We start from the raw sequence: 144,179 nt of genomic DNA on the forward strand, positions 1-144,179 counted from the left end.
GTCATAGATCTGGGAACATATATAGACAGTAATCTGGCTTTTTACTAACATGTGGCCAAGGAAATAAAAACATCATTATATGTTGCCCAGCTTGCAAGTAAGGGCATGGCACCCATATCCAAGGAAGTCATAATGCCACTTTATTTGCCCCTTTTCAGACCCATCATTGAGTATAATCCATTTTTTAGTATGTGGCTGACCATACATATGCAACAGCTGGAATATCCATGAAGATTCCTTACCAGAAGAATCCAAGGCGTACACACATTGTACTATATGGATTGCCTTAAAGCCATATCTCTACACTCTTATCTCCTTCAGGTTACTGAAAGGCAATCAATTCCTGGCATACAAGTTATCCTTAGATCCAGCAATGATGTACCATTTGGACATCCACAAAATGAACATCATCAGAATTACTAGATCCAAGGATTTAGAGTTTGCGTGCAGCATAAATAAATCATGCTGGCAAAACAGGTATGTGTCTGAGATGATCCTGATGCTCTGGAACATGATCCCCATCCATTTGAGTCCACCTCTAATCCTATTTAAGTGTAACCCAGATCAATGGATGGGAAACTGGAAATTCACTTTGTTGCTGGCCCTCATGTGTCTCATAGAAAAAAAACCAATACTAATCATGGCAAAACTAACACAACCCCCAAATAACCTTTAGAAACTTCTTAACTAACATAAACACCCAAGGTACACAAAAGCACACTTCAGCTGAGTTGTGCAGTTAGGCTTATAAAGGCACTGGTGTTTTGTAGCCTACGATACACCTGTGAACCTGCCAACATATAGGTTTACCTGACTGCTTTTAAAGAATCTGTATTATTCAGGAAGCATTTATTTCAAACAACAATATTACAACTTTTTAAAATCCAAAATGCTTAAACTATAGGATTTTTTTAAATATTTACATCACATACAGCATTCAATAATCCAATGCTACCATATGTGTATAGTAAGTATATATATATATATATATATATATATATATATATATATATATATATATATATATATATATATATATATATATATATGGGTCTACATTCAATTAGTGAAAGCTCACATAACCGAAACCCATATTGCCAAGGTGATTTTGACGAAATTCCATATATTCGAAAACTGAAAACAAAGAATAACAAGAAAACGAAAACAGCTTCCCAGATACCACTGACCAGTTTGTAAAGTGATCTTTTTAAAACCATAAACATCAACCTTCCAATAAGCTACATTTTCAAATAACTCACCCTACACCGTAATCACAAACTCCCACTATCGACTGTTCCCATAAGTCCACAACACCTTAAAGAATCATTACTATAAAAAAATACACTTTGTTCTGCTCCCGCACTGCATTTCTTGTATGAAAAACATACATTGCAAACCAATCTGCACTACAGTATACGTCCCCTAATTAATTCACAGGTAAAATAAAAGTCTTCCGACCAGTATCTGGATAACCAACAGAATCTCTCCTTACATTACAGAGAAGCATTAAATCAACCCAATGTCAGACTTTATTTTTCTAATAGGGAAGCCTATAAATCAACTTACTAACCTATGCTACTAGGAGACAACACAATGAAACTCTCCTCCTTTAAAGTATGGCACTCTATAACAATCCATTCAATAATGCCTTATCTAAACTAAACATTTTTCTTATTCATACTGTCGATAATCATGCCCTCTCCGTCAATATTTAACCAACTGACCATCTCAACCCCATTATGAGTCTCCCATACAGAACTAAAGAACTTAAAATAGTATACCTTCATCCATGCAGCATTGACAACACATTTGCAACTATGAAAGCCTGATTAGTCATTAACCAACCACATATTGTAGTTATCTCTGAAACATGATTGAAATATAATTTTAGTTTATCAAATATTATATAAACTAATTATATAATGCCCTCAGACCACTGACCAGGCTCATGCTTTTTGGAGGTGTACTCAGGTTATTAGTTAAACAAAACTCTACTCTAGATATCATAAAGACTTTGAGTGTACAATTCTACTAATGATGGAACACCTAATCTGGTTGCCTGCCAACTTGAAATAGGAAAACACACAAATGTCTTTATGGACTCAGTATCCATCACTCTACTTCCTCACTGTCATTAAGTCAACAAGCTATCCTTGACATGTTTCCAAGAAGCATCCTTAACGTTACTATCATGATGGGAGACTTCAATCTTAATCCATTCAGTCCTAAAGGTAGATTAATCGACAGAATGCTACAACAATATAACTCCTACTAAACTTAATTCACTAACAAACAGAGACTCAACTCTTGAACTAATAATAACTAAGATTAAATGCAGAGGCTGTGCTATAGCCATCCTAGCTAAGAGCTTCAGTGACCACTATTCTGTCATCTTAAATTAACTATTCAAAACTCCAGAAATACCACCACAAGTTACCCTAGGCAGCCCTTCAATGTGCTCCATGTCTTCTTGCTAGTGCACCATGGTAGGGCTATCTATGAATCAGAAAGGATTACCATGAGATGTATACCTTGTGAACACCCTGTGGTAACCTTTCTGATGGGGGCCCCTTAATACTTTTTCAGAATTCAAGAAATCATTACGGAAGCACTTCATTGATGAATACAAATGTCGTTGCTGTAGGTACAATGGCTAACATGATATTATCGCCAGCAACATCATACAACTTCTAATGAAGCATTGCGATGGCTAACCATTCTTGTTTTGCTATGTATATAGTATATATACATTTGAGTGTATAATATGTTCTTAGTGTTTTTAAAGAGATTGTGGGTAACTTTACAAGTCTATGATAGTGAAACTTTTCCATGCTCAGTTATTTTACTCACATCTCTGCCAATTCCACTCGAGCACTCTTATTATTTAAAGTGCTGTTGTTTTTCTTCCCCTCACCTGTGTACTCAGGTAGTGAGTGCAGCCTTTTAATATATATAGCTCTTGAGCAAATGTATTAAGTGCTGCAACTGCTTTGCTGAACAAATTTATTTTGTATTATTTACTGTTAACTGCCTTATGAATGTGGGCAGTGGCTGAAAAAGGTCAATATGCCATCCTACCTAATTGGTCAACTAGTAAAAAATTATGACAAATAAAAATAGTCTGAACTGAAAACTGTCACCTCTGTCAAAGCAATCACAACTCCTTTTTTGACTATATCAAAAATCTTAAAAACAATACCAAGCACTGCTTAGAGTTTATACATAATGAGTCTGTCTGCTCAGTCCCTGAATACATAGTTGATATTTCAGCAGACTTATTTTGTTCAGCCTTCACTCCCTATGTCCACCTAGCATATGCATGCTTGACTGCATGTTGACCCACTAAACTCATCCCTGACCAATTTCTAAATTCTCCATGAAACCTGTCAATGCACCAGGGTGCTTCTTTGCCAGTGTGAAGCTTTGTATCACTGACCCACTCTACAGTTAGTTTAACCACAACCTCTCATCTGACTTCATTGACTCAGAAAACTGTGGTGGTTACTCCACTACATACAAGATGTCCCACCACTGATTCTAGAAGTTGTAGATGTATAAACATCACAAACAATGGAATGTGTTGTATGGACCTCATAAACACAGATACTGGAGCCTAAAGACCCTTGACCCAAGTCAGTTTGGGTTTGTGAAGCATAGAGCGTGCCTGCCTAATTCGGTTGCTTTTTTTGAAAAACTCACCAAAGCCTTAGATGAGGGCAAATCGGTAAACAAAGTTTACCTAAATCTTTCGTCACCATTTTCCACTCGAGCATCATGGGTAAGATATTCAAACTAAGTGTAAATTATTACGATACTGTACAGACAGCAAAGTAGCTCACAGACAGAACTTACCAAGTAAAGTTTAGGAGCACAGTCTTCCCCAAAAGGCTCATCACCAGTGGTACTGTCTAGGTCTTGATTCTACAGCCATTTCTGTTTGGCTTACATAGTTCTATGATGTCAAAGCTAATGTTAAAATCTGTTCACTGACTAGGTTTGCTGAAGATTGGAAACTAGTTATTCATTTGGAAGCTAGTTATTATCCATGTGGGGACTCCTACATTCTACAGGAATGACGAACATTTACAAATAAATGTGGTCAAGATAGATGCCAAAATGTATAGGATCACGCCAAACAGAAACACTATTAATCCTACCATATTAATGGCATCCATCTCAAAATTGTCACAGAGATTAGATATCTGGGCACATTTTGTGAGAAAAAACTCCCCTCCAGCTACTATGTACTCATGATCATTAGGAAATATTTCTGTTTAGAGCAGTTGATCACCAAGGGTATTTCTCCAGGTCGAGGAATGTTATCCTACATCTCTACTCCCTTATTAGGTCCATAACTGAATAGAACATTCCCTTCTGCACGTAACTATCCAAACATCTGATTCAGTTTGAAAGACCTCAGTGTTTCCTTATGAAGAAAATCAAAGGCCTGAATCCCATTGCCTATGAAGACACCTTAGAACCCTATCTCTCTTCTCTCACTCAAATAAACTTCTTAGGACTCCTAAGGAGTAACCTCTGTCTCACCTACAAGGCTTCAAATGATACTTTCCTTAGTAGCATCCATTATATTCACAAAACATGCATGAACATATGCACAAAAGACCTTAATCTTCATGAAACATGAACAAAATCTTTGGGTGGTGGACTCCCACTGGCACATGTACAAGAGAGGGTATTCTGTGAAGCCCTGAGCTCTCATCCTTTATTGGGATGAAAAGCACTCAAAACTGGTGGAAAAGCACAACAACCAGTATGACTGTGGGTTGCTTTTTTTAGAGTCTTTTTCATTATTTAACTTAATTTTGGTGTTTTTCTGATTGCTATATAAAGTGAAACAAGGTGACGACAGCTGAGAACATTGCAGAGGATATTAACTAAATAAATAAATGAAAGAAATGTTAGAAGTGTTATCAAATTTGTTTCAGAACTCTGTCATGGACAACCGACATTAAGAACACTACAACAAACCTTGAACCTCTGCCTAACCACCTGCAGTTTATTATAACTGCACAACAGGAGGAGATTTCAGCTGTGTGTGTTTCACAGAATTATGAATCAGACTCTCACTAACTGCATCAATCTGTAAGTGAACTTGATGCCAGAATAGATGACATGAAAAAATAGTCCAAGCTATTATAATATAACAAATGTGGTCTCTCTAAGCATGCAGAAGGAAATAATCCCAGCACCTTGACTGTAAAAGAAATGTAAAATATGCTGGGTTTGGAGACTATTCCTGTGATACAGCATACCCACAGAATTACTCTAAGAATGCATAAAACCAATTATCCAAAATAGTTCATTTCTTCAAATGCCTTGATTATGTAAAGAAAAAAAAACATTATAGCAAAAACCAGAATATTAAGAAAACAGGGAGAACTGTAGTGCATTTGAAACCAGATTACAACACTACCTTACACCCTTAACTTAGCCTTTTTTTAAGATAGAGGGTTTACTGTTCATAGGTTCATAGGTTGGTACTAGGCTATCAGCCCTAGGGCCTATACAAGCCTAGCCATAACAATTCCCTGGTTATTTCTTCTCACACTTTTTACTTCCCTGGATCCCTGTCTAGCAGGGCAACTGACGTGATCCCCGGGGTGAATTTCCTTTCTCCCATCCAATCGTCAAGGTTCCTTTTGAAGAGGACCAAAGAGGCACTCTGCTTGACATGTATGGGCAATCTATTCCAGAATCTGGGGAGTCCCTGGGTCAGGAACCTATCCCTCCAGCATGTTTTGTTTATTGTGATGACAAGGTTTAGATTCCTGGAGCATGTGGCTCTGAGGGATTGGGATTTCTTTAAGTGTAGCATGTCCAACAGCTCTGGGTTTGAAATGGCCTTGTATGTTAAGCAAAGATCGCCTCTGGAGTAGACGATATGCGACAGAGTATAGCTGGAGTTTTTTAAGGCGGTCAGCGTAGGGCATCTGCTTTAGGCCTGTGATTCTTTTAGTGAGGTATTTCTGCGGCCTTTCCAGTTGTTGCAGATGTCTTGAGAGGTACATACCAAATGGGGCATTGTATTCTATAATGGGTCTAATGAGGGATGAGTACAGTGGGACAATGACCTTCTTTTTTCTGGATGAAAAGCCCTTAGTGATGAGGTGTGCCACATAGAAGGATTTCCTGACTGTTGAGGTGATATGGTTATCGAAGGTGAGACCACTGTCCACCTGTGTCCCTAAGTCTGTTATCACACTTTCGGTGTTTAGTGTACTGCCACCTATATGGTAATTCATGGATACATGTTTTTTCCCAAAGGGGATAACTATACATTTCTTGGCATTGAGCTTGAGCCCATGGCTCTGGCACCAAGCATCTGTTTCTGTAAGGCCCTTTTGTAGAGTATCCACATCATCTGGGGATTCAATAATGGCTCCCATTTTGCAGTCATCTGCGAACTTTGTTATCCAGAGTCCCTTAGTGTTGGCCTGTATTTCAGAGAAGTAGCTGCCAAACAAGTGCAGTCCCAGGACTGAACCCTGAGGTACTCCACTTGTCACTTGTCTGGAGCTGGATTTGGAGTCGGCTACTTTTACAGTGTGGGTTCTATCAGTAAGCCAGTTAGCAACCCATTGGGTGCCGTAGGGATTAATGCCCAGCTTAGTAAGTTTATCTATGATTCCAGAGTGGGGGATGGTGTCAAAGGCCTTGGCAAGGTCTAGATAGGCTGTGTGGACCACCTTACCCTTGTCCATGGCTCTGGAGACTGACTTGAAGAAGTCAATCAGGCTCAGGAGACAAGATCAGCCCTTCACGAACCCAAACTGGGTGGGGTCCAGTGTTTGAAGGTTGCCAATGTCTTTTTTATAAGTTCCATGATAATACGCTCCATGGCCTTGCAGATAAGGCTTGTCAGACTGATGGGACGGTAGTTTCCGGGATCCAAGGTGGATCCCCCTTGTGGAGTGGGATAACTGAAGCTATGCGTCATTCAGTGGGCATGAAACCTGAGGTGAGGCTATGATTAAACATGACACTTAGGTGAGGTGCCAGCTCATATTGTAGTTCATGTAGTACACGGCCTGGGATGTCATCTGGTCTCATGGATGCTGTATTCTTAGCTTTGGAGAGTGCGTTTTTTACCTGTGTGGCCATTATTACTGGAATTTGGCAATCTTCTGGTATTGAGATGGGCCATTTAGGGGGTGAGGGGGGGGTGAAGTTGGCACTGAATCTTTCTGCAAGGATATTGGCAATATCCTTGGGATCAGTATATTTAATGCCATTCTGTTTTAGCTCAGAGCAGATCTGAGCATTGCCATTTAGATTCTTGGCATAGTTATAGAATGCCTTGTGGTTGTCTTTGGAATCTTTGCAATTTTATTTTCGTAACTAGCTTTGGAGGATTTTATGAGGGATCTCAGTTTCTTACTGAGGCTGGTAAGGAAGTTTTTTGCATCCTGGGATTTTCCTATTTTCTGCAACAGTTTCTTCCTTTTGTTGTAAAGTTTGTTTATGGCAGGGGACCACCAGATTGGCTTCTTTTTTTTGGATAAGGGCATCTTGGTTCTATTTGAGATGGCACGATTTATGCATGAGTGGATGTGCTCATACAGTGCCTTAGTGTAGGATTCAGCAGTTGAACTTTCAGCTCCCATCTGCATGGGTGTCATGAAGTTTGTCACTTCTGACTTGAGTAGCATGAAGTTGGCATTGGAGAAGTGCAGTTAATGTTCCCAGCATGCTTATATTTAACAAAAGGAAATCAACTTCATATGTTCACCACTATATGTGAAGCAGAGACATATATAGTGGCCATGTCTGTTCGGAAGAAAAAAAGTTGTTTTCTGAGTTAGTTGGCAGATCAGAAAATATGATGGGCTGTTCAGATCAGTATTCACTAACAAAGAAAAGGCCAACATCCATACCCTCTTTGAAGGTAGGAGAACTTCAAAAAAGGAAAGGTGCCTGTCTGGTAAAATTATTGACACTCATCAGAAGGTGTATAAAAAGGTAGTGTAAAATCATCCAACTAATGAGAGCCATTATCCAGCTTACCAACACAGATAAGGAGGAATGACAGATGGATATAGACTTTCATGGTCCAGAGATAGAGATTGTTAAAGCAGAATCCAGAGAAGCCTTTTGGAGAAAATTTACAGTCTTACATTCAGTACTCCAGTGGATGAAAATCACTTAAGTCTACTTCAAACAAAATCCCACAGAACTAGTATGCTGTACTATAAATGCATGTTCATGGAATAATTTTTTATGCAATCAATAACTGAACAAGCTACACTGGACTGGTGGCTGCAGGCAGTATAGTGGGCAAATGCATATGTAATGAAGTGTATGCTCACAGTGGATGAATCAAAGATAAAGGTTCAATATTTCTCATTATAAAATGAATATGACTTTATGTGGTAAAGGTTTTTGAGAGCTTTCACCTGTGAATAAGTGACAGGCATTAGTAACATCATTTGTAGTTCACACACATTGAATTATGGCACATTAAGTTAAAAGTTACATATATGATGAATATTTTACTGTTTCAAATGTTTAGATAAGAAAAGTTCATAATATGTGAAACTCTGTTTAACCATATTTACACAACATTCCCAAAGTTATTTCAGTAAGAGCAAATATGCTCTTTGGGTAACAGCTTATAATGATCTGTGAGACAGGGAGGGGAGAATCAGATGAAGGTCACCTTTCAGTTAGCAGCCTTAGCAGCCTTGTCCAGTGGTGGACTGTACTTTGGCAACACACAGCAAGATCAGTACAAAGGTAAGTTGTCCAGAGATTAGGGAGTAAGCATCTGTCTGTTAAAAGAAAACTCTAACAACTCTCAAATAAAACATGTGAATAAATGAGGAATGAAAGGAATATAGCAAAACACAATACAGTGATTAGACTATCTTTGAATGTACAAGATAATTTGATGCTATTCAAAGGAAAGGCAATTTTCAATTACATTACTAAAAGTAAGGCAAAGTTTTTTTTTTTTTTTTTGCACAGAAATAAATTGATACTTAAGGATCCAACTGGATTTTGGAGGCTTTGGAATAGTTGGGATGTGCAAGTAACTGTAGATCTGATATCTCCTTGGGCTGGTCTAATTAAAAGGAGATGACAGAAAAACCTGGCAGGTGGGCAGTAGTTCTGATTAGAACAGCAAGCAAAAAGCTTATGTTAGGGATATTTTATGGTCCAAATAAAGATGATATAACTCATTTTGAAGAATTGTACAAGGCAACAGATGAAAACACAGCAAATGTAGATTGAATCATCATAGGAGAGATTTCACCACAGTGGTAATCACTACCTTAGCTAGGATACCCGAGGACAGGGACAGATGTAAAAAAGTTGAGGCCATGCTTAAAATGATTATGAAGAACTTCAAGCCAGTGGGCAGCTGGAGTATGATGAATGTCTTGGCAAAAAAATTATCCGTACTTAGGCCCCAAGGTTGGGGGTGGCTAGCTGTATTGACCTATGGTCATTTTCAAAACCTAGTTTGTGAATGCGGGGCAAATTGATATTTGATATTCTTGCTACTATATGGTCAGACCATGGGGTGCTTAGTTCAACTTATTGGGTCATAAAAGAGTGTCTACACTGGCAGCTTGGCAATTTGATCCATTATTACTGTGCAATCTGTAGAAATAGTAAGACATGGATTAGAGTCATTCTGGGATACCCCCATGGGAAGGACTCAGTGTGCTTAAACTAGGGTTTCTTTAAGAAAGCTAACTTACAGAACTTGCAAAGCAAAAGGGGAATCAAAGTTGATGAGTATAATGGCGGCAAAAGGATGATTAATCCAGTTGGCAACTGAGCATAAACAGCAAAAATGTAAACATGAATAGATGGTAAAAGAAATGAATCATGAGAAAAAAAAAAACTTTAGAAATCTGCATTATCAGAACATTCATTAGAAATGGGAAAGATATAAATGGTCTTACTGGATAAAATCACAAGAAGTTATAATATATAAGCTAAGGGACAGAAATGGTGATAAAAACATTTTCATGTTCAGTTTTTATGGACTGTTACATTACATTTAAAACAACATTATTAATTAATAGTAATAATTAACATCTCAGTAAACAGATGAAGAATCTTCTCTCTTTTATAGTAGCTTTTATTGACACGTGTGGGAGACTCAGGAATCAGCAGGGAGTCTCCCCGAACAAAGGAATTCAGTAGCTTAAATGCATTCAATACTGCTGACATCACACTAAATATTTAGACCAGTAATAACAGGGAAAGTTAATTTACGAATCAAGTAGTTCCCCGTTGCACTCAGAGATACAGAAGGCACTTATTGCTAAGTCAAAAGAGAAAATCAGATACACTTCCATATAAGTACAGATTTACTACTTTTCAACAAACGTTCCACTCCATACTAAAGATTTTGCACTCAGTACTTTTTCCACTACATGCAAGCTGTCACATACTCAATTCCTTCTTGAACACATACTTTTAACCCTTTATACTTTACAATCCCCCATTTGATACTGGATAAGCATCACCATTTAATCTATCAGACATTTTCCAAAGTTTATCATCACCATAACATCAGAACATTCTTCATCATCAAACACCTTTGTCTCCCTACTTTTACTGTTATCATTGGTTGTGGCTGGTACATAAAAATTAGACACTTTTGTTTTTGATTGTGAAGACATAAGCTTGAGAATTAATGCTTTGATTAAAAACAAAATATGAAAAGCAATAATGGCTAATACTGCAATTAGTAAAAATCACTTCAATAGTCCACCACTCTAATAACAAACAGAGTGCTTTGAGCTAGAAAGGAGAGGCAAGTTATATTCAAAGCATAAAACTCAGCTTTATTCGCACACTAATAATCCATAAACGCTCTTCAACAAACACACGCGTTTTCGTCCATACACTTGGACTTCATCAGATACAATGGATTAAACTAAATTTACTCCTTATATAATCTAAAAACATTCAAATTAACCAATACAATTCCTTAATTCTATCAAATGATTAAACTTAATGAAATGACATCATGGGCTCATAAATATTAATAAATATAAAATATAACATTTATTTCAACAATCTTAAAATCATGTTAATATTCTAAAAACTTTAATCCACCACTCTAACCTGAAAACAGGTTGGTTAGCCATGCCCATGTTGAGTTGCCAGTTTTTTCGACTTCCAAAAGTTCAGACACTTTTTGGATTAATTCAAGGTGACTCTCAATCTCATGCTGGTTGTCAGGAATAAACATACAGCACTCCTCTTGGATTAAAGAACACATACCTCTTTTAGCTGCAAGTACAAAGTCAAGAGCCATGTGGTTTTGAAGGACAACTGCTCTCATAGCAGTTAGTTCATCAGTCACTAGTTCTAAAGCTGAACATGTTGCATTACTCAGAATTTCAAGAAGCTTGGGCAGTTTTCTCAGTTCCCAGATTTATTTTACAGCACCATAAGCTGGTACAATACCAGTTCCAGCTATGACATCATCTCCCAGGTACATGTGGGCCAGTTCTTTAGTACTAGCATGGATTAGATCATGGGGATAAATCCAAGATGCATCAATTTGCCCTGCTGGATTAGTGGGTTTTTTGATTTCTCAGGTATTATGGATTTTTCCTTAAAGTAGTCCAGTAGTATGTCAGATCGATGGGATGAGATATCCTAGAAAACAACTACCAGACCAATTTCCAGGCAGCCACTTATAAGCCTTTCTTCCACAAACAAAATACAATCCTTCTTCCAGAAGCATAGTAGAAATGTTCACAGTGGCATTGTTATTGAATACTACTTGGGAGAATACATCATACAAATCTAACTTGAGTTTTGAATAATTTGTTATTGTAGTGCTATTTTCAATGATCCATGTCTCCTTTGGTCCATTTATTGTCCTCGTTGGATTACAAGTTTGCCAATCCAAATTGTTTCGGAATAGTGCAGATGCTATGGCCCACCATACTGAATACGAGATAGACTTATCTCATGCTGTAACATTTATTGACTCTAAAGCTGCATAATTTGTGATGGCACACACTCTTTGGATTGTCATGTTGCAATTACTTCACCCAACTTTCCTTAGTCCTTTTTGTTTAAGGCATAAAATACCCTGTTATCTATATGCTAACATCAGAGATACAGTTTTGTTTGAGTTTGTCCTTTTGCACAATCCCCCAGAAACATTAAAAAGGATGGTGGGGTAGTTTTCAGGGGATAAGGGAGTAGCTGTTAATGGTACCCCATTGTAGGCTGTGGGAATAGCAGCACAGATCCAGCAGTTGGAAAGATTAAGAATGGAGGCATAGGCATACTGAATGGCCTGATAACTGTTGAAAGGAGGATGCCATGATACTTGTTTAGATTGCATAAAAGTCTTTGAAGCTTGTGCAGAGAAGAAAAATGGCCATAGCAGAAGGAGGAGTACAACAGTCAGGATGGCAAGGATGGCGATACAATGTTTTTGGGGAAGCGGTTGTTGAATCAGTGATGTAGATTGACTGAGTAGTGCCAAAAGGATAAAGCTTAATTCATGGTAAGGATGGTACACCAGGGAGAAGATGTAGCTGTTGATTAGTCATCATTAACAGGAGAGGGTTGAACAATCTTACTTCTAGTTCTGGAAGCCACCAATTCAATGATATCTTGTGGCGTAGAAAAAGGCAGAGGCTGTTGTGTGTCCATCAGTTCTACTTTTTTTGACCTGGGATGTATGAATCCAGGTGGGTAAGCCTTGTAGTCGAACTGCGGAGGAGGTGGTCAGTAATATGAGATGGGGACCTTTCCACCTGGGCTGCAAAAAGGTCTTTCTGGAAAATGATTTCACATAGACCCAATCTCCTGGTTGTAAAATATTGTGGTTTGAATGTTCAGGAGAGCTTTGTGCTGGCTGTGGTGGTGCTGTAAGACAGAAACAAGAGACTTGCAATATAGCAGTAAGTCAGCATTATGCAACTAGAAATCAGTAAAAGGGGGAGGAGGGGTCAGAAGCATTCATATAGGGCAGCCCATAACAAGTTCATGAGGAGACAGGTTTTTACCAGGGTGAACTTGAGTTCTCATGGAGAATAAAACCAGAGGTAGTGCTTATATCCAAGTCAAACTGGTTTCCACTACTAATTTGGATAGGTGGACCTTGATGGTCTGATTTGCTCTTTCAATTATTCTGGAGGCCTGGAGCCTATATGGGCAATGCAATTTGAGAGTAATGCCTAGCATTCTGCAAATTGCTTGTGTGAGCTGAGACATGAAATGTGTGCCTCTGTCAGAGAAAATATGACATGGGACTCCAAATCTTGGGATAAATTCAGAACATTATTTTTTGGCAACTGAGACAGCATCATTTTTGGTACATAAATAAGCCTCAATCCAAGATTCCAACCAGAAAAAAATATCAATAACAGTGAGAGCATATTTAAATTTAGCAGAGGGAGGTAGTTCAATAAAATCCCACTGCAGGGCACAAAAAAGGCCCTCTGGTTTTGGTAAAGGTTGGGTTGGGGCTTGTGTGCCTTTTGAAATATTAAACTGTAAACATACTGTACAATTATTTACAAAATGTTGAACAAACTCGGAGAGACCTAGAGCATACCAATCACGTTGTATGATTTTGAGTAGTGAAGTATGGCCCATGTGGGCAGGTAAATGATAGGCTCTTATAAGATGATGTAAAAAGGCCTTTGGCACCATGGGGTGGCCATCTGGATGTTGCCAAATTGAATTAGAATTGCCTTTGCATTGAGCACGTATCCAATGGGCAAACTCCAAGTCTGTCACAGTGTTTAGTAATTGTAATAAACACTGATCTGAAAATAGCAGTGCATGTAGCACCTGTTGAAATACTAATGGCTGCTGACATTGTCCCTGAGCTGAGTGTGTAATTGCAGCCTGTTTAGCGGCCCAGTCTGCAAGAGCATTTCCCTTGCTTTCAGAAGAGGAGTCAGACTGGTGTGCCTCAAATTTAACAACAGCAGCTTGTGCAGGTAACAAAAGGTTATTTAAGAGTTCATTCACATAAAATGCATTTTTAAACACAGTACAGGAAGAGGTTAAGAACTCTCTCTCTCCTTCCATAAAGTTCCAAAGTCATAACCAACACTGTGTGCATATTGAGAGTCAGTGTAAATAGTAACAGTTTTGTCTTTAGCTAGCCTGCAGGCTTCAGAAAGAGCTATTAGTTCTGCAACTTGAGCAGAGGATCCTGTTGGTAAAATACAGGTAGATAATACATTGCTAACAGTACAGATAACCCTGGCTGCATTGAGGCGCCCTTGGTGATCTCGGGGGCAGGAACTATCAACAAAAAGTACCAGATCTGGGTTTTGCAAAGGCATACCTGAAAGATCTAATCTAGGAGGAAAAGAAGAGTTAACTATGACCAAGCAATCATGTGGTTCATCCTCATCCTCATCCATTGTCGGTATTAAAGAAGCAGGATTTATTGGTGGGCACCTGACAATTTGAAGGGCAGGATTGTTGAGCAGCACAAGTGAGTCGAGATGGAGATAGATACTGCATTTTTGCTTTTAGTAGAAGGGCATGGACTGAATGTGGAATGCCTAGGTAAGTATTGTTTCCTAAGGTTAAAGGCACAGCTAAGTCTACCAAGGTTGCTGCAGCAGCTACATCTCTAAGGCAGAGTAGTAGCCCTGATGCAATGACATCTAGCTGAGAGCTATAGTAAGCAATAGGTCGATAGCCACCAGTGTGCTGCCGTGCTAACAGTCCTAATGCTGCCTTATTTCCCTCACAACAAAAAAGGATAAATGGTTTGGAATAATCTGGCAATCCCAGGGCAGGAGGATTTACAAGTGCTGCTTTAACGGAAGAAAAGGCTAATTCGTGTTCCTCAGGCCATGGGAATGGCCCAACAGTATCTTTCTTTAGTAGCTGTAAGAGAGGTCGTGAAATCTCAGAAAAATTAGGGACCCACTGTCTACATTACCTAGCCAGGTCTAAGAAACCTCTTAGCTGCCTTTGGGTAACAGGCCGTGGGGCATTTTGAATGGCAGTATTTCTGCTGGGAAGGACCTTTCAAGTCCCTCATGATATAAGATGTCCCAGATATGTAACTTCCGGGAGACAGAACTGTAGTTTGGACTTATTTACTTTAAAGCCCTGCTGTGCTAGGAAGTGTAGAACAGCAAAAGTATACCTTAGGCATGCTTGTGAAGTATTAGAAGCTATTAGGATGTCATCTACATATTGCACTAGGGCAGTGTCAGAGGGAAGGATGAGGTTACTTAATTGGCACTTCATTTTCTAGAAAACAAAATAGGTGACTCCACATAACCTTGGGGTAATCTTGTTCAGGTGTACTGTTGGCCCTTGTAGGTGAATGCATAAAGGTATTTACTATCTGGATGTATATAAATGGAGAAAAAGGTGGATGAAATATCTATTACAGAAAAGTAAGATGTAGACTGAGGAATACAGCTTAAGGTAGCTTCAGGGTTTGGTACTATAGGGAAGGCAGGTAAAACTGCCTTATTGATAGTCTTAAGGTCCTATACAAATCTATAGGTGTCCTTGCCTGGTTTCTTAACTGGTAGTATTGGGGTGTTACAGGGGCTCACAGTAGGAACAATAATGCCCTGGAGTGCCACAGCCTGAATTACCGGGGCTATCCAGGCTTTGTCTTGTACAGATAAGTGATATTGCAGTACTTTAAGTAGGGCAACTGCAGGTTTTAAAGTAATCTGTACTGGAGATGCATGTACTAGAAATCCTACATCATTATCGTGAGTTGTCCAGAGCAACCTGGGTAAGATGTCAAGCATTGATTTAGGTGCAGGTTGGTCAAAAATGGTAAGTGCCTGAAGTACAGAACAGTTGGACAGGATTGCCATTGTGTCTTCATGGCTAGTCAGGGGCATTTTCAGAAATACTCCTTGCTCAGTGCAATAAATAATGCATCCAAGTTTGCAGAGTAAATCTCGGCCAAGAAGATTGAGAGGGGCTGATGAGCCAACCAAAAAGGCATGTTCTTCTTTTAAAGGCCCCAAAGTGACTGATAATGATTGCGTCTCTGGGTATGCCATATACTCCTGAGACTCTGACACCCTGTGTAGTACGACCTGACAGTGCAAAAGGTTGTGCTGTTGTCTGCATAAGCATAGATTTAGTAGCCCCAGTATCTATTAGAAAAGGAATGTTAGTGTTTTTAACAGTCATTGTCATGTACGGACCTTGCTGATTAACTGGAATAAGTGGAAACAGTTGCTGTGTTTTTTTCTGCTCAGGGAAACCCTATTGGGCTTGATCATCTTGCCAAGAAGGTGGGGTCCAGGAGGAATTCCACTGCTGGGTGGCTACATCCTGGTTTCGGAAAGGATTAGAGCTCTGAAAATATGTTATGTTTGTGGAGGTTGTGGGGCTAAATATGGGCAATTTTCTTGCCAATAACCCGATTGCCCACAATTGAAGCATTCCTGACTCCCTCCCTGTGTTTGCTGGTAGTATCTGTGGGGCTGATTAAATGGATTATGATTTTGGTTAAGGGCCCCTCGTCCACCATGGTTTGGTCCCTGTCTTCCCCTCGCCCATGTCTGCCTCTTCCCCTTTGTCCAAATGAGGTAAACATTTGTATTTGAGCTTTTACAAGTTTGTTCTGGAGGTTCTTTTGTTGCTTAGTCATGAGATCAGATAGGTATTGGACTTGAGTAACCAATTCATGGAGGGCTAAGCTTGGCCATTTAAGGCATACATCTTTTAATTTGTCCCGTATAGGTGGTAAAAGACCATTGACAAAGGTGGCTGACAAGCTGCTAGCTGCAGGGCCTTCTGTGGGCTCGGGGTATCCAGAATATGCCTCAAAGGCATCTGTTAACTGGTTCAGGTAGGAATCTACCAGTTCTTCTTCCCTTTGTTGTATAGCTTTAATTTTTGACCAATTGGGGAGAGGGGGGCATATTATAGTAATGGCATCTAAGAGCCGCTGTCTCACTGGTTCGAACCCGTCGTTACCAGGATTTCCATGCTTCGGTATGGGATCAGGCACATTAGCATGTTCCCATATTCTTTTTTTATAAATTGGGTGGAACTGCATACTACAAAACAGCTCAGACTTCTTCTATAGTGGAGTTTTGGGGGCTGATATGTCCTGTCAAAACTCATTGAAACGTTGCAGGATTTGAATGAACAGGAGGGAGGGACTTGACTATAGCCTGGAAGTTGACAGCAGACAATGCCCTTGCAACCATAATGGTAGCAGGTGCTTGGTCATCCCTGCCATGGGTGGGATTATGCATCTCCCTTAGGGGAAACAATTTTTATCTTTCTTCTTCAAAAGAAGTGGAAGAATCACTCTCTGAGTCAGGATTGAACTTGTCCGGTCCAAAATATCCCTCTTCTCCATCTACAATGGTTGGAAAATGGCCTGAGAATTTTTTAAGTTTTTCTGCCATCGTTTTCCGGGTCTGGAGGGGAAGCATACGTACATTTGATGTGCCACCCCTCGACCTCCTTTTTTCTGCCTTGTTCCATCAGCTGGTCTATCATGGATGCTGTCACAGCCAACTCCCCCTTATGTTTATCTTTTTTAATCTCAACAGAGTCATCAGGAAGGTCATCAGCAGGAGGAGTTGATGAAGAGGCCTGTTGTATGTCCTGCCATCTCTGGGGAAGACGCAGCTTCTTGTGAGGTGGAATCTGGAGCCTCCTGTTGAGGAGGTGCCTGTTCCACATGAACTCCCCTTTGCTGTTGGGGTAGGGGCTGCTGGTTGATTTGGTTAGGGGGGATGATCATACGCTGGTGGGGCCAATGGAGGGGTGAAGACATAATCATCCTCTGATGATTCTGCCACATTTAATTGACTTAACTCAGCAACAGGGTAGAACCCTTTAAATGGCGGTTGTTTAAGTGGTTCTCCATTAACATAATTCATTTTATTAGCAGTTTGGTTTAATGCTTTAAGTTGCCCCTTTAGTTTATCCTGACTATGTTTAAGGCTTGTGACTACTGAGTCTTTTTCCCTGTCTTTGGCCTTGGACTGCCACTCATTAAAAGCTGCCCAACATCCACCCGGGATTTTTTTCCCTTTTTCTTTTAACCTCTTTTGTAAGTTAGCTAAAATATTTTTATCAAAACTTCCTTGAAGCAGAAAGCATAGCTTGCCATCAATTTTGGTGAGGGTGACCCAATGATTTAAGTACAAACAACTGTCACGTGATAACTGAAAATGCATATATCCGGATGGGGTACCTCTTTCTGGCTCTGTTTGCCCACACTTATTCCCATATCTTCAATATTAGTTCCAGGCTAATAGATATTTAAAAAATAATGTGCCAAAAAAAATTTTTGCAACCCCACTCTCATACATATGTCGCCAGAACTGTTTTCGCTTTAACCAAAACTCATTCAGAAATGTTGAAACATGTGATTTACCTTAATGCAAAAGTGCCACAAAAGAGAGATGAAGTGTAAAAAATAATTTCAAGAGACACCTACAAAGGCTAAGGCACCAGATGACAGAAATCTGTCCGTGGCCACGCTGTATGAAGCATTAGCCATCAGTACGTGTCCAGCCTGATTCAGATCCGAGTCACATGCACCAATTGTTACATTACATTTGAAACATCATTATTAATTAATAGTAATAATTAACATTTCAGTAAACAGACGAATAATCTTCTCTCTTTTGTAGTAGCTTTTATTGACACATGTATGGGAGACTCAGGAATCAGCAGGGAGTCTCCCCGAACAAAGGAATTCAGTAGCTTATATGCATTCAATACTGCTGACATCACACTAAATATTTAGACCAATAATAACAGAGAAAGCTTCATTTACCAGTCAGGTAGTCCCCCGTTGCACTCAGACATACAGAAGGCACTTATTGCTAGGTAGAAAGAGAAAATCGGATACACTTCCATATAAGTACATATTTACTACTTTTCAACAGACTTTGCACTCCATACTAAAGATTTTGCACTCAGTGCTTTTTCCACTACATGCAAGCTGTCACATACTCAATTCCTTCTTGAACACATACTTTTAACCCTTTATACTTTACAATACTCAGGTCACATAAATGAGATTTTGGTGGGGAAATATGGGGACAGTTTAGGTAAGGTGTTGAGAAAATGGAGGATTGGTCAAATATTTTAGGATCACTGCATCTGTACAAGATCACTATGAGTAAAGCTGAAAAGCAAGCAGGAAAAATAACAATGGGGGAGTTAAGGGCAGCAACTGAATGGCTGACCGAGGATAAAGCACCAGGGTTAGATGGGTTAACAACAGCATTCTCCAAGGAGTATATGCATAATCTAGCATCTCCATTGTCAAAACACTATCTAATATGTGAAAGGAGTGAATCTTTTATGGGAAATACTAATATAGCATAGGTCCTGATGTTTCTAAAACTGAACAAGGAAAAGACTCAGCCAAGTAGCTATAGGCCAATATCACTACTGCAACTAGACTTAAAGGTATATGCCAAAGTCACATCAAATAGTCTGTTACCATGAATAGTATTCCAGCAACAGGGATTTGTCAGGCATAGGGTAGGTTGTCTGGACCTGTTAAGAGTGTGGCTGAATGTGCAGAAGTTCTGTACTCTAAGAAATCTAAATACGGGTGGTATACTAATAGATTAAAAAAATGTTTGATTTGATTAATGGTCTTTTATCTGGCATGTGTTAGGACCAATTCATTTTCAAAAAATGTATTTTACATTAACTGCTGAACAGTTATCCTAAAGCAATGGTTTCTACAAGTGCACACTTATCTCAAGCATTAACCCTGACTAGGGGCATAAAGCAAGGAAGTCCTCTGCCCCCTCATTGTCATTTGTTAGGTACATGATAAATTATCAATGGATGTAAACATCAAGTGCAAAAGACCGAAACATAAATATCAACATCAAAACTGTTGATGCATAAGGAGAAAGGGGAAGCCTGCATTGTGCAATTACAGTACAGTAGGGATTGTGGAATTGACCCTTTCCCCTCTGTAATGCCATCTCTGAGTTTGTCAATATAATTAGCAGGAGGTGTGCAGTATTGCTGTTTTGCTTCAATTCAACGTTCTTGATGTCAGTATTCTGACACTGGGAGACAGTGTTGAAGGCTTAACCTTTGGCAATGGTTTGAGTGAAAGTAATGAGTGGTGGCAGTCCTATGATGGGGACAAAAACCATGTTATGTAGGTGATAGGAGATTTTCCTGTAACAGGTGTTCCAGGATTTGTTTATGTATACATTTTTCCATTATTTTGGAGAGGGTGGCATAGGGTGGAAATTGAGTGATAGTTGGAGGGTCTGTAGAGTTTTTCCTTTGTGGAGAGGAATAACATAAATGTCTTCCAAATTTTGGGCTCAGTGTTTTCAAGGATGGATCAGTTGATAAGTATGGAGATGGGGTACGCAATGATGTTAGCAGCAATTTTGAGATATATAGGGGGTAAGTTGTCAGCCAATGGAGAGCATGGTTTAAGTTTAGAGAGAAGTGATTGGATATATGCAGTGGTGGCAGGTTTCAGAGAGAAGGGAGAGGTGGGGGATGTAGGAGTGGGATTGGTGCATGAAAGATTTATGTTTTTATTTTTAGTAGGATTTTTGATATGGTCAAGGAAGAAGGTGTTTAGAAGAGTAGCAGTGTCAAACTCCAAAATACTTGGACAGGGACTAGGTGTAGTAGGCTTACCTGGATAGAGGAGCTTATTAATACCGTTCCAAAATAATCTGGAGTTGGAGTAAGGAATATTTAATGGTTTATAGTAGTATTGTGTTTTATCATTGTCAATGTATTTTTGGTACGGGTCATGAGATCCCTATAAATTTGAAGATGGGTTGGCAGATTAGATTTTTCTAGATCTTCCAGGCTTTGTCTGTCTGTAACATAAGGTTATGAGTGGGTTGTGACAGCCAAGGTGAGAAGTTAGGTTTTAGTCTAAATGGTGGAGTTTATGTAGTTGAGGGGAATATGTATGGAAAATGGTGGGAAGATGGTCATTGAGAGAATCAGGAGAATACACAGATTATGATAGAGGTTTGGGTTGAAAGTGAGAATCCAATCAAGAATTGTGCCAGTGTTGATATGCCATTTATAATGGGTAGAAGAAGACACGAGTTGAGAAAAGCCACAGATGCAGCTGTAGGGAGAGGAAGATTTTATCATAGTCCAGCCGATATTAACATCACGTAAGATAATGGTTTCATAGGTGATGTTATCAGAGATCCAGGAGAGAAACTGCTCAAGGATAGGAATGTTATTTCCAGGGGGATATAGATGGCAGCAATAGCAAGAGTTGTATGTTTGTTGAGTTTACAATTAACAAAAAGAATATCAGCAGGGTGAAGGTTAGGAAGGGGTATGGGAAGAAGATAAAGTCAGAGTTGTTCTGAGTATAGAATGGCTACATCATCCCCTTTTTTAGAATGATGATCAAGTTGGAAAATATTATAGCCTGGAGGAAGACGTTCTGAGTCAGAGATGTGTGACTGTAGCCAAGTGTCAGAGAGAGTAAGAATTTCAGGGGTATACTGAGTGATCAGGGAATGAAGAGGGCTGACTTTATTGGATATACTTTGTATATTAAGAGAGAGTATAGTGAGGTTTTTAGAAGGTGGGAGGTTAGTAGATTCTGAGGAAGTAGCTGGGGGAGAAGTAGTAGATAGAGTAGGAGAAGATGGAGACAAATTGGGATTGTCAAAGTTGCTATTTGTAGAGGAGTTGGTGAGTGTTCCAGGATTGTGGTGTATGTCACAAAAACATAGTAAGTTAACAAGAAAAAATATCTTTGAGATTGCTAAGTGGTAATAGGTGCAGTACTTAGGTCTCATTTTATAAGAAGTGAGTGGGACGATTTTAAGTTTGTGAAAATTTGTTGTGCAAGTAGAGAATAGTGAGGGAGCAATTGAGCAGTTAGATGTTTGTACATCAGTGTGGGGATAGGGGATGGTAGGTGATAGCACAGTTGTGATAAAACGGGCCATGATAAGATGTAAAAAATGTTAGGATAAATAAGCATGAGAAGAAGACAAAGAGTGAGAGCATGTTTAAAGGTTGTTGGAAATTACTCTATGAGTGAGAGGCAAAAGAGAATTGGATGTTGGAAGGCAAGGTGTGTAGATGGGGAAAGTACTGAAAGAGGGGAATGCTGTCTGAAAACTAAAGAGGAAAGAGAAAGATTGGGATTTACAGTGTAGAGTTAGGCTAGATATAGGGCAATGTAGAATTGACAGAGTTGACTAGGATAAGGTAGGGGTGGGGTTTACTGGTGAGATAGGGGGTGTCATTAATTAGGGTAAAGTATAAAGGAATTTAAATTGGGGTGTGTGGGAAAGGGGATAGGGTAGGGTAGTGGAGGCAAATGGAGTGGGATACTTCAGGTCTCGGACACACTAGAAAAGGTAAAAAGATGATAAAACTATCTCTAAGCCCAAACCAGAAAGCAGTGAGGTAAGTGGGATATTGGGGTCAGGAAAGTAACTAAGAAAATCACTTAGAGGGAAAAAACAGGAAACGGGACAGCAATAGTAGCTATAACCTAGAGAAACAAAACTAAAGAGTAAAGGTCGAGGGTTTTGTCACAATGTTTAAAAATGTAATCCAATGTCAGTTTGTTCAAATATTGGTTATAAAATGTCTAATAATTATATATTTATGTTTAAAAAAACAAAAGCAGCTGGTAAAGTATATACGTACCTCATTCAGAGGATTTGTCACCTCTGAAACAGTCTCACCCTTCATATTAAACAATATAATTCCTTTACTGTGTTCAGATCTGGATGAATAGATGGATTATATAGAGTATAGAAAGGGACAAACCTCCCTGCTGAAACTAGTGGAAGTCGCTGCCCTCTAAAGTATAAAACAAGGTGACTCCTTCGTGAACAAGCCCCAGAATACATTGTATAGAAAGGGACAAACCTCCCTGCTGAAACTAGTGGAAGTCGCTGCCCTCTAAAGTATAAAACAAGGTGGTTAAAGTAGTACTTATTACCTTAGGCTGGAAGTTGCCGTGTAGGATCCTCGGCTACCATAGTTTCAGGTAATCCACCTGGATTTTACCCAATATTACTTCCCCAAGAAATACTGAACTTTCAGTGTCCTGCCTCCTAAAAACTCAGAATTATACTCAACATTTGGATAATTTCCTAAAAAATTGGATTAAAAATAAACCAAAAAGATAAGGAAAAAAAAAAATCTTTACAATTAGGCTATATACCCAGCTGAGCTTTACTTCCTGGGTTATAGTAGTGGACGGTTGTAGCCCCTTCGTTACGCCTTCACACGCTCAGGCTCACTTCGCTCCCCTCCCTGCCCCCATATCCCACCCGCCCCTACTACCTCTACATTTATAACCATAAAACCACACCCTTCATCCCCAGGTCCAATCATATTAGCCTTCTATTCAATCACTCTCCCTATCACAGGAGATACATCTTATCCCACGCCCATCCACTACCGCCTCGTCTTTCTCTCCCTAACTTCTTACACATCCATTCCTTCAAAGGCACCTGTAAGTGCATCCTTGTGAACCATATCCCAAAAGTCCTTAAAGATGTGGTACCTTATGCTAATACCGCTCCTAATAACCTCCTATCTTACAACCTTATATGAAACCCAAACTTGTTTAGGATCTCAGCTTCCAGGGCTGAGACCAACACTCCAGAAATTAATCTCCTGAACTTTTATCACACTCAAGGTACATGGGTGGACACTACTTCTTGCTCCATGCTTCCATACCCTCATACCTCAATAAATATCAACCTTAAACAGAAGCATACCTATAAAATTGTAAATAAATTCCTAAAGCTTATCTCCAAATTAAGACTAAATCTACTTAGACATGGGGACATACATCCTAACCCTGGTCCTGCCAATATTATCCAACAATCCCCTCTCTTCACGGACCTCAAAAACAATCCCATTACGGTACGCCCTACTAACTCACTTCTTACCTGCCATCTGAACATTAGAAGTATTAACAATAAGGTACATGAACTTCATGCAGTTATAGCTGACCTCTACCAGAGATCTTGTGCCTAACTGAAACATGGCTTAAACCATCCACTATGGACAATGAAATACTTATCCCTGGGTATAATATTTATAGGAAAGACCGAATCTCTAGAAAAGGAGGAGGGGTTGCCATACTCTATAAATCCAATCTAACCGTTTCTATCGATGTCAATCAACCACCTCAGATTAACAATGCTGAGATCCTTATTTCTAGGCTTCAAATCAATATTACTAAATTCATCTATATTATCTGTGTGTATATTCCCCCAGGTAAGAACGTAGATACTCTTGAAGCTACCTTACACTGGTTATCAAGTCACTTCCTCAGGAAACCATAGTCCTTGGGGACTTTAATATAGACTGGACTTCCTGTTCCCCTCAAGCCCCCTCCACTCATATAAACCTACACTCCTTCACGCAAATCGTTAACACGCCCACTAGGATAAACAAATCTAACCAAAAAGAGAGTATACTTGATTGGGTGCTTATCAATAGTGATCCTAACCAATATACATCTGGTTCTCTCCCTGATAGCCTAAGTGACCACCACCTTACCTACATTATTAAGCACAAAATAGCCATCCCAAAACATTCCACACTAAGATTAATTAGAAATAAAAAAAAATTTGACCCTACTAGATTTCAACTAGAATTAAACTCTTGCAACTGGACGATACTAAAATATTTACCCCTAGATGAAGCAGTGCAGTATTTCAACAAAAAATTCCTGGAAATTCTTAATTTTCATGCTCCTATTCAGTCTAGGAAGACTAAGACAGGAGATGTCCCGTGGCTCTCCAAAGAGACCAGGCAGAAAATTAATCTTAGAAATAAAACATGGTCGGTATGGCGAAGCAATAAACTACCAGTTGATCAGATTAAATATAGACAACTTAGGAATGAAACCAAAAGACTAATCTTACGTGATAAAAGACAATACTATTGGAAACTGCAAACTGAGCATACAAACTGTCCACAAAAGTTCTGGGCCGGGCTAAATAATCTTCTACACCCAGGACGCTCCACTACCCCTGTCCCTGCTACACTCATAGATAAACCATCGGACATGATCTCAAATAGTTTCAATTGCTTCTTCACTGAGACAATCCAAACCCTGTCTAATCAACTGCCACTTAACTCTCAAAGCCTTGATACTCCCACCTATAAAAACATTCCCCAATTTACCTTTCAGCCTGTAGCAACTTCTTTCATCTGTAAATTAATCAAAAAACTAAAACCTACCACACTCTCAGCTGAACAACTTCCAGCTGAATACTTGCAAAAATCAGCTGAAGCCATTGCCTACCCTGTGTCAATACTCATTAATCGGACCCTAACAGGGGCCAAAATCCCTGATATCTGGAAGGTATCCTATGTAATTCCTCTCCATAAAGGTGGCACTTCCACAGACCTCTCGAACTACAGGCCCATATCCATACTGTCCCCCCTAGCAAAAATAATGGAAAAATGCGTGCAGAAACAGCTTATGCAACACTTACTTGACAATCACCTATTAGCTGACACTCAGCATGGTTTCCGACCTCTCCATAGCACTACCTCAGCCCTTCTTGTCTTCTCCAATACCATAAATACCTATCGTAATAACAATAATATCTCCTCAGCATTATTCTTGGATCTGTCCAAAGCCTTTGATATGGTGGACCATAAATTACTAATTGATACATTGCATTCATTTGGTCTGGACACTACTGCTATTCAATGGTTTAGATCCTACTTAAATGGTAGAAAACAAGCAGTTTTATGGCAGACCAAACTTTCTAACTTTCAACCCAATACTCTGGGAGTCCCACAAGGATCCATCCTAGGATCACTATTATTCTCAATCTTCATCAATGACCTGCACACAGTTGTATCAAATGCTAGTTGCATTCAATATGCAGATGATTCCACGCTGATTTGCTCTGGAACATCCCCTATAGAGTTACAATCTTTGACCCAAACTACTTTCAGCAAAGTAGAAAACTGGCTCTCTAGTCGTCGTCTGATACTTAATCCAAAAAAAACAAAAATGTTACTGTTTTCACCGACACAAAGGTCAAGCCCTCTCAACTTTACAATCCAAGCAAAGGACGGGACAATAATCTCTCCGGATCCCTCGACAAAATTATTAGGGGTAACTATAGATAACAACCTAAAATTTGATACTCATGTAAACCTAATGATTAAATCAATCAATAAGAAACTAGGTTCGCTATATAGAATAAAAAGCTTCTTGACCCCCCAAGCTAAATCTGCCATTGCCCAAACCCATCTCCTCTCTACCCTACTGTACTCATCCCCCTTACTACATAATATTAATAAAACGATCATGAACAAGCTCACTATCTGTTATAATCACATTGCTAGGTTTGTTACTGGGTTACCATATAGAACCCACCACTGTACCAACTTAACCCAGCTTAACTGGCTTGAGCTACCAAAACTAATTTCTTATAACCTACTAGTACTGACCCACAAAATTTTATATAACCCTGAATACCCTCCCTCACTCAAAAAATTGATCTCCCCTTGCAATAACCCTCGACCACTGAGGTCATCCAGTCGTCTCCTTATACAAACAAGTAAAACTAATAACGCAGCTGGTGACTCTCTCCTTACCAACTCCACAGGGAAAACTTGGAACAAACTCCCTCCTGATATTACCTCACTCCCTCTTTAAACCAATTTAAAACTAAACTAAAAGGCTACCTGGGGTCTGATATTACCTGCCATTGCTTTAACCCTGGCTAGCTATCTCTCTGAATATACTACTCCTAGATCCTGGTTATCTGAGTAATCCTTATTATAATAATTTGCTGTCATCATGTATAATTATTAAGTAAACTAACTAAATTTAAGCTATTAATTTACATATCATGTAATGACTAACCTCACCTTGCTTTAAATGTTTATGTTTTTTGTTACTTCTGTAAATGTCTCATATTGTCTTGCTTGGAGCTTTTCTCCCCGGGCCTCCGCTGTAAATGGACATGTATCCAGTCGGACTATCCCGGTTAACAAATGTAAAATAAAATAAATAAAATAAATAAATAAAATACACCCTCAATTTCACCATACAGTCCTGCATGGAAAGCAGTTGCAAGTAGCAGGAATTGCTGTGCTTGGGTTATAATTATGCTACCTGATCAGTTGCCTAGCAATAACCCATAAACCACCATTGTTGCAGTATAAAGCAGAGTGCTAGCACCTCTGATTTTTCAAGATGCCATATCATTAATAGTTATTTTATTCAGTTTAAACTGTCAATTTATAGAAGGAAGAAAACACTGTCATTCTTGCCAGCACTACATTCCTAACTTTGCAGCAACATACCCAGTACACCACATGCATGTAATCTTCCACCAGGGTATTAACTTGCTGCTACTTACTTAGCAATAACCTACAAAAAGATTAATACTTTTCTTGATATAGTATTACTCCTGCCAGTCTTCTATGACTGCACATATTTACTTGTTACTTACACTTGATATGAACAGCTCGCACATAAAAGCACTTGTAATGTCAGTTAGGTTGGCAGCAGTACACACTCTGTACCCATCACACATAAGATGAAGCTAAAAAACAGACCAATATGTGCTGAGGCACTTAAATGTAACTGCAAAGACCTTCTAGACAAGGCACATATAACAAATGCCCTCAGTAGCCCAAATATACTATTTCAAAGCAACACTCACACCAACACTTACAGCAACATCTTATGGAGCCTTTACTTCTAAGCCAATAAGGCAAGCCACCATGTAACCCAACATTTTGGGCATTGCAGACTCTATTGTGAGATATGCTGGTGTCCCTCTTACCAGTCTGAGCAAGGAGAAAGTCATGGTCAGTTGCTTATTAGGGGCCAGGATTTGCCATATTATGTTATACACTCAGGTCAATGCACCAGAACTACCAGTATGAGTATAAATGACCTGAAATGTACCTCCTAGACTATATGAAAAGAGACATCATGGAACTCATGGAATATATGTACCAGACGTTTTCAAGGATGATGCCTCAGGATGAACAAAAGATGACTGACTTTAATAATTGGCTTAGTTTCTGGTGTCATTCTAAGGTGGTGCAAAATTTGTCAGCATGGAAGCAGATGGCAAATAGACCATACTGCTTCACCAGGAATGGTCTGCACCTCTCCCTGCTAGGATTTTGAATATTATCTAAACTATTGTCCTTCCATTTTAAGGCAATGTCAACCTGATAATCCTTCTAACATAAATCAAAATCAAGAAAATCTGAAGATGTTACTGCTCAATATCAGGAGACTAAACAAGAAACTCTACACTCTACAAGTTCTCCTCACCCTAAAGTATGCTGCTATATGTGCAGTCACTTAAACATGGTTTAATGCCATGGACAGCACCCTAGCAGTGCAAGGCTGTAATGCCTTCTGTACACTTAGATCAGTTATTACACAGGCAGACAGTAAGTGTCAAGGTGCCTCAGTTTATACCAAAAAAATATATACCGCAAGCCTGGTCAAGCAGAACGATACACTTGAGATGCTCCATGTTCAAATCATCATCACCATCATCATCATTCCCCCTTCACACATTTTCTACATAGAGTTGGGGTGTCATGTCAACTGTTACCATCTCTGTCTCTCTATTCAATGCCACTCTCCTACCTTCTTCGACACTCATGTCTGATTGTCACAGGTCTTCTCTCACACAATCCATCCACCTCTTAGTTGGATTCCCTCATTTTCTCTTATTTAGTTTCTGTCTGTCCCATATCTTCTTCACCAGATTGTCTTCTCCTTTTCTGTACATTTGTCTGAGCCACATTTGTTTGTTCTCATTGACTTTTTCTGCAGTTGGAGTCACTTTGCCTTCTGCTTGGATGTCCTCATTTCTTCATCTGTCTCACAGTGTGCATCTTACCACCCATCTCGTGCACTTCATCTCCATCACATTTAGCTTCCTCAACTGGTTTGCCTTTACTTCCCAGATTTCTGTCTCATACAGTAGTACCAGTCACACCACAGTTTTGTATACCTTACTTTTCAGCTTCTTCAGCATTATTCTGTCATACACCACCCCTGACACTCTGTGCCAGTTGGCTGCAGCCCCTTTGATTCTAGCTTTAACCTCCTAATTCAGACTTCCCTTCTCCTCAACCACCCCATTCCAGACCCTTGAAGCTGTTAACCTGTTCCATTATTTCCATCCTACATCATTTATTATCTTCTTCTGATTTTTCCCATTTGCTGCCATTACAACTGCCTTATCTGTACTCAGTTTCATTGCATGTGTCTACAGTTTTGCATTCCATCACCCCACTCTTTGCTGAAGTTCTTGCCTGGAGTCTGCCTGTGATATCACATCATCTGCCTACAGTAACTTTGTTGATCTGACCACTCCAACCTGTTTACTAATGTAGTCCATCACCAGTATGAACAGCAGTGGGCTCAGTGCTGAACCCTGATGAATACCCACTCTGAGTGCCCCTCTGTGAAACTGAACACTATTCGTACTTGTGTCATTGGGTCCTTGTACAAAGTTTGCATTAATTCCACCAGTGTTCTTGGGACTTTAAACCCCTGCACTAGTGCCCAAATCAGATTTCTTATGACCTTGTCATATGCCTTCTATAAGTCTAGGAATGAACATTTGGACTCTTTCCTCATTTCCAGCTTTGTGCTCCATCCTGATCTGAATCAGAACTGCTCATATCGCATCTTACTTTCTACTGCTCTGCAAATTAATTTATCAATAACCCTCTCCAGAATTTTCATGCAGTGTGACAGGAGTTTGATACCTCTGTACTGTCTATGGTTGCAAATGCCCCTTGGTTCTTGAATAATGGCATTATTGGGATTATTCTCCAGTCATCTGGGATATGCCTTTCTCTCCATACTGCTATGACTACCCACAGAAGCCATTTCTCCCCTACCTTATCCAACATCTTTATCATATTTGCTGTGACCTTATCTGAACCTGCTGCTTTCCCTGACTTCATTTTCCTTAGTGGCGTTCTTTCTTCATTTTTTTTTTTGGGGGGGGGCTTCCTCTCTTCTTTCATTGTGGCCTATGTCTGAGACAGTATAGTTGTCTGGGATTTTATTCATGCAGGCAATGCTGGAAGACTGGAGAAGTTCAGCTTCTCTGGGGTTTTATTAAAGCAGAAGCTGCTAGAAATATTCCATCCATCTGCCTTTGATGTTCTGTGGACTAGTGAGCAGGTTGTTGATGGCATCCATTATGAATGGTGTCTAACTATCTTCTTTATCTTTCTGTCTCTGCCTGGCAATCTGGTAGAGTTTCTTTGTGTCACTTTCCAGCAGCTGTTAGAGTGCCTCTGATGCCTTGTTCTCTGCTAGTGCAGACTCTGAGCAACCAGTATTATTTTCCTAGCCTGGCCTGTCTTTTCTATCTCCCACTTTCTCCTTCACTTCTTCTGTCTTCTGATGATTTCCTGGACTTCTGTATCCCACCACCAGCTTTCCTTATGAAACTTATTTTTATATTTAGCTTGTGTATGCCGTTTCTTGATGCTACCATTCTTCTTCAGTTTCCTTTTCTTCTTGAACCCTGAGTAATTCCTTGAACTGTTGTGCTTTCTCTCCAGTCAATGTCCTAGTCTTCAGCCTAGTCTCTGTTGACCTTAGAGCCTTTTCTGACAACCGCTTACAGCTGATTGTGGCAACCAGTAGTTTATGCTTTTTCACTGGCTGACCATTTCGCTGGCAATTACTTTGCAATCTCTGATTCTATCCCACTGTCTTTATCATATTAAGAGGAAGTCTACCTAAGTTGCATGTTGGCCAGTCTTGTAGATCTTATGACTCTCTCTCTTGCCAAACAATATGCTGTCCACCATAAGCCATTTACCAGACACAAGTCTAGAATGGCATCCTCTTCTTTATTCATGTTGACCCATCCATGTGGATACCCAGCAGTCCTCATATCCTGTTCTGTCTGTCCTAATATGTGTATTCAGGTCATGTATTGTTAAAACAAATTAATGTTTCCTTGCTTTATCTAGCAGGTCCTGCAGCTGCTGTATGAATGCACTCTTTTCCTCAGTATGTTGACCATGCTGTGGAACATAGGCGGATATTATGAATACTATCCCAACATTATACTGGAGTCTGATCACCATGATTCTGTCACTAATTCTGATGACATCCCTCACTGCCTTCTGAAGCATTTCCTTCACCAGAATTCCCAAACCATTTCTAGCCTGTCTTCCACTTGAGTAGCAAAATCTGCATGCCCTTCAATCTTGTCTCCTGGATACACAGGATTCTTCCTTACCATCATGTTATCCACTTCCAAGCCCCATCTTGTTGGTGAACCTACATTATGTTCAGCTATTCTTAGTTTATGTTAGCAGGCTGATTGGTGTTACATCCAGCTTTCACTCAAATAAGCTATGTCAGGTAATCCAGATGGGCAACTGGACACCAGCTGGCAAGTAGTTTATTGATCTAGGGCTAGTGGGCTTTATGGCAGGTACACACTGCCCAACAGAGGCACATACACTGTTCCTGCCATTAGCATGGGTCCCTGGTGTTGATGGAAGTAGCCTGGTCTTCAACCCACTTATCACTCACAACTACCCATACCCCAAAAACACCAATAAATTATGTGCAGTAAAGCCATTATTATATTATCTGCATTTGAATTAAAAATTTGGTTGAACACAGCTGAAGTTGCTTTGTTTGTACACATTGTGCTTTACCACATAGAATTAATCTGTGTTTTTGGAATTTATGAATATTCTGAGAGTTGTTTGTTTTTTTGTAACTACCCATACCCATTTGGCTACATTAGTTAATGTGACTAGGTCACCTAGAGCCATATTTTTGCACTATCAAGTGGCTAGCTCTACCATGTTCAAAACAACGTAAGCAAAATCCCATACCACTTCCTGGCTAGCTATAAGTCCCATTCAATGACCCAGGAAACTCAAAACATGTATTTAGGCTTAGGGGAGCCACTCACCATCCAAACCAATACCATATACATAGGTGACTTTAGCTTGGAGTCATATATAGCACCAAACTTGCAGGCATAGAAATTCCTGGACTTTGTAAACGCATATTCTTTGGTCAGATTGTCAATCAGTAATTAAATATGAAACATGCTGGCTCTAGTCATCATTAATATGGGATAATGCTGCACACAATCTATTATAATATCCTCTCTGTTGAGGTCAGACCATAAAATTGTCTCCTTTGAAATAAAAATAAAATCCAGGACCCCAGCTAACCAAAGAACATTCAGGAATTATTTTAAGGCTAATTTACTATTGGGTGATAATTTGGCAACATTTTAACTGCCATCCCAAAACCCTGAGAACACTGCTGCCTATGCAGATTGTTCACAGACATTCTCTGAAAATCTGGACCATTGACAACTGAGAGGTATGGAGGCAGGTGGATCCACCAAGAATAAATACAGAACTAACTCAAAAAACAAGTCATCCTGGTGGATCTACAATATCAATAGCCAACATAAGAGAAAATCATGGCAAAAATTTGGAGGCATAGCTCCCAGCTGGATAAAAGTGCTGTCATCAAATAAAAGGGACAACTCAGAGGACAAATAAAGTTTAACAAAACCAAATTTGAAGTAAATCTGGACGCCCAGGCCAAGGACAACTACAAGGCATTCTTTAGCTATGTCTGCAACCTCAAATGCAATATACAATTTTGTGCAGAACTCATTGTTAATGGAGTCACCTACACTGTGCCAAAAGATATTGCAAACTTACTGTCTGATAAATTCAGATCTGCCTTCACTCATATACCTCACCAACTAGCCTCCACTTACAAAATACCATCAAATCTACCTCCCCCAACTATTGATAGTGAACGGGTCCTCAGTGCTCTCTCTATGGCCAAGAGCACTGCATTGATGAGCTCCAAATATATCCCAGGCTGTCTTCTAAAGAGAATTAAAAATGACGTGTCAGGCCCTCTTGAATCACTATTTAACCATAACCCCCTAACAGGCTTAGTGCCTCACCAATGGAGAACTGCAGTTATCAACTCTGCACAAAGGTAGCCCATCTATGGAACCTAGAAACTACAGACCCATAAGTGTCACTAGCCTCATATGCAAAGCCATGGAAAAAGTATCATGTAAATGATCAGTAATGACGTAGGAATCCTCCAGACACTGGACCCAACCCAATTTGTTGATGTCAAGGACAGGCCATGTCTACTCAACTTGATGGACTACTTTGAGAAGGTAACCAAAGCAATGGATGAGGGAAAAATGGTTTACACTATCTACCTTGACCTGTCCAGGCATTTGACACAATACCCCCCAAGCATTGTTGACAAACTCAGAAGGTTAGGTATAAACCCTTATGTCACCCAGTGATAGTCAGCTGGCTCACAAACAGGACACAAGATTTAGAATTGGGGAGTCCACCTCTACAAAGATGACGGTCACTAGTGGAGTTCATTAAGAATTAGTCCTAGAACCCCACTTTTTTGACATCTACTTCTCTTAAATTAAGACCAACATCAAGGACCTTTGGCTGACCAAATTTGCTGATGCTTTCAAATTAGGAGCAGTCATGGACTCCCACTGACACTAATGTTCTTCAAGAAATGATGATACAGACAAATAACTGGCATCAGAGCCATGGACTAAAACTAAATTCCACAGCATGCATAATAGTGTCTTTTTTGGAAGTCAACCACCCCTGGTAACTAACATGCTGACCACACATCCTTAAGAGCTGACCCAGTGGTCAGTGACTAGTGGACACAAATAGACAGCAATCTAGCTTTTGACTATCACTTGTCTACAGTGGTAAAGAAATCATTCCATGTTGTGCAACTTATAAACAAAGGTATGGCATCTAGTTCCAAGGAAGTCATTGTTTCACTATGTTTGGCAGTCATTTGACCCATCATTGAGTATAATGCCCTTTTGGAATGTACCTAACCAGGCACATCCAATGACTGAAATATCCACAGAGGTTACTCACTGAAAGAGTGCATGGCCTTTTGTGGAACAGGCTCCCCAATCCATGTCAAGCATTGCTCCTCTTTAGCCCACTTCAAGTGTAACCTGAACCTCCAGATGGGGAATCAGATGTTCAGCCCTGGATTGGTGACTATGGCTTGAATGGGCATAGGCTGCCTATAAATAGTTCATCTCCTTGGCTGCTGCTTGGAAGGGTACCAGAACTTGTCAGAGATTTGAGATGCATGGCTAGGCTTAAAAAGGTTCCAGTGGTCATTAGCCTAGTGCACACCTACGAACCTATGAATCTATAATCCTAAAGTTCCTTCCTAGCTTCATTCTAAGTCTGTTACCAAGGTCCAATGTATTCATATAAATTTGTACACTGCACACATCTGCTTATGTTTTGCAGAAAACAATACAGTGTGAGCAATCTAAGCTCTGTTGTCATGTGAATGAAATTCTCACTAACTTCATAGTTTTGTTATGAGACCATGGTCTTAAATTAAGTGCAAGATAAAAGCTACACAAACACCATTGTGTTGAATAATTTTTTGTCAAATGCCATATACTGTTTGGAAAAAGACACATTTTGGGAAATCTGCTTTGAGCAAAATGCCACATCCTACACCCAGCTGAACAAAATTAAGTGGAAAATGCATGCATGATAATGTACATAATTACACAGTTAACTATTACTTTATAACCACATCCCACTCTAAATATGTGTCTGCTCTTTTCATGTTTCTCTTTCATTATAGTGGAAATGACTGAGGTGATATATTGTTTGTAGTATCAGAGCTAACTGCATACTTATGTCCTGTTATAAGGTTGTTGACAGGGTACAAAGAAAGTGTTAGGGATGAAAAGTGTATAATGTGTGTATGAAAATTATACTGGTTGATAATTTTCATATTTATTTGTGACCTGTCTATCAATCTGTGCATGTGTGTGTGTGTGTGTGTGTGTGTGTGTGTGTGTGTGTGTGTGTGTGTGTGTGTGTGTGTGTGTGTGTGTATGAGGCATTTTTTCAGTTAGGTCTGTATTATTAATGTCATTTAATGACAGATCATGGTTCACATTTGCAATGAGAAAACATTCTGTAATTAATCTAAGCTTTTTCCCTTCAAGCGTAAGTTAAGTAATTGTGTTTGCTACGTGGCTGGCAAGCAGTGGCTAGATAGTTCAAACAGTGCTTTATTTATTTATTCATTTATTTATTTTGTCTATGCACATGCTTTTATCTGAAACATTTTTCTGCCTTTTGGGAGTGTGTTGTGGAAGCATTTTAAACTAGAAGAAATACAGTGCTTAACTGTTGTTGGTTAAAAGTGATTTTTTTTTTCCTTTTTTTAATTCAGCATTGTTCTACTAACAGGATACCAGAAGCCTTTGTGTTGCCATGCCACGTATGCATTTCTTAGTACACTGTAAAAAGTGGGGAGGGACTAGACATGTGACTCATACCATTTCTATCAGAAGCCGCTCTGTTAGTAGTGCCTGCAACTCATTTTTTTACTCTATGACTACATGTTCTGAACTAAAATTGTGAAAAGACAAAAAAGTATCTTCACAGGGAAAATTGTACTGCCTTCCTGTTTACAGTTTGGTTCAATTTCAGCTGAGTACATCACAGTATATGTAACAGATTTTCTGTAATTCATCCATGTAATCCATTTAAATACGGTATGCAAATTTATTTATTTATATTTATCTATTGACATTTGATTACCGGCAACATCTGACTGGGCATGAGCCAATTTTAAGTGGAGGCCCATGGAGGAAAGCTCCAAAGTATTACAAAACATTTTAAGAACAATAATTTTGCAATATTCAAAAACAATACAAACACATCTACAGTTTAAATAATTGTAGAAAATTAGACATAATATGAAAACATTGGTTAAAAATAGATACAAGTTATATGCTAACGATTTAATACTTAGAGAAATTTTAACCAGTTTATAGAGAAATTAAAGGTAAGTTAGTATGTAAACAGGAACTGCAATATGAAGTGAAAGAAACACTAGTGGCTTATGATATATTTATAGAGAAAGCCAGAATTATAAATAATCAATAATTCATTTAATGATATCAGTGACACACAAAGAAGGTGTGTGATTACTACAAACCACAATAACAGAAAAGAAAAGTAAGAACTAAACAAAAGCATAGCTAAAATAATACTTTTTAATAATAATAATTATAATTAATAATAATACTTTTTTGTAATATAGCCTAATGCTGTCCCAGCACTTCAGCCTAAATGATTTCTTCAGGCAGCATTGAGCATGCATTGTCCATACAACTCAAAGACATGTGCTTGACTGTCTTTAGCGTACTCCTGTATATGAGCATTTCCAAAAGGAATAAAGCATCCTAATTGCAGCCCTGGTACAACAGCAGCTGTTACAGAGTCCAGGCTTCTATAAATGGACTACCTGCTCATCACTCTGTAATTGCTGCAGCCTCACAGATTCTGTGCAGCCATCCTGATTAGTATTTAGGAAGACACCTCATTTGAAAGTCACAAGGCCATCAGTGACAAGCTGTAGCTTAGAAATGATGTTACATAGAATATGGTCATGAGATGTTTGCTACAGTGCTGGACTGATGAAGGTTGAGGTTCTCTTCCCACCTGAGCACGCTGCATCATAGTTTCCCTTATCTAATAAGGAACAGTCATGTGATCATGGCTACATCTGCCCACACATTAGTGCATTTCCCATACATGTATGTAATAATCTGTAAATGCCATCTGATATTCAACTTGTTACTCAGCCTATCCCTCTGTAAAGCCACTGTTGTTTTAAGTATAAAAGCATAGCCTTGTGTCCACTACTAAAATGTAGTCTGTTCAAGGTAAACTGTAACATACTGTAATTCATTATATTGTGCAGACTGACAAGATATAATTCTGTTTTCCCTGCTTAGTCTGTGTTGAAAAAGCTCCCCAGATTAGCCCATTTATTCTAGTAATAAATAAAATAAACAATTAAATCCCATATTCAGTATCCAATTTCATTTTCTCATACATGATCTACCGGGAGTAAATTTGCATCTACAGGATATTTTTTTTCTCAGTCTGTTTTAATTGTCTTGTTTAACATCAAGGTACCCTGGAGAAAGAGATATACATTGTCAGACATAAAATATGTCATAATAAGGTGTGCAGATATTATAGGTTCATAGGTTCATAGGAGGTTATTATTAATAAGGTATACAAATTAAAAGCCAAACAGTAGATATAACATTCGACGTGGGAAATGGTTGAAGTTTATACTAAAACAGAACAGATGAAAAATGTTATCAACATAAATCATGCATGAGTGGGCATTTTGAAATAACAGGTACAAATGTAGCAGTCAGATATTGGCAAACTGAGTTTTGTGGACAGTTGTCCTGAAAATAATATGTGAGGAATGTGGGGCTGGAGGCTTAAGTACAGGCTTTGGATCCTGTTTGTTTTGTAGAGGACAGGCTTGAGAATAAATTGTAAAGACCCGAGGCATTATGACTGCTAAGCTGTTTGCACACAGTAGTTTGGGAGCCAGCTTTAAAACAGTAACAACCACAGGCACCTAAAAGTCAAATTGTACAGCTTTGGAATGAAGGAAGGACTCATTGCATAGAGCAAACTAAGGAATGTCTGTGATGGAAAACTTAAAGATTTGTATAGTGCAGAACTTTTTCAGAATGATATACTAGCATATAGTATGGTTTTTCTGTACATATGGAGCCTAAGACAAGGAGAAGCAAATATCTAGACAATCTACCCTGTTACTCTGTGTGTTGTTTGACAATAGTGTATATGCTTGTGCTGTTCATTGGAGGAAACTGTTCACTTTTACAAATACATATTGAAAGGGAAGATGTCAAGGTGCAAATCTCCAGAGTACAATAAAAGTGTTAGAATGGAAGATTCGTGAAGTATAACCCACTCTACAGATAAGTATAAGGATGCTGTACACAAAGATTGTTGTTGGCTCAAAGTCGGGGACAGCTGGTATTCATGGTGCTAACACAATACACACAGAAGAACAGTATGGAACTCACACATGTAAAGTGATTCACAGATAAAGAAGTAGTGCAGAAGGTTTCTTCCGTTATAAACCTCATTAGTTTTTGTCATGACTGGAGGACAATAACAGTGAGTACAGAGGCAAGGGAAAATAGAGAAGGTATCTCCAGGGAGGCAAGTTTTAGTGAAGGCAGATAGAGGTCATTAGTGAAAGCAGGCTGGGAATCAGGGAAAGGCAGAGGGGTTAGTACCATAACTAAATGGTTCAACTTGAAATTGAATGACCAGTGTACCAAAAGAGGCAGGAATCTGGTAGAGACTCATGGAGAAGGTTGTGTTTGTTACTGGAGATGACTTCTTCCTCCTTCTTCTTCTTCTGCTTCTTCTTCATGTCTCCTACTTCTGCCTCCTTATGTATGACATAATTTAATCCAGGAGAAATGGTAAAACCACATAACAATGAAGATTCAATAGACCAAGAATGTGCAAACACTTGGAAGTGAAGTATTAACCAGCAGTTCCAGATTTAGAAGATGGAGGAAAATTAAACCTCAGCAAATCTGGATCAGTTTATTAAGTTTTGATTTGCACATAATGGGTACTGCCCCTCCATTTGGGTGACTAAAGGCCAGTGCAGTGGAATGTTTGAGTATCATATCATGTATCATGTCATCTGATTGTATTATTCTAATATGTGTTTATACCTCCTTTTCTTATAAATAATTGCAGTTATTTAATACATGATTGTTCCAACAGATCAGGACACATTATCCTCAGAATAGAAATAACTGTGTGCTTAGAAGAGAAAACATTACTGTAAGAAAATAGCATATTAGTTTTCTCACTTAAAAATGTAGAAACTTGACACTACCCAAGGGATCTATGTCTATTCTGTTTGACATAACAAATGCTTTCAATAAGCATTTAACATTAAGTTATATTGCTCACAGGTGTACCATTGAATGACTCCAAATATTGATTAGAGAGCATGTCTTAAACTAAAACAGGATTTCTTCTGATATGAAGCAGATTAATTCTCATTTAAAGGGTCATATCCCAACTATTTCCTTAAATAAATCTGTACAGGAGACCAATATTAAGTTGAGGTATGTGGCAGAGGAAATTATAAAATGAAAAAAAAAAGTTAAATACAGTAAAAAAAAGATTATGCCGACAATCAAGCATTCCTACAGACATGCTAGTTTTGTAACTGGGAAGGACATTAATGGGACATATGCCTTGTGAAAGATGCGTATATGTTACTGATGCTTATATTTGTTCTTTGTTTTCTAGAGCACCTGGTAAAGTAAACAGTTCAAGCCTTATGTTCAGCCTTATGGATGATGATGTAGAATTGAAAATTGATAATGGAAGAACCACATATGCATGTAATGTTAATCAACTTGGAGGAGTGAAGTCCCCACATAATAATCAAAATAAGAATAGAGTAGCACTTCCAGATAAGCAGCACAAGCCATTCTGAACAAGTGACTCTTGAGCACATTAAGACATTTATCAATTTCTTTCTTTTTATATAGAATTAAATTCTGGGCATTCTAAAGTAAATGATAATGTGGTCAATATTTATGGCATAATATTTAGTTTTTTTTTTCCATTCTGCTTGATACCCTTAGTTTTTTTTTTAAAAAAATTCACACCAACCATTTTTCCACAGAAATATAAAGCTAAAACTGAATATTTTAAACTCATTTGCAAATTATAGCTATGGTATTATTTTTTCTAATTAGTGTAATGCTCCAGTGATAGATATCATTTATAATATCAATGATAGCATAGTTTAATTGTTTTTTTCATGTTTGAATGGTGTGTGATAAAAAGTCTGCATACTCATTAAATTTCTTCCCTTAAAATGACCATCAATTATATTATTATTATTATTTAATTATTTATTTGCATTTGTTTACCAGGAAGGTCCACTGGGCCCAAAAGTGCCCATTTTCAGTGGAGGCTAAGGGAGAAAAACTCCACATACAAAAGAAATGATAAAGATATACTTTTTAAATACTATACAATCAATAAAGCCAACATATTTGTCCCCATTCCCTTCTTTTCCTTATAACACAAGAAGGCTTGTAGATGCTTCACAAGTTAATGAGTATAAAACATCTCTATTTGTCATAAATGAAAGGCAGCGTTTCAGTACCAACATTCTATTAAATAATTCAGGCAACATGCAATAGCCCAGTTACCTGAACAGTCCTGACAGCTGGGCAGCATAGCAGACAGTCCATTCTGGTCTGGTCTGTGCTATACCAAACTGAGTGTCATTCTTACTGTGCCCCTTTTGGCAAAACTGACAACTGATGAGCTGCAGATTTGAAGAAAGTGTGCTCCCACCTTCTTAAAGGGTCAACCTGCCCGGAAAAGAAGAGGGGGGAATGAAAAGGGAGGGGAAGGCCCCACACCTGACTAATGGAGTGCATAGGTAGGAAGTGGTTTGCTGGACTGAATCACAGATATGATGGTGATATACCACAGTCCAGTCATTAAACAGCAGTGAGCCCCTGATTAAACTGATAACACACCTAAAGTCCAAGATGGCACAGAGATAACTTAGTCTACCCCCAAAATTAACTCTTCCCCATGCCCATCATTACCGCATGATAATACAAAGAGGCTTGTAGATATCGTGACAAGTTTATTCCTTTAAAACATCTCAGTTTGTCTTAAATGACAGTCTATTTCATTACCAGCATACTACGAACATTCATAAAACATATAATAACTCAAGTAACAGAACAGCACTCACAACCAAGCATTATCAGTAATAGCCCACTCTGGCCTGGGCTGTCATATACCAAATGCAATCGCATCCTCCCACTGCTCCTTCAGCCAGCCAGACACTGGCCAAATGCAGCATTTAGGCCACTCAATCCCACCTTCTTGAAAGGATCAACTGGCCCAAGAAAGAATGGTGGGGTGAAAGGTGAGGGGATTGCATAGTGACTGCCCACTAAACAGGCACTCATGGAACATGGTATTTTGCTCCACCCTTGTTTCTTGAACTTAGATAAGGAGATTAATAAATAAATAAATAATGCACCAACAATGATAGCAAAAAAAAAAAAAAAAAAAGCCAACACAGCACTTTTTTATTTAACATGCTGAAACTTGGCATACAGAAATAAACAATGTGTGTAATAGATGCTTTTTACATGGAATATTAAATTAAAACCAATGTGGTCAACTAATAAAAATGTAATAAATCTTTAAAAGTGGACTAGTATCACATATTTTTAAACTGTAAACAAATATAAATTTTTTGGGTGATATTCAATTGTTTTTTAAGGCATTATGATTTGATAAGTGTATTATTTTTTATTTTTTATTTTATTTTTATTTTACATTTGTTAACCGGGAAGATCCGACTGGATACATATCCATTTTCAGCGGAGGCCCGGGGAGAAAAGCTCCAGCCATGACAAAAACTTTTAAAAGACACATAATCAAATACAATTCAAACCAGAACCAAATAAGTTATTCCATCATATTTATACAGAATGTTAGAAAAATTAGCATAGGAAAATAGCCAAGTGCTTGGGAACTATGTTAAATAGAGAGTTAGCTAGCCTGGGTTTAGACAATGGCAAGTACGTATTGACCCCAGGTGTAGTTTTAGTTTAGTTTTAAATTGACTTAAATTGGAGAGAGAGGTAATTATCTCTGAATCTTTCATGCTGACTAAAGTTTTTTGTCTTGTTTTGTATTAGTTCATCTCGATACTCTGTATTTTTTAGCCCTATTATCGATAGCAAAAAAAAGTAACGCGGAAGTAATTCACTTCCAAACTTTAATGAGTTTCTGAAGTTGGGCACTGTTGAACATCAGAAAGTAATGAATACTATTACTATAAGACTGAACAATAACAAATCAGATTTAAGATCCTGGAACCAATTGAGGCTATTATTAGAAAAATATGAATGTTAACTGTAAAGAAGAGTTAAAATTATATTGTCAATTCCAGTGTAAAACTACAGCTTTTTTGTTTGCGTAAATAATTTTGGTAGTTTGTAGTTTGTGCCCTCATTATAATAATATTGTTTTTTGAAACAAAAAATTAACAATCAATTATTTGAGCAATGGAATAAACTGGTCATAAAATATAAATGAGTGCAAAAGGATGAAGAAGTCACATCCCATGTCAAAGAGATGGTCTCCATCTGCTTGATACCAGATAGGGTCTCTGTTGACTAGATCCCAGTTCAGCCCAGAAAGACCAACCCTGGGGTGGTTTGTGTGACACTGTAATTGAAAAATGTACTTCTTATCACTGCTGCTGCAGGCTTATAGGTCCTATGCCAAAATAATCTAGGAACTTTGGAAGACCAGACCTGCAACAGCCCAGGATTTAAGTGCTGAATAGTTACAGTGTCTCTAAGGATATTGGAAACTAACCTGCACTTGGGAATCAGACTTACATCATTTCCTTGTTGGTGGATAATAATAATGTGGTATAATTTCAATGTGAGCCACTGCAGAGTTGCCAATAATTAATCAATCTCAAATTGTGTCTGGACAGCTGCCCCCAAATATATCTCATGAGTGATAATCCATGCGCAGATGTGAACCTTGTCATCAAATTGCATTTCTGGTGGCCAGAAATGAGATAAAAGAACATCCTGAAATAAATCTCATAACCTACCTGCAAACAGAACAAACAACAACCAATTAAATACCCAAAACAAGGTTAAATTGTATGCCTATCTAATGTAAGTCAAAAAGGCTCATCATAATCATCTACCCATCCTTATGATAACTTCTACTGACTGCTCATCCTTAGAAAGGTCAGTGTCCTTGCCTATATAAAAGGAGTGAGAAGAACAGCGCATGGATGAAAGGATAAATCTCTATGTAAACAGGAATCCAGGTCTTGGGATACTAAAGGAACCCCATTCAGAACAAAAACAAAACAAGCTATCTAAGCAAATTTTGCTACAGTGCCTACAGACAGTAATAAACCAGTGGAAGGGACAGAATCACCTGTTAGGGTCTGTCTAAATCACCTGTTGACCCCATCTGCTTTGGTCAGTGGTATACCTATGAATCAACACTGAAACAGCATTGTCTGCCACAGTCATGTGAGGCCATCTTAAGGACTGCAATAATTCACTGATGCAGAAAGCTCTTTCAAATAACAAAAAAAAGTATACTACAGGGTGTATGCTGTTGAATGCAAACCCTATAGAAGTAAGTGAGAATGGTTTAACAATGGGGCAGTTTGAATCAGCTGATCCCTTAAGCCTGTTCCAACCTTTTACTACAATGCTCATGACCCAATGAACCTTATCAGTTCTGAGGGCTTCTCTCTTAACCCATAGTGAATTAGCAAATCAGGCAACCACAAATCTCTCAGCCTTTGGTAAGATCTGAGAAAAGCTAATAAATGACTTAAGGGCAGTACCATATACTGAGTTTGTGTTGCCTTAGTAGTTGAGAAATTCATCTTCAGTCATCAGCAGGATGGCTGGCACTTGGGTTGGCAAACTCTCTGCATCAGAAGCCATCTACCAAAAACTTGTATACCTGCAGGGGGAAAGACTGTCAGCCATCAAGGTGTAAACACCTGAGAAGTGTTCAGCAACAAAGGACACATTCATCTGTAATCAAAAGCCTTAAAGAGATTGAACCTCTTGGAGATCTGATATATATTTTTTTTTGCTTAAATCTTTTTATTAATTTTAGAAAACGAATGTAATTTCACAACTTTGCAATATAAAACATAATTTATAGAGATTAACAACAATATACAATCATCAACCATGACCATAAATGTAAACAAAGTATTTACAAAGATGTCTATGACTGAAAGGTGTTACACATTTTTACATTTTAAAACTTAACTTTTTTGAAAGCCCTTGCACTACACACTGATTGACAGACCAAAATATCACTTTCTTGTTGTGTACATCATCTATCCAAACAACTGCAGCTATGCAGATAGACATCAGTTCAAGGAAGGCCAAGGTGCAGAGAACCACTTCTCTTCAAAGTAGGCACCTATGCCAAGTCCACCAGAAGCATCTGTGAACAACTGTGTGATGTTAGTGGAAATCCAATCATCCTAAATCATTTACGAAAGTGGCCCAATGATGGTGGTCATATCTTTACCCTTCTATTAACCTAGATTCTTTGGTGTTTCTGGTAGCCACCCTAGACTAAATTTGTTATGAATCTTGAAAACATTCTACCTGAGGCCACTTCTGTGCATGCCAAATACCATTACTTTAGTAACTCACTTTTTTGAGCTAAAAGGAAGAAGCTGATATACAAATTCGGGCAATAATGCTTGGCTTGACTTGTGGGGTTTGGCATAATGGTTAAAGTATTTACTTTACAGACTCAAGATAAAGGGTTTAATTCTCACCTTTGAAAGGAAATTGGCTAGGCTTAAAATGACCTACAAGGGCAGCTAGCCTAGAACCTAAAATCTAAAACAGGAAAAACAACATCCACAATCAGATATATTATGAACTTATCTGGTCCTTCCATTGTATCACCGGTTAAGGAAAACCACAGCTGCTTTTATAGCTCAATAAATGTTTTAACATCTTCTGTAGTGTTTTGTTCCCCTTCCACAACCATAAAAAAATCAAGATGATGAATAGCTTGCTGTTTCCTGACTTCACTGAAATGTTTTGCTAACATTTTTTGAAAGTTAAAAAAAAAAATGAAAGAGTGAAATCCACAAAGTACTGATTTGACATGTCAACCTTCAGTATCTACAGTCAGTAGGACTAAGTAAAGATTATGAATAAGCAATAAAAAATGAAGTCCTTTTCCCAAAGGAAAGAAAAAACAGTCCAGCTGAATAAATATCTGCTTAAACCATTAAAAGGGCTGTTTTTTCCTTTGGAAAGAGGACTTTATTTATTATTGATAAGTTCTTCAGAATTAGTTGTGGCCCGGATCTGACATTCTGAATGGTTATATTTATTCCTAATCTTTTATATATTTTTTAAAAAGTGGCAAAAACTACAGTACAGCCCATTGTCATGGCAAAGTAATAACTGTCTTCAAAGTACCTACCCAAACTACACCGATACTATTTCCTTACAGGAAGCAGTGCTGATTTTACATCTAGCTTAGCCAGCTAGGGATCCTTGAACTGATAAATGGTTCTTATTGTATTGTTCTAAACCTTGACATCTAGTTTGTTTATACAGTCATTCATCTGGAATTAACCATCTTTCTTTTCTATGAGCTATGATTAATGGAGAAACTATAAATGTCTCAAATCAGAGAGGATGTAAAGTGTCTTGCAGCTCTCCCTTCATGAATCTTCTTCACCAACATTTTAATGACTCCCTCCCTTCTTAGAACAGACTTTAAATTCCTACAGTCTGAAGGCCCAAGAATAGCAGTGGGTTTTATGGGAAATCCATGGGTAAAAACTTGAACTAATTCAAACATGGCTTGCTGGTCAGTATAATCTTTTAGAATATGAGCTAATATATTAAGATGTACAGATGAAATGCTGCTGAAATTGTTACTGCAAAGTGTAAAAGGAGATGGATTCTTTATAAAGTCATGCAAAAAGGACTATTTCCTTTCACCTAAGTTGGTGAGTGTATTCTTCTGCTTATCCTGAGGAATATCACTGGGCATGCCAGCTTTGGAACCATCCTTGAAACAGCTTTGGTTAGCTGGATGTCCTCCACCACAGTGCATGCAAGTGGACCTTGGAGTCTGCTTGTTTCTGCCAATCTCATGGCAAAAACTTGGGAATGTAATAATGAACCCCTACCAAGAATCAGCATGCCACTTCTCTCATTCCAAATGGTTGTATCAGAGCCAGGTTAGCCCCCACCCCCACCCCCAGACACACACACAAAAAAGAAGGAACTTCTCTTATTATTAGGAATTAACTCAATAATGACAAAGCCTGTAAAGGGTCCATTTCAATGACTATACCTATAAAATATACAGATATAACCACCCCAGTTGTCCTGGGATTTTGGCTTAATATTTCTTGGCTGATGCTTGCCCAATGCTGCTGATATAGACAAGTCATCCTTTTCTCCCCCAGGACCTTCAGCATACAATATACACTGTATCGCATATGCATCTACTAAGTTAAAAATATCACCATAATCCCCTTTGCATATCTTTTTCTTAATAACTGAGGGGATATGAACAATGATTGCGGAGCCTTGTCAGCTGGAACCCACGCAGGAGGAGTACATTGCCTGTTAAAACAAACTGATCTATGCTCTTGAGTGTTGGCAGGCTCAGCAAACAATAGTATCTGAGGAATTGAGGGGCTGCTATGACTGGGACCTTCAATGTTTTCCTTTCATGCCTATGGATTGACATTTGACCTAGAAATAACACTTGTCCAGCATCATTTCAAATTGCCTAAACTGCCTTGACTGTTTAAGGGATTCAAATACTCATCTATGCATTGGCTTTGGTCCTCACTTATGTTGGGCTAGTTTAACTGAGCTTCTATACCTGTCAGGGCTGAAGCAGTCAAGGCCATCCTCTAATGCCATTGATACATCCTTTCTTGTGTTTCATCTGGCATTTATGGGAGCAGTCTCTTTTCCCAATGGTAATGGTCCTGAGATTTGATGAGAGATTCTGTTCACTCCAACTTGACAGATATGCTCAGACTGCAGAGGATTTGTAGAGGCAGGTCATCACCAAGGCTTGAGCCTGAGAAGAAATATTTTATCCATTGTTTATAAATGGTACAGATGGACAACATAAAAAAATAACATGAAGATTAGCATTACAGGGGAGAGCAAAAGAGAGGAAAAAAAAAGTTAAGGAATGGAGTTGAAGAGAGGTGGAGCAAGTAAAGAAAAAGAATATATATGTATATATATATATATATATATATATATATATATATATATATATATATATATATATAGATTCATAGGTTCATAGGTTCATACTAGGCTATCTGCCCTAGGGCATTTATAAGCCTAGCCAGAATGTGTTTGGCTTTCGCCACCCATTTTAAATTTATTTTGCTATGCCCTTTTTCGAGGTTAGTATACTGTGCCTCTGTCTAACAGTGACACAGAAGTGATACCCGGGGTAAACCTACGATCTCCCATCCACTCATCAAGATTCCTCTTGAAGAGAGTCAATGAGGGACTCTGCCTAACCTGGACTGGGATTTTATTCCCGAGTGAAGGGAGCCTCTGGGTTATGAATCTGTCTCTCCAGCATGTCCTATTTATTTCAGTGCTGAGGTTCAAGTCTCTCGAGCGCATAGCTCGATGGAATTTGGAATTTCTGAGGTGCAGCATGTCCATTAATTCCGGGTTGGACATGGTTTATACGTCAGGCACAGATCGCCTCTGAACAGGTGGTATGCCACTGAGTAGAGCTGGAGTTTCTTTAACCGGGCAGCATATGGCATCTGTTTGAGCCCTTTGATCCTCTTGGTGAGGTACTTTTGGGGTCTTTCCAGTTGCTGCAGGTGTCTGGTAAGGTACATCCCAAAAGGGGCATTGTACTCAATTATGGGCCTGATGAGGGATGAGTAAAGAGGCACGATGACCTCCCCTGATCTAGATGTGAATTCCTTCATGATTAGGTGGGCTATATAAAATGTTTTTCTAACCACTTTGGCCACGTGGTTGTCAAATGAGAGATTGCTATCAACTTGGGTCCCCAGGTTCCTAATTACTTCTTCTGTACTTAATGGATTACCACCTATGTGGTAATTTGTGGGCACTTTGTTTTTGCCAAAGGGGATGACTATACACTTTTTGGCATTTAGCTTGAGGCCATGGCTCTGGCACCAGTTGTCTGTTTCTATGAGGCCCTTTTGGAGGATGCTTGTGTTGGCTGGAGAGTCGATTATGGCACCCAGTTTGCAGTCATCTGCGAACTTGGTCAGCCACAGTCCTTCCGTGTTGGCCTGTACCTCCAAGAAATATATACCGAACAAGAGAGGTCCCAGGACTGAGCCATGTGGGACACCACTTGTAACTGGTTTGGAGTCTGACATGGCTCCAGCAATTCTAACCATGTGGGTTCTGTCCTTGAGCCAGTTTGCAATCCATCTAGTGTCATAGGGGTTTATATTTAAGCTGGTGAGCTTATCTATAATGCCCGAGTGGGGTATTGTATCGAAGGGTTTTGCGAGGTCCAGGTAGGCTGTGTGGACCACCTTCCCCTCGTCAATGGCCTTGGTGACTGTTTCAAAGAAATCAACCAGGTTTAAGAGGCAGGATCTGCCCTTAACAAAGCCGAACTGGGTAGGATCCAGTGTCTGTAGGTCCCCAATATCTTTATTTATGAGGTCCATGATGATCCTTTCCATAGCTTTGCAGACCAAGCTAGTCAGGCTTATGGGGTGATAGTTTCCAGGATCCGTTGAGGCACCACCTTTATGGAGAGGGACCACTGTTGCTTTACGCCACTCTTTGGGCACATATCCTGTAGTAAGGCTGAGATTGAACAGTAGTTTTATGTTTGGGTTTAGCTCTTCTTGGAGTTCATGTAGAACGCAGCCCAGGACACCGTCTGGTCCCATTGATGCTGTGTTTTTTGCTTTGTAGAGGGTGGCTCTTACCTGAGCATCTGAGATGTCAGGGGGGGCAGCACTCTGCTGGGATAGATATTTGCCCTTTTGGTGGGGAGGGGGGGGTTTGCGCTGAACCTGTCAGCTAGGATGTTGGCAAAGTCTGTGGGTTCAGTGTATTTTTTGTCATTTTGGACTAATGTTGAGCATATCTGGGAATTAACACCCAGGTTCCTAACATAACTAAAGAAAGCCTTGTGATTATCCTTAGTGTCCTGTGCAATTTTTCTCTCGTAGCTAGCCTTAGACAATTTTATGAGTGCCCGTAATTTTTTGCTAATACTGATCAGTGATGCCTTCCCTTTTTGGGATTTTGCTCTATCATTTAGTAGCTTCCTCCTTCTATTGTATAGTTTGTTTATGGCTGGGGTCCACCAGACAGGACGCCTGCCTTTGGAGTATTGGGTCTTGGTTTTATTTGGGATCGCATGATCCATGCATTCCTGAAAGTGTTCATATAATGCGTTTATAAAGGATTCTGAGGTCTGGGCCGTATTTTCCACAGGCCCGGGGGCTTTGAAGGATTCCACCTCGGTTTTGAGGAGTGTGAAATTTGCTTTAGAGAAGTTTTTCACTGTGGTTTTCTGGGCAGGGGGTGGGGTCGGGATGTGAATATCCAGTGAGATTAGTTTATGGCCTGATCTTACCAGTGAGGGATACACTTCTGGTCTGGAGCATAGAGTCCCCATGTTGGTGATGATCAGGTCCAGTATGTTTTCCCCTCTTGTGGGAGTGGTAACAAGTTGTTCGATAGCATTTGAGTTTATAAATTCTAGGAACCTTTGGGCTAGGGTGTTGGAGCTAGAGTAATGCTCCCAGTCTATGTTTGGGTAGTTGAAGTCACCTAATATAATGGTGTTTGGAGAGACCTGCATATTTTCCAGTGTTCTCAGAAAGGCCGAGTGGGGTTCCTGGGTTTGGGAGGGTGGTCTGTAGCAGGCTATAAACTGGAAGGTAGTTTTACCCACTGTTAGTTGCACATGGATAGTCTCTGATGCTTCGTGCTTTGCCACCAACCTGGAGGTGTGGGTATCTTTGATGAATATCAATACTCCACCTCCTTTTGTGGTTCGGTCCAAGTTTTGGGGCCGAAAAGCATGGTATGAGGTATAACCTGGTAGTGCTGGGGTGCTCTCGGGAGCCCTGAACCAGGTTTCTGTTACTGCACAGATATCGATGTTCTCCATGCTAAGGAGAGTTTCGAGTGCATGCATCTTGAGGTTTAGACTTCTGGCGTTGAGTAGCATTGCTCTTAGTTTTTTATCCCTTGTGATACCTATGGAGGTGGGTTTGTCTTTTGAGCCTTGCCTAAAAAAGGCACTATGGGGGTAGCAAGAGCCTTTGCCAATATCCAAAAGCCCAGGGGTGACAGGTGCAAGCCGTCCCTAGCGAAGCATCGTGGCTTGTCGAGCATATCATCCCAAGCTGACAGGCATTGGATCCCCTTTGAATGACACCAGTACTTAAGCCAGTTGTTGAAATTGATCATCTTGTCTTCATATTGTGGCATCATTCTTGGTGAGGGTAAGATGTTACTCAAGGTCATGGTCATACCGGCCTGGGTTACATGCTCAGAGAGCTCCTTTATGTATCTTTTCATGTAGTCAAGGGAGGTACATTTCAGGTCATTCACACCAGCATGGACAATGACTGAGTCATATTTGTACTTGCCTTGGAGTGACCTGAGTGCTTGTGTTATGTGGCGGATCGTAGCGCCCGACAGGCTGCTCACGGTGACCCTCTCCTTGTTCAGCCTGGTGAGCGGGATGTCAGTGTGCCTGACGATAGAGTCACCTATTACAAGTGTATCAGGTGTGTTGTTTAGTCTTAAAGGCTGTGATTATTTGGCACACTGGCTTTGTGAGATATGTGTTGCACGTGTTTTGTTTTGGGGTAGCGGTTGCTTGGGTGTCTGCTTTGGAGGTCTCTGCTGCTTAGGCAAATCTTTATTTAGAGCCTCCGAGTATGTTTTTGTGTGATTATGTGTTTGGTTTGCTGTCGTGGTAGGTCTATGTGAGACTGGAATTGTAGTGAGTGTGGTTTCCTTGTCCTCCTGACTGGTTATGCCAGTACTGAGTTGAGAGAGCTTAGCCTCCAGTTTGGCTATATAGTTGCATCTCTCACATGTGTTGGAATTTGTTGGGAGGAGGAGAGGGTTGTCTGTGTACATGAGGCAGTTGTAACATTGCCTCAAGATTCCCAGATTCACCAGCTGGACCGGAGAGGAGATTGACAACTGACCTTTGGACATGCTAGAATAATATTGGGAATTCCTTAATAATTGAAAACAAGGGCCAGTGGGGAGTGAGGGTGTAGTGCTTTTAATTTTTAGTGCTGACTTATATAATTGCTTTAGCGAGCAAGTGCCAGGTAACTTAAGTGCAATGTGTTACAGGTAACTTGAATGCAAAAATGACAAACAGTAACTTTCTTTCAAGTGAAACAAGGAAATAAGTACAGTAAGCAATGCAGATATCACTAGTGATCCACAGAAGCACTGAGAAGCGGCGTATTAGGTGGAATTAGCGTTCCAGGAAATAACAAGCAAACAAACAACAAGCATATAAACAAAGCTAGATTCAGCAGGCCTGGATCTAGTCTATGCTACAGCAAACAAGGTGTACCAATTTCAGTAAGATACAGTTCAAATATTCAGGCACTATAAACCTTTAACCAGAAATTCCCAGCTCAGAAGTGCAGAGTCCAGCCTCTTCTCCCACAAGAGTGCAGACCACGAACCTTCTTAATGTAAAATAACTGGCCTGAAGCCCAAGTGCTTAAACCAGAACTAATACACTTTAAGAATAACAGACACTGGGCTCTCAATCAGCAGTTCCCAACTTAGAAGGACGAAAGCTACCTGTCCTGCCACCACAGTGCATGCCACAAACCTTCCTAATGTAAAACAACTGGTCTGAAGCCCAAGTGCTTAATCCAAAAGACTTAGAATGATAGCTACACTTTAATCAAGTTACTACCAAGCAGTAATAAATACAATTGAATACTTTAGAGAATGCCTGGATTAGTGCTCAAGTTACACAAACAAAGCTAGATCCAGCAGGCCCGAATCCAGTCTATGCCACAGCAAACAAGGTGCACCAACTTCAGTAAGAAGCAGTTCAGATATGCATGCACTATAAGCCTTTAACCAGAAATTCCCAGCTCAGAAGGGAAGAGTCCAGCCTCTCCTCCCACAAGAGTGCAGACCACGAACCTATATATATATAGATATACATACACACACAAACACAAACACACACACACACAAACACACACACACACACACACACACACACACACACACACACACACACACACACACACACACACACACACACACACACACACACACACACACCTATAGCTCATGCAACCCATAGCTTACTTCACTTGTAAATCTCATAGTACCCATAGCCAACTTAACTTGCCAGACTCAGATTATCCATAGCCTACCTAACCTGCCAGTCTCATAGTACATATAGCCTTCATATTACTCATATTCTTCTTAACCTGTCAGACTCATAGTAACTATAGCATACTTAACATGACAGACTCATAGTATACTACTTAATCTGCCAGACTTATAGTACCCACAGGCCAGTTAACCTTCCAATCTCATACTACCTATAGCCTGCTTAACTTGCCATTCTCATAATGCCCATAGCCTACTTAACCTGCCAGACTCATATTATCAATATCCTACTTTACCTGTCAATTTCATACAACCCATGGCTTACTTAACCTGTGACTCTCAAACTGCCTATAGCCTGCCAATCTCATTGCACATATAACCTACTAAACCTGCTAAACTCATAGTACCCACAGCCTACTTAGCTTTCCAAGCTCATAGTACTCAGACATTACTTAACCTGTAAATCTCATAGTATCCACTGCCTACTAAACCTGCCACCTCATAGTTGCATAGGCTACTAGACCGGCTAGACTCATAGTATCCATAGCCTATATGATAATATGAGGTAGTGTCATCTCTGTCAGGGAGAGTAGGACAGTGTAGATGTAATATATGCCAGCATAGCTAGCTGGAATTTTGTAAAGAATTTTATGTAATTTGACTATTACACTGATTTGTACAAATGCTTGTATTAAAATGTATTTGTAAAGTTGCTTGTATTGAAAATGCATAAACAGTGGGTCCTGCTAGACAGAAAAGAGATATACATGTATGTCAGACAGTATTAATTTAACTGATTAAATGCATATATTTTAGCAGAGAATTCTGGAATGGAAGAGGTTAATCTCAGTCCATCTAATTAAGAAAAAAATAGGTTGAAAATTAAATAGGTTGGTTTAGGCCATAAATATTTTTTCTTACAGGTCTAATTTCAGCCAGAGACAAAAATGTCTGGGAAAACCAGGACTAGGAACCTTACTGTATTTTCCTTAGGAGTGAATTAATTACTACCCTGGAAGGGTGGATGCTTTTGAAATTGTCACACTCACAGTATTAGCAGCAATGTTGCTCATCCAGCTGCCTGCTTTCAGGGATGCTTCTTGAGTCACCTGTTTATACTTTGTTTTACATACTTTTATAGAAATATTAAAATATTGCTTATACTGTTTAACAACATTTACAGATTACTCTTGGTATATTTTAAACCATAGCAGCTTCACGTTAAGAATTAGATATGACTTTATTAACCTTCTCGTTGGGTTTTTGATGACACCTTACAGATACATGCGTTTCATGCAGGTATGCAAATATTGCTAGCTGTCATAACTATTGCTATTAACAGTCAGTTTAACATGCATAAGTTAGGGATTCACAAAAGTAGATGTAGAAGATGCTGAAAAGAATAATGATAGCTAGGAGAAAACAGTGTTTGTATAGTAACATATGATATGATATGTTCTTAAGAACAGTTTAACTAACTCTAAACTAAACAGAATAAGTACATAGTAACATGTTTTAGTTTTGTGAACCAGTCAAGCTTTAAGATGACTTTTTTCCATTATAAGTATATTGCGTACATGAATCCAAAAGATACTGCTAGTCATACTGAAGTTTGATTTTAATATACTTTATAATTTGAGAAAGAAGAAAACTGCATTTCTATATAAATGCAATCCTCTTTATTGCTACAATAGGTGGATTACATTAAAGCTTCATCCTGCAAACTCTAGGTTCACTGGTTTAGTTGTTAAGGTTAGCCCTGCAGATTTTTAACAAATTGGATTACTGTAATGCCATGTCTATAAATTTTACATTTTTACTCCCTGCTTTATTATTATCTATCTATCTATCTGTCTATCTATCTATCTATCTATCTATCTATCTATCTATCTATGTATCTATATATGCTGGCATGCAGAAAAATCAATGATCATTACATCATATTCTGCACATCAACACTTCCTTTAATCAATCAGCAAAAATCTTAGCATTCTGCTTATTATAAAAGGACAGCAAACAATTTTATTTCTGATAGGTAAATCAAAAAAGAGAGAGACAGAAACTTAACCATAACACCAAATATAAATTGTTTGAACAGTATTCCTATTAGGAAAAGCATTTTTCATAACTTAAGGTAGGGTTGGGTTTAAGAGTAGGGCCAGATTTGGATCATTGCACATGACTAAGGGTGGTTGAGGGGTCTTTGCATATTCTGATCAAATATTCAGTCTTCTGGAAGTCATGCATCATACTGACATAGAACCTCAGCAGTGAATGATAAAATTACAGAAGGGTTTATTTTTCTTTGATTCTGTCTAAACATATAAAACAGCTATATGCTGAACTGGTTAAAGGACAATCCTGAAATTATTTTTGGAAGAAAACTTCAGGTAGTCCTAAAGAAGCACAGCTTTTTTAAGAAAGATCACACAGAATTAAATATAGATCATGGCCTTCAGCTCAGAGATCATGCAATCAAAGATGAGGGATTCAATAGCACAGGCTTCCTACAGACGCATGTCGTGGTTGCAAACAAAATATGTAGAAATAGTGGAGATGCAGATTTTTTTTTTTTTGTTTTGTTTTGTGTGTGAAATCAAGAATCAAGTTATACAGGATCATGAGATAAATCAGTTTAACTTGCGAGGTAAATAAAGGTAAATGTACCTCTCTGCTCAAATGGAGCACATCTTCTACTTTGCAGTGTAAGCCTGGTGAGAAGAAAGATTCTTAGCACTGTCAGTTAATTTAGTGACTGTCAAGAAGGTTTAATTAAAACTAAATGATTACATGATGACTCAGGACTTGAGGAAGAACCTAGTATCACTTTGATTGTAGAGAACTTCCTTGGCTTGTAATGGGAAAGATTTTGAAATGCTAGTACCTGTAAGCATGAAGCCCTACCCTACTCAGACAGTTAAATGGAGCAGAAATAAGTAATTACCTTTCTTCTCTGAATCTCCTATTATGATATAGATTCAAGTGAGTAAAGATTATAGGATTTTTCTCTGCCATAGAAGAGGAAATACATCAGTCATAAACTTCTCTATCCCTGTTAAACTAAACAGAATAAGTAGGGAATAACATTCTTCAATCTTGTGAACCCATTAAGCTTTAAGGTGGTTCACTTCCAGATCCTTTGTCACCAGAGAGGATTCCCAAATCCTTAGCACCAAGAAAAGACAGGAGTCACAATACATTGAGTCTGCCAGAACATTTATGTCCAGAGGCTATGAAACTGATATTCTTTTCTAATGAAAAGTGTCAGACATGAATTCCCTTTTGTGAAGGGAGTAGTGTAGGTTACTTTGTTTGTTTTCATAACACACTGTGGCCTTCTTCTTCCAAAATCTTCAGGCTGGTTAACACTGTCTGTAGTTCCAGTTAGTTTATGTGGAACACCCACTACAAGGAAGTCTACTTCCATGCAAAACAAATTAGTCAAGGTTGATAAAAGAACATTGTTAGGGTCTATAGTGTGTTCTCCTGGAGGAAGGGAAGGACTACAATGACAGTGGTGTAAATCATCTAGAGCTCTACATCTCAGTAATGAGGGCTTGACATCAAAGGAAGGTTTATGAGGATATAATGACTTTACAGGTACTCAAATGTCTTTTGCACAATCCACATCCTTAAGCAAGCAGATGATTCTGTGAGGACCATGTCTGCCATAAGTCCAAGACGTCATACATGATGTACACTAGCTGATTTCAAAAGAAATTTAGAGCTGTAGATTATAGATTTTGTTCTTGATATATAACTAATATATATCATTTGAAAATATATTTACAGCATGCTGGATAAAAGTGCGTACAAGGATGGATGGTATTCTGTTTAGTCTGCTGATTTACAACTGTTAGTTTGCAGTTCTGCAAATTATTCAAGTGGACGTTGGTTGATATAAGCAGACTTTGGAGATTTATTATCTTTTTTATCCCTATCTATGATCTTGCCAAATATCTTCCCTAACTGTGCCTTATCAGGTATTTTATTCCCCCTTCAGGAAGAACCAGACACCCCACCCCCCATGAGTTTCAAAATCCCTCAGCTCATACTTTTCTGCCTGAGGGCTTCATTGGCCCATTGTTTTCTCTGGAGATGAGAGTCTGGTATAAAGGAGAAGTCCAGTGCAATAATCATGGATACGCCCTTGCTACGTAAATCTTATCCCTTCCCAGTAGGTGAATGTCTGACTCACAAGGGCTATCTGGGTAGGCACTGCTGTGTGTGCCCCCTCCCACATCATCCCTGACTCAGACATGTATGCTTAACAACTCAAACTGGACATGTCTTCTTCTATGGGTAATCCCCTATGCTGCTTTAAGTGCCTCCAATATGGCAGGCCATGCTATCTTTGTCCCCTCAATATGGGCAAGTTGGAGGTAGCTGCTCAAGTTCTTCTTCCCAAATCTATTCCCTAAAGCAGCTATGCTGTGAATTGAACACTGGCTGCTGAGGTCATAGTCAGAGTTTCATTCTTCAGTACAATGGGGCAAAGATGGTAGAATTATTTTCTAATTAAAAGTTACTGCGCAACATTTGAAAAGAAAAGTCATATTATTTAATCTGTACATGCACACACAAATCCATACACAGAGTCACACCTATGGACAATTTGATGGAACATCAATTCAGCTTTGGGTGATCTTAGTGATATGGGAAGAAACTGGAGCAACCAGCAAAAATCTGTACAGGAAGAATGTTCAATCTCTACAGAGACGGCATGCCAGTCACCAAAACAAATGGAAAACCAATCACAGAAAGACGGTCCACTCTGTTGTCCATTGCTATGAGCATATTAAGTAAGGAGAAGTGATGACAAAAGCCTGATTTTTAATGTGGGTAAGATTTATTTAAATACACCATGAAGAGATTCACTTTTCAACACGAGAAATTTCCTCAGAAAGTAGTATGGAAATAGGGATCACAAGTACCACCAGGTTTGCAAATACAGTGATGAGACATGAGCAGCATACCTTTTTACAAAAATGATTTTTCTAAATCCATCAGATGTTTTTGACATTACATTGAAAAAATATTTTATTTTGTAGGATAGTGATCATGAGGGATAAAATAATTGTATAATATATCTGAATAGTTGGCAGATTTTTTTAAGATTCTCATATTAGTAATGATATTTGCATTAAGTTTTTTGAATCTAAAAGCAACCAAGGACATTGCCACTGTCACACATAAGATCCTAATTTATAGGAAGACTGTAAATAATAGTTATTCACACTATTCCATAATGTATTCACACTGAATTAAAATAGTACAGTCAAAGGACAATTGGTAAAAAATGTCAAGAATTAACAAAAATAATAGGGATATATGGAATATGTGAATGAACTCACTGGGAAATTTACTGCCAGAGGCTACCCTAAATAAATGATAAGTGGGACAATTGACACGGTTAATTATTTGAGGAATTTAGTATATCTTTGTAAAGATGTAACTCAGGTCCTGCTATTTCTATCAAAGTAGGCTGGTCATACACACAAAGTCAAATGACATTAAGATACTTAATACAGATTGGTACAGACTTGAAGCAGACTGATGGTCCCTGTCCCATGTTTAGCAAACCTGGGGCAGAAATTTGGGAGAACTCTTTGAAAGAAGGAAAATAGAGTTAGAAAGGTAACTAATAATAAGTTGAGACCCCATGTTTCTATAGAGTATACATATTGCAGATTTATCAGCAGCAGTCCCTATATGTATTATTTTCTCACTCATGTGAGATACAGTAAAATTGTCCATAATATCTTCAGATCATTCCATGTGGTTGCTTTCAATTTGTTGTACATTCTACAAAGAGAATACTTCTAAAATGCTCAGCAATGAAACCTTTGAACACATATATACCATACAAAGCAAACACAATTTAAATGTGGAAACATAAATAATACAACATTTAAAATTAATCTAAATGTGTTATATGCAAACACATATATATCATACAAAGCAAAAACAACTTAAATACATTATACAGTAAAATGTATACACTGTTTAAAGCAAAAATAATTTAAATGTGCAAACATATACAACATACAGTGCAAAAACTTTGAAATGTACAGACATATACACAGTACAAAGCAAAAACAATTTACATGTCTTATCTACAAACACACACACACACACACACACACACACACACACACACACACACACACACACACACACACACACACACATATATATATATATATATATATATATACCACATAAAAGAAAAACAATTTAAATGCCTTATGTATAAATACATATACACCATGTAAAGCTAACAGTTTAAATGCCTCATATGCAAACACATGTACACTATACAAAGGAAAAAAATTCAAATTTACAAAAAATATACAAAATCTATTTAAATTTGTTATATAGAAAAATATATACACTCTATAAACTGAAAACAATTCAAAAGTCATATATACAAACACAAATATACCATATGAACCAAAACCAAATTAAACACCTTAAATACTAACAATTAGTGCAGGCTATGTACAAGGTCCCAATGACTCAAGTACGAACAGTGTTTGGCCTCACAGAGGGGTTCCCAGTGGGAGTGAGTGTGCACCAGGATTCAGATCTGAGTCCACTGCTGTTTATGCTGGTGATGAACTACATTATCAAACAGGTTGGAGGGTAAATTAACAAAGTTGCTGTACGCAGATGATGTGGCATTACAGGTAGACTCCGACTAAGAACTTTAGGAAAGGATAGGGGAATGGAATGCAAAACTCAAGGCACATGTGATGAAAATAAGAACAGATAAGAGTGGTAATGGCAGCAAATTGGGGGAATCAGAAGAAGCTGAGAATTGAGATAGAAGGAAAGGTAGTAGAACAGGTAAATAGCTTCAAGTATCTGGAGGGGTGGTCGAGCAGAAGGGAAGTCTGAATGAAGAGGTCAAAGCTAGAATCAGAGGGGCTGCATCCAAATGGAATAGAGTCTCAGGTGTATTGTATGACAGAACAATGCCAAAAAAGCTGAAAATTAAGGTGTACAAGACAGTGGTGTGTCCAGTTCTAGTGTATGGTGCATAAACCTGGGCAGTAAAGGCAGAGCAGATGAAGAAGCTAGAGGTGATGGAAATGAAGTACCTGAGATGGGTGGTAAGATGCACAATGTGGGACAGACAAAGAAATGAGGACATAAGAGCAGAAGCCAAAGTAGCTCCAGTTGTATAAAAGATCAAAGAGAAGAGATAATGGTGGTTTGGACATGTCCAGAAAAGCAGAAGATAATCTGGTGAAGGACATTTGGGACAGACAGGAAGAAGGTAAGAGGAGACATCCAGCAAAGAGGTGGATGAATTGTGTGAAGGATTTGTGACAGTCAGGCACAAGTGTTGAAGAAGGCAGTAGTGTGGGATTGAATTGAGAGAGATGACATTTAACACGATACCCTGACCCCATGTAGAAAATGGGGAAAAAGGGGGCTGATGATGATGAAATACAAGCATACATTCACCAGATAAAGCAACAATTTATATATACAAACATATACACCACACAATGCAAAAACAATTCAGTGCACAAAGGCATATTCCCCATACAAAGTAAAAACTATTTAAATACCTTATGTTGCCAGAATTTCAAGAAATTAATTTCTTCTTGGAGGTTATCTAATATTTCCGGATATTGTGTGCTGACAGTCATGTACTACTTGGAAAAAAAGAATAAAGGAAAAATGAGTACCAATGTCAGATGCTTTTGGATGCTTGTAGGCTTTCTGGGCATAAAATACCACTAATATTAAAACTGCTTTAGTTAGAAACTATGAAACAGTAAGGTACATGCAACACAGAATAATTTTTCTTTATTCATTTTATTAGAAGGTAAATAATAGTATTATTGGTTATAGTTAACTGCTTTGTTTTTAGGCAAGTAGTCTTTTTTTCCCAGTGCTAGCCCTGGCCATCTTGCCCTGCACCCCAGTACTATGGTGATCCAGTTATTCCCTGGAAGTGAGAGCCCTGCAGTCCTTTTGTTCCACTTGTTATAAACCCAGGCCATGATCCACACATCAGTGAATATTTCACCCTGCCAAAGGCACCCCATGGCAACTTGTAAGTTCTATAGTTGCTGCTCCAGATGGTGCAGGCATTCTACCACACATGCCATCTCTCTGGTAAACAAAGAACTTCTGCAAAATACGTTCACTAGGCTCACATTCACACGAGATACACCTGTACTTCTGCAGGTATTGCCAATGAACTGAGGTGAACCATCATCTGCTTGCTCCCACTCTACCCTTCTTTGTCCCTCCAGCAAACATTCCTGTAGTTAAACACAACTGTATATCTCCAGGTTACTGTGTTCATATTACTTAGTTCCAGGTACTGGGGACGCAAGACAGTAAGGATCAAAACAGTGATGTCTGTTTTACATAGACTATCATGGCTGGTGTGGTTTCTATGTATGTGTATAATCAATAATTCCATTGTTTTGAGGGTTGCTTCCTTTCATCATATTTCTGCAATCATGGAATTTGTATGTATTAGTTTGGGGGGACTTGTCTCCACTCTGGACAGTTTTAGTGAGGAATTTACCCGTGCAAATAAAGGTTTCTAGTTTCAGTTTTCTCCCAGACATACTTTCATTGATTTGGTTCATTAGCATGTTGTGCTTTGACATTTCATAGGGGAACCACACACTCGTATTAGAGTCAGGACTTCATCTATCTGTGCCACAGAGCTCTGGAATAATTCAAATGACCTTTTCTAAATTTTTAATCCATATAGGTGTGCATTCTGGTTTACAAGAGTTTGTTAAGTATTAAATATGTTTTTGTGGCTTTTGGCAAAAGGAAGGGGCACTTTGTTAGTATATTTTACTATATATTGACTTTCTCACATTTAAAACTGCATCTTGCATTGATATATTCTATTTTAATACTATTTTCAATTCACATCAGCCGCTATGGTTGTTCATGCTGAATTTGAAATAATTATCATCATCATCTATTAATGTATAATAAATCTAGAAAGAAAGTTCCATGTTTTCCAATCCATTGAGTCTTGTTTTCTATAAGTCTTTCACTGATTTGATGTTTAACTGATTTTAGAACTCGCTAAAGTCTGTTTTCTACCTGAGTTTTTCTTCTATAGAAATGTTAATATTTTGAGTAAGCACAGTTTTATCAGTTCCACTCTACCAAATTTATGCTAGAAATAGACTGATTATAATTGTGTTTTCCACTGTCATCCTTTATAAACAGCTGCTTATTTGGAGTAGCAGTGATGCTATCAATGGCTTGCAGGGGACATTATGTAAAATGGTGGGGTTTGATGAGGTTGGTAGGACTGAACTCCCAGACAAAATAAAAATCATACTTGTCACTTAGCTCTCAACTGTACAGAATTTCACAGAATGTCCTGATTTTTGCTTCATATTTCGGTCCATTTTTCATAAAATTGTTGCTTTCTGGCAAATTAGTAGAAATTTTTTAAAGAATGAAGTTAGAAAATAATAACTGACTTTTCAGTTTCAGACTTCATATCCTTCAGAAAATTCATGTGAATGCAAAACCTGTTATTCTGTCAACTTTCTAAGTTTGTAATAGTAATATTTAATAATTGTCCCTATCTTTTGGCCTTTGTCCCATTTTTACCTATATCTTTGTCCAGAATTCTTGCTCTAAGTTGAGAGGTATGGTTGTATTTCTGTCATTTAATGTGTAGTTTTTCACTTGCATGTATGTTGGTGTATAAAGTTATACTATGCTTTTTCACTTCCATACATATTGGTGCAAAAAATACAGCAAAGCCAGTGGCTTGGTAAATCCAGAATTGTTCTCAAAGTCCTTATAAATGCAAAAAAGATTCCTGATTTACATTCTTTAATCAGTTGTATTATAACAGAGTCCAAATTTTGAACTCACGATATTCTGCTTCAACTGATTGGAAATCTGTTTCCTTTCTTCCATCACCCGTTTTGATTAACAATGTGAAATAAATATTGTTAGCCTTACTCAGCTGCATTATTCACCTTGTCTTAAAAAACAAGAGACTATTTTGAAATACTTATATTTCTAAGACTTTTTCAACAGTTTAAACATTTTAAAATAATTACTTATGAAAATCTAAAACAGGGTCCATGATTATAAGTTATGTCCTAGTAAATGTGATATGCTGACATCTGGAGTAAATAAAGCTAATATTTTGTGGCTAGTTGTAATAAGTACGACGTAGCAAACTGTCAGATGTTTTTGACAACATTTTTAACAGTCACCATAGTACTAACAGTGTTTATCAGTTTGCAGACAAATTAGCCCATGTTTTAAAACGTTGCTTTGCACTTTCTTAGAGAGGATTGAAATGTTTGACTGCTACACCAATCAGGCACTTTCATGGCACTTTACAGCTATTATTTCTTATTCGGCTTTTATTTCTTCTGCAGTGTTTCAAATATGGCTTCTTTTCTTCCCTTTACCAGTCTCAAGAAAGCTTAGATACCGTCAATGCAGTCTTCTCAGGATTTTGTCTCACACTCCATGATCTTTCTACATGTGCCACACTGCCTGAATGGCCTTCTACCATTTGTCTGCAACTCCCTTTCATCCATCTTCTTTTCCCAAATTCTTTCTCATTCTCACTTGATATTATCCTTGCTTTCCATTCAGGCTTCATAGATCTGTTAGGTCATTTGCCTACCTAACCATTTTCATTTACACTGGGATATCATTCCTTCTCTCTTTGTACTCCCTTCCTGCATGTTCCTCTCTCCTGTAATCCTCTCTTTATTCTTTTACCTGGTCTGCATGAGTACAAAGTAGTTCTGCCACTGGGCCTCATGTATTCTATATTTATTTATTAACTCCTCCATTGTTTTAGATCTTTTCCCACCATACTTTTCTTTGCACACCAAGTTTTCCTGCTGAGCTTTTCCACTTCTCCAAATGATTTCATTTTTCTTCCCTGCCTTTGTCCTTACCTTTCTGTTACCCTTATTTCTTGAGGTTACCTCCCCCCTTCACATCATGCATTCCTGTTTTTAATGCTGCTTCACTCAAGTTCTTCAGTACATTTTTCCGTTTCCATTTTCCTTGTTCTCTTTTGCTTAACCTCCTTTTCTGCTGTTTCTAGCCAGTGAATAATGTTACATGTCAGTGCATTCAGGATAAGCAGACTCACCTAGTTCTACCTCTTTCATTTTCATTCTCCCTTTTGCCTTGCTTACTCCTTTCCTGTGCCCTTATTCATAGGTTCATAGGTTCATACTAGGCTATCTGCCCGAGGGCATTTACAAGCCTAGCCCATAGTTTTGTGGCTTACGCCACCCCTTTAGTATGGGGAACTATACCCATTATTTTGCTGTGCCTCTGTTGAGCAGTGACACTGAGGTAATCCCTGGGGTATATCTGCGATCTCCCATCCATTGGTCAAGATTTCTCTTGAACAAGGCCAGCGAGGTGCTCTGCCTCACATATACCGGGATTTTATTCCACAGCATAGGGAGTCTTTGGGTGATGAATCTATCCCTCCAGCACGTCCTATTAATAGCCGTGTCGAGGTTTAAGTCTCCCGCCCTTGTGGCTCTGACGGATCTAGATTTTTGAGGTGAAGCATATTCATCAAATCTGGGTTTGACATGGCCTTGTATGTTAGGCAAAGGTCACCTCTGAGCAAGCGGTGGCGACTGAATAGAGCTGGAGTTCTTTCAGTCGGGCAGCATAGGACAGATGTTTGAGACCCTTTATCCTTTTGGTGAGGAACTTTGTGGCCTCTCCAGCTGCTGCAAGTGTCGGGTCAGATACATTCGAATGGGGCATTGTACTCAATCATTGGTCTGATGAGTGATGAGTATAGGGAGACTATGACCTCCCTTGATCTAGATGAGAATCCTTCATGATAAGGTGGGCAATGTAGAAGGTCTTCCTAACTACTTTAGCTACATGGGTGTCGAATGACAGACTACTATCAACCTGGGTCCCCAGGTCCCTGATAACTTCTTCTGTACTCAGTGGATTGCCACCTATTTGGTAGCTAGGGGTAACCTTGTTTTTCCCGAAGGGTATGACTATGCATTTTTGGCATTTAACTTTAGGCCATGGCTCTGGCACCAGTTATCCGTTTCTGTGAGACCCTTCTGAAGGATATCTGTGTCAGATGTGTTTTCTACTATGGCCCAGTTTGCAGTCATCTGCAAACTTTGTCAGCCATAACCCTCCTGTGTTTGCTTGTACTTCGGAAAAGTAGATGCCAAACAAGAGTGGGCCCAGGACTGAGCCCTGTGGTACACCACTTGTGACAGGCTTTGAGTCTGACATGGCGCCAGCAACTCTGACCCTGTGGGTTCTGTCACTCAGCCAGTTTGCAACCCATCTTGTGATGTATGGGTTAACATTTAAGCTGATGAGTTTTTCAATGATACCCGAGTGGGATATTGTATCAAAGGCCTTCGCCAGATCAAGGTAGGCTGTATGGACTGCCTTTCCCTCATCAATGGCTTTGGTGACTGTTTCGAAAAAGTCAACCAAGTTTAGAAGGCATGATCTGCCTTTGACAAAGCCAAGCTGGGATGGATCCAAAGTCTGCAAATTCCCTATGTCTTTATTTATGAGGTCCATTATGATCCTCTCCATGGCTTTGCAGATAAGGCTTGTCAAGCTAATGGGCCGGTAATTTCCAGGGTCGGTGGAGGCACCGCCTTTGTGAAGTGGGACCACAGTTGCAGTGCGCCACTCCTGGGTATGCGTATCCAGAGGTAAGACTATGATTAAACAGCTGTCCTAGCTGTGGGTTTAATTCCTCGTTGAGTTCGTGGAGCACACAGCCGGGGACACCATCAGGTCCCATGGATGCTGTGTTTTTTGCTTTGGAGAGAGCAGTTCTCACTTGGGCGTTGGAGATGTTTGGGGGCTGCAATCGCTTGGTATAGATATCTCTCCTTTTGGGGGAGTTTGCACTGAACCTGTCAGCCAGTATGTTGGCAATGTCTGTAAGATCAGTAATCTTCACATCATTTTGAACTAGTTCTGAGCATATCTGGGAGTTTCCTCCCAGGTTTCTAACATAGCTAAAGAAGGCCTTATGATTGTCTTTTGAGTCTTTAGCTATTTTTCTCTCAAAATTTGCTTTGGATGATTTTATGAGAGCTCTTAGTTTTTACTTATAGTGATCAAGGGTGTCTTACCTTTTAAGGATTTTGCTCTATCTTGTAGTAGCTTCCTCCTTTTGTTGTAGAGTTTGTTTATGGCTGGGGTCCACCAGAGTGGACGCTTGCCTTTGGTACAAAGAGTCTTTGTTTTGCTTGGGATTGCCTTATCCATGCAGTCCTGCAGGTGCTGGTAGAAGGCATTTGTAAGTGATTCAGCGGCTTGAGTACTGTTTTCCATTGGCTCGGGGCCTTAAAGGAGACCACACTAGTCTTTAGAAGTGTGAAGTCGGCTTTCGAGAAGTTCTTTACTGTGGTCTTTTTATTTCAGGTGGGGGTGGGATGAGGACCTCCAGCGAGATTAGTTTGTGATCTGATCTCACCAGTGAGGGGTATACTTCGGTGTTGAACATTGTGCTCCCATGTTCGTGATGATGAGATCAAGTATGTTTTCTCCTCTTGTGGGGATGGTGACTAGTTGTTCCATGGCATTTGAGTTTATGAATTCCAGGAACTTTTGGCTAGGGTGTTTGGGCTTGAGTAGTGTTCCCAGTCTATATTAGGGTAATTGAAGTCACCTAGTATGATGGTGTTTGGTGATACATTTATCCCCTCTAGTGTTTTCAGGAAGGCCATGTGAGGTTCCTGAGTTTGTGAGGGTGGCCTGTAACATGCTACAATTTGCAGAGCAGTCTTGCCTATGGTTAATTGCACCTGGATGGTCTCCGATGCATCGTGCGTTGCCACCAGTCTTGAGGTGTGGGTGTCTTTGATGAATATGGATACCCCCTCCTTTCTTGGTATTGTCCGGATTTTGGGGCGGAACGCATGATAAGAGGTAAAACCTGATAGTGCTGGGGTGCTCTCAGGAGCCTTGAACCAGGTTTCTGTCACTGCACAGACATCGATGTTCTCCATACTGAGAAGGGCCTCGAGTGCGTGCATTTTGAGATTTAGACTTCTGGCATTGAGCAGCATTACCCTTAGTTTTTTCCTTTTTGTGTTCTAGGGTGGTAGGTTTAGAATTTGAGCCTTGCCTAAAAAGGCACTATGGGGTGGCAAGAGCCTTTGCCAATATCCGGAATCCCAGGGTGACAGGTGCAAGCCGTCCCTTGAAGCAGCGTGGCTTGTCCAGCATGTCATCCCAGGCAGACAGACATTGGATCCCCTTTGAATGACACCAGAGTTTAAGCCAATTGTTAAAGCTGATCATCTTATCTCTGTATTGTGGCATCATTCTTGGTGAAGGTAGGATACTGCTCAAGGTCAGGGTCATACCTGCCTGGGCTACATAATCAGAGAGCTCCTCAATGTCTCTTTTCATGTAGTCCAAGGAGGTACGTCTCAGGTCGTTTACACCAGCGTGGACAATGACTGAGTCATATTTGTACCTGCTGTTGAGAGACCTGAGTGCTTGCGTTATGTGGCGGATTCTAGTGCCCGACAGGCAGCTTACTGTGACCTTCTCCTTACTCAGTCTGGTGAGCGGGACGTCAGTGTGTGACTATGGAGTCACCAATGACTAGTGTGTCTGGCATTGTGTTTGGCCTTAAGGGCTGTGACTGTTTGACACTCTGACTGTGAGGTCTATGTGTTGCAGGTGTTGTGTTCTGAGGTGGTGGTTGTTTGGGTGTCTGCTTTGGTGGCCTCTGCTGTTTTGGTAGATTTTTGATCAGAGCCGAGTATGTCTTTGTGTGTTTATGTGTATGATTTGAGGTTGTGATGGTACTATGTGAGACTGGGTCTATAGTGTGTGTGGTAACCTTCTCCTCCTGACTGGTCTTGCCAGTCCTATGTTGAGAGAGATCAGCCTCCAGTTTGGCCGTATAGTTGCATCTCTCGCATGTATTTGTGTTTTGTGGGAGGAGGAGAGGGTTGTCTGTGTACATGAGGCAATTGTAACATTGCCTCAATATTCCCAGGTTCACCAGCTGAGCAGGAGAGGACACTAGCAACTGATCCCTTGACATGCTAGAAGGACTAGACAAAAAAACTTTAAAAGAGATTCCAGGGGACGTGAGTGACCGAGAAATGGGGGTTTGCCTTTTTGGGGTGCTATCTATAAGAGTGCCGTATCAAGGTAATAAGTACTGTAGGAGCAAGTGCTAGGTTTAACAGATAGAGAAAAGTCTACTTGGAGTCAAGTAGAGATGATCTTTTTAGGTATTAGAGAAAGTGCTAGTAACAGGGATGCTTAAAGGTAAGATTGAAAAGAATGCACTCTGCAGTGTGCACTAGAGAAGTTAGATATGAAAGTAGGTAACTTTAGTTTTACCTGTTTAAAAAGTTAAGGTTTAGTGGAGAGTTACTATTTTTAAAACAGCAAGATGGACTGAAAGGGGTGGTTACTTTTGTATTTTGGTACTATGAAATACTGTAGGATGGCCAATAAATTTAAATAATTGAAGAGGTGGGATTTCAAAAGTGATGGTTTTGTGATTACTCACATAAGCCAGTGAAAGTAGAGAGAAATGAGATATATGGTCAGATTAACATAAGAGGCGGGCAACTAGAAAGACAGTGGTATTTAACAAGACAACTTAAATGGGTGGGAGGGAGGGAAAAATTCTGCCTGACTCAGAACAGAGAGAGCTGTGGTCTCTTTTGAAGTTTTAATATGCTGTTAAACAGAATGCAAGCAAAACACAAGGTAAAGAAAACAAACTACAGTATTCAAAATATAGAAAGGCAATACAGAAATACAAAAATAACAGCAAACTAACCTTTCCTTCACAGCAAAGTGTAGCAGAGTCTGGATGAGCCTTTCTGGTAAAGCTCTGAAATGTTTTAGTTTACTCCTTAAATAGAAATTTTAGTTCCTAGCTCCACCCCTCTGTTAACAAGTGATTAACCTTAAGTGACCTTTTCTGTCTTATGAATGAGTCCTTAATTAATCAGTTCTTATTTCTGCCTGACTCAGAACAGAGAGAGCTGTGGTCTCTTTTGAAGTTTTAATATGCTGTTAAACAGAATGCAAGCAAAACACAAGGTAAAGAAAACAAACTACAGTATTCAAAATATAGAAAGGCAATACAGAAATACAAAAATAACAGCAAACTAACCTTTCCTTCACAGCAAAGTGTAGCAGAGTCTGGATGAGCCTTTCTGGTAAAGCTCTGAAATGTTTTAGTTTACTCCTTAAATAGAAATTTTAGTTCCTAGCTCCACCCCTCTGTTAACAAGTGATTAACCTTAAGTGACCTTTTCTGTCTTATGAATGAGTCCTTAATTAATCAGTTCTTATTTCTGCCTGACTCAGAACAGAGAGAGCTGTGGTCTCTTTTGAAGTTTTAATATGCTGTTAAACAGAATGCAAGCAAAACACAAGGTAAAGAAAACAAACTACAGTATTCAAAATATAGAAAGGCAATACAGAAATACAAAAATAACAGCAAACTAACCTTTCCTTCACAGCAAAGTGTAGCAGAGTCTAGATGAGCCTTTCTGGTAAAGCTCTGAAATGTTTTAGTTTACTCCTTAAATAGAAATTTTAGTTCCTAGCTCCACCGCCTCTGTTAACAAGTGATTAACCTTAAGTGACCTTTTCTGTCTTATGAATGAGTCCTTAATTAATCAGTTCTTATTTCTGCCTGACTCAGAACAGAGAGAGCTGTGGTCTCTTTTGAAGTTTTAATATGCTGTTAAACAGAATGCAAGCAAAACACAAGGTAAAGAAAACAAACTACAGTATTCAAAATATAGAAAGGCAATACAGAAATACAAAAATAACAGCAAACTAACCTTTCCTTCACAGCAAAGTGTAGCAGAGTCTGGATGAGCCTTTCTGGTAAAGCTCTGAAATGTTTTAGTTTACTCCTTAAATAGAAATTTTAGTTCCTAGCTCCACCGCCTCTGTTAACAAGTGATTAACCTTAAGTGACCTTTTCTGTCTTATGAATGAGTCCTTAATTAATCAGTTCTTATTTCTGCCTGACTCAGAGCAGAGAGAGCTGTGGTCTCTTTTGAAGTTTTAATATGCTGTTAAACAGAATGCAAGCAAAACACAAGGTAAAGAAAACAAACTACAGTATTCAAAATATAGAAAGGCAATACAGAAATACAAAAATAACAGCAAACTAACCTTTCCTTCACAGCAAAGTGTAGCAGAGTCTGGATGAGCCTTTCTGGTAAAGCTCTGAAATGTTTTAGTTTACTCCTTAAATAGAAATTTTAGTTCCTAGCTCCACCCCCTCTGTTAACAAGTGATTAACCTTAAGTGACCTTTTCTGTCTTATGAATGAGTCCTTAATTAATCAGTTCTTATTTCTGCCTGACTCAGAACAGAGAGAGCTGTGGTCTCTTTTGAAGTTTTAATATGCTGTTAAACAGAATGCAAGCAAAACACAAGGTAAAGAAAACAAACTACAGTATTCAAAATATAGAAAGGCAATACAGAAATACAAAAATAACAGCAAACTAACCTTTCCTTCACAGCAAAGTGTAGCAGAGTCTGGATGAGCCTTTCTGGTAAAGCTCTGAAATGTTTTAGTTTACTCCTTAAATAGAAATTTTAGTTCCTAGCTCCACCCCTCTGTTAACAAGTGATTAACCTTAAGTGACCTTTTCTGTCTTATGAATGAGTCCTTAATTAATCAGTTCTTATTTCTGCCTGACTCAGAACAGAGAGCTGTGGTCTCTTTTGAAGTTTTAATATGCTGTTAAACAGAATGCAAGCAAAACACAAGGTAAAGAAAACAAACTACAGTATTCAAAATATAGAAAGGCAATACAGAAATACAAAAATAACAGCAAACTAACCTTTCCTTCACAGCAAAGTGTAGCAGAGTCTGGATGAGCCTTTCTGGTAAAGCTCTGAAATGTTTTAGTTTACTCCTTAAATAGAAATTTTAGTTCCTAGCTCCACCCCCTCTGTTAACAAGTGATTAACCTTAAGTGACCTTTTCTGTCTTATGAATGAGTCCTTAATTAATCAGTTCTTATTTCTGCCTGACTCAGAACAGAGAGAGCTGTGGTCTCTTTTGAAGTTTTAATATGCTGTTAAACAGAATGCAAGCAAAACACAAGGTAAAGAAAACAAACTACAGTATTCAAAATATAGAAAGGCAATACAGAAATACAAAAAATAACAGCAAACTAACCTTTCCTTCACAGCAAAGTGTAGCAGAGTCTGGATGAGCCAGTCCTCTATGTCTCTGCATTGATTGTAATTTAGAGTATATTTGTATTTTATTGAGTAGGTGGTGGTTATTGGTATCATCCTCTTTGCTGCATTAATTCTCCCAGTAATGTATAGGTCCCCATCCCAAGAGTACCACTTACTTTTTTCCAACATTCTCTAAGTTGTTTCTTGTTGTATCTCTCACTGTTTTCCCTCCATATAGCCCTACATACTTGAGGAACTGCTCCCCTTTTATGTCACCTATTCCCCTCTCCTTCCCTTTTCCTAATTTTGCTACCACTGCATTTGTATTGTTACAGCTGAATCCAGAAACTTCCTTGAAACTCTCAAATGCCTCTCTTATAGTTCCGACTGCTGTGGTGACACCCTCTGAGACTAACATGCCATCATCTGCATATAACTCAGAATGACATTTTATACCCTCCTTTTCTTGAAAATATTGCTAAATTGGGTCTAACTTCTACTACCAGCTCTTTACTCAGAAATGTGAACAGGCTTGGGGAAACCTGGCACACCTCTCAGGTCCTCCTATCTATCCCTGTCTTCTTAGATATCCCTCCATTTATGAGTCTTTCAACTGTTGGGTATTGGTATATGGTCTGTAAACAATGTATGGCATTCTCCCTTACCTGCCTTTGCTGACAGTGTCTTCTGTAGGAGTTACTACCTCACCATATCAAAGGTCTTCTGGATGTGAAAGACCACATCCCACATTTCCCTTCCTGGTTCAGTTCCTCCTTGTGTATAAATCTGAACAGGTGCCACCATTTTGTCTGCATTTCTTCCATCTGTAAAGACATTTTCTCATGCTTGTATTATATTTTTTAGTACTTCATCCGGTTTTCCTGTCAGTACCTTTGCCAATGTCTTAATAGATGCAGTAATCAAAGAAATAAGCCTATAATTTCTAGTTACCTCCCTTTCTCTTCCCCCTTAAGGTATCATGGTTATGCTGGCCCTTATCATACTTTTAGATATTTTGCTGAGTCTTGCATTATTTTGTATTCTTCCGCATGGACCATCCAAACTTCCACCCATCTGTATTTGTAAAACTCTAAAGGAAATCCATCTGGTGCATCAGCTTTTCTTATCTCTTCCCTTGTCACATCTGTGTATAGCTTTTGTCTTTGTTCCTCTTCCAGTATATATCACTCTACATTATTTCCCCAGTTCCATTCTGGGTCTGCTGCCCCTTCCTGTTGTTTGTAAATATCCCTGTAGAATTCCTTGAATCTTTCCCTGATTAGCTCATCATCTTCAAAATATTCTGTTTCTTTGTCTTACCACCCATACTTCTCGCCCTCTCTGCCTGCTTCTTCTTGTATTTTATGTCTGTTTCTCTTGTGTCTCTGTTATCCACCAGTAGTCCCTCCAGTAACATTATTAAGTCTCTTGCACTATTTCTAATTGCATTCTACATTGCTTTTTTCTCTGATCTGTAGTGCTTCCCTTCTACCGCTATACCTTCCATTTTCCTTCTGTACAATTTGTAGCTCTCTCCACCTCCTGCGTCACTCATCCTTTTCTCCTTCTCCTTCCTTCAGAACTCCTCAGTTTTCTCCTGACAATGATAATGATCTTATCCCACCAAGTGTCTTCCATTTTGTGCTTGCCTTTTATATTGTCCTTCCTATAGTGACTCTTTTATTAGTCCATGCAGGGTTTCTTTTTCCTCTGTCTCCTTTCATTTATTACTTGCCCACCTCCACCCTTTTCTTATTTTTTACTGTATGTTCCTACATGCTTACTGCTGCATGATCTGATATGTATCTCTCCTGTGCTTGGATCTCTTTCATTCTTATGAGCATGTATTCTCTCTCATTTAGACAACTTTCCCTCCACATATCATCCACTTTCCCTGTTTCATTCCTTAAGTTAGTTCTTGTCTCATATTTTTGTTATATTCCCTGCTTCCATACAACCTTTTTTATTTATGTTTTGGTTGTGTGGTGCCATTGCAGTCCCTCACAACTATCTCTGTTCTATTTCCTCTTGTCTGCAGACATTTAGCAAAGAGATCTTGCAGGATACTTCTTCGTCCCTGTTTGGTATATATATGTTTCTAATTGTCCAGTATGTGCCTTCAAAACTTCCCTGCCAGATGATCTCTCTATCCATCCAACTTTTATCACTTTTTTCTGTGGCTGAATTAAGCCCTTTTTAAAATTCAGTCATTGGTCCCTCTTTCTTCCCCATGTCTTGTTGTCCATTTCTCTCTTTGGATAATCATAATATAATATCTTATCCACATCTCTGTTTTTCTTTAATTTTTTTCTTTTAACAGAATAATGATTTCTTTCTGTATTTTTCTTCTGATAGGATTTCACAAACCCTAAATGTTCCACACAATTAACTATATTTTCCTTGTTGTTTTTGCCCGTTCCTCCTCCATGGTTTCCCAGTTACTGTCATCTGGTATAACCCTTCCTCTGGGCCTGCCCTCCAAGCTGAATATTGTATTGTTTGGCTGCTGTCTATGCTCAGACACCTTCTTCCATCTCTATCTTATGGATTCCTGTTTTGGCTCTTGCATGTGCATCCCTTACACTAATATGTTGCATGCAAACCCCGTGCTGACTTTGCAGTCTTTTTATATTAGTGCATTCACATTCATTGGTCTCCTCTACCCACCATTGCTCACTGCTCTGGCGTGCCAGCTTTCTTTCTGTGATAGCCCAACATTTTAGGCTTTTTTAAGTTGCAGTTTTACAGTTCTTTAATATGCTACTTATAGACCACTATTCCTTTATTTTGCATTTCTCTGTGGGTTGTTCTTTACTTTACTTTCCCTTTATTTCTCCCTTACATTCATTTTCATATTACCCATTTGTGACATCAGTAATTATTACTTATTTTTTCTCTAAGACATTGACATTAAACTTATGTTTATTGCAGCTTATTTTGCATCAATAAGTAGTTATAAAAAACATATCTCTTACCTTGGAGCCTTAACCCCCCCATACATTAGCATTCATTGCCCCAGGAATTGAGTCCGCTCCTCTCACTGTTTATAAACTTTTGTTGCTGTGTTCCCTGGGGATGTTTCAAAAGGCAAAGATCTGTTTCATCTAATACATACTTTCTGCACAGTCCAGTTATTTGCTTTTCAGTGTCCATATTTTTCACTTGTGTATTACTTGTCTGTTTCTGTGGTCACTTTCAGTTCTTCTATAGTTGTGCTTTCTGTGTCTTCTACTCTGCCATCCATCATTGTTTGTTTCCATCCAGTTTGTTTAGTCACTCATTACCCATCAGTTCACTTCAGGTCACCTAAACCATCCAGCAGACTATACTCCAATCTCATTAGCGCTCTCCCTTTTCTGTCTCTGCTTCTTCTTCTTCTTCTTCCTCTTCTTCTTCTTCTTCTGTTTGCTGCACCTAAATCTCTCTTGGGAGAGGATTCCGATGCTTCTATCCCTCTACCACCTTGTATGTTTTCTCATTTCCTTCTGCTTGTGTTTGTGATTTGTATATTTCCGGATCATTTATTTTACTATCATAGGTCCATCTGCACTCCCTGGTCTTGCCTTCCTCCCTGCAGGGGGTTTCAAGTTCTTCCAGTGTCTCTGCCTCACCTCTGTTAGATCAAAAGTTCCTCTCTAAGTGCATGTCTTTCAGGGGATTCAGATGTTTACTGCCTGGGTTCTTTAGCTGTCTGTGATACCTTTGTGTAAACTTTTAAACATCCTCCATATTGTGTAGCCTGAATCATTAGCCTTCCTGCTGTATGTCCAGTATTGCATGGTATTTCATCCATGCAGTAGACCCTTTCATTCTTAGTTTACTTACTACCTCCAGTATAGCTTTTCTTCTCAAGATACTTCTGAGTAATCCTTAACCAGCTGTATGAACATCTCTGCAAATACAGGAATTTTAATCCTTTCTATGCACCTTATTATTTAATTTTTTAACAGAAAAGGAATGAAAACATGCCAAAACATACCTGGTTCTGCTGTCTGCTGCTTGTTACTGTCCCACTCTGTACAGCCTTTCTATTAGTTTTTCTCGTCTTCCTGGTATCTCATATCTCTCTAGTAATAGCTACATTAAAGTTACTCCAGTTCACTATTGCTCACGCTCTTTTGTATTCCAGTTATCTTCATATTAGTCCTTCTTGTGCACTTTTCATGATAAACCATCTTTTCTCCCTGTCTATTGTCTTTTCATTTATGTATTCTGTAAGTCTGTCCTGCAGCTCAGCTTTATTTGCTCATTTAGCTTCTTCTAGATCTTATAAACCCTGAGAACACTGCTGCCTATGCATAACTGTTCACAGAAACCCTGTACAAGCATGTTAATAGCTGTATAGGCAGCTGTACCCACCAGGAAGAAGTACATAACTAACTCAAAAAACGAGTCACCCTGGTGAAATCACAAAATCAATAGGCTATATAACACGAGGAAGAAAATCATGGCAAAAATTAGGAGGTGCAGTACCCAGCAGGATAAAAGCACTCTCATCAAACTAAACAAACAACTCAGAGCACAGTAAAGACGATCAAAGCGAGATTTGAGGAAAGCTTAGCCTCCCAGGCCAGGGACAACCACAAAGCAATCTTTAGCTATATCCACAAACTCAAACACAATACACAATTGCAGAGCTCATTGTAAATGGAGCCAGCCATACTGAGCCGGAAGATATAGCAAACCTCCTGGCTGATAAATTCCAACTTTACCCCTCTCTCCCCCTCAACCTTCCCTCTGGTAATATCATTAAATATAACTCCCCCTACTATCACTAGGGAACAGGTCCTTAATGCTCTCTGTAAGACAAAGAACACTGCATCAATGGCCCAGACAATATCCCAGGATACCTTGTAAATAGCATGAAATGTGACCTATCAGGGCCTCTGGAACTACTATTTAACTTTAACCTCCACACAGGCTTCATTCCTCATTAATGGAGAAAGGCAAAAGTCATCCCTTTGCACAAAGGTGAGTCATCTACTGACCCTAGAAACTACAGACCCATAAATCTCACTAGCCTTATATGTGAAGCCATGGAAAGAATTATCATGGAGATGATCAATAGAGATATAATAAATCTCCAGACACTGGACCCAATCCAGTTTGGTTTCATCAAGGGCAGGTCATGCCTACTCAGCCTGGTGAACTTCTTTGAGAAGGTCACCAAAGCAATGGATGAGAGCAAAATCATTCACACTGCCTGCCTTAACCTGGCCAAGGCATTTGACACAATACCCCACTCAGGCATTGTTGACAAACTCAAGAGGTTAGGTACAAACCCATATGTCATCTGGTGGATAGCCAATTGGCTCACAGACAGGACCCAGAAAGTTAAAATTTGGGAGTCCACCTCTGCAAAGAACCCAGTCACAAGTGGAGTAATTCGGGGATCAGTCATTGGACTGCTCCTTTTTGGCATTTATTTCTCAGAAGTCAAGACCAATGTCAGTGGTCTCTGGCTGACTAAATTTACAGATGACTGCTAATTAGGAGCTGTCACTGAATTTCACACTGACACAAATGTTCTCCAGGAGTGCCTGACACAGACAAACAACTGATGTTAGAGTCATGGACTAAAACTAAATGCAAATAAATATATAATAGTATCCTTTGGGAAGTCATTCATCCCTGGTAACTATCATATTGACAACACACCCCTTAGAGTTGACCCAGTAGGCAGGGACATAGGGACACACATAGATAGTAATCTAGCCTTTGACCATCACATGTATACAGTGGTGATGAAATCATTCTATGTTGCACTACTTATAAACAAAAGTATGGCATCTAAGTCCAAGGAAGTCATTGTTCCACTGTATTCGGCATTAATCAGACCTATCACTGAGTACAATGCCCCCTTTGGTATATAGCTAATCAGGCATATCAAAAATTAGAATGTCCACAGAGGATCCTGACTAAAAGAATACAGGGAATAACTAAAATGTCCTATGCAGACTGCCTCAAACCCTTTCCCTGAATTCTGTCTCTTACAGGCTTTTGAGATGAGCTCTATGCCTGGCATACAGAGCATTGTCAGAGCTCTCTCTGATGGACCTCCTGCATAGGTACAAAACAAACAGCACCAGAATTACCCATTCTAAAGACTTAAACCTTGCCTTCGATATAAATAGGACCTGCTGGAGAGATTGGTATGTATCCCTAAAACTACCCAGTCTACGGATTGGGCTCCCCATCCATGTGAAGCAGAGTTCCTCCCTGACCCATTTCAAGTGCAACTTGGACAATTGGATGGGAAACCAGAAATTCATCCCTGGTTTGGCACCTATGTCTCTAATGGACACATGTAATCTATAAATGGTTCACCTACCAGCCCCATGCTTACACTTGACAAGGGCATTAGAATGTGTCAGAGATTTGGGATGAATGGCTAGGCTTAAAAAAGCCCTTGTGGTCCTTAGCCAGGTAAACACCTATGAAGCTATGAACATAAGTTCTCACATCCCAAACAACTGGATCAACTCTTAGGGGCATATTGTTAATGTGGTATTCTCCTGTGGTCGATACTTCCCAAAGAATACAATAATGCATTGTTTGGCATTTAGTTTCAGTCCATGATTTTGACACTAGTCATTTATAGAGACAAACTCTCCTGCAGGATGGCTAAGTCATTTGGGGATTCAGTGACTGCCCAGAGCATGCAGTCCCATGTCAGTCAGAGCTCTTTTTACTGTTTTTTTTTCACTATATTAAAGATATGACAACCCTTAATTATAATAATAACCTAACTTCCATAAAACAAACTCTTTATAAACAAATATTTTTTTACTATGGAAGAGAGATCCTCCTTAATTAAAAGGATTATCCTTCCTAAAATTTTCTATATAATGCAAATCTTTTATCCTTTCCACTCCCCCCAAAAATATAAAAAAGTATAATTCTCTGTTTCTGAGAGTTTTATGGTTTACTAATAAACCTAAATTGGCTTTAAACCATCACATTCGAGATTTGACATCGGGTGGTATTGGTTTTGCAGATTTAGAATTATATTCCTTATTCTCAATTGATAAGACAATCATTTCTTGGTTAAATAACAATTGTAATGCCAAATGGAAAGATATTCCGGGAAGTATTCGGTGTAATAATTATAATGTCAAATGGAAAGATATTCAGGGACGTATTTGGTGTAAATCCAATAATTTAACAAAATTTATACCATACTAAAATAGCTACTAATACATTTCAGTGGTTAGTAAAAGACTATTTTATAGAAAACAAATGCAAACCAGTTTACTCTTATTATAGTAATACGATAATAACCTCCTTTAAATGTTTCATTTTCAGGAACCCTGAATATAAAGCATGGGTTTTCTTTGTATTTCCAATTGTCTTCACTCAAAATAGTATTCATGTATTTAATTTAACAACAATAACTACATTTAAAGATAAAAACCTGTGATTCTGGTATCAATTACTAAACAATAGGAAGTTACAAAATGTTGACCATATCATTAATTTAATAAGTCTGAGTTAAGCAAAGACATGGTTAGAAATTCACAACTGTAGACAATTAGTTGAACATAAGATTAAACGTATGCAACCAATAGTTAGAAATTCTTTTCCCACATTCATTGATTTACTCATTATTCTAATGCACCAGAATATAATTGGAAAAGGACTTTTATATAACTATATAAGGTACTTAAGAAATCAACAGTATGTCACAGAGAAAACTATTGAGATTATTTTAGACTTGTTAATAAGTTACGATGATAAACAATTATACCCCAATCTTCAAAACAAAGTGCTTCATCACCAAGGTGGAGAATATTCTCTTAGAAGTTCTTACATACAACCTTTACCACACCACATAAAACTGAATTGATGTCAATAAAGACATAGGATGCTGGAGATGTAAACTAAATGTTAAAACTGACTGGCAGCATATGATCTATGATGGTATAGAACTTAAAACATTCTCTCTTACAGTCTGTTTTTAATGATAAATTTATGCTGACCAAATCTCTTATTTTGTTTAATACATCTATTCCCACTTGTGTCCCAAAAATAAAATATCCACTTTTATGGAGTATCTTCACATTAGTGAGGAATGTCATCACCAAGACCTGGAAAAATCAGACACTCCTACTATGAAGGAATTTGTACACTTGGCAGCTGAAATGTGTCGTATTGAACTTATCACAATCAAGACAAGAACATCTGGAATCACCTCTTCATATAATATATGGTTGAAATTCAAAGAACTGCTGGATAAACAGACTTTATTAATTAAGTAAACACTACTATTATTACATTTCTTTATCTGTTTAAAAGGCTTTGTTTTATAGTAGACAACATTGTATATAGTTATTTTAGTTATTTATTATTGTTCTTTTAGACATGCATATTTGTTTTATAACATTTCTAATTCATATATTAATGTTTTGTTGTTAAATTTTCACTAAAAACAATTGAAGAAAAAAAGAAATGTAAAAAAGAAAAAAAAAGTAGATGCCAAACAAGAAAGGTTCCAGCACAGAACCCTGAGGGACTCTACTGGTGACTGGTCTTTTTGTGGAAGTAACTTCCCCTGTTTTAATTATCTGTGTGTGTTCTATCTTTGAACCAGTTGGCAATCCAGTCAGTGACACAGTATTTTAAACCCAGTTTAGTTTTTCTACTATGGCTGAGTGGGGAATTGTGTCAAAAGCTTTATCCAGGTTGAGGTATATGGTGTGTATTGTTTTTCCTTCAACTATTGCTTTGGTAACCTTTTCAAAACAATCTACCAGTTTGAGTAAACATGACCTGCCCTTGATGAATGCAAACTGAGATAAGTCCAGTGTCTGGAGATTCCCTATGTCCTGATTGATTAGTTCCATGATAAGTCTTTCCATGGCTTTATATATGAGACTGGTTAGACTTATGGGTCTATAATTGTCTGGATCTGAGTAAGGTTCTCCCTTATGCAGGGGAATGGCTGTAGCTGTTGTCCATTCACTTGGTACTAAACCTGTATAGAGGCTGAAATTGAACACTGTTGTTAGGGATGTGGCTATTTATTTTACATTTGTTGACCGGGTTTGTCTGACTGAGCTGAATAGTCCTTTTTCAGCAGAGGCCCAGGGAGAAAAGCTCCACTAATTATACAATAACAATTTACAGAAGCAATTAGCATAAAAATTGGAATTTTTACAAAAAATTTTAATAGAAGCAGTAAAATGTCATATGAAAAAAAAAAATTTACATAAGAGGTAGAAAAACAATAAAATTGTAGTATCAGTTCCAGTTAAGCATGCATCAAAGATAGATGAGATAAGTAAGAAATACATAAATTGAATATTTATCTAAGGTGTTTGCAGTTAAGTTTTAAAAAGGCAGGTAATAAACTAGATAAAGAAGGCTAGAGAGAGCTAGGGTTAAGAATAAGTGGAGGGTAGGTAGTAGATTGTCTTTAGGAAAGAAAGGATGTTTATGGTGGGTGAGTACAGTGACAAGACCAGTGGCTTTTTAAGTATTCCTTGGTAGCTGCTTTGAAATGTTTAAGTTGCTTAAGTTTCCTGACTTCTAATGGGAGGCTATTCCAGGCAATGGTAGGATGACAGCTATAGAGGTTGCAACCAAATTTGGTCTTGGGATAAGAGATTTGTAGCAGGTCTTGGCTGGAGCTCTGAAGAGGTCTAGTGGGAAAATAATGAGAGATCAGAGAAGATAGAGTAGGACAGCAGGAAGGCTGGAATAGGATAGAGTGAATAATCTGGAGCTGAGAGAGCAGAAGGTGGTGGGAAAATTCTAGCCAGTTTAGGTGTTTTAGTGGGAGACAGTGATGAGATTGGTAAGTTTGATGAGTTTCAAATATAGCTACCTTGTTGTAAGTAGATTCTAATGTGGCTAGGAGTGAGAAGTTTAGATCTGTGAGTATCTGAGAGCTATACATTAGACTGGATAGGAGGTAAGCATGAGAGAGGGTTACTTTTGCTTCATTGGTGAGAAATGTCTTGTTTTGGTAAAGGAGCCCTAGTTTCTGATGATTCTTCCTGATACAATTATTTACATGTAAGTTAAACTTAAACTGATAATTGATAATGTCACCTAAGAGTTTTCTGCTGGATTCTACCAAGATAGAAATGCTATTGAGAGACTGTATAGAGAAAGTGGATTTATGGTGGTTAACATTTTTTGGGAGAAAGAGTAATAGTTTAGTTTTTTTATGGTTAAGGATAAGCTAGTTATTGGAGAGCCAGTTTCCGAATGAGTTAAAGGATGTCTGAATAGCTGAGATGAGTTCAGAGGGAGAGTTAGCAACAGTGATGACTGTAGTCATCTGCATATTGTACCAGGGATGACTGCGGGCAAGAAGTATGGAGTAGATTAGTAAAGATATTGAAACATAATGAACCAAGACTAGATCCTTGGGGAACGCCCATTTTAACTGGGTGAGGAGGGGAGAGCGCAGAGTGTCATCTTACTGATTGCAGTCGGTCAGTGAGGTAGCTGGGAAACTAAGCAATAGCAGTAGTGGAGAAGTTCAGGTTAGTCAGTTTGCTCAGTAGAAGTGAGTGAGAGACAGTGTCAAAAGCTTTTGAAAGATCTAGGAATAAGCAAGAGATGAGTTTGTTGGCATACCTGGCTAGAGAAATAGTGTTAAGGAAGGATATTAAGGCAGGAATAGTACTATGTTTAGGTCAGAAGCTATGCTGAGTGTGTGTGAGCAGATTTTCCTGTAGCAGGTATTGCATGACTTGTTTATGTATACATTTTTCCAATATTTTAGAGAGTGGTGAGAGGATAGTGATAGGTCTAAAATTGTGTTCATATCATGCTATCGAAAGATGAAAATAGCGAATGCTATTTCATCGAACCTAAAATATCTAAATCACATAATATCAAACATTCAGAATAGCAAATTTTTTTACTTGGAAAAAAATTTGCTATTCCAAAACACATACACACAACACAAGCACACCTAAAAAACATCAATCCACAAACATACACTTATAATCCTACAACTAACCATACACTAAACTATACATGCACTACTATCTATCCACTTACCTTAACCCAAACCCTAACCCTAAGGTCCATCACTATCACACACTCACCTAACCTGCACCCTAACCCTAACTCACTTAACCCACCCCTAACCTTAATTCACCTAACCCGTGCCCTAACCCTAATTCACCTAACCCGTGCCCTAACCTTAACTCACCTAACCCGTGCCCTAACCCTAATGACCACACAATCACACATTTACCTGAAACCGACCCGTAACTTTCCACCACAGTGCTGAAAATAGCAAAGCCACAGAACCGGCCAACCAAATTCTTTCCCTAGGAAAGAATTTGGTGTTCTGCAGCTTCACAAAAAACGGGTCGATATTAGAACATTTGAAGTTTTAAAACTTTGATGTTCTGATATAGACCCCTAAAACTGGTGATTTCAGTGGAGTTACCTCCTTTGTGTATAGGTAGAGTGTTGTAGAATTATTTCCAGATGGAAGATCCTTTAGACGCAGAGATGGAGTGGTTAATTAAGCTACATACAGTGAGAGCAAGAGAATCAACTGCTAACTGAAGGAAAAAGGAAGGGACATTGTCAGCTGATGCTGAGCATGGTTTTAATTCAGAGAGTAGAGATTTGATGTAGCTAGAAGGTACAGATTTGAGGGAAAAAGTATTAGAAGAGTTTATAGAAAGAGCAGGTTCTGAGGTGTTTGTAGTGTTAGTAGTAGAGGGGTTAGGGTTAGGGTTAAATAACTTAGATATGGCTTCGATATAATAGGTGTTAAAGATGGTGTCAGTTTCTTCTGGTGTCTAGTCTGAGCATGGACTAGAAGAACAAAGATTACCAGGATGCAATATTTGGTTTATCGAGTTCTAAAATTTTTTGGATTAGATTTTAAAGCTGTTGGTGGGTTGTGATGCTATTTAAGCTGCATCCCAGGATATTGCCAAAATATCAGTTGTGATTTCTAGTCACAGAAAATAGTAACTTGACTGGAGCCCTATTTCTTGACCTAAAGAGAGCATTTGAAATGCTGGTTATGACATCATAACCAGCATTTGAAATGCTGGTTATGACGTCATCCTAACCATAATTACCAGCCTTAACTTTGGTGTCAGCCCCACTGTGTGCTTTCAGACCAGCATTTAGGTATCTCTAGGAGGAGTGTTCTCTCTTTCTTACAATGAAACTTTTAAAGTGCTGTCTCACAGCCGTTGGCATCATACAGAAAACATTTTTAACTCTTCCTAAATAATATACCTATGATTCTAACAGGTTGTTGTCTAACGCCATATGCTGATGATCACATTGTTTTAATATCGGATCCATCCACTGAAACTATAAAAAAACTGACAAATGGATTCTATCAGCTATGAGACTGAATTTTCAAAACAAGCTAGTATTTCATAGTAGAAAAATTAAACTTACAGTCTTCACTTGTTACAGAAAGTTTGTTAGTACAAGCTTTCTGCAAATAATTTACACTCTAAACAGAAGTACAACTGTTTTAAATATCTTGTATTAAGGCTAAACCTCACCTTAATATCCATGTCCTGTATGGAAAATGTGTGTTGACAATATCCTGAAAATCTCAGACTGTGCTATATGTTTTGCCAGTAACCATACAAGAGGAATTATCAGACTATTAGCATCAACCTACCAATAATTTAGCCTGAATATGACCCAACTCTTGTTGGCCTTAATTCTTCTCAGCATACTGTCTTGCTGCAAACAGCTCTAAATATATTTGCAGATTATTATCTGAAATTTTGAAGTGTATTTTTTCTCATTGAACAAGGTTTTCTTAGTAAGCAGAAGTGACAGAGCTACCGTAGTATATTCCAGCTTCATGTCTGCATAAGAGGCTTGACAGGAATCATATTTACACTTAATTTTGGAAGCTAAGAAGAGTGTGGGATCTATTCTTAGAGCAGATACATGAATTCATTTGGGTTCTCTTGGCTAGACAATTTAATGTTGACAGTAGCTCTAGTAACAACCTTTGAAACTATCTACAGGCTCCTGCATATAGTAACTGACCCTGCATGAAAACATAAGGTAAATTATCTCAGCTTTTTTTTCAGATCAAGGACTCTAACTCTAACCCCCATGAGAGCCACATTTGTCTTTTTGACTAGAAAAATGCTCCAATAAGTTTGCTTTGAGTAGTTTGAAGCATTTACTTGACAATATCAGGAATAAAATTAACTGAAATGAATTTAGAGTAATGCTGCTATACCATCTAATTGATGTATACAGATGCAGAAATAATCATTCAGGCTGTTTGAATCCCCAAAGATCCAGTTGTTCTAGGGCATTCATTTTCATGCTTATAACTCCTGATTTCCTAATGTATTATATCAGTTATTGACGTTTTTTTGTTAACTGTTTGTCACTTACTATCCTTTGATTTGAATGATGGTGCACTGATGCATCGGTTGTGTTGTCACCTCCCAGCAAGAGGTTCCCTGGTTCAATTCTTGGCTGGGGTACCTTCTATGCAGAGACTGCATGTTCTCCCTGCATTCATGTGAGTTTCCTCTGGGTGTTCCTGTTTCCTCCCATGCTACAAAACATGTGTCTGGAGCATTTCTCCTTGAGTCTCTGCTGAAAATTTGGTTCATTCTAAGTTAGAAATTCCTAGTAAACAAATGTTAAATAAATGACTCTCATATGGTAAGACAATCCCCCGGATTCACTAATCCTCCATACAGGACTACTCTAGTCCTGCACAGAAGCGCCAGTTTGAGAGGTGGATGGCAGCACGCCATGCATATTAAGGAAGGAGGAGGCATTCTCAGCTCGAGTCCCACTGCAGCACATACCATTTTCCAAGTGTAATCTGTATACGAACAATTATGTACATTTTATTGCTGTAGAACCTACCAAATAAAAATTAAATGTGAACTGGAGTACTGCATGAAATGCACATGTGAACAGTCAGTACCAGAATGAATAAGTCAGCAATAAGCAGGCATAAGCACAGATAAGTAGAAGTAAGCAAATGTAAGCAATAGTAAGTGTGCGCAAGTGCGTATGGGCGGGGTGAAGCACCGCCGACACAGATCAAGCAAAGGAGACGCTAACTGCGTGTAACACACTGTAACCAGAATTCAGCAGTACTACCATCTGCACAAACCCACTTACAACCACTTGAAAGTGCCTTGAGCACACTGTATCAAACAGCTGGTGTCACGTGTGGGTCTGAGTATATTAATGGAGTCAGTCGTAGGTATCGCAAATCATACGTGGCACGCAAGGTTGGGCGGTATGCACACGAAACACAGTACCCAGCAATACCAGTCAACATTACCGCATATGTAGCTAAAGAATTAGAGGTATTTGTGTCCATATGAATATCCATAACTATATAGATATATACCTCCCCTCTCTGTAGTACAAATGTACACATACATAGATAGACATATACATAAATACCCAGAAATACAGATATACATATGCAGACACACATACATCCACATGTCGTTAGATATATATACAGCAATATGTAGATATATATGTATGTATGCAGACATATGCATAAATATAAATATATATATATATATATATATATATATATATATATATGTATATATATATGTGTATATATATATATATATATATATATATATATATATATATATATGTATATATATATGTGTATATATATATATATATATATATATATATATATATATATATATATGTGTGTGTGTGTGTGTGTGCGTACATATACAAAGATATATGCCTATGATAATATACAGCACACATGGATGACATATGTTTACAGGCTATGCCAATGGAGGTGAGGGGCCCAAGCAAGAAACGTGTAACACGTAGCATGACCTCCACTCCCCAGCTGGACAGAGGAAACATACAAACAAACCCACAAACAATGTAAACAGTACACTGCTCCCCAAACCACAGGCAGGATACAACCGGGGGGAGGGAGACAGTGGACCTGTGAAATCTAATCTTGGAACAGAGATAGGAGCGTCCCTTGTAGGACACCCCAAAAATTGTCATATTATGGGAGGAAGCCCGTGCGATGACCTATCAAGGCAGGGTGTGTACATACCTGGAATACAAGGGTGGGAAAGCCTGATGACCTATGGGTCAAGACAATGTATGAGATGGGTCCCATGAAGTGGAGAGTGGGCAGTGTGTAGTGGCATGTTTAGACCCGACCAGCACCCAGACTAAGAATGAGTGCTGTATAGGAGGTGCAGGTGGGGGAACTATGGGTAGCTAATTATGGGTCTAGGCATGCAGGTGTTTGCTGGAGTGGGTCTATACTGACAGCCCCAGGGATGTAAGCAATAGTGTTCATTGGGCAGAGGTGCAGCCAACGGGCAGCCTCACCCGCTATGAGTCTCACTGCAGCAAAGTTTATCTTACATGGCAAAGAACGGAATAACCAGACGTAGATGCATATATGTTGAGGTATGTGTGTGTGTGTGTGTGTGTGTATATCTACCCATAGCTACATGGAGATATACCTCTGCCTTTCCGTAGTACAAATGTATACATACAGAGACAGAATACATATAAATACCCACAGATAGATATATACATATGCAGACACCCATACATCCATATGTCATTAGACATATATATATATATATATATATATATATATATATATATATATACATACAACAATATATAAATATATATATGTATGCATACATATACAGATATATATGTATATAGTTATGTAGATATATATGTATATATAAATAACTATATATATATATATATATATATATATTTATATATATTTATATATATATATATATATATATATATATATATATATATATATATATACATATATACATATATGTGTGTAAATATACACATATATATAGCTAGGATATGATACAGCAGTTACGAATTACATATGTTCACATGTTCACAGGCCATGTCAATGGGGGTGAGGGGTCCAATCAACAAACGTGTAACATGTAGCATCACCCCCCCCCCCAGCTAGACTGGTAAAACATACAAACACACGATACAACTAAACACACCACTGCTTCCCAGACGACAGGCAGGATACTACCAGTGGTAGGGACCTGTCAAGTCTAATCTTGAAATAAAGACATGAATGTCCCTTGTGGGACACCCAAAAATTCAATGATATTTGGGTTTCCAGCCATTACACCAATGTCCAATGGCAGACCATGCATGTACTTGGTCTACAAGGTAGGGGAAGCCTGATGATCCATGGGGCGAGACAACATACGTGATGGGTCCTGAGAAGTGGGGAGTGGGTAGTGTGTACTGGTATGGCCAGACCCAACCTGCACCCAGAGTAAAGAAGAGTGCCGAAGAGGATGTGCAGTATGGGAACTATAAGTATGTAATTATGGGCCTAGCTGTGCAGGTGTTGGCTGGAGTGGTTCTATGTGGACTGCCCCAGGGATGTAAGCAATAGTGCGCATTGGGCAGAGCTGACACCCAATGAGCAGCCACACCTGGTATGAGTCCCACTGCAGGAAAGTCTAGTTTACATGGCAAAGGATGGTATAACCAGATGTGTTGTTGCAAACCTACTAAATTACAACAAAGAACACTTCGTCGCAGCACCCCACTGTAGGCATGTAAGCCAGACTAATTGGCATCACAAGGTAGTATTGCTGTCCAGACCTCACAACTGTTCCTGCTATACACTCCGATATTAGGTCTGTCCCTCTCAAGCCCCCTGAAAACTGGTGAGTGCTGAAGAAAAGGTGGTGACTTGTCCTTAATAAATAATGATAGTAATACAGCGTTATAGAGGTTTCATGTCAGAAATCCTATATAAATCCACATTCCTTGATTCTGCAAATGTTTCAGGTTAATACTACAAATATATAGAAAATGTCCCTGACTGTCTCTGATTATGTGAAGAGTTGCCCGTGATTCTGATGAGGTTTCCTCCAATTAATTGAGAGCTATGTTGCTGCCCTCACCCCCACCAAGGGGTGTGATTGTCCAGACCTACCCCCAAATGCAGGATATATACACAGCTGCTGCTGTAGAAGAAATGCCAAGCTGCGGACCTTTCCATCAGCCATCCTCCACATCCCTGGACATATCCCCTACTATAAGCCCCTCTGTATGGCCCATTAACACCACATACCTATCAACCCCTATTGCATTCGTAGTAATGTTCACAGTCACAAGTAGGTGACACCCTCCACACAACTATATTGGCAGAATCTGGAACCCCTAACCCAGGTGTATTACCACAGCTGTCCCAGACTACCTACGCATGTACAAACACATGAAGGGGAAACCCAAGCACAGTTGGATCACCACCTGGTGAAGTCTGCCACAACCCAATAATCCAGACCCCTACACCAACTACTGACACTGAAACCTCCTGTCCTGCCTCGCATACATATCCCAACACCATGCAAACCTGCACTACCGCATCCCCACCAATCAGACGAACGGCCTACTATACAGTTAAAATGCCCCCACCTCCACCTACCCGCCTACACCTCCACTATTCACATCTACTCTACAACACTGGTATGGCATATGTAGGCCTAACCTGAATACCTGAGTGTAGTCTAACCAGAAATGCTAAACCGGAATTCCACTTAACCTTACACTGATCTTCGTGAACAGTCATACCTGACATGTACACCTGACTTAAGCATGTATAAAACCTACATGTACATGAAGTAGCATGGGGTATGCAGCAGCAAGCGGGAGTACGCCTATGTGGGGGGCGGTACTCAGATTAAGCAAAGTAGAAGCAAACAGGTTCAAGAAACTGTAACCGGAGGTTAGCAGTGCTTACCGTCGCACAAACCCTTGCAAATCCATGTGTTCTGCCCAGCATCAAAACAAACTGCCTCTGCAAGTCTTGAACCCAGGACCCTGTACACTATAGTTACAGTATTCACCCACTAAACCATCAAAGCAATTCAGATGACTGAGGTATCAGCAAACTAATCCTCACCACAGGTAAATCAAAACTAAGATGTGAACTGAATCTATGTACAGTGTGAGCTGGTCTACCTTGCTACATAACATAAATATGTAAACTGGACTACTGCAGTAAGTATAGATGTGAGGTGTTATTGTAATACAGTGTAGAAGTCCCCAGGTCCCTATACTGTGTATGTACACATGAATCATGGATACCAGACACATAAAACCTGTAATGAAGAATATGAAAACCTGTAATGAAGAATACAGAACTGTATATTACTGCCAGAAGGCAAATATAGTGCAAATTAACTATTCAGCAATGCTAACCACAGCACAGCTCAGCTTAATAAGAGTAAGGAATGTGCAGGGGAGCCAAGCCAATCTGCCTACCTATATACCCCTAAAAGCACTGCCAACCTTAGGTAAGCAGGTGTGCCCCTAGCTTAGCCTCTTCAAACCCGGCCAATCACAGGAAAGTGCTGGTAAATGGCCGTATATAAACCACACTGGCGGGAATAGATTCCATAAGTGGTGGTAGCTTCCTACTGCTGGCAGAATGGCTGGTGTGGGTGAAGGCACTTCTGTTAGAGTGCAGCGCTGGTGCATCCAGGAGTCATAACTCATGGTATGGCTCCTGGTACAACACCATGAGGAGAGACTACTGCAGGGCTAGTACCAGGGCTCACAGTATAAAATGGGGGCCTGGGACAGTCTCGCTCATGACCTCACCAGTGCCACAGGTATCCCCCGGGCTGGTGAGCAGATCAGGTATCACCATGCTGACCTGAAGTGGCGGAGGGGGGATGTACTGGAGCAGTGGCTCCAGCAGTCTTGGCAGATGGCTAATGCCCCAGTACTGAGTAACTACTCATTCCACTAAGTAGTTAAGAATTGCCTAGCTTGTGTATACTATGGATAGGTATGGCTACATATCACTGTATACCTCTGACATCTGCAGATGAGCGGGCTGTGAAACAGCAAGCCCATGATGCTAGGTTGCAAAGGCTGCGTTGCGAGGCAGGTTAGTATTCCTCTGCATGTACTGTCATAAGAAATACATACAAGAGTATTAGAAAGTGTTGTACCAGTAGGAATACATGTGTAATATTATGTGAACAATGGTATAATCCCTGGAGTGCTTCTGAGTACTCTTCTGTCATATGTAGTTGAACTGTTGCATACTATAAATAGTACTGCTGTATTAAGCAGTGTTACCCACATTGTGGTATGTAGATAAAATGTGTATGAAGGTCTGTATAACAATGTTGGAAGTGCCAAGAGGTCAGTAATATTGTACAAGTGAGGGAGACATAGATAGAAGACAGTTGAAAGCTTCATATCAATTCCCTGATGGCACCGTGCACTGTGATGTTAACTATAATTTTGTTGTCACACACAGCAGGGGTTTGAATCATGGTAATCGTACCCCACAACTGTACAGATTTTGTTACAATGTTCAGATAAAAAGCTGTATGTATAATTACACCTAACAGTAGAGAATTGGCTAGAGTGTTCAGATAGTTGTATGCATATTCATGCCCCCACAACTTTACCAGTCTGTCCAGCATGTACAGATAAATGGCCCATGTCACCAGCCTGGTACCCGGTTCCCCTGAAAAAGCAGTGTGAGGAACACAGAAATGTAGGCAGCTGTTAATGACATATAACAGCAAGTCAAACATGTACATAGTCATAGAATGTGTAGGAAAAACAAACCTGTAATTGTAGCATCTCACCCCAAGTGTATAACAGCAATACACAACATATGCTGCATTAACACCTGCATCTTGTCACGGCAGTATGTAAGACGCAGGTCACGTATATAATAATCTATAAACTTACCAGTGTACAATATAAGGCCATTGGGTAGTGTAATAATACTTGTGAGGAAAATATCACTGCAGTGACTAGGAATGTTGTGAAAACTATAAGGATATGTCAGTTGTTAATTGAACACTCTCTCACCGCTACCATATGTGCAAAATAGCCCAATGACACTCCTGAAATGGTATGTGTACTCTCCAAACATTTGTTGGGGCATATGACCTAATGGGTTATACATATTCACATTTGTTTCAATGCATGTGCCATGTTATAATACGCCCATAATGATGGCCTGTTGCCATCAATTACACCTGCATGCTCTTGTAATGGTCACTGTTGTTCCATATATGCATGTGTGCTGCTTGCGCTGCAACTGTGTTAAATCCGGCGTGTCGGGTAATGGGAATACCTATGCATGCTGTTATAACTAATTCTGAATGCGGTTGACTGTTAATAAGCCATATCTGCCATAAACAGGTAACAACACAGCTCGTATGGGAAGTCCAATCCCAGCGGACCCACCTGTCCCACCCCAGCTGGCCATGGCACCAGGCACCAGCACATCTGGGGCACAGCCTGAGACCTCCACCTCAGTGCACTGCACTGCACCACCTTCGGGAGGAACTGCTGTAGGGGATGGGGCTTGCCCCCACCATTGGAATGGGCACAGAGGGGAACCTGTCACCTGTCAACAGGTCCAGGCCATGGTGTGTAGGGAGCTCAATCTGGAGTATCGAGAGCGGCTAAGTCAGCTTGAGTGCTGAGTGGTGCTATTAGAGGGTGAGCCTGCCCCTCCTACACAGCCCCCAGCACAGCTACCTTTGGGGCCGTGAAGGTGCAGTGGTTACTGGCAATGGGTGGGGACATCAGTCCCACTGTTTCCAGTTGGAGGCTCATGGACTTGCAACTTCCATTCACCCCTCCCAGTACAAGGTGTTTACCCCCCACATGTGTCATATACCGGCCCAGTTTGCATCTTGTGTGTCTTGTCTGTTAACCCACCCAACCTCCCTCCCCAAATATACCTACAACCCCTCCCCAATATCCCACTCGCACCTGAAAAATAAAACAAGGGCAATCTGTTCCCACAACAAAATCATGGCCCAAACATAGCTGTCAGTTTGCACACGTGTCCACTGGACACATGTAATGTGTTCTATTTGGCATCACAATGAATATATGCTGTCCTCACCCCTCCCTCAGGGGTTTGAGGGTCCAAATGTACCTGAAAATATAGTGTATATGCACAGCTGTTGCTGTAGAAGAAATGGGCAGCTATGGACCTTTCCCATACCCTTCCTGCACATGCCTAGCTATTGTCCCTACTGTCTTTCCCTCTTTGTGCCCCGATTGTCACCACTTTCCTATCAACCCCTTTTGCTTTTATTTCAAATAAATTAGTGCTGGGGTAAGCAGCAGTCAGCACTTTTAAGCAGCAGTAAGAGTGTTTGCACGGGCTTGCGAGGGGGTAAGCTATGCTTACACAGGTTGAGAAATCAGAAACTAACTGACTGCACAAAACCATAAGTGGAGGTTAGCAGTGCTTACTGTAGTGTAAACCCGCTGACAACTGCATAAAAGCACCTTACTCCATATGTAGCAAATGCCCCTTGTTCTGCCCAGCAACAAATTGTAATGCCTCTCCAAGGCTCGAACCCAGGACGCTGCACTCCATATACAAAGTGATCTGCAACTAAACCATGGCAGTTATACATAACTTGATGTTTTCACAAACATATCATCCAGCACAAGTAGTCAACAGTACAGGAAATGTAGTAATATCATACCACACATCCAATTAATGCAAGAATTCTGGACAAAGTGTGGCAAAATGTGGGTACAAGTAGGGATATATGTCAAATACTGCTCTAAGACACCTAAAATGTTGCTAGTCACACAGTGATATGTATTAGAACACATATCTTGAATGAGATGAAGTCTGAAACAAAAAAGTGTTGGCATGAGTTACTGACTACAGTCCTGTGATCATCCATGTCAGCTGCCAACAGAATGAGGTACAGGCCAAAAATATGATCCGAACATGCATGGACATATGGACAGATATATATCTGGAAATGTAGACAGATAGACAGCGATATGTGTGTATATATATATATATATATATATATATATATATATATATACATACATAGACACAAATATATATATATATATATATATATATATATATATACATGCATATATATACACACACACACACACACACACACACACATATATATACATACATATACATATATATATATATATATATATATACATATATATATATATATACATATATATACATATATATATATTTATATATATATATATATATATATATATATATATATATATATATATATATATATATATATATATATATATATATATATACATACATATGAAGATTTCTATAGATTTATATAAATATAGATACAGATAGAACTGTGTATAGCATTACTACATGGGAACAAACACCTGAACCACTTATTACAACATAACAGACCATATGCACTGTTAATGGGGGGTGGTTGCTCAAATGAGGGATACCTGGTAATTAGTGCTATGTTATACCCCCCCCCCCCACAGCCCTAACAGATATGCTGTGCAATCCAATACCCAGCACATGCATATTTTGGCTACACGACCCTCCACGACACAGCCACAATTTTTTCACAGTAAGCCAATTCACCTGTAAATGTCAGGGCGATATCTGTAGCATAACATGCTGAAAAGTCATTCTAATGTAGGGAATGTACAGTGTGGAAGGGGTACACATCACAATGGTTCAGATATGCACACACATCTATACATTGACAAATATGTTCAGGTATATACAAATATGTATATATATATATATATATATATATATATATATATATATATATATATATGAAATATATATATAGGTACATACACATATACACAGACAGTAGGTATGAGTAGCCATACATATGTAGGAGTAGTGTGGAAGTACTGGGCACAAAATATATCCCTCAGCCACAAGCCCTGTAACTGGTACCTGTGAAATGGGCAATGTGGCAACCTGTCCCACAAATGAGAATACTGACATTAAACATATACCCACTCACAGTTCAAAGGAAATGACATGACACACAGGTATGCATAAACAGAAAACCTTTATTTGTGTACTATACAATAATGTATGCCATTACGTACAGCACATGAAGTTTGACATATGTAATCAGTGATGAATGCAAGGCCTACACAAAACAGTAGATGCAAGCAATGTGGATATATAACATACTATGCTGGCCAGGCCAGTCCTTCAATTAGTACAACAGTAGACAAATGATTTGCCTTCAAGGTAGGTAACAATCAACAATTACTGATGTACTTCAGTAGCCTCCAATGACACCCTCTAGTCAAGCCCTAGGGGGGAATATAATAGTTGTGGTAATGTCAATGTATCGGTCACATGTATGAATCCTGACCAATATATTTTGTGGGAGTCCACAATATGAATGGGATGGTAGCAGGAATGCTAGCAGTAAATAATGATAGGCCATTACCCAACAACCCCTAACTGTATCACAGCAGGACAAAGTCTGTCATACATGTGGAGGCCAGAGGCAGGCACACAGGGCCATACTTGCAATATTGCTGTGACACATCCTGGAAATTGCTGGTGTTACAGGATTTGTTGAAACATACCCTTATGCAGGAATACGACATCAGAAACACAAATGGATGTAGCTATGCACTGATAGCATGCAACAGACAGACTGCCAGTGATATATGTAGGGCAAGACCTGTGTAGTGCACAGACCTAACCAACCACACAATCCACTGGCCATCATCTGGATAGGCCCACAGTTGAGCGCTATGCAGACAGACTGCATTCCATCCTAAACAACTATATACACACAAACACTGCAAGACCATCAATATACAATGCACATATGAACACTACTCACTCTGTCTGTAGGTCTGGAACCCCATACAAATGTGTAAATGGTGTCTGCGATTCCTGCTGCAGGAGGTATTTCAAACTGCTGTCTATAAAACTGCTGCCCACATACAAAAAGGTTGTCCTCCATACTGGAAAGGTTAAGGGACAAGGCCCACATGAGTCAGTATTTTATAGTACTGGGTTGCCATGACAGTGGTTATCTGAAGTATTACACAGCAGGCTGCATGCTATTAGCAACTGTTGCACACTGATTGGTGCAGAGCCCATTACCTGATCATGTGCATCACTTACAAAAGCCATGTTGCAATCCATTCAAACCAGCTCAAACACTCTAGTGTAGAGAGAGACAGAGACACACACACACACACACACACACACACACACACACACACACACACACACACACACACACACACACACACACACACAAACATACAGTGAAAAGAAGTAAAACAAGTAAACTGTAAACAACAGGCAGTCACAGCAGTCAGGAAAAAAAATGACAGGTATGTAAAACATATATTTATGTAATTGAAAGTAGTATGTGGTATAGAATAATAGGAAATATGATGTGGAATGTTTATATGTGCCATCTGTAGTTGTCCCTGTAATGAAGTTCTGCCGAACAACTGCTCTGGACAATACTGTCTGTCCCTGTAAGCAGTGGGATATACCTGCCAATTGTTTCAGATCAGCAAGGAATGACAAAGAATAAAGCCATAATATGTCTATTTGATATGTTAGTGTGGGAAATAGCTGGTGGTGGAAGTACTGCAGTCATGATAGACACATGGGTGTCAGAGCACACCACATGCAAGATAGTCATCTTAATGTCTAATGCAGCATGCACAAATGCCATAGGTGTATAATAGGCTTACCAGCAATTACTCAGTATATATACCACCCTAATGTTAGTCTGTGTTCATATGTGACACCCGGCTGTGTTGCAGTAAGGCAGAACTGTGTGGTTGTGAATGACAGACAGTTACAGAATATGGTCCAGATGTCTGTATGCTCCCCACATATAGATAATTATCTTTGTGATATATAATTAGACAGGTATGTCTACAGATATACAGACAGTCATATAGATGTAGGTATATAAACACCCACAAGATCTATCTATACATATACATGTATATGTATATATATATATATATATATATATATATATATATATATATATATATATATATATATATATATATATATATATATATATATATATATATATATATATATATATATATATATATATATATATATATATATATATATATATATATATATATATATATATATATATATATATATATATATATATATATATATATATATATTTATATCTGTAGTGGCACTGACAATGACATGCAGGTGAAATTGTCTGGAACAAGACAGCAGAGATAGTGTCTCCAAAGGGAGCATGGCTGCAAACACATAGCACAAAGCTTGGTACAATACAACATATGTCCCAATGGTAGGTAAGCAGTCATTATACCAATTGCATTCTATGAACGGTTTGTTGTAGCTGATATGGTGGGGGGAGACACAGATGTGTATTAAGAACTATGGTAACCCTACTGTATGGTTGCACTGACCTGTTTCCATCTTTATGTCTTCCAGGGAGGATGCCCCATATCTGTCTTCTGGCCTACAGTGCTGCAGAGACAGAGGTGATAGTATCACATTTGGTGCAGCACTATGAACAGCTGTTCAAATGGACAGCCCAAGATCAGCAGGAGAAGTCTGCCCTGTGCAAAAAACTAGTCCATAGGGTCAATGATGTCACTGCATAACCGCAGCTATGAGCAGGTCTGGCATCATTGCAGTGACCTGCTTCGCCATGTACGTCGGCATGCTGCTGCTGTATGGGGAGACCACCTCACAACAGGGAGGGACAAGCCATCCATACACCTCTCACCTATTTGGAGGAGCTACTCAGGAGCCTTGTGGCATCTGCCTACCTGCAGCACCAACAACTGGCAGGGTGCATTGTAGAGGTGGGTACAACCGACACACTGCCTGAGGATCATGCAGGTAAGGCCACAGGGCACATCAGTACACCACTCATGTGTATGCATCTGCATCTGTACAGGTACATTATGCAAATCTGAGATGTCATATACATAGTCTGTTGCTGTGTAGTAGTAATAAACAGACATGCATAATCTGTAGTATTGTGGACCCCTACTGTAATGTAACATAATGCTGCACCCACCCTTTACGAATGCCACAGCATGACTGACAACAACATTCTCACACTCGTATGTAGGTCCCTTCAGGATACCACCACAGCAGCAGCCTGTAGCCGGTGAGTATAGTTCATGTTCATGCATGACAAGACACTGTGCATGTAATGGCTATGGGATATTCCATGTACACATCTAACACACCTACCCATACTGCATGCTGTACATGTTCACACTATGTTGTTATGAAATGCACTATGTCACAATAGTGACCATGCTGGAGTATTGGAATTGTACAAGAGACACATATAAGATACCTAACATCCTGTCATTGTGCACTGTGTCCACAGGGATGGGGAGTATGGCAGGACACATGGCCTACAGTAGGGACATGTGTGAAACACCACCCTCATGGCTGTAAATACACTCAATCAGGTTATGTAACTGTGGCAGACATGACCCTGACCCCACAGCTATAGTGACAGCAGTGTGTGCACTCCAAGGGATGTGCACATGAGCAGACCTTGCAACCATGCAGAGTTCTGGGACATGTGTAGTGTACCCCCCACAGCCATGGTAAGGTCTGGTTGGTGTCAGTGTAATAGTCCTGTACTGGTCATACATGCACTGCTGATGCTGTGATCTGTAAAGCATACATCAGGCATTCACAAAATATATCCATTCACATATCATCCCAGGTATGAGGTGCTGTAACACACAGGGGTTGTGAGCACTGGAGCTGACATAACAGACACAGTACTACATAAGCAGCAATGGTCTGTACACCTGTGTGTTATGGTGCACAGTACAAGGCAGGGTGCAGAACTGGTCAACAGTAACACTTTGTAAATGCTGCAGTGTTGACAAGGGGAAGGGTCATCACCTACCAACAGAGCCCATGCATCACACACATGTATACTGCCACTGTGATGACGTAATTTTGGTTGCACTGCATGCTGTCTGCACCAGATATAATGCATTCCGACAGAAGGGTAATGGGAGGACTGTGTGTACAAAAGGTGTGCAACCCCACACGTAGGTGTGTGTGTGTGTGTGTGTGTGTGTGTGTGTGTGTGTGTGTGTGTGTGTGTGTGTGTGTGTGTGGGGGGGGTTGAATGTGTGTGTAAGTGCAATCTGGTGGAGTGTGGTCGATGCATGTCTGATGTGTGTGTACATGTGTGTCTGTTTGTGCGGGTGTCCATGTATGCACAGGCGATAGTGGGATTGATCACATGGCAGTACTTCTCCTTGGGAATTTGCTGTAGATGTAGTGACACATGAAACACCAGGACAGCCTGTCCGATATGTGAACACAGGACAGCTGATAGCATAACAAGGTCTGTAGCACAGAACATGCATTGGGAGGGATAGTACTTACCAGGTATACACATCATAATGCCAGCAGCAGATGGATAACCAGCAACCCAAGTATGCAGCACTACTAATGCAATGGGGAATTACCAGACCACATCAGTGAGTATATCCAGGTATTACTGATGTCAGCATGACCGGTTGATTGTGCAGCAGATGTGGCATGGACTAACCAAGACTGTAGTAGGGGGCTCCGATGTGTGACCTATGTAGTGAATGTAGCAGCCCTAACCATTTAGGGGCCATGTACACCATGACTGGACATACACAGGGTATTACTGGATGACAGCAGTGAGGCCATGTACTACCTACTCCACCAAAGTCAGGGAGGTGATGGAGTAACAGGTCATGTGTTGTAATCACACGTGTAGGTATAGAGAGGTCTGATATGTTAATGGGTAGTATTAATGAGTGTATGTTAACAAGTGCCATGCAGGATGGGGAACATCTGTAACTGAATGTGGGACTGTCTGTAACAACAGGGTAAGGGGGTAGTAAGGTGGACTGTCAGTGTTTGTAGGTGTACGTGTGTGTGTGTGTGTGTGTGTGTGTGTGTGTGTGTGTGTGTGTGTGTGTGTGTGTGTGTGTGTGTGTGTGTGTGTGCGTGTGTGTGTGTGTGTGTGTGTGTGTGTGTGTGCATATGACTGTGTCTGTGTGTGTAACTGTGTGTGTGTGTGTGTGTGTGTGTGTGTGTGTGTGTGTGTGTGTGTGTGTGTGTGTGTGTGTGTGTGTGTGTGTGTGTGTGTGTGTGTGTGTGTGTGTCTGTGTGTGTGCGTGTGTGTGTGAGACTGTGTGGGTGTGTGTTTGTGTGTGTGTGTTTGTGCATGTGACTGTGTCTGTGTGTGTAACTGTGTATGTGTGTGTGTGTGTGTGTGTGTGTGTGTGTGTGTGCGTGTGACTCTGTGGGCGTGTGTGCGTGTGTGCGTGTGTGCATGTGTGTGTGTGTGTGTGTGTGTGAGTGTGCATATTGTTATGCAATGCTGTACAGGTATTAATGTGTGTGTTTGTTTCCCCCACAGGTGGCGAGGTGGGTAAGGTTCCCTTCTGCATGCAAATTGAGGTAGGTGTCCATACAGACACCGATGATGATGATGATGATGATGATGGTACTGGTGAGGCACAGGTGGGGTTGTCAGAGGCCGACACTGCACCTTCATGTGTCATCACCCTCCTAGCCACCCCAAGCCCGCACACAGTTACATTGCCCATACAAACCCCATTTCTCATGGCCATAGCAGAGGGACAGTTGGTGGTTGGTGTCAGTGACCAGGAAGGTGTGGTGTACATGAACTGTGTCGGGTCACAGTCAGCATAGCTGGATGTCTGGCAGGCCACCACATCGGCAGATGTACCATGGTGCTTATGGGAGGGCCGCTGGTCATCATGCCCCTGGCAGAGGTGCCACAACTGGTACCACCAGGAGCATGTTTCAGGGTGTAATGGAGGCACAGGCATGTATGGACATGCATACCAGACAGGGCCTGAGGATGCAGAGGGCTACTTTCTCATCTGTAAGTGGCAACCTCCATAACATTGCTGCTGCCCTCCGTGAACATATTGAAGTCATGGATAGACGTTGAGGTGAGATGGTGGGCCTCCTCGACCTTGGAATGTCCGTGTTTAAACATGTGGCGAGAGTGGTGCAATGTCCGTGTGGACGTAGGCCAGAAACACCAGCAACTGGTGGTCAAAGTGGACATGTCATACCACCAAGGCACCCCCCGTAGTGGCAGTACCAGCCCCAGCACACCACTGGGGGTGCTGTCCACACACTCTGCAGCAGGCCTCGTGCACATGGCCCTGGCCAGTCCCAGGCGGGACATGGTTCCAGCGGACACCTGTCATCATCAGGGGAGTGTAGCACCTCAAGGTCTGTACCTGCACATGCCCATAGAACCCCTGGTAGGCACAGTCAGGGTGTCCTTGGCTGGAGGCACTGAACTGCACACCCTGCCAGGTATTGTCTGCAGCTGTCCAACAATTCCTGTGTAGGGCGGTCACATGGCAGGACTGCGTACATGCATACCCACACACTATGCAACCACACCTAGTGTGACCCCATACCTACATACACCACATCACATGCCCAATCATTGACCAAAACCCCTCACCCACACCCACACTCATGGTGACATATGTATGGACCACCCTCGGCCTCTGGCAAACCAGCAACACACCCTGTGCATATGATGATACCTGTGCCACTTCCCTGTCATCCATCACATTGATGCAGGGACAGGATAACATGGTTCTGATGCACATGGTGAATGTTATAAAGTGCTGTAATGTACTGCAGTGTGAGATGTTGTCAGGGGTAATGTGTAATGCATACATGTCAGGTAGTGTAGTCATGCAGCTATGATGCATTTCAGCTGTCAGTAACAGTGATTGTTATCTCCATAATGTTATCCGTTTGTGTTGCAGGTGTACATGTGTCAGCAGGAGGATGGTCTGCAGTCATATTTCAGAAGAGTATGGCACTGTGGTGACACCATGGTGACTGCCCACAAGTGGTAACCTCAGTCCCACTATTACCATTAGGGGGCTTGCAAACGTCCGATATCCCAACACCCTTCCCATCAAGGTTTTCACCCCTCACATGTGTCATTTACTGCCCCTGTATGCATCTTGTATGTCATGTCTGGTAACCTTCCCATCTTCCTTCCCCAAATATACCTACAGCCCCACCCAAACATCTCACTCCCACTTGAAAAGATAATGGATGGGCAATATGTTCCCATGAAACAATCTCGCCCCATACATCCATTCCGGACACATGTCCACAGGACATTTTTAATATGGTCTAACTGGCATCACAATGCAATTATGTTGTCCTCACCCCTCTCCCAGGGATTTGAGGGTCCACATCTACCTCTAACTGCAGTGTTTATGCACAGCTGTTGCTTTAGAAGAAATGGGCAGCTATGGACCTTTCTTACACCCTTCCTGCACATGCCTAGTTATTTCCCCTACTGTCTTACCCTCTTTGTGCCCCTTTTTCACCACTTTCCTAGCAACCCTTTTTTCCATTCCTTTTAAAGAGGTTAGTGTGGGGGAAAGCGGGAGTGTTCTGGCCAGCAACAAAATAAACAGTCTCTGCAAGGCTCATACCCAGAACACTGCACACAATACACAAAGTGATTTACCACTAAACCATGGCAGATGTACATAACCCTGATGTTTCCACAAGCATATCATCCAGCCCAGTCATTCAACAGTGCAAGGAATGTATTGAAACATATAGATGTATGTGTGTGAGTAAATATATTAATGTCTAAACAGGTACAACATATTGATGCATGTAGATATATGTATGTGTATATATATATATATATATATATATATATATATATATATATATATCTATATATATATATGGATATATACATATATAAATATATATGAACATATACACATGCAAATGCCTACATCTATGGATATATATGTCTACATCTACATGTGTAAATTTATACAGCAGGTCATGTATATGTCAGCAGATATATACATGTGCATATATAGGTGTATACGGACAGACATCTGGTGATAACAATGGGGATATAACAAAATCATATATGTCCTCATGCAACGTTAATGGCATTGAGGGCCCACACAATATATGTCTGGTACAAATAGGTACACTCCCCCCGAGCCAAGCACGTTCCCGCTGAAATACAGTAATCAGTGTTGCTGATCCCATAACCAGGATCGTACACAACATGGCCATCCCTAGGATACATATACACAGACAGATATATGCAGATACAGGTATAAATATATATATATATATATATATATATATATATATATATATATATATATATATATATACACATATATATACACACACATATATATATATATATATATATATATATATATATACATATATATGTAAGTACACATACACACACACACAGATATGTACAGTACGATACATATGTAGCACGTGCACACAAATTGAGCAGCCAGTATTCCTACAGTCACCACCTTACCAACTGGAGACTGTATGACCCACCTATACGGATGACATTTTTAGCCTGCAACACATACCCTCAGAGATATCAAAGGGTATAACACCACACACAGCTGCCCATAAATGATTGTGACAGCTATATTTGTGTACTATGACAGTTGTATATGCCATGCCATATAGCCGTTTAGACACTGACATCTATATGAACAGTGTAATGCAACTGTGAAACAGTTATACTGAGACAGTAGTCTGGTAAGGTTGACACATGTTGCTGTCCAGGCCGAAGCCTTCTAGTAGTACAATAGTAATGACAGACTGATCCACAGCATACCAGACAATCAACAGTACGTAATGCAAATGTATAGGTCAGCAGCCTCTATCTACACTCTGTACACAATCCCTATGGGGTACAGACCCCAGTTGACACAATGGGATGTATCTGTTTCATAACAAGGCATAACTGACACCATCACAATCACATAGGCAAAGTGCTGTGGAGCACTCAGAGCATATTTGTGATGATAGGTGACATCTGCAACAAGGATACGGTAGATATACGGTAAGTGACGTACACATGCCTGTCTGCATGAACAGCTGCCAACATCAATACAGGCACATTCACACAGGGATGCACACCCATTGACACTCTTGGCAGGGCCAGGAGTGCAACTCATCAGTATTGCGATTGCCACAAAACATCGACATGCAGGTATCACATGCACCACACGGGTCATACGGAGGTCATATGGGCATAGAGTATGATGAGGTGTCAGACATCAAACAGCATGCTTTAGTATGCCCTGAGGGGTTGTAGTCAGTGTGGATGTGGTCAGATGCACCATACCACACACACCTGGACACACAGGGTGCCAATCTTGTCATGCATGGGTGCATGTCTGCATGGGTGGCTGGTGGTCAACTGTGCCAGTAGGCTGTGCAAGGGCAGGGGATGGGTATACCTTGGCATTAGGCCACATGACAATAGTCTGCATTGTGCCTCATGGCTGTGGTTTCTGCATCTTCCCACACAGGTGGGTATTGCATCCCCCATCCAGTCACCTGCATGACTATTGTGTGTGTCCAGTGCTGTGCATCACTTGCCATGTATATGTTCCTTACTCCATGACATGGATGGTGTCTGGGATGTGCACACCTCCCACATGGATGTACAGTGACATGTGGAACTGTACCTGGGGTGTCTGGCCCATGTTGTTAACACTGAGTATCATTGAATGTTCCAGTCTTGTCCACCTGTGGCAGGAACTGGTAACAGGCAGCAGGTATATCCTGCACCTACATTGATAGCATGCTAACAGCATTCCCTGATGTCATTATCTTCTGTCCATACAGGGCATGTTATCAGGCATGGTATGTCAGTTGGGAGTCGCATGCGAAGGCACCATGGGTGGTGCAGGTGTCCATTTGGGAACATGGTGGAGATGCATTGTCTGCATGTACATGCATATTGGACAGATGGCCAGGGTGACATGCCCTCTGTAACTCACTGCTATCACTGCAGAGTTACTATCAGTGGCCAATATGCAATATACTACCCACATATTGGCTGTTGCCGAGGCATGTGTGTGTGCTCTGGGTAATAGTGAGGTTGCTAACTGTGATTGGCTGGCCTTGATGTCACATGTCTGACATGTCTGGGTATGGCTTTGCACACCTGCCTCTCAGCTAATTTACATCTGGTATCCCTGTATGGTTGACATGGTGATATATAGTAAGGCCGCCATAAAATAACTTAGCAAAACCACCCCCACATTGGCCACAGGTGTCACCTACTTCTACACAGGATACGTGTTACACACACACACCTGTCATGTCTGGGAGTAGAACCCCTACTTAATTAGTTTATTACTCTACAACACTATGTAGTTATAGTACACTCCACAGACATTACTGGCGTAACTTTTCCCTAAAGGTGTATTTCACAATGTATGGCATCAGCAGGGTTACCAAAGTAGAGCATTTTGACTGTGCAGCGAGTGACTAGCCTAAAACACATTGTTCCTTATACAGACAGTGAGACACACAAAACATCCACAACTGACATGTGTGGGTATAGAACCCCTGACCGAGTTCTATATCACACTACAACATGGGGCTGTTATAGGACACACCACAGGGATTACAGAAAAACTCTCTCCCCAAAGTTGTATTTCACAATGGATGAAATCAGCAGGAGTGCCACAGTAGGGCATTTGAAATATACTGTGAGTGAGTAGCCTATAATGCATTGCTCCATACACACACATTGAAACATACACAACACATCCAGGACTACCATGGGTGGGGATGGAACCCTATCACAGTTCTTAATCACACTACAGCAGTACACGGTTACAGGATGGGCTACGGGGATTACTGGGCTACACTCTTCCCAGAGGTGTATGTCTAGGTGAGTGACATCAGCAGCCTTGATAAGACTGGGTATATGAATTGTATGGAGTGTGAGTAGCCTAAAAAGCATTGCTCTCTACACAGTCAGACACACAAACACAGATTCACACACTAAAACACACACACACAGTTGTCAGGTCTGTGGTTAGAACACCTACCTAATTAAGTGTATCACACTAGAATAGTACGCAGTTGCAGGACACACTCCAGAGATTACTGGGTGTGATATTCCCAGGAGTGTATTTCTAGGTGAGTGATATCAGCAGGCTTGCCGAAGGTGAGTATGAATTGTACAGAGTGTGAGTAACCTAAAAACCATTGCTCAGTCAGACACACAGCTCCACACACATACACACAGTTGCCCATCTGGGGTTATCACACTACAGCATTATGCAATTATAGGATGCACCAGGGAGACCACTGAGTTACAACATTTCCAGAGGTGTATTTCTAGGTGAGTGACTTCAGCAGCCCTGCCAAAGTTGACTATTTGCATTGTACAGAGTGTGAGTAGCCTACAAAGCATTGCTCTCTACTCAGTCTGCCACACACTCACAGATTCACACACTAACACACACAATTGGCAGGTATGGGGTTAGAACCCCTGTCAAACTACTTTATCACACTACAGCAGTATGAAGTTATAGGATGTGCTACAGTGATTACTGGGCTCTGACTTTCCCAGAGGTGTATTTCTAGGTGAGTGACATCAGCAGCCCTGCCAAAATTGAGTATATGAACTGTACGGAGTGTGAGTAGCCTAAAAAGCATTGCTCTCTACTCAGCCAAATACACACAAACACAGTTGCCAGGTCTGGGATTAGAACAATTACCTAACTAGTTTATCACATTACAGCAGTACGCAGTTATAGGACACTCTACAGAGACTACTGGGCTATGAGATTCCCAGAGGTGTATTCCTAGATGAGTAACATCAGGGGCCTTGCCAAAATTCAGTATATGAATTGTACGTAGCTTGAGTATCCTAAAAAGCATTGCTCTCTACACAGTCAGACAGACACACACACAAACACACTCACACAGTTGCCAAGTATGGGGTTTGGACTACTACCTAACTGATTTATCAAGACAGCAGTACGCAGTTATGGGACACGCCATGGTGATTCCTGAGCTACAGCTCTCACAAAGGTGTATTTCACATTGGATGACCTTAGCAGGCTTGTCATGCTACTACTATGGGGTGGGCGGTGTTTGCATGGGCCATAACCCATTCATGTAGGGGTTGACATGCCACATGCAGGCATACATGGGGTCATATGTCCCAGGTATGTGCATATAGCTACTAGATGACCACTTCCTTGTACAGTCATGTTGTACAGCTGGCACGAGTACCACATAGTCTGTCATGCTGACAGATGCTGATGGCTAGTATCTGCAGTGAGTGCATCTGCACCTCATGTGGTTGTGGGCCTTTGGTTGTGTGCTGGGTGGGACAGTCCCAGATGGGTCCTTGTCACAGTGACCCTCTTCCACACATCTATGTCCATCTACCTCTGGCTTATTATAGTGTGGTGTCCTTACATATATGTCTGTATTCCTATCCACTGTGTGTGAAGGCAGGAGTGGTGCATACTGACATGTGCCTGCACTAAAAACTGCAACTGCCAGATATGTCTGGTCCACTGATGTTTACAGACATGGCCTTCATGTGTTTAAGTGTGTGGGCATGCCCAGTATGACCTTTCCGTATGTTGTTGACTGACATTGCCTTCATCCCTTTAAGTGTGTGAACATGCTCAGTAATGCCATCTGTATTGCATGTGTGGAGCATGTCCAGGTTGTTTGTACTGCGGTACTGACCTTTGTGTTGTACACCGACAGGTAGCATGCTGTGTCTGCAGGGTATCCATCGGTCATTTGGCATGTACTGTTGCTACATTTCTGCATAGCGGGGGGGGGCACTTGACTGTTTCTACATTCCTACACAGGAGTGGGGGGGCACACCTGACTGTTACTGTTAGTGTGCGTAGGATGGGGGGGCACACCTGACACTTCTACACATTTGCTAGGACTGTACTGGTATGCCGGGTACTCCATTTTATTCTGTAGTCTGGCCTATCGTGCTGGCTAGAGGCAAACCAGTGTACTACAGATCCTAGCTTTTACTGCCTACATATTAGTTTCAGACTTCCTAGACCTCACATCTCCCATCCAACTGCCTGGCCTGCTGTAATCTGTCTGTGTAGGCCTGAGTGGGGGGGGGGGTTACACATAGGGCTCATTCAGAGGTCATAGTGCAGCATTTGTTTGTGTTTGTCTACACCTATCCTGCTGACTGTAACAGTTGTTATGCATGTGATCCCCTCAATTGGCATGTGAGAGTCACTTACCTTGTGCGTATCCCAGTATTGATAGAAGTGCTGCAGGGCTGCCTATGTTGGATGCACAGAGTACACTCCTTATACATGGTTGAGCACAGGTAGTGTCATGTTTGGCATCCCTTTTACTGTATGTGCGAGTCGGAAAGAGGTGACATTCCCTGGGTCCCTACTGTGTCAGTGCATATGCTATACATTGCCTCTATGCCAGGGCCAGGGCATACTGGGCACGCCTCCTTCTGCCTACTCTCAGCTTGTTCCTCCTCTGAGTAAGTCTGTGCCTGTGCAGGCCATGGCAATGGTGGGGGGCTGTGTGGCCCTACCCCATGCTGTTCCTGCTGCAGCTGTTTCCGCAGGATCATATTGTGTACCATGGCACATACAAGGACAATCTGGGTACATGTAGTTGGTGAGTACTGCAAGGCTTCACCAGATGTGTCCAGACACCAGAACTATGACTTCAGCATTCCAAACATATACTCTACTATGATTCATGTTTGTGTGTGGCTCATTATGGAGTTCTTGTTCAGGTGTGTGTGTGTGTGCATTTCTGATGGGTGTCATCAGCCATGGCCCCAGTGCGTATCCAGTATCCCCCAGTAGATGACCATGTGGGATGTCCCCATTGGCAAATCTGTGGTACAGCTGTGTCAGATGCCAGATGTGGGAATCGTGGTAGCTTCCAGGGCAGCCAGCACACACATTCATTATTATGCCCTGGGCATTGCACATGACCTGGCAGTTAATGGAGGGGAAGCCCTTGCGGTTGATGTAGACCCTACTCCACTGACCGCGTGGTGCTTTGATGCATATCTGCGTGCAATCTATTGCACCCACTACCTCAGGGTATTCTGTTATTGGATGGAAAAGACACATAATGCTGGCCAACGCCTCACGGGTGATGGGGAGGTATACGTGCTCACCGACATGTACTGACATGGCATCCAGGAACTGGTGGAGTACCCTGGATGCTGATGCCTATAATTTCCCCATCATATCCCCAGTTCGCCTTTGGAAGGTACCTGTAGCTAGTATACATAGGCCTACACATACCTTGGTATCCACTGGGATGGGCACCCCTCTGTTCGTTCTGTATGTGAGGCATGGCCAGCACAGTTCAACAATCTGCTGTATGAGGTCCCTGTCCACCCTATAGCACTGCACTATCTCCAACTCAAGCAACCCTTGGTAGGTGACCCTGGGTCTGTATACTCTTCTCTGTCTCCTCACTGTGGGTTGATCGGCAGTGTTCACATCATCACCACCCTCAGCTTCTTGCACACGCTGGTTTATGATAGCAAAAGCAGCCCCTAGCATTATTTCTCTTGTTTTCATTTCCTAAAATTTCCCTATTTGTATACACCGGTGGTGCAGAGTTATTGGGAATAACAAGGGGGAAAGGTGTTTGCATAGTTTATAGTGGTGTGCTGGGCTGGGCTTGTCTGCTGCTTGTGTGATTGGCTGTGTTTGATACATTTCACCTCTCAGCTCAGCTAGTTCTCCTTGATTACCTTCCTACTGCTGTTTTCCTTTCCCAGTGCCTCCCTCTTTAAGCATGTGTGTGCGCTGCACAAACGGAGTGCTCAGATGTGGACAGTGCTGCTATTTCCTGGTTTAACTTCCTTTTTCTTCCTGTGAAACCCGGTACGCAGCGCACACACCCGCTTACACTTTGTCAGGAGTGCTAGGCAGCTTGGACACACCTCTAGCTTAGCTAGGGCTCCAACACTGAATGGGTATTTTAGCTGTTTCTCTAAGGGGGTGATATATTTATCCTATTGCACAGAATGTTGGTCCTACTACCTTGGGAAGACGGAGAGGAGATTGAAACAGAGGATATACGAGCACTCATATGACATTAATAAAAGGAAGGATACCAATGCCCTGTATAGGCACACCCTTAATTGTGATCAAGCCAACTTTATGTTTTGGGGTTTTGAAGCAAGTGAGACCTTTTAGGGGGGGGGGGGGTTTGACTGGGAAATCAGTTTGGAGTATCGTGATTTAATCTGGCAGATATGCCTGGAAGCTTACAGCCCGCCCCGGTTTAAACAATCATGTGTCCCTTGTTCCAGCCCTAAAAAGAAAGGCTATTAAGTTTTGTTGGCTTCAGGATGTGAATTTATTTCCCTGAGTAAATATACCTGCTTTTAGAATGTTTATTTAGTTATATACATTTATATATTATATTAATTGGTATATAATTTTTGGGAACTACACTCGTGAATTATATTGTTTGTAGCATTAATAGATATAGGAGGTTGACTGTATTTTAAATGATTTGGAAAATATGAGCTGCTTATTTTAATTTTTTAATTTTGTAATTAACCAATGGTATGTGGATTGCTGGTATTTAAATGATATGTGTCCTGTATAATTTATTCTGATGAAGTTCGGTGATGTGGAATGAAAGCACTTAATCTAAGCTATTATTAAACGTTTTTAGAGCCATTCCTGTTTTTTATTTACTTAATTATTTATCTGTTGAATTTGATAGGGGTGTACTCCCTATATATTACTTAACTGAGATTACAAAAAAAATTAGACTAAATTTCATAACTTCCCTGTCTTACAATAACTGAACATTTCAATGAAATGTAGTCACACCAACTTCAAATACTGCAGTACTCATATAGTGTAGCACTTGAGTGAGTCATTTTATCTCACTTTCAGTGACTTCACTATATCTGCCTCATTTAACCATATTTATCTTTAGTACTTTGTTTCTACATCAGCTTGATCTTTGACAACAATTAAAACTACCCATCTTTATAACGCACAAATATCTAAAACTGTATTGTAATGTATAACTTACGCTTATTCAGTGTGGTCATGGTAGGTTAAGAACTACGTTACAGGATTTGAATTATGCTCATGAACTTCATTGAAAGTCTTTGTTACTTCTGTGACTCTATACTGCAATTGTTATCTTACGTGATTTTTTTTTATTCCTTATATTAATGTACGAGATTATATATTTTTGTGTGGAGATTTTCTCCCTGGGCCTTGACCAAAAAGTTTTTTTTTTCTTTTGCCCAGTCAGATTTTCTTGGTCAACAAATGGAAATAAATAAATAAATCAAATAGACCTTTTGTTAGAGCAAATTTTATCATCTGTACTGTACAACTGGCTCAGTCACATTGTCATAGCAGTCCTAATTAAAAACCTGTACCAGCTACTTCAATAAATTCAGAACTTTTACAAAAGATCTTCTGTATTTGGTAAACAATTAGTGTAACCAAGTCGTCATTTGTTTTCTCAGTAAATATCACACACTGCCAAACTATCCAATATATATATATATATATATATATATATATATATCGATATATCTATATATATATATCTATATATATATATATGGTTCTCTACCTGCGGAGCCACAAAACCACAACACCCGCCACCCACATCACATACACCACATATTCACGATACACCAAAAACCACAACCACCACAATAACCTACAAAAATAACCGACACGGTACACACACACACAAACCCCATATAACAAACACACCACAATAACAATTATTAAAAACACAAACACATCCCACACCAAAACAACCACACACACAACACAACAACACCTAAACAGGTCGTAACCACACTTACCTCCTTTTACCTCGCTACCCTAACCACTACTTCCTTCATACCTAACTCACCGCCTTAAACCCTAACTCCTTAAACCCTCCTACCTAACCTAAACTAACCCTAACTCACTTAACCCCCCCCCTACACCTCCCCTAACCTAACTCACTTAACCCACTCCCTCTCCGCAACCCAACCCACCTTCCCACACGCCCCACCCCACCCCCACACAACCCGTCTCTCTCACACAGCTGGTCGTCCTCGCCCGTCCGGCGGCCCTTTGTCGTTGTTCGTCTACGTTCACAGGTGTTGTCATCCGTCGTTCTCTTCTTCGCGTGTCTCTCTCATCCAACGCATTCGGTCTCTGGTTGCGCTGTCGAGTAGTTCAAGGCCGGTCATATATATATATATATATATATATATATATGTATACATATGGGTCTACTTCATAAGATCGACAGACCATTTGATCGACATTCATTTGGTCAACAGCTCATTTGGTCGATGACCAGTATTCAAGGCACTTAACAGGGATCTGCCCCCTCCCCAATGTTGTGTGACCCTGGAGTTGATATATATAGTTAGGGGGGGGGGTACAGCCACCCACCTATTTCCATTTAAAACATGAAAATACAACAAAAACTACACATTTTAAACAAAGATAGGTGGGGGGCTGTGCCCCCCACACCCCCCTAACTATATATATCAACTCCTGGGTCACACAACATTGGGGAGGGGGGCAAACCCCAGGTTTTTGCCTTGAATACTGGTTGTCGACCAAATGAATGTCGATCAAATGGTCTGTCGATCTTATGAAGTAGATCCATAGATATATATATATATATATATATATATATATATATATATATATATATACAATTTTTTTTGTTGTTCTTATTAATTCCCTTTCTTCCAACTCCAAAGACTGATTAGTGGGTTTTGTTGAGCACTCATGTAAACTGAACATGTTTCCCTGTCTCTAACCTTGAAAGTAACACACTCTCATACATCACTGCAACTGCCACTTAGCAGAAGAATGTCCGAATGGAGAGATGATAAAATCAGCAGGCAAAGGAGAGTAGCTATTGCTGGAATGTAATTCATCCTTAAGTCTTGCTGTGTATCTTCATAAGGTGGACCCTGTTATCACAAAATCTCACCAAGACTACACTGCTATATAGACCCTATTTTATATAACATATATCATGGACAGAAGTAGGTTAAAAAATAAAAAAGGCAGCTGGGTGCACAATTTCCTGGATAAAAAAGTACCCAATCCTGGCAGGTGCACTGGTTCCATGACTGGAAAAAAATGACAGTGTAGAATCCTCAAGACAGAGAAACATTCCTACAATGTGGATAGTCCAGGCTCAGGAAAAGGATGTTTCTCTGTTGTAGAAGGAAGTAGTAGTCCACAAAAAACACAGGCCAAAAAAGAGCTATAAATATGATAGAGTGGACTATTGAGGGTAAAAAAGAAATTATCCATTGTTACGATCATACAAGAAGCCCAGAATTTCTGAACAGAATATATACAAAAAGATTAAGAAAGAAATTAGAGGAAAGAAGTATACTTGTACAAAAAATGTCAAAATACCCAAATACCACATTCAGAAAAATCCTGCCAAAATGGATGGGCAGTTTCCCATCATTTCTTCTGCCGGATTGATTGAAAAGAGCATCCATCTTGAAACAATGTAGCAATTTCTTCATTATACTGGCAACCATTTACTCCTAAAGCAAACTAACACCCTATGTGAGAGATGCAAATACACTCTGGAAATTGAGTCAATTCTGTCACGTAAAAACAAACTAGACGTCAAACAGGTTTTCAGCACACACGCTTTACCTCTCACACAAATTAAGGTCATGACACATAAACCCACATATGTGGCGGTACTCACTAAAAGCCTACAGAAAGAACAGAGACCTCCCAAACGCACACCACACACACTCACCACTAAGCATAAAGAAACCACTACAGATATCAACACATGCATCAGTGTCTCAACAAATAAGCTTCTAAGGCAAAACACATAAAATGTCTTGGTCACGGGTGACTCCATAGAGAGACACACAGATGTCCCCCTCACCAGACTGGACAAGGAGCAGGTCATGGTCAGCTGCCTATTAGGTGCCAGGATCCAACAAATCATGCATGCACTCAAGTCACTTAACAACAAGTACCATTATGACTCTGTCATAGTCCATGTTGGAGTGAATGACTTAAGCTGTACCTCTCTGGACTATATGAAGAGAGACATGACAGAACTCTCTGATTTTGTGTTCCAGACAGGTATGTCCCTAGCCCTAAGCAGTATCCCAACCTCACCCAAGAAGATGCCACAATATAAACAAAATATGATTTTCTTCAACAATTGGCTCAGCTTCTGATGTCAGTCCATGGGGATCCAATATCTGTAAGCCTGGAGTGATATGGTAGACAGACCTCGCTGCTTTGCTAGAGATGGTCTACACCTGTCCCTCCCCCCCAAGTTATCAGATATTGGTAAAGGCCATTGCCTCCCCCATAGTGCCTTTTTTAGGCAAAGAAAAAACAACAACTTTGACAACATAACAAAAGCTAACTGACACAAACTCAGGATCATGCTGCTTAATGCTAGGAGTTTAAACATGAAAGGGCTGATATGAGCACCCCAGTGATGCAAGGCTATAATGCCTTCCACACATTCAGACCTCAAAATGAGCATGAGGGAACCAAAATTGGAGATGTATCCATCTTTGCTGAAACCAAATACACTTTGAGACTGGTCAAACAGTATGACTCCCTCGAATTACTCCATGTCCAATTAACAATTGGGAAACTACCATACCAGGTCAGTTATAGCTATAGACCCCCCACCATGAACCAGGATAAGCACTCCACCTACCTTGATTTTCTGGAATTCCTTGCCATACATCCCAGTCATTGGAGATTTCAGTTATCCTCCCATACATACATGAACAAAAACATGCTCACCCAGAGGTTCCCGGACTTTGTTAACACAAAAGCTCTGGAAGAGATAGTCTGCACCCCCATTAGGGGCTCTATTGTTCTGGACATAGCACTCGCCAACGTAGTGCACTGCTGTACTTCCCCATGCATGATACCCTCCCCGATTAGGTCAGACCACAAATCAGTCTTGTTTGAAATAACTACTGGAACTGACACCCTCACAGGAACAAAAAATATAAAAAACTTCACTAAAGCTAACTACAGCGTACTAAATGATGGTATAAAAAGCTTCATACCACCCACAATCACAGACACCAAAGATCACTATGTGGAAGTGTATGCAAATGCCCTGTACAAACACTTAAGTGACTGCATAAACTCAGGTGTACCTGACCAGATCAAAACCAGGACTTCCTGTAAACACAAGCCACCATGGTTGACTACAAGTGTACGCAGATTATATAACAAGAGGAACAAACTGTTGTAGAAAACCACGAGGGATATCACTTTGCAGAGGAAGATTTCCCTACTAAGCTTAAACAGGAAAATCATAAATCTTGTAAAGTCCTCTAAAGCAAATTGCGAAACTAAAACTACAAACCTAGCCAAGGATAATAATAAGGCATTCTTTAACTATGCCCGAAGTCTAAAAGGGAATGCCCAGCTACGTGCCATACTGGTTGTAGATGAGATCACTTATACTGCACAGGAAGATATCGCCAACCTGGTAGCTGACAGATTCAATGCAAACGTCACCACCTATCCACATCTAACATATCCCAAAGCATACCTGACACTATTTCTCTGCCTAGTATCTCTAGAGCACAGGTCATCTCTGCACTCACCAAGGCCAAAAATATGGCCTCAATGGGCCCAGATAATATCCCAGGTTATTTACTAAACAATCTAAAACAAGAACTAACAAACCCATTTAGTGCCCTCTTTAATCATAGCTTGAAAACTAGCTATATGCCTGCAGAATGGAGAACATCAACCGTAATCACCCTGTACAAATGGGGGGCCCATCAACTCAATCATAGCTTGAAAACTAGCTATATGACTGCAGAATGGAGAACACTAACAGTAATCCCTCTGCACAAAGTGGGCCATCAACTGACCCTGGGAACTACAGACCCATAAGTCTAACCAACCTCATCTGCAAGGCCATGGGAAGAATTATCATGGACTTTATCAACAAGGAGATATGTAAACTCCAAACCTGGACCCAACACAGTTTGCCTTTGTTGAGGGTAGATCATGCTAATTAAATCTGGTATACTTCTTTGAGAATGTCACCAAAACCATGGACAAAGGCAAGACATTGCACACAGCCTATATTAACCTTGCCAAGGCTTGTTACACAATTCTCTACTCTGGCATCTTTGAGCAACTCTCCCAGATAATAATTAACCCTTGCTTTACTAGTTGGATAGCAAATTGTCTCACCAACAGAACACATTCTGTCAAAACTGGTGACTCTATCTCTATCAGTAGACCTGTCACCAGTGGAGTACCACAGGGATCTGTGCTGGGCCTCTTACTGTTTGGCATCTATTTCTCAGAAGTCTAGGCCAAAGTAGATGGCCTTTGGCTCAGCAGGTTCACTGATGATTGTAAACTGGAAGAAATCAGTGTGTCCCCCTACAATGTCAACATATTACAAGAAGGGCTAATGCAAACAATTGATTAGCACCAAAGCCATGGTCTAAAACTAAATGCAAAAAATGCATTATTATTCCCTTTGGCAAAATGGAATTCCTTACAAATTACAATTTACAATATTAATAGCACTCCCCTGAGTTCTAACCCAGTGGTGTGAGACTTGGGAACACAGGTTGATAGCAATCTGAACTTTGTCCACCAAGTTTCCACAGTAGTAAAGAAAGCCATCTATGTAGAGCACATCATAAGCAAGGGCATAGCATCCAGGTCAAGGGATGCTATAACTCCTCTGTAGTCGATCCTCATCAGACCATTAATAGAGTATAATGCACCCTTTTGCATGCATCTCTCCAGACACCAGCAGCAGCTGAAGAGACCTCAAAGGTTTCTCACTAAAAAAAAATACAGGGACTCCAAACCATGACCTACATGGACAAGCTGAAAGCCCTTTCACTTTACTGTTTATCTTATATGTTGCTGAGAGGTGACTTGCACCTGACCATGCCCTAATGGAAATGCTGCACATCCGCAAGTCAAATGGCTCAAGAGTCACTCACTCTGGAGATCTCAACCTAGCTAGATATGTCTCCCAGAGACTGACACCTCTCTGAAATAGATTCCCTATTTATGTAAAGCAGAGCTCCTCATTGACCCAATTCAAATGCAACCTAGATAATTGGATGGTAGAGCACAGGTTTGCCCTGGGGTGTCACCCTTATCCCTCTTGGACAGGGATAGCTGGTATTGATCACAGATCTGCTTTGTTCATAACTTTGTTCTTAACTACCTAGAAAAGATCAAATAGGAATACTTTGGATTAATATGGCTATGCCTGTAAAGGCTCTAGGGCTGCTAGTCTAGTAACCTCCTGTGAACCTATGAACATATAAAAGCTCCAAATGCAAATTTCTGCTTATTAATACAACAAATTCATGAAAACATATAGACCAAGAGACCGTGGGCTGTTTGGAAAAAGAAGTGACTGAGAAGGTGGTGCGAAATATATAAAGAAAAAAATCTAGATATTTTTAAAAGGCACAAAAAAAAAATATGGACATAAGAAAGAAAGAAGAAATCTGATATGGTGCAATATTTATGCAAAGGAGAAAGCCAAACCAGTCAATAAAAAATCATCTCCTAAGATATTCAAAGATAAATACAGGCAAAGGTGCCCAGATATGAAAAATTTCAGGATACAAAAAATAACATCACAAAAAGGGGGACTTAGAACAAAAGATTAGTAAAGTAGAAGTTAAAAAAATAGAAACTGAAGTTATGGAATACCTGTGAATTGAAGGATGTGGTGTAGAAAGTCTAACACTAGTTATGTCACAGCATGATGAAACAATGAGTCCCCAAAGTAAGGAGAAGCAGAAATATGTGAAGTAGAAATATGGACATGGGAAAGAAAGAGAGATTTAATATGGTGCAATATTTATTGACTTATTATGGTGCAATATTTATTCAAAGGAGAAAGCAAAAGTAATCAGTATAAAAGGGCAGCACCAAAGATATTTAAAGTGAAATGCAGGCAAAGGCATCTAGATATGTCAAATTTTACAATGTAAAAAATAAGAAAATGAAGTTAAAGAAATAGAAACTGAAATTATGGATTACCTGCAAAGTGAAAGATTTAGTGTAGAAAATATAAAATTGATAATACTGCAGCATGATAGAATCCCCAAATTAAGGAGAAGCCAGTGGAGCTGGAAGCATCTGATCAGATGCCTTATGAAGATTCTTTGGAGCCTTCAAGTAAGAAACCAATACAAAAGTTCAGTTGGAATTGCACAGCAAGGGAAGGAACAGGAAACTGTGGCAACTCTGATGCAGTCAATGTTGTGGAGTGATAGGCCAGTGAGTTTTCATATAAAAGAACAATGGATAACGCAGAATGAAGCTGAAGAGAATACAGTACCGGAATATATTCTGGAACTTTCTTTAGAATGCTCGGAGGAAATGGAGAACAAATTATGTGTCCTTAGTTTAAAAGAAAATGATCTAAGGGAAGAATTGCTTGATTTAAAAGAAATAGTTGCCCAGTAATATATCCTGTTTACGTCTGTTATATTGCATGAATTTCTACGAATCATTTTGATTACCATGTTCATTTGTTTTATCAGACTTCTAACATTTTGGGTCTTAATGACTTTCTGTAGTCTATTTCTTTCATTGATCTTAATAAAAATTCGTAGATTCATTAAACAAGGTAGAACATGAAGAATTATTGATTCTAGGTTTACTTCAAGTTTTTATATAAAGTGCACAGCAAGAATAATGACTTATCTTATTGCTAATGTGCTGATAACTTTTCAAATACTTTTCCAACCACTATTTAAATTTTTTCTTCATCAGGCCTATGCAGAAGCTGCATTTAAACTAACAAGTGAGTTGTTCTTGTTTGGAAAGTACTATGCATCCTTTATGCTGAATCCTAAAGATGGCAGTACATGTCCTTGTTAGGGTTTCAAACTTAGCAGTTAACATTAGAAGTCTGATGCACAGCAAAACACAAAAGTGCTGAAAAATATTATATTAAAAGATCTGCAAAACTTCTCAAGTTTGTTTGTAGCAGGCACTGCATGCTTGTGGCCAGATAGCCCAAACCTCTGGAAGTGTTTTGTACCAGGTGGTCTACAAATTACACTCAAGGCAATTCTTCTAGACGACAGATAATGTTAAGCTTGTACCACATTGTTTTTGTGAAAATGGGCTATTTCAAAAGAAATGGCTTTTAAATAACAATGTATTTATTTGATTACACCATATTTAATTACCATATACATTGAAAGCATCTGTGTCATTCATTAAGCTCTAAATTACAGGCCAAACCTTCTATTAGTTGAAATGTTTATGCTGACCCCATGTTCTACTTGGAACTGTTAACCATAATCAGCATTTAACATTTACTGACAAAGTGTGTTGTGTATTTTAATGCAATAAGCTACAATGAGCAGTGGCAATCAGAATATAGCTATGCCTAAGATAATTTATATAAGCTACATTAAACAGAAATGATTCAAGCCATTGTTGAAATGGGGTAGAGGGAACCTGTCATTGTTCTTTTGTAATTTTCAGTAATCTACTACAAAGATAAAAGTATGACCAAAAAATAAGGCATTGCAGTACAACACCAACATACATAAAGGAATTCTGTTTAGTTTCACAAAACTGAGGTGAATAGCAGGCAATGATAGTCACTGGGAATATTGGACATCCTTCTTTGTACAATTACTTATACCATATTTTAGAACATCATGGCTGCAATGAGTTTGCTTCATATTCAATAAACATGAACATGATACATTATATAATACATTTTGTATAGTATTATGATGATTTTGTATTATTCTTCAAGGAAGAGACATGATTTGACTAAGCTTACTTCCAAGATTAGACTCTTGCATTGTATATGGCAAGTCAGTACTTTAATGCAGCAGATACAGAACTTGAAATGGAATATGATGAAATAGAACACTTCATAGTTTCAGATATGGTGACCAGTTTCAAAACTCCTTGTCATAATCTATTATTTTTGGGGTCCTCAGAGAATTTTGCCAATGCTAATAATTTGCTTAAGTCACATATGCATTGCTGATCGGCTCAATCATTTGGTTAGCCCGTTCAATGCATTGCAATCAAGATTTCTTAAATACTATATGCTGTACTTTGTGTTGAAAGATAGAAAGATGTAGGTTTACCTGTCAAGTGAGTATTGAGTTAATTTAACAGAAATAGCCCTTTTACAGTTTAAAATCAGGAAGAACTCCTCCCTCAATAAACAATACATTAGAAAGCAGTGATAATAAAAGAGTACAAATACACAAAACAGTATTACACAATAAATTGTACATAGCTTTGTGTAAAATGACTGATACTCCTCCCATAAAAGCATAGTATTTCAGCCCACAGCATTGATATGTATCATTGCTACAGTTCATACAGTGAGAGCATACGCATGAAGAGAGAGGGGAGTAAATCAACATGTAAACAGATCATTCAATTCTGTACATGACATGGCAGACAGGTGAGATAATAATGTCTTCAAAAAAAGAGGAATTCCTTTTTTAAAATTCAGACAACAGGAGAGACCTCTAAACAATATTGACAAAAGGTGGCAAATCTAAGAAATTTCTGAGCTGAAAGCACTGACTCAAATACACAAGAGAGTTCTAATCACTATCAGTTATAAACTCATTTTGATGCCTTCTTGCCATTACACACAAATATCATTGAAAAAGATTTTTGATTGTAATACTCCAGTCTCTCTACAGCATGTGAAATTTAAAACACACTTAAGCAAAGGCAATTTTAATTGATAAAAAAGGCTTTCCAAATGAAATAATATATAGCAATAGGTAGTTTAGGGGGTATGCCTGAGGCAAAATTTATAATCCCCCATATTCACTAATCCTCCGTGCGGAACTAGTCTTGTCCTGCACGGAAACGGCCATTTAGGAGGAGGATGGCAGCGCGCCATGCATATTAATGAAGGCACACTGCCTGAACACCTAATCCTACACGGAGTGCGGGCGAGTGTAAAAACGCCCCTGCAAAGCAGAACAGCAGAAAGTGTAAATAAATAAGTGAGAACACTCATAGGTGTCCGCATATCCCCACCAACAGTGCCCCATGTGTAGAACAGCAACAGGACATAAAAATAATTAGAAGAAACCACTGTATTTTTTTTTAAAACTCCGAGTACAGCTAACCGTAGGTGCGCGGGTGTGCCCATCGCTTAGCTACTGTTAAAGCAGTGTAAAAGGCTGAAGAGGATAACAAGGAAGATATATGCAAATGAAGCAGCACAGCAATAGTGTAGTGGTCAGAGCAGGAATTCCCGGTTCGAGTCCCACTGCAGCACATACCATTTTCCATGTAAAATCTGTATATGAACATTTTCTTACATTTTATTGCTGTGTAACCTGCTAATTTGCTAAATAACATTTAAATGTGAAATGGAGTACTGCATTAAATGCACATGTGAAGTGTCAGTGTCATAATGAATAAGGTACTAGTAAGCAGGTTTAAGCACAAATAAGCAATAATAAGCCTATATAAGCACTAGTAAGCGTGTTTAACTGCATTAGTGCAGGGGTAAGCATTGCCTACACAGATCAAGCAAAGTAGAAGCTAACTGAGTGTAAGGAGGTTACAATTGCTTAGCTCCATGCAAACCCGCACACACCCACTTACAACAGCTTTAAAGTGCTTTAATCGCTCTGTACCCAACGGCCTGTGTTCTGCCCAGCAACGAAACGAACAGCTTCTGCAAGGCTCGAACGCAGGACCCTATACACCACAGTCATAGGACTTGACCACTAAGCCATCATAGAAATTCATTGAAATGAGGTATCAGCAAACTAATCCTCACCACAGAAAAATCAAACCAAACATGTGAACTGAATCTATGTACAGTGTGATGTTGTATAACCTGCCACAGAACATAAATATGTGAACTGGAGTACTGCAGTAAGCATAGATCTGAGGTGTTATTGTAGTAAAGTATAGAAGTCCCCAGGACCCCATACAGTGTATGTACACATGAAACACAGATACCAGACACATATTTAACCTGTGATGAACAATAAATCACTGCTAAAGGGCAAATATAGTGCGAATTAACTATAAAGCAAAGCTAACCACAGCACAGCTCAACTCAGTAAGTGTAAGCAATGTGTAGGAGAGCCAATTCAATCTGCCTAGTGTTATACCTCTTTAAGCACTGCCAACCCTAGGTAAGCAGGTGTGCCCATAGCTTAGCCTATTCAAAACTGCCCCATCACAGAAAAGAGAGGGTAATTGGCTATATTTAAACCCCACAGGTGGGAATACTTCTCATAACTGGTTGTAGCTTCCTACTGCAGGCAGAACGGTTGGTGTGGGTGAAGGCACTTTATTGAGAGCGCAATGCTGGGGGATCCAAGAGTCAAAATTCATGGTATGGCTCCTGTTAAAACACCATGAGCAGAGACTACTGCAGGGCCAGTACCAGGGCTCGCAGTATAAAACGGAGGCCTGGGACAGTCTCGCCCATGACCTCACCAGTGCCACAGGTATCCTCCAGACTGGTGAGCAGGTCAGGCACCACCATGCAGACCTAAATCGGTGGAGGGGAGATGTACTGGAACCGTGGATCCAGGAGTCTCAGCCGATGTCTAATGCTCCAGTACCTGAGTAAGTACTCACTATACTAAGTAGTTAATAATTGCCTAGCTTGTGTATACTATGGAGAGGTATGGCTAAATATCACTGCATTTCTCTGACAGCTGCAGATGAGCGGCCTACAAACCAGCAAGCTCATGATGCTAGGTTGCAAAGGCTGTGTTGTGAGGCAGGTTAGTAATCATTCAACATGTACTGTCATAACAAAAAAATATAAGAGCCTTAGAAAGTGTTGTACCAGTAGAAATAAATGTGTAGTATTCTGTGAATAAATGTATACCCCCTGGAGTGCTTCTGTTTACTCTTCTGTCATATGTTGTTGAACTGTTGCATACTGTAAATAGTACTGTTGTATTAAGCAGTGTTACCCACACTGTGGTATGCAGATACAATGTCTATGAAGTTCAGTATAACAATGTTGGAAGTGCCAAGAGGTCAGTCATATTGTATACGTGAGGGAGACTTACACAGAAAACAGCAGAAAGCTTTGCATCAGTTCCATGATAGCACAGTGTACTGTGATGTTAACTGTACTTGTTTTTTTGTCACACACAGTAGGGGTTTGAATCCCGGGAGTGCTAGTAAGTTGTATGCATAATCATACCCCACAACTGTACAGATTTTGTTACAATGTTCAGATAGAAAGCTGTATGCATAATTACACCCAACTGTACAGAATTTGCTAGAAAGTTCAAATAGAAAGTTGTACGAATATTCATATCTCACAACTATTCCAATCTGTCCAGCATGTCCAGATAAATGGCCCACATCACCAGCCTGGTACCCTGTTTCCCTGAAAAATCAGTGTGATGATCCAAGAAATGTAGACAGCTGTTAATGACATATAACTGATAGTCAGACATGTACATACTCAGAGAATGTATATGAAAATAAACCTGTCATTCTAGCAGCTCTCCCAAAGTGTATGACAGCAATTCACAACATATGTTGCATTAACACCTGCATCTTGTCACACCTGCATGTAAGACACAGGTCATGTATATAATAATCTATAAACATACTAGTGTGCAGTATAAGGCCATTTGGTAGTGTAATAATACATGTAAGGGAGAGACTACTGCAGTGACTAAGAATGTTGTGAAAACTACAAGGATATATTAGATGTTAACTGAATCTCTCTCACCCCTACCATATGTTCAAAAATAACACAATGAACACCTCAACTGGTATGTGTACACTCCAAACTTATGTTGGGACGTACGTCCTAATGGTTTATAAATAATCACATTTTTTTCTATGCATGTGCCATGTTAAAATACACCCATATTCGTGGTTTGTTGCCATCAATGAAACCTGCATGCTGTTGTAATGGCCACTGTTGTTCCATATATGCATGTGTTCTGCTTGCTCTGCAACTGTGTTACATCTGGTGTTTTGAGTTAATGGGAATATGTATGCATGCTGTTATAACTAATCCTGTATGCTGTTGACTATTACTAACGCATATTTGTCATAAACCTGCTACAACATAGCTCGTATGGGAAGGCCAGTCACAGCGGACCCACCTGTCCCACCTCAGCTGGCCATGGCATCGGGTACCAGCATGTCTGGGGCCCAGTCTGGGACCTCCTCCTCCCTTGACCCTGTGCCACCTTCTGGTGGAACCACCACAGGGGATGGTGCTCACCCCCCCTGGAGCGGGCACAGAGAGGAACATGTCACCCATTGTCAGGTCCAGTCTGTGGTACGTAGGGAGCTCAATATGGAGTTTTGAGACCGGATATGCCAGCTTGAGGGCCGAGTGGTGCAATTAGAGGGTGAGCCTGCCCCTCCTACAGAGCCCCCATCACAGCCACCTTTGGGGCCGTGAAGGTGCAGTGGTGACTGCCCATGGGTGGGACCTCAGTCCTACTGTTTCCATTTGGGGCTCATGGGCTTGCGACTTCCAAACACCCTTCCCCATTCAAGGTGTCCTCCCCACATGTGTCATATACCATCCCTGTATGCTGTCTTGTATGTCTTGTCTGTTATCCTACCCAACTTATCCTCCTCGAGCATACCTACTCTCCTTCCCCAACATCCCACTCTCACCTTAAAAAAAGGGCAATCTGTTCCCATAGCTCTCCATTTTGCACACATGTCCACTGGACACATGTAATCTGGTCTAGTTGGCATCACAATATATTATTGTTGTCCTCACCCCCCTCCCAGGGGTTGGAGTGTTAAAATGTACCTCCAAATTCATTGCATATGCACAGCTGTTGCTGTAGAAGAAATGGGCAGCTATGGACCTTCACTACACTCTTCCTGCACATCCTTAGCTATCTTGCCTACTGTCTTTCCCTCTCTGTGCCCCTTTTCCACCACTTTCTTATCACCCCTTTTTCTTTTCTTTTAAAGAAATTAGCATGGGAGTGAGTGTGAGTAGGCACTTTTAAGCAGCAGTAAGCGGGTTTCAGCCTGCTTGCACAGCGGTAAGCACTACCTACACAGGATAAGCAATATAGAAGTTAATTCACTGTAAGAAACTGCAACTGGCAGTCGGCAGTGCTTAGCTCCACACAAAGCCTCTTACAACTGCTTTAAAGTGCCTTAATCACTTTGCCACAATCCCTGTAACTGGCACCTGTGAAATGTGTAGTGTGGCAACCATTCCCACAAATGAAAATACTTACATTAAACATATACCCACTCACAATTCAAAGGACTTGACACGACACACAGGTACGCATACACAGAAAACCTTTATTTGTGTACTATATAATAATGTATGCGAGTGCTGACACCACATAGACTATGAAATATGTAATCAGTGATGAATGCAAGGCCCATGCATAACAGTAGATGCAAACAATGTGGATATATACCATACTATGCTGTCCAGGCCAAGGCCTTCAATTAGTACAACAGTAGACACAGGATTTGCCTTCAAGATAAGTAACAATCAACACTTACATATGTAGTTCAGCAGCCTCCAATTCCACCCTTTAGTCAAGCCCTAGGGGGAAATGTAGCACTTGTGGCAATGTCACAGTATCTCATACCTAACATTGCTTAACCTAACATCTCACTATCACACTGAATGACCCTTGTCTTAACACTTATATCCCTGAAAAGGTGTCACAGCCTAGGTTAATGGCACTGAACACCCCTCATAAAAGGCTGTACAATGGCAAGGAACACTGTGTACCACACACTGATCTCTGGAATGTACAAGGGCACATATGTGTTGTCCAGCTGTTGCCCCCATATATATATATATATATATATATATATATATATATAGATATATATATATATATATGGACTTTGCCCAACAGTTGGTGTGGTCATCCATGGCATGACTGGGATGATAGCAGTAATGCTAGCAGTAAATAATGATAGGCCATTGCCTAACAACCCCTGTCTGTATCACAGCAGGACAAAGACTGGCATATATGTGGAGGACAGAGGCAGGAACATAGGGCCATATTGCATTATTGCTGCTACACACCCTGAAAATTGCTGGTGTTACAGGATTTGTTGCAACATACCCTTATGCAGGAATACGACATTGAAATACAAATGGATATAGCCATGTACTGATGGCACTCAACAGACAGAATGCCACTGATATATCTGGGACAATATCTGTGTAGTGCACAGACAAAACCTAACAGCCAATCCTCTGGCTATCATATAGATAGGCCTAGAGTTGAGAGCTACACACAACTTCACCATTGCCCATAAACACTACTCAGCCCCCTGACACACACACACACACACACACACACACACACACACACACACACACACACACACACACACACACACACACACACACACACACACACACACACACACGTTGTTAATTGTATGGCTCAGCCTAGGCCTCTGGCAAACCAACAACACACCCTGTGCATATGATGATACCTGTGCCACATCCTGTCATCCATAACATTGATGCAGGGACAGGCTAACATGGTTCTGATGTATAGAGTGACTGTACAACAGTGTAGCAATGGAATGCTGTGTAGCAATAAAGTGAAATGCTAACATCCTGAAAGGTGTAGCTGTGCAGTCATGATGCATTATAGCTATAATTAACAATGTTGTATTGTTTTCACCATTATCTGTTCTGATTAGGTTATGGTTGTCCATTTGCCACATGGCTGATGGGTGTAGTGGTCTCAGCAGGCCTTCTACAGTGGACACCAGTAAGTGTAGTCGGTGGTACACATGACATGGCTGGGTACAACACACATAACATTTGGTTTGGATGCAGTACATATACAAGACTGTACACATGGAGGTATATCCCCTGTGCTGGTAACACATCTGTTGCCCATGTAATCCCACCAAGACAGGATAGGCACAGCCACACATTGGTATATATGCAGTCTGCTATTTGAATGACATTGAACATGCCAAGAGCAGGGTGTATGTCCCTTTTCCCACTCTACTGCAATCCTCACCTCAGTAACATGGGTGTGCCAATGCCGGTGGCATATCCCTACCCTTAGGAGGGTGTGAGGTGCTCTACTACTGTGAATGGTGCAAACAACAACTAACCAGCCTGATAACATACACTGTACAGTATTAGACAGCTATGTGGGGGGGGGGGATAGATGCAAAAGTAACTGCAATGATGGTGGATGTGTCCACAACAACCACACCCAGTGCGTTATAGCAACCCCAGTATTACTGCACACCTCTACAGTGTGGAGAAGGGCATTAACACATCTATGACCTGTGAAGGACTGTATGTACATGGGATAGCACCTGTGGAATGTTGGCATTTGCCAAGCAGTCCTGGGGGAAACATATTCTGTGAACGGAGGTAGATCCCTTAACATCTACGCACATTCCTACATGTGGGATGGTGTACAAAAGCCTGCTATGATCTACATAGGCTGTGAGCACCTCCTAGCCCTCATCTACACCTGTCATGATTCTGTCAAGGAGGTATACTAGGTTCAGGTTGTATTCCCTGCCTTTGACAAGTCCAACATTTGTGGTGTCTAGGGTTTTAAGATTACCAGTGAGATTGGCCATGGGTTCATTGTTATGTTCCATGTCCCTGTAGACCAGGCTCATCAAGCTACTGGGTGGTAGTTCCCAGCTGACATGGAGAATTTGTGGTTGTCCTTGCGAACATTGGTGAATCCATTGTCAGGTGTAGGCCTGTTGGATCGTATGAGGGATCCCAGCTACTTACTGCTCCTGCCCGGGGGGGTTCCCTCAAGCCTGACACTTCACTTGACTGTACTGCATGACATGTTAGCAATGCCAGCCTAACATCCTACAGGTGGGATGGAGTAGTGTTAACTGCTCTTGTCGTGTAGGGTCCTGGTTATGGGATTTGCCAAGGTTGGTAGTGTATTGTAGGCTAGACATGTTTGGCTGTGGGGAGATACCCATCCGTGCCAGACATATGTTGTTTGGGACTCTCAAACCCATTAATGGTGCATGTGGGCATATATGTTTTGGTTATGTTCCCAATATAATCTACAGATGTATGCCCATATATACCTATATAGATATATATGGGTTTACCTTTGAAAGGGAGACAATCATTTCTCCGCACGGCCCATTCTGTGATCTGAAAGGATGAATCCGTCATTTTGAATTGCACCAAAGTTCAAAACTCAGTAAATCAAAAAAAACATATTCACTTATTTTCGAACTATAAGTTGGAATACCAGCCCCCCCTGCACCCCCATCTGGAGGGGCTGTGTCCCCCATACCCCCCTGCATTAATATTTTAACTCCGAGATCACACTACAGTGGGGAAAGGGACATTTTCCCGATCCCCACTATAGTGCAATCCACACACAAAATGCCAAATCTGCAATGCATGAATGCATAGTGACATTCACTCATTGCACATTCAGTGCATTTATTCCAAGATTGTACAATGTTGAAAACCTACTTTTGACCTTCCAGATTTCGAAGAAATTATCTTCTCCCTTTGAAAGGTGAACCATATATATGCTTACATAGATATATATGTATTGTTGTATATATGTGGACATATGGATGTATACATATATGTATATCTATAGATGTATGCGTATCTATGTATATATGTATATATTGGCATACATATATGTATATATTTCTATATGTATATCTACATATATAGATACGTTATATCCATTTAAATATAAATATATACACACACAGACATACATCTACATGGTGGAATACATTCCCTGTAGTGTTGAATACCTGGGCTGGATGATATGTTTGTGAAAACATCATGAGTATGCATATCCACCATGGTTTAGTAGTAAATCACTTTGTGTATGGTGTGCAGAGTCCTGGTTTCAAACTGTGCAGAGGCAATTTATTTTATTGCTGGGCAGAACACGGGCCGTTGGATACAGAGTGATTAAGGCACTTTAAAGCAGCTGTAAGCAGCTTTGCGCAGGTTTGCACAGAGCTAAGCACTGCCAACTACCGGTTACAGTTTCTTACAGTCAGTTAGCTTCTATATTGCTTAGCCTGTGTAGGCAGTGCTTACCGCCGCACAGACCCGCTTACACCTGCTAAAAATTGCCTTCAGCGGTCTGAATCTAATGGGCCGTGTTCTGCCCAGCAATAAAATAAACAGCGCCTGCAAGAATCAAACCAAGGACCTTGCAAACAATACACAAAGTGATTTACCACTAAGCCATGGCAGATATGCACAATATTGAGGTTTTCACACACATATCATCCAGTCCAGTAATGCAACAGCAAAGAGAATGTATACCATCATCTAAATGTATGTGTGGAGATATATTAATCTTTAAACAGATACAACATATCTATATATGACATGTATATCTATATCTATATCTATATCTATATATATATATATATATATATATATATATATATATATATATATATATATTATGCACGCCGATATGGGACCATGCATTGGGGCAGCATGTAACATCAGGTAGGAGGGGAGCTAGGACAATGACATCTGCCACAGTCTGTACACAGGCTAAAGTACATACATACATACACACACACTGCTGACATTCACCATAAGTACGCAGACGTCAGTACTGTACAATCGTCCACAGAATGTCCAAGTTATGTCATGAAATATAACTCCTACTGTACATAACATGTGTAGCAGTCTGATATATCACTGGCTTGTTATTAGATATGATGACACTAATTATGGTGTCGACATATGTACAAAGGTTGACAGAGGTGAGACTGGAAGCACATACACAGGGCCAATATTGACATGTTGCTGTGATACCCTCATACATTTACTGTTGTAACAGGGTTTGTTGCAACATATGTCCTATGAGGGATATGAAGTCAGTATCTCTCTTGGCCTTCACCATCTACAGACTGAAATCCTCACACTACCTTCTACAGTCCACAGATAGATTCTCCATGGCTAACGCATGTAACCAAAGGCACAACACTGGCCAGTCTGCAGATGACCCTGCAGATGAGGATTTCTCATAAACATGGAACTGACATGGCAGGTATTGCAACATGTATGACAGCCATATCCAGACAATAGCAGCACCTACAGTCTGTAGTCAGGTCAGGCACATCCCCCTCCTGTTTGTTGCTGTCTTTCCACAGTGTATGTTGTTAGAGGTAAATCCTCAATCCATCTGAGATGCTGTTTGCAAAACAACACATCTAGTTCCTGATCACCGTGAATGAAAAGGGCCAACACAGCTATGATGTTCCTAGATACTGGAGTGTGTTTTCATGCAATTGACTATGGGAATGTTACCACAGCTGTTCCACTTGCAATCAGCTAGGGGATAGCTGCAATTCATGCAGAGGCCACCAGCTGATCCTGAGCATCACTTAAAATACACATGCTTCTGCCTAAGCATAGCAGGTGTGGGTCTCCACATCCACCAGAGAGGGGGTGGGAGAGGCAGACAGAGGCAAATACTTGTCAGGGAGGGGTGGGAGAGTAAAACTGTAGCATGTTTGTGTCACACACCTACCAGCACAAGGTATCAAACCCCGACAACTATGTAGTGCTATCACAGTTAGATTCAGTTATTGGATGCGCCACATGGGTTACCTGTTGTGGAGCACTCAGAACATATATGTGATGGTGAGTGACATCTGCAACAGGGATACAATACATATAAGTTAGGCGACATACACATGCCTGTCTGCATGAACAGCTGCCAGCGTCAACACAGCCACAGTCTCACAGTGACGCACACACATTGACACACTTGGCAGGGCCAGGAGTACAACTCATCAGTAGTGGGATTGCTCAACACATCATTGTGTAGGTATCACATGCATCACATGGGTCATACAGAGGTCATAAGGGCAAAGATTATGAGGAGGTGTCAGACATTGGACAGCATGCTTCACTATGCCGATGGGGTTGTAGTGAGTGTGGATGTGGCCATACACACCACACAACACACACACAAACACACTGGGTGCCAACACTGACATGCATGGGTTCATGTCTGCACGGGTGTGTGGTGGTTAACTGTGCCTGCAGGCTATACAAGGGTAGGTGATGGGTATACTTTGGCATCAGGCCACATGAAATGGTCTGCATTGTGGCTCAGGGCTGTTGTTTCTGCATTTGCCCACACAGGTGGGTATTGTATCCCTTATCCAGTCATCTGGGTGACTATTGTGTGTGGCCCATGCTGTGCATCACCTGCCATGTATGTGTTCCTTAGTCCATGACATGGATGATGTCTAGGATGTACACACCTCCCACATGCATGTACAGTGATATGTGGAACTGTACCTGGGGTGTTTGGCCCATGTTGTGAACACGGATTATCATCAGATGTGCCAGTCTTGCCCACCTGTGGCAGGAACTGGTAATGGGCAGCAGGTTTACCCTGCACCTACATTGATAGCATGCTAACAGCATTCCCTGGTGTCAGTGGCATCTGTCCATACAGGGCATGTTGTCAGGCATGGTATGTCCATTGTGGGTCACATGTGAAGGCACCACAGGTGGTGCAGGTGTCCATTGTGGAACATGGGGGGGTGCACTGTCTGCATGTACATGCATATTGGACAGATGGGCAAGGTGACCTGCCCTCTGTAGCCCACTGCTATCACTCCATAGTCACTATCGGTGGCCAATTTGCAGTGCACTACCCACATATTGGTTGTTGCCTAGGCATGTGTGTGTATGACACATGGGTAGAAAGTATGATATGGGTAATACTGGGGTTGCTAACTGCAATTGCCTGTCCTTGATGTCACATGTATGGGTATGGCTTTGCACCCCAGCCACTCAGCTATTTTACATCTGTTATTCCAGTACAATTGACATTGTGATATATAGTAAGGCCACCATATAAGAAATATACAAAACCCGGTCCACATTGACCACGGGTGTCACACACTCACAACCACCTCTACACAGTATATGGGTTACACACACACACACACACACACACACACACACACATACACACACACACACACACACACACACATCTGTCATGTCTTGGAGTAGAAGCCCTACCTAACTAGTTTACTACACTACACTACAGCACTACACATTTATAGTACGCGCCACAGACATTACTAGAGTATTCCTTCCCCAAAGGTATATTTCACAATGGATGACATCAGCAGGATTACCAAAGTAGGGCATTTCAAATGTACTGCATGTCACTAGCCTATACTGCATTGCTCCAGACACAGACATTGGAACACACACAAAACATCCAGAACTGCCACATTCCAGTGGTACGCAGTTACCTGATGTGCTATGGACTACAACCTTCCCAGAGGTGTATTTCTTCAGCAGCCTTGGCAAAGTTGAGTATATGAATTGTAAGGAGTGCGAGTACCCTAAAAAGCATTGCTTTCCACAGAGTCAAGGACAGACACACCAATGCAATTGGCATCTCTGAGGTTAGAACACCTATCTAACTACTTTACCACACTACAGTAGTATGCAGTTACAGGATGCGGTACAGAGCTTATTGGTTTACAACCTTCCCAGAGATGTATTTCTAGGTTGGTGACATCAGCAGCCTTGGAAAAGTTGAGTATATGAATTGTAAGGAGTGTGAGTACCCTAAAAAGCATTGTGCTTGAGACAGTCACAAACAACTTCCATGTGTGGGGTTAGAACACCTACCAAACTACTTTACCACACTACAGTAGTATACAGTTACAGGATATGCTACAGAGATTACTGGGCTACAATCTTCCCAGAGGTGTATTTCTAGGTTGGTGACATCCGCAGCCTTGGCAAAGTTGAGTATGTGAATTGTAAGGAGTGTGACTACCCTAAAAAGAATTGCTGTTTACACACTCAGAGACAGAGTGTCACACATGCACATTTGCCATGTCTTGGGTTAGAACACCTACCAAACTATTTTATCACACTACAGCAACGTGCAGTTATAGCATGCACCACAGAGATTAGTAGAGCATGTCTTTCTCAAAGGTGTATATCACATTGGATAACATCAGCAGCCTTGTCAAAGTTGAATATATGAATTGTAAAATGTGTGAGTACCCTAAAAAGCATTGCTCTCTACACAGTCAGACACGCACACAAACACTCACAGTTATCAAGGCTTGGGTTAGAACTCCTATCTAAGTACTTTATCACACTACAGCAGCAGCACACAGTTACAGGATGCACTACAGAGATTACTGGGCTACTACTTTCCCAACGGTGTATTTCACATTGGATGACCTCAGCAGGCTTTTCATAGTAGGGCTATGGGGGGGGGGGGCTGTGTATGCATGGGCCATAACCCATTTATCTAGGGGTTGACACGCCTCATGCAGGGACACACGGGGTCATATGTCACAGGTACATGTATACAGCTGCTAGATGACTACTTCTTCCTTGTACAATCATGTTGCACAGCTGGCACGCATACTACATAGTCTGTAATGCTGACAGATACTGGTGGTTAGTATCTGCAGTGAGTGACATCTGCACCTCATGTGTTTGGGGCCCTCTGGTTATGTGCTGGGTGGGACAGGCCTGGATGACTCCTTGTCACAATCATCCTCTTCCACACATCTACCTTTGGCTTATTATAGTGTGTTGTCCTGACATATATGTCTGTATTCCTATCTACTGTGTGTACAAGGCATAAGTGGTGCATACAGACGAGTGTCCGCACTGAAAACTGCAGCTGCCAGATGTGTCTGGTCCACTGGTGTTTGCAGTCATGGCTTTCATGTGTTTAAGTGTGTGAGATTGCCCAGTCTGACCTTTCAGTATGTTGTTGATTGACATTGCCTTCACATCTGTGAGTGTGTGAGCATGCCCAGTATGGCCGTCTGTATTGAATGTGTGGATAGGGTCCAGGTAGTTTGTGCTGTAGTGCTGACCTTTGTGTTGTACACTGACAGGTAGCAAACTGTTTCTGCAGGGTATCCATCGATCATTTGGCTTTGACTGTTACTACATTTCTGCATAGTGGGGGGGGGGGGCACACCTGACTATTTCTACATTTATACACAGGGTTGGGGAGGCACACCTAACTGTTTTTACATTACTATGTAGGATGTGGGGGGGGGGCACATGTGACACTTGTACACATTTGCTATGACTATACTGGTATGGCAGGTTCTCCATTTTATTCTTTACTGCTAACTATCATGCTGACTAGAGGCATGCCAGTGTACTACAGATCGTGCCTTTGGTTGCCCTACATATTATTGTCTGACTTCCCACCCTTCAGAACTAACATCCCACTGCCTGCCCTGCTGTGGTCTGTCTATGTAGGCCTGGGGGGGAGGTTAACCGCAGCCATCATTCTGGGGCCATGGCACAGGCTCTGTTTGAGTTTGTCTATACCTGTAATGCTGGCTGAGACTGTTGTTGGGTATGCAAACCTTCCTGACTGGCATGTGTGGGTCTTATGGACATACATGTCGCTCAGCCCATTTCCTGCAGTGGGTTTGGTCACCCTGTGTAGTACTGGTTACTATGGCGACTCCAGTATGTGTTACAGATGTCATGGTGCCACTATGGGTGTCTACTGTCTGCTGCCATAACATTCAGACACCCAATTCCCTTGCATGCTCACATCCATACCATAGCTACAGGTAACAACACATTCTACTCCATTTGGCAATTGGTAGGTTGGTTGACTTACCTTGAGGGTGTGCCAGACCTAGGGATGGTGCTGGAGGGCTGCCTATGTCGGATGCTAGTTGTACACTCCCTATACATGGTTGAGCACAGGTGGTGTCATGCTTGGCATCCTTTTTACTGTATGTGCGAGTCAGAGAGAGGTGCCATTCCCTGGGTCCCTACTGTGTCAGTTCATATGCTATGTGTTGTCTCTTTGCCAAGGCCAGGGCATACTGGGCACACCTCCTTCTGCCTACTGGGGCAGGCTCAGGTTGTTCCTCCTCTGAGTCACTCTGTGCCTGTGCAGGTCTTGGAATTGGTGGGGGGCTGTGTGGCCCTGCCCCATGCTGTTCTTGCTGCAGCTGTTTACACAGGATCATACTGTGTAGCATAGCTCATACCATAACAATTTGGGTACATGTAGCTGGTGAATACTGCAAGGCTCCACCGGATGTGTCCAGACACTCGAACCTTGACCTGAGCATCCCAAACACATGCTCTATTATATGTCTGGCCTGTGCGTGTGCCTCATTATGGTGTTGTTGTTCAGGTGTGTGTGCATTTCTGATGGGTGTCATCAGCCACGGCTCCAGTGTGTACCCAGCACCCCCCCCCTAGGTTACCATAGGGGATGTCCACATTGGCAGACCTCTGGTACAGCTGCATCAGATGCCATATGTGGGAATCATCATAGCTTCCAGGGTAGCCAGCACACACATTCATTATAATGCCCTGGGCATCACATACGACCTGGAAGTTGTTGGAGGGGGATGCCCCTGCGGTTGATGTAGGCCCTACCCTGCTCAGCGGTTGTGCTTTGGGAGGTACCTGTGGCTAGTATACCTATGTCTACCCATACCTTGGTATCCACTGGCATGGGTTCCCCTCGGCCAGTGTGGTGTGTCAGGTGTGGCCTGCACAGCTCAACAATTTGCTGTAGGAGGTCTCTGTCCACCCTATAGCACTCGACTATGGCCAGCTCATGTAGACCCTGGTAGGATACCCTGGGTCTGTACACTCTTCTCTGTCTCCTCACTGTGGGTTGTTCGGCAGAATTGACATCCTCACCACCCTCAGCCTCTTGCACATGTTGTTCTATGTTGCCTGCTGCAGCCCTTCTCATTTTGTAGGTTTGTTTGTTAAAATTTCCCTGCTTATATGCACCGGTGGTGTAGAGTGTGGGAAAAACCAGAGGGGAAGGTGTTTGCTTAGTTTATATTAGTGTTCTGGGTTGGGCTGGTCTGCTGCCTGTGTAATTGGCTGATTCTGATACATTTCACCTGCCAGCTAAGCTAGTTCTCCTTGATTACCTTCCTACTGCTGTTTTCCCTTCCCATTGCCTTCCTGTTTAAGGCCAGGGTTGCCCCACACAGAGTGCTCAAATGTGCACAGAGCTGCTATTTCCTGGTTTACTTTTTTTTTTCTTTACAACCCGCTTCATGGTGCACACACCCGCTTTGGCTTTGTGAAGAGTGCTAGGCAGGTTTAGACACACCCCCTAGCTTAGCTATGCTAAGCCAGGAGCAATCCCGAGCCACATGGCCCCAGTCCGCTTACAGTATGCCTGACACCCCCCCATGATGTCACCTATACCTTAGTCTTGCACCCAGCTATTCATACTCTTACACTGTTGGGACCTGCCTCACATGCTGGGGAAAATTGGGATTTACTATCCTTCCTCTCATTTGCATAGGATTGCCTGCTAAATGCATAGTTACATGTCTCACTCTGAGCCTCCCCTCTTGGCAACCATTACTCACTGGCCAGGTTGTCTTCTGCCTGCCATTGACTTGCATGGCAGAATACTGATTTTAGTTAGAATGCTTATTTTAGGTTTATTTTATTACCCCCCCCCGATCCCATTTGTGCACCGCTGCCAACAGCCGAGATCGGCGAAAAAAAAAAAAAAGTTGTTTTTTTAATTTATTTTATTGTTTGCAATGCCAGTGGTGTTATACTTGGTCATTGGCATGCTTCCTCAATTATATGCAGCCTTTATTTGGAGCTGTCATAGCTCCGTTTCGGATTTTGCAGAAATGTACTCGGTTACTAACAGAGTACATTTCTGCAGATAGCACTTGTCTTGTATGGGCTATTGCAAGCTTCCTGGATTGCAAAATCACCTCATTTGCATTAATTTCTCCTGCAAATGAGGTGATTTGCATACCAGGGCTTAGTACGTGGATGTTTAGTGCAGGGGCTCTCGTGCAGGTCCCTGCAGGCTGTTCCTGGATCGCACGGCAGACATATTGCCTGCTAGAGCTCCTGCACTAACCATGCACGCTGTGTAGGGCATCCAGAATCTGGGGGAATATTATTAAAAAAGCCAGACAAACTCTAAAAAAGTCCTCATTGTAGGCTTTATATGACTATGCCATTAAATGATAGATAAGGGAAGACCATCAATTTTATCATATTACATCTTGATGACAGGTAAGCATTGATGGCATGATATAGTGCAGTTTGCACAATAGAGAATATCTAACTTTTTATGAAAGTTGTACACTGTTTATTTTTAATGATAGGGCATAAGTTCGAAGACTTCTGACAGGTCAGCTTACTGAATACAAACACTGATATGTTTACGAGATTGCAAATCATACACTTTATAAATCAATTTATCAAACTCATCAGAACAATTAAAACAGATATAGGTCTGTGTGATTAGTCTTGATGCACAAAGGAGTACAATATTAACAGAGTACATTAGATATGTAAATTGTTTACAATGGATATTCAGTTGGTGATGCTTATAATTTAATCCAAGATGGCTGCTGCAGTTATAGTAAATATGCATAATATTTACAACAGGAAACAGGTGCTGACTTTGTGGAAAGATGGGCAAAATTCTTGACTAGGCTTATAAGGGCCTCCAGGCCAATAGCCTAGTATCATCCTATGAACCTATGAACCTATAAAGAAAGAAAATAAATGGCATGCTACTCTTATAAATATATGAACACTGCAAGATAGCTCCTAACTAACAGTAAGAGTCGCATAACAGGGCTGGGGTTGGTATAATGTTTAATGTGTTAACCTTACAGGCAGATGGTACAGTGTTTGAGTCTCATCTTTGGCCACTCTGGATGCTGACTAGATGTGTAACAGCATTCAGGCTGATTGTCTATTATTTAACTATGAGATTGGGAATATGCATGATATCCTTGGGAAGGACAGAAAGGAATGAGTGTCTGTTCTTAGCTAGACACCTAGGTCCAAATAGCATGGCACAGGATTTCTAAGGATTCTGTAGTAAATCACTGCCAGATGACCAGCTTTGTTGAGAGAATAGGGTCTTCTGCAGCTCAGCTGAACTTTTTCTGCACTAGAGGTAACAGTTATAACTACAGAGTCATAAACTTACTGAAAGACTGTTGCCTTATCAGAAGAAAATCACAGGAAAGTCATTAATAGTGAATGCAAGTATAAAGGAGCCAAGACTGCTTCATATTGAATTCTTACCCATAAAAGGTAAAGTTCCTCTTGTATGGGAATTCCACATGAATACAAAATCACTGGGCAAGTAGCTCAACATCAGGCCTTTGGGGTATAAGCTGCATTCAGACATCAAGCTGTCCAAACAAAGGGTATGTCCAAATGTGTCAAAAGACCTTGTGAGATGGGGAAATATGACTTTGACAAAGATACCTTTGTCAAGAAAGTTACATTTGCTTTATAACACCAGTGTCTACATCATGATCAATCAAAGTCCGTATTGCATTGCACACAGAAGAAGCACATGAGTGGGGAAGAAACCTAGAATTGGTTGACTTTCTCAAATTCCTTTATTATGGGATTTCAGAGTGTAATAGATCTATAGACATTTACTTGCTTAGGGCCAGCATCTTTGCAGTTCAAAAGAACCATTGCATGTTTCCCTATCAGGGACACTGTACAGTCCTTAGTGATATAGATAATATGGTGTGCAACACTCTTTGTGATATAAGAAGATAGAGAAGCAAAATCTCTTAAGTTCCACAAAAGCATAGCAGGTGAGATAAATATTATAACTAGAAAGCTAGATGGAATGACTTAAACCATACACAGTAGCAAATATCTGACATGGTTTAAAATGTCTGGACGTTTAGCTGAGAGGATCAAGCCTAAAATCAATTTACAAGCTTTATCCTAATGCCGACTTTCATTTTTTCATTTTTTCTCTTGCAGAATGTAAGGCAATGAGCAAGTTACTTAATCAGGCAGTGCTCCCACGTCACCCGTTCATGAAGGACTGTTGCCAGTGGATTTATCCAGAAAGAGAAGGGCAATAAATGCCGTCAATAAGGGGCACCAGCTCCCAATGTTATCTGATACAACAAAATAATTTATTTATATATGGAATATGTGAGGAGGTATAGTGAATGGTAACTGAATATGTAAGTTTAAGAATTAAGAAATTTTGGATTGAGTGGCAAAGCCATGAATCGGGAACTGATTTATACAATCTTACATTAAAAGATAAGCCACCTTTCTTAGATGCCATGTTACCACATATTCCATTATTTCTTTTTTTTTTTTTTTTTTTTTAGTTGGACTTAAGATTCAGATTTCAGACTCATTTCACTGGAATTCAATAATCTTGTAAGCTCAGTGCTGAAAATGCTATGTGTGTGTGTATATATATATATATATATATATATATATATATATATATATATATATATATAGATATATATATAAACTAGACTGTTTATAACCTATACCTTCGTACACATGGCTCCGCAAGCTGTGTAACATGGAGCAGGTCCCTGACAAATACAGGTAATGAACATCCACACAGCAGTGCCAACAAGATGACTCTGTAATCATCTCTGTCTTACACATACTTGCCAGCATATACCATAAACAGTGCAGCATTTTCAAATGTATTAATCTGGCTAGGATGGGTCATCTGTTATCATGGATCTTAATCAGACACTGCCTCCATTCTTCATCAGACAAGTCTTCTATCAACATGACAGTCCACCTATCCCCTAGTGATTTAATTATATATAAAGTGGTATCTGTCAGCTGAATATAGATATGGGAGATCCTATTATGGGTCCTTGCTCTCTTGGTGGTGGGCCTGGAGCTGATTTATATATAATACAGGACCTTGAATATTAGATGCTGCACCAAGGTAGGACATGATACAACTCCTTAGCTGGCAGTATTGCTACCACCTGACTTCCAGTTTAGGCTATTTATTTTGAATCTTGTCCCATGACAGAAAAAAATACCATGGGTAATATCAAGTAAATGAGAAACAAACATAACAACTGCTTTAATTCTCCCCTCCCACTGTAAGAGTGGTTTCAGAATTGTTAGATTGAGGTTATGCCAAATAAATGAGGTTGTTCTCATGATAGATTTGGTACCTCTGCATTGGTTACAGGTGGAAACTTCTAACCACAATTCAATTCCACTACAGTCTAACACATTATGCACCAACACCTTAAATTGTGGTGCCTTCATATATTTAAAGATGGTCACCACTGACTGATATCAAGTGGGCATCACCTCTTCTGTAAATCTGCAATAAAAACACACTAAACACAGCTCATCAATAAAGTTCCATAATGAGGAGTCCCAGACCTCCCTTACTCGTAGGTATGTACAGCAATCTTCTATTCATCATAGGGTAACCTCCACCCCAGGAAATCAAAAATCAAATTCTGTATTTTGTCCAGCTAGGTGAGAATGTAGGGTAAATGCCTAATAATAACTATAACCGGTGGCGGTATAATCATTTCAATCACTTGTGTTCTGCTCAGGAAATAGACTTTTCATAGTTTCCACATAACAATTTGTGCCTCTAAATTGTAGATTAAAGTGGTCAGACTGACCTTGACCCAAGCTGACATATGAGAAGAGATGTAAACACCTAGGTAGGTAATGTCAGTTGCCTAGTTACCCAAGCCAGGGAGATGAACAACCCCTGGTATTTCCTACTGTCCACCCTTTCCCTAAGGGCAATATCATAGATTTCCCCATATATACACATAGTCCTGTTGATGCAGATAGTTTGTTTAAGTCTCTCAGCAGGTCCTCCAACAAACTCATACAATCTTCTACAAACTATAAGGATCAAACATGAAAGCCATCTTCAGGAGTGAGGCATACAACCACTTGTCTTTGGGACATATAACCATCTATAGCTGCTGCTACCAAAATTAATAAATACAGGGATAGGGGACATCCTTGTCTAGTGCTTCTATGGATCATAAAAGGAGGGGATTTGAATCCATTTGAACAGACTTGTACTGAAGGGTTTATGTAGAATAATCTTACCTTCTTCATAAAGTCTGGAGGGAAGTTATAATGTCCCAGGGCTACCAATATATAGTGTCAAAAGCTCTGAAACACTCTAGAAGGAGAACTCCCACTTGTTCTTTTTTTTTTTTGTAATTCCCAAAGTCTCTGCACGTTTAGCCAAGTTCTAACAGCATCCAGTTCCCCATATCTGCCTTTTCTTAAACCAAGGTTGCTGGGTGGGAGGATCTTTTTAATTAACGCATCCAAATGCATGGACAAATTTAAGCAAAGTTTTTAAATCAATGTATATGAGGGAAATAGGCCTATACCTCCCTTGAGTTAGGAGATCTTTCTTGAGTTTTAGGAAGATAAGTGTATTTGCTCTTAAAATCTCTGATGGGAACCATCTCACCTATATCGTGCAATTAAATAAGCATATGAGGGGAGAATTTATTAAATGTTTAAAGTTTTTACAAAAATCAATGGAAAAGCCATCTGGTCTGGGAGCTTTTCCCTTTGTCAGTGTGTCATAACTTCAGTTTCAGTACAAGGTATCAGCAAATGTTTTTGATCCTTCTCAGATAACGTACTGACTGGGCAGCCTAACTTTTTCTATAGGTATTCAATAAGCCTGCTTTGCTCTCACTTCGTATTGCAATTCCTGCTTGTATTATACTAACTTCAATTTCTCTATAAACCTGGCTAAAATTCCTCTAACTATTAAATCATTGTCATATAACTTGTATGTTTTCTTAACCAATGGTTTCATATCATGTCTAATTTGGTATAATTATTTAAACTGTAGCTGTTTTTTATATTATTATTAAAGACTAAAGTTATTGTTATTATTAACCATTGATTCAACATATATTTACTGAGTGTTTGTTTTTTTATGCACAGATAGCTTTGATAAAATTTTGATATTTTTAAATATTATGTTATGTGTATTTGTGTTAATGGTCTGATGAAGAGGTCTCAACAATCGTGAAAGTGCTAACCTTGTTTCTCCTATATCCTATCCAAGTTATCAAAAAAGCATATCCAATTGCTCTATCCCACCAGTCCAAATAAAGAACAGGTCATCCACAAAACATGGATAGAATGGGATACATGTTGTAAAAGATCCCATTCTAAACATATATTCCTCTTCCCAAGTGGCCATAAACATGTTGGTATAGCTATTGGCACACGACGTGCCCATAGCTATGCCATCTTTCTGTAAATAAACATCATTGTTGAACATGAAAACATTATTTTCTAATACAACCTCTAAGAACAGGCATAATAAATCAATAAATGACTTAGTGTAGCCACTATGTCTGGACAGGTATCTATGGACATATTCAACCCCTTCTATATTCGGTATAACTGTGAATCATGATTGTACATCTAGAGTAACAAAATGGTAAGTGGCACAAACAGGTAGGCTCTTAGTGAAACTATAAAGATCTAACAAAAATTGCTTAGACTGTTTCAGGATAAACAAAGTCTTATCTAAGACTGTTTGTAAAAACTTTTCAATATACAATGAAAAGGGCTCAGTACACCAGCCTCGACCAGCTACTATTGGTCTCATTGGTGGCTTAATACCATCTTTATAGATCTTTGGTAAACCTTGGATTGAGGGTATAAGTGGATTATCTACTTTAAAGAAACAAAACAATTCTCGTGTAATCAATTTGCTCTTATAACTATCTTCTAACATAAAATTTATCCTCTGTATCATCTCATTAACATAGGTCATATCAATAGAGTAGAACCAATCATCACTTAGCATTGAATTCATGGAAGAGAAATAATATACCCTATCCATTATCACAATGGGTCTGCCCTTGTTAGCTGGTCCAATTACAATACTACTATCCCTCTGTAGTTCCATTAGGGCAGACCTTTGCTTCATGTTAAGGTTACTCTTTCTATTATTTTTAACACGTGATACATAGTTCCTATCATCATAAAATTTATACAAATCATTCTCTACTAACCTGTTAAATGCATCAATAAGGGGATGAGAATTAGGAATGTATACTCTAGGCTTCCTAAAATGATCGCTATCATCAGTAAGTGCACCACCAAATTGTAGTTACAATAAAACATTTCTAGTAAAAAGTTTGACATCAAGTATATCAGTCAGTTTACTTCTACTGGTAGGAATAAAAGACAGACCTGTCTCCAAGACTTCAGTCTCTTCTCGGGTCAAAACATGTTTGGAAATATCTCATACTAGTGTGTCCCTACTGGGTCCCACATCTTTTTGAGTGCTTGACCTGAGGTTCCTTCCACTGATAGCTTTCATTTCTGCCAGCCCCTGCTCGTTGACTCAATTTGGAAAGGATGCTATGCTACCCCAAGGATACTATAAGTAATACTGCGACTTGAAGTAATTGTTCCACAACCCCATGCGGTCACTGTAGTTTCTGTGGGAGCATAGATAACATTGGTTATTTTATACATCCAGAGAGGAAATGTAATATGTATTTAGTGTAAAAACCTACTACTTGACATAACATGTTGTTTATTTAGCATACTGTGTATCCTGCAGGTCATATTATGTGGGGGAAGACTGATAGAATGCTGAAGGACAGGATTAGAGAGCACCGATATCACATTAGGATCTGCTCGGAAAATAATGCACTTTCTAAGCATGTATTACAGAAGGGTGCTGAACATGTATTTAAATTCTTAGTTATTGAAGTCATCATACCCAATCAACATGGAGGGGACATTAGGAATAACATGGAGAGTAGGAAGATGAGATGGATAATTAGGTTGAGGGCAGATGGCCTTAATGAGAAAGTGCCATTAAAACCAATTTTGAAGTCTAGAGCCCTTAATATTAAATGGGTATCTTCTATTTATATTTATCTTTTTACTCATGTATTTATACAAAATTTGGATAGATTATATATATATATATATATATATATATATATATATATATATATATATATATATATATATATATATATATATATATATATATATATGTATATATATATATATATATATATATATATATATATATATATATATGGGTCTATCTGACAACGTCGACAGCTCAGAACGCCGACACCGAGAACACCAACGCCAGAAGATCGACAACTGAGAAGACCGACGGATGAAAACACCGACGCTGAGAACACCGACATGGGAAAAGGCTGTGTAAGTATGCGGTAGTGACGGACGTTAGGGTGCGAGTAAGGTAAGTGTGCGATATTGACGGTCTGTAGGGATAGGGGTGGGTTAAGTGAGTTAGGGTTAGGGCGCGGGTTAGGTAAGTGTGCGGTAGTGATAGTCTTCGGTTAGGGCGGGTTAAGTGAGTTAGGGTTAGAAGCGGGTTAGGTAAGTGTCGGTAGTGATAGTCTTTGGGTTAGGGGCGGGTTAAGTGAGTTAGGGTTAGGGCGCGGGTTAGGTAAGTGTGCGGTAGTGATAGTCTTTGGGTTAGGGGCGGGTTAAGTGAGTTAGGGTTAGGGCGCGGGTTAGGTAAGTGTGTGATAGTGACGGACCTTAGGGTTAGGGTTTGGGTTAAGGTTGTAGATAGTTGTGTATGTGAGGTTTAGTGTGGGTTTGTAAGGATTTTGGTGTGCTTGTGTTGTGTGTGTGCTTTTTGGACAGGGGATTTGTTTTGATGTGCTGTCGGTAAACTGGTTGTCGATGTTGTGGCTTGTCGACCTTGTGAACTGTCGGTTATGTGGTGTCGGGAAACTGGTTGTCGATGTTGTGGCTTGTCGACCTTGTCAGGTAGACCCATATATATATATATATATATATATATATATATATATATATAGTTTACCTTCATGTGTCCGTATTGCACATGGGCGAACAGCAATTGTCCGAAAGGCCGTTTGCAAAGTTTGCAAACGCCAAATGGAAAAAGATTTGAATGTGCAATCAGCAAATGCACAGTGACAATCGGTCATTGCACATTCGACATTGTGGGGCGGATTGCACTATAGTGGGGATCGGAAAATGGTTCCTTTCCCCACTGTAGTGCAATCTCAGAGTTAGACTATTAAAGTAGGGGTGTGTGGGGGTGCAGCCCACCACATGGGGGTGCAGGGTTGCTTGCCCCCCTGCTTTACACTTCATTTTTTTATTTCGATATTTATGTTCGAAAATCAGTGAATCTGCTTTTCGATTTGCTGATTTTTGAACATATGGAATCGTCGCTGTTCTGACTTTCGTGGTTACGATTTGCTCATATTAGCAATAGCACCATTGTGATTCGGTTTTGTAAAGGTAAACCTATATATATATATATATATATATATATATATATATATATATATATATATATATATATATATATATAAAACAACTAACTAACAAGCAACTAACGGGCAAGACTGCAATTCAAATTGTAGCTTGCTACAAATCACCCACCATGTCCCAGGACCCCCATTCTGCATTTCTGGAAACAATGGGCAACATAAAGTTCCTACCAAACACCCCAATATTGGATGATTTCAATTACCCAAACATTAACTGGGAGAACTACTCAAGTACTAACTCCCTTGTCCAACATTTCTTAGAATTTATAAACTCAAACACCCTGGTTCAGCTGGTCAACACTCCCACCAGAAGTGACACCATATTGGACCTGGTCATCACCAACATGGGCGACCGGTGTTACACACACACACAGGATGTCAACCCCTCACTGGTTAGATCTGACCATAAACAAATCACTTTGGATATCCACATTATGCCCCCACCCCTGGACAAGAAAATCACAGTGAAAAACATTTCAAAAGCAAACTTCATGTTACTTAAGACCGGGGTGGAAAGTTTCAAAGCCCCCATGCTGAAGAATAATGCTATCCAAGCTGCAAAATCCTTTACTAATGCATTCTATGGGCACCTACAAGAATGCATGGATCATGCCATCCCAAGCAAAACCAAGACTCACTCTTCCAAGAAAAGGAACCAGTCTGCTGGACTCCTGCCATAAACAAGCTATACAATAGAAGGAGGAAACTAGTACAGAAAATCCCAAGAAGGGAAGACATCCCTGATCAGTATCAGCAAGAAACTATGATCCCTCATAAAATCATCCATGGCTAGCTTTGAAAGAAAAATGCCAAGGACTCCAAAGATAACCACAAGGCATGCTTTAGCTATGTCAAGAATCTAAGTGGCAATGCTCAGATCTGCTCGGAGTTAGTGCAGAATGGCACAAAATGCACTGAACCGACTGATATCGCCAACATCCTGGCAGAAAGGTTCAGCACAAACTTCACCCCCCTCTCACCCCCAAAAGGGCCCATAACCATACCAAAAGAATGTAGAGTCCCTGAAACCACAGACACTCAGGTAACAACAGCCCTCTCCAAAGCCAAAAACACAGCATCAATGGGACCGGACGGTGTCCAAGGCTGCATCCTACATGAGCTCAAAGATGAACTAACCCCTCACCTAAACAGACAGTTCAAACTCAGCCTCTCCACAGGCTATGTACCCATAGAGTGGCACAAAGCAATGGTTATTCTGCTCCACAAAGGTGGACCCAC

The sequence above is a fragment of the Protopterus annectens genome, chromosome 11.part0 (genome assembly GCF_019279795.1).
Source record: "Protopterus annectens isolate FY-2018-M chromosome 11.part0, PAN1.0, whole genome shotgun sequence".
NCBI lineage: Eukaryota > Metazoa > Chordata > Ceratodontiformes > Protopteridae > Protopterus > Protopterus annectens.